We start from the raw sequence: 121,896 nt of genomic DNA, 5'->3' as shown, positions 1-121,896 counted from the left end.
TTGAAAAAGAAAAAAGAAAAAGTAATATCAAGAAATGTTATTATTTTTAAAAATGTGCTGGACATTTCTTTTGCTAATTCATTTCCAACGTCCTCAAACTGTTTTGAGAATTTTCCTCTTGTTTAACAAATAACAAACAAACATATCTTTACAATGATCTCTTAATTTACGTTAAGGGGTCAATCATACATTTTCTTCCAAAAACCACTGTACCTTTTATGCATTGAAGCACAATTAATATAATTTGAATCAGTCACGCATTTTCATATTTTTCATTTAATTTTATCCAAAAGTAAATTCACAAACTCATTCGGAAACAGCTGCTCAGTTAGCGTACCCTATAAGTCGCCTTTGGGTGAGTCATAAAACCATGTTGGTTCGGAGAAATGTACGAGCCAACGTACAGAAGGGTGGAGGAGTGGAGAATGGATTTGGAGGTGGCACAAAGGAGGGAGTTGTCTCTATAATCAATGAAGAATGAAAAGTATCCCTTCGTTTCGGTTGTAACAACCCTGGCCGATTTCCACATTTTCTTTGCAAAGTCGGCGAGATAAGAGATGCGCCAGGTTAGCAACGAGAGAAGCCCCGCATCCACATATGAATAACGGAATATAAAGGAATCATACCAGGTCCAGAGGAACCATATTGCATGCATGCACACCAAAAATTGCATTATTTTTTTATTTTGAGTTTTATAAAACAAATGATAAAAAATTACTAAAGTAGTTTACCCGATTTTTGAGTTTGGTCGACGACTAGATCATAAAAATTTTTACGGCTTGTCGTAACGAGCGCGCAAAAAAAGAACTCAAGAGAAAATAGCTAACAAAAATTCTAGTCTTTTATTGATTTATTTCCAAACTGCGTGATTTTAACCTTAAGCGCACTATTTATAAATTCAGTCCGGTGTCGATGGACGACCTAAGAAACAATTGATCTTTACGATCCCAGTAACCAGCCAGGTAATCACTGAAGATCCCTTTTTTGGTGTTTACATTATTGATCATGTCGATCGGTATTTTCTGAACCGAATTGGCAGGAGGAGTTAGGAACGAAAAGTGTTTCTAACAACATTAAAATATACCTGAATCCATAGCTAATTTTTCAATCGGGCACGCCACACACACCGCGGTTGCCGCAGCATCTCAAGCTCTACCGCTCCAGAGCTTTTTAAACCGCGTCAAGTATTCAACCCAGAAATGGTGGGTTTTTCGTTTTGTATGGGAATGACAACGCAGCGCGTTGTCAAAAAATTTGGATCGAGCACTTTTTTGAACGCCAGAAATGCCTTCAATTTCAAAAAAAGGGACGTTACAATTTTTGATACGAAGTTAATTTTTCAATAAACGATACCATGTTATTATTTATTGTTCGTGTTAAGATGGTATTCGTTATTCGCGATATTTTTAGTAGTTTATTATTCCAAAACTTCATGTGAATAATAAATGTTTCTTATTTTGATTTTACTTTCCCGTGTTGACAATGGTGAAAAGGATGGAAGGAATACTTCTAGAACAATTTAACTCTCTCGATGTGTTTTCTGGTTTGGTGGTACTTTAACATCCGGCATCCGGCGCGGTTCCTCCCGCATTTCCCATTCCATGTCTCTCACCGCAGAGACCGCTTTCTCTCCTCAAGGCTTCCAAAACTTTTCGCCACGCACTTTCCAAGCGTTTTCGTTGGCCAGGCTCAGTCGGCGGCCCCTGGCTCGACGGGCCTTGCTCATACCCCCCGTGACATCCTCACTTGCAACCTGCTGGAGATCAGCGAGGGTGTTTGGTGTGGTGCCTAATAACGGGCACTTGCTGTATGCTAACCATGTAAAATTATTCCTTCCCGTATCCTCTCATTCCATCTTCTTACTCCTTCAAGAAACCCTCAATCGCTTTGCACATTCAATTGTTCTGTGATATCCTTCAGACGATCCGCTGGGGTGACCCACCACGACTACTGTATTGGTAGCGCAGCTTTGTCGCGGGTATCGGCTGTCAAGGACCTTTGGGTGTGGCTGGACATCACCTTGTCCTTCTGCGTGCAGATTGATGATGTTGTATTCAAGGCCAACCGTACTCCGCGGCTTATTTATCCCCTAGCGTCGGAGGTACGGGACCCACGCTGCTTGCTGGCGCTTTACTGTTGCTGTTGTTGCGTATGCTTCCGTGGTATGGACCTCAACTGGTGTCATTGCCTTGGGACGGTTAAAGGCGTTTTAAATGATTGCAACTTTCACTTAACAGCAACTGTCAAACACTCATTTCACTCATGTGAAACCCAACTTAGCACGTCTAAACGCGAAATAAACAAACAATTTGAGTTGCGCAACTAAAATTTCACTTAACGTAGCCGGGCTGTAAATTTCTTTCACAGCAATGAAAGTTTCTTGACAGCTCGTGCAACTGACAGATCTAGAAGGCGTCAACAGTACAAAACCATTTAAAATGATAGTTAAACGAAATAATCAAAGTCGTTTTCTGCGATTTAAGTTCACTAGCATGATTCACAACGCTAAATGAATATTATTATTAATTTTAGAGATAAAATAATACAGCTCATTTACAATTCTTCATCATTTGTTTACCGACTCACCATTGCCGGTTGACAGTTAGCGTTAATTTGTTGTGAGTCGTGTAAACGCGTGATGCGTTCGGAAACTTTCAGTTCAGTGAAATGAAGACAACTGAAAGTTTCTCTTGCATGAAAGTTGCTGTCATTTATCTGCACCTTTAGAGGGGGTGCAAAGACGCTTCACGCGTCTGGCCGTAAGGTGTCTTCTCGGCTACAATGCCTGCTCCCTTCTGGCTCACGAGTCGCGATGTCTATTGTTGGGGCTATCCACGAGTCAGACTCGCCACCGGTACACTCAAGCTACTTTCATCGCCCAACTTCTCCTGCACTCCACTGACGCTCCGGAACTCCTGTCCCATATTCCTCTCTATGTCCCTTCCTATATCCTTCAGGAAAGGTCATCTCTCTGTATTCCCACAATCCGTACACATTTCTCCCGGAATGATCCATTTTGTCTGCGCCATGTCTTCCTTCAATACCTCTAGTCACCTGTTTGATTACAACGTCTCCATCCCTTCCTTTCACTCACGTCTTACCAATATAATAAATTCCATAATCAGAAAACGTTATAGAAGCGTTATAGCGTCGCATACATAAGTGTAAATTTTTAACGACCTAATACAGTTTCCCTATCATTGAAACGAGAGTATTAGAACACTCGTTTAGTTGTCCGTTATAGTTAACGTTGATTATTTGAATTGTTTTGAAAAGACAAATCAGAGCTTTCGGTAGAACGGGACATCTTTGGGAAAGAGCGAGAGGCTTCGCGGCTACGCAAAACGCGCTAGGATCAAGCAAATCGAGTAGTTTCTGCGTTGTCAAATTTGACAACGCGCTGCGGAACGCGGTCTGTGTGGCAGCGGCGAATAACAATGATGGACACATAGTCCGAACCTTATTTGGCATAGCAGTAAGAAAGCACTTGCTTGCAGAAAATTCGCAAAACGTGCCGCACTTTTACATGCCGAACTATTTGTAAATACAAAGACTTGTACGGAATTATTTTCTTATTTAATCTATCCTGCTTTTGCATATTTTTCATTAGTTTTCCATTCAAAACATCATCAACGTTTTATCAACACAAAGTAGGAGGCGCATGGTTTAGTAAAACCGTTATGTTCAAACCAATTAGTTTTTTTAAACTGAACCGATCTGACCGGTTGAAGCAGTTTTCTTGCGGAAGGTGAAAACTGGCCGCCATGCTTTAACTTTCATAAAAACTGCTTGTGTTGTACACAATTTTCTGTCCTGCTCTGGCGCACGGGCTAGGCTAGAAGGTTCGTCTGATTGCATACTTTGCGGAGTTAACTTAGGACTGTTGCATACATTGCGGTGTTAATTTGGCCGCTTACCTTTCTCGAGCAGCGGCTGCATTTTGCTAAGGCGGCTGCAAAATGACGTCACACATGCCATATGTTTACGTTTTGCTACCACCGACAGGGATCATGATATTATGATCAACGCTTAAGTAAGCATTTGAAACATTTTCTTTTGATTTTAGAATTGCATTCCATCATGAGATTTCGAAATGTCGTATTAAATTTGATTTTAAAAGCAAAATGCTATTATGCTGAAGACAAACCAATACAATTCGATTCAACTCATTTCAATTCTTGCTACTGAACATATTCAATCATATGTCATTCTAAGATTCAAAAATACGTTGCTTAATGTTGTACTTATGACACGGTTTCATCAACATGCGGTAAACATATTTTTTATAAAAAAAAACAAATTTTCATTGGAATACAGCTTAAAATTTTCTAATGACGTTTTCATTCAATTAATAGCCTGTTCCGAGCAATAACGTTAGAATTAAACAAAATAGACAAATTTTAACGACTTTTCATGCAAAACCGGAATACGCTAGCAACTTTCTGTTGAAAGCTAAATAAAGAGTAGCATTTCTTTTAAATTCAAAACAAATATGACAATTGTATGATTTAAGTTGAATCCGCCGTGGACAAAACAGTAAACCAACTACATTTGATTATATGTTTGACCAAATATTATTTAAAGCCAGTCGACGACAAGTGGGAAAAAACCCCTGGTACTTTATGTTCCTTTTGAAGCTTTCTCCAGTATATTTTAAATGTGTTATGGCCCGTTAAGTTCCATAGAACGCCATATCGTGGCTGAAAACCAGCGAGCACAAAGTCGTTGTTTTTCCTGGCAAGACTTGCGGCGTCTGGAGAAGTGTATAGCGTGCAGTTCATTTCGTAATTAAGCAACTTTATCAGAAAACAATCATAAAGAGTATGATTCAGTGGTTTGGACATACCCGGCCACAGTAAATCATGCTCAAATAGCATCGGAGGAATTAAACGGGTCAAACATAATTTAAATACCCCACATTTCTAACCCTCCGCATGCATCTCAACTAAAACCAATCGAAAACCCATGAACAGCACCCTAAGGTAGGACCTATTCCAACATTCTAAAGTCCAAACGGAGAAGCATTTGATCGTGAATGCCACACAACAACTGAAAAATCTCCTAAATCGCTAAAGTTTCAGCCAAGGACCGTAAGGACGCCGAAATATTTTTTGAAAGTACTTAAAAGATGAAGTTTTACAACAAAATTTACTTCATTCAATTAGCTTGGTTAACTTTTTTCTTATCGCAAATAAAAATTTGTCTATTTTTTAAATGCAAACGTTACATCAGTTCAGTGTTCTTCTATTGTTACAATGGTATAATATGATCCCAACAGTAAATTGGTGAAGATAAAACATCATCAAACAAATAGTGAAAAGCTATGCGAAAGTTTATCTGTATTTGATCTGCTGATCAGTCATGGCAAGAATTTGTGAGATCTACATATTGATATTCAATGAATCTTAGGTGTAAATTAGGAGTTATGCAAACACCATGCCACACTTTTCTGATCTATGTTCGTCAAAACGTATGGAATGATCCATGAATGAATTATCTGAATGAATTATTGATACCATTGCCGAAAACATTTGACGAAAACACAATGCTCTACTTGTGTAAAATGGCCAATGACCAATTCATGTCTGCAAATAGTTCATGTACAAGGAACCTGAGCAATAACTGGGATAACAATTGAAATATTTTTACGTTTTTGTTTGTTTTTTCGATTTAATACATTGGTCCTGCACAAGTTTTAACAATGTTCACAATATGCAGATTTTGATCCTCCAGACATTTTCCAGATAGTTGAGATCAGCATGATTATTCCGTCGGGAACTGTCAGTTTTCTCGACGCTGCCTCGTACAACAGGAAAACAACACTTTGAAAATAGTGAAAAAATGGCTAGCCTCGTCGTTTTGTTTTCGCGCAGAGTCTTAGTGGTGTCGTTTTGATCCTCGAGAAAATATCGACACGGCCAGCCACAAAACAATTTAGGCAGAAATTTGAATCCCTTATAGAACGAGACTGTTCAACAAACTATTTCTTAAAGTAAAATACCGATAATTAAGCTACGATTTTAACTTTACCATCAACAACGTGTTTACTTAAACACAATGAATATAATATTCTTTTAAATGCATATTGTATGGAAGCTTCTTGTTTACCAGTTTCTAAAAGTATTCATATCAGTCAAGACCTAAGCCATAACTAATTTATTGAAAATAATGTGAACAGTATAATATTAACGTAAAATATTTTAGATCTTTAATGACTCTAAGTTGTTTTGCGACATTTTCCGTTCAAGTAATTCTTGATAGATGAAAGTCATACGCCCGCGCGGCGCACAAGCACGACTCATACATTCGTCGATCTCAATTCCTAGGGAATGGCGCGACTTGAACGAAAAATTTACTGTCAGTCCTTAATATGGCAGTTAATGTATTAAACTATGTGAAATTTTCGTAGTCAGATTGATATATGCTGGCTGAAAGGAAATGCTGAGCTGATAGCAGCTATACCAACGAATCGTTGTAAATCAGATTATAAATACTTTTGAGTTTATGTAATGAGTTTCATTGTATAATATAAAGAATTTAAATATATTCATGTTGGCTTTAAGTAATATTAATAAAACAAAAACATTTATGGAATACAATCTCGCCAATAATTTATGACGAAAATTGAAACATTCATGGATTGGTCGTATTCATTTTTAATTTACACATTAATAATACACATATGTAACCATTCTACGGTATTAATGGAATGGACTGAGAGTTAAAAAAAGGACATCCAAATTCATTTTACTTAAACTTATACCACATTTACCCAACTTAAAACAGATAAAATATATTACCCAAGCTAAGTTAGAATACGTCATAACCAGCACGGTCAATTTGAAATTCTGTCAGTGCCATCTAGTGGCGTGCGCAGTTAGTGCGCGGCTAATTTAGCAATAACCGATTCATCAAAGACACAGTTTTGCATACAATGCGGCTGTTTAATAATGTCGCTCGCTTCCAGCTCGAATTCTGCTCGAAGTCGCTCAGCGCCGCACTCGTGAGAGGGGGGGGACATCATACTTTGTTCTTACCACCTATTTTTAAAACAAACCTTATGTATAATTGTGCAAAAGAAAAATACTTTTAATTTTTCTTTGCTTTTATTATGGATTCCAGGCCTTGTCAATCTGTCCACCGGCGCTCCAGTGATTTGTGCGGAGCTATTTTTGGTCGATCAATTTCCATTTTACGGCGTTTAGCGAAAAACAATAGTACAGGTCTGAAACTTTCACAACTTCATTGTTATTGTTTACTAATACTACTAAAAACATTAGTTTCCGGCTGACGCCACTAGAGGCGCCACAGTAGCGCGCTTTCTTTGGTTCAATTTAGTTATGGTCATCTATATATATAAAAGTCAACGTTGTCTGTATATATATATGTATGCACTCGCATCACGCAAAATCTACCAGGCCGATTTGTACCAAACTTGGCAGAAAGGTAGCTAATTTTCCATGGTTGAATGATCTGAACTTCGTTTGTTGATATTCCCATACCTCCCTACCCCTCCCGAACACCTACCCTCTAAAATTAATGAAAAACAATTATAGATCAACAATTATTGAACGAATTGTCACAAAAATTGGTACAAATACTGCTGACATATGGACATATCATGGGTTAAAACATCATCCATCTAGGGGAAGGGAAAAGGGGGGCTCTCATATTACCCCCTACCACAAAAATAGTAAAAATGCAATATGGGTATCAATTTCGAGTTATTTATGGTCTCTAAATCGAATAGCTTCACTCTTAATGTTCAATCTTACCTCAGACTCCCTTTGCGTTTCTCATTTTCAGTAAAAAAATAGCAATGCTCTAAACGAAAAAAAAAGTGCATACTTATCATATCATGTTACGCAAAATCTACTAAGTCTATCTGTACCAAACTTTACTGGAATGTTGTTAATTTTTTATTCTTTCGAATGCCCTCCTTCCCTGCCCCCCTTTCGAACACCTATCGCTTAAAATGATGAAAAATAATAATAATTCGTCATTTATGGAATGGATTCCTACAAAAATTGGACATACTATTTTAACATGTAGCCATCATGTGATAATATTTCATCCATTTGACGGAAGGGGTAAGGGGGGCAACCATCCTGCTTTTTAGCTCAACAATGGTTACAATGCAATATGGGTCATTTTCGAACAATTTGGGGTCACTTAATCGAATGGTCACAGTTTGAGTGCTCAATCTCATCTCTCCTACGTAATAAATATTCTCAATCATACAAAATCGGTCAAATCAAATCAACCAAACATAATTATAAGAAAGTCAATTTTTCAAGTGCGAAATCTCCAACATTCTTATGCCTCCTTCCTGCCTATAATTTTCAATCACCCAAACCAGGGTTCTCCAAACTTTTTTTAACACGGGCCGCTTTGGGTGGAATAACCGTAGCGTTAGGCCACATTTACTCAAGGAGGCGAGGGTCGTAGTTTGGAGACCTCTGACGTAAACGATAGAAAATATCTAAAAAAATATGATGCCACCTTACAACAGATGCGACGGATTAAAAAAAAAGACGCTATCTAACACCGTAAATATCGGGGTGATGATAGAAGTGCTCTTAAATAATCGTCGATTATCTGTTGTTTTGGTCCAACTGTGGTTTAGGCACAGTTTGTCTCATACTTGCTTTAATGGATTAATTTTAAATGCTTGCACTAAGCTGGAAGCACATTTAAGTAATGAATGCAAAATGTATATTTACATGGTTTCGTCGACTAAAGGTAATACTAAAATTTTCAGCACCAACACAATGCCAACACTCTTCAGTTTGGAATTTATTTCTACCCAGATGAAATCGGGTTAATCAGCTAGTACTTTATATAAATGGAGCAAGTGCATGCAATTCAATATGTAGAACATTTTATTACAAGCTTTTTATTCTGAGTATGTATTTTTAAATACATATTCCAAACGCTCGCACGACTACAAAACAATAAATGTATCGTTGTAAACCGTAAGAACGGTGTTTAATAATACTTGATCTTCTGACATGATTCTTCCCATAAAAATGATAATGACGAAATGAGGCAAATTCCAATACCTTCCAACAGCCTTCCAACAGCCAGATATTTTATCTATTTTCAATCCAGTAATACAAAAACACCATTGTTACATTTTCATGATGCAAATCTTTCAGTCCGTTTCCCGAAATGTCCTCCTGCTGGAGTGGATTGTTGGCCAAATTTTTCGATGCGGCCTGAGTCACGGTCTAACTATCACTGTGTATGTTTGTAGCTCCTCCGGAGAGATCCATTATGTGAATGCTGCTTTTTTTAAAACTAGTTCAAACGCACAACTTGAACCTTGCCGGATGTCTTCGTCAAGCACACATTGTTGTACGTAGCGTTGACGATAGCAGCAGCACTAGCCATCGTCCTACGAGCCGCAGCAGCCATGCTGATCGATGCCGGAATTCGCCCCCGCGACGGAAGGAGTTGTCTATGGTAGCAACTCGCGCCGATCCCGAGGACCGTAGCCGAACCGAGGAACGAGGAGGCGGGCTACTGCATCACCACCCGTTCCAGAAGTAGGGGCAGTCACGCTGCATGGGGAGGTGACAGCCGATGAGACTAGCCGCAGCCCTCTGACGTTAGCGGGCCGCTAACCGGCGGTAGGTCGTCCTGTAGGTGGCACCCGGCACAGATGTCGCGCAGCTGATGTGGCCAGACAGGAGCTTTCTAGCGCAAGAACTTTGGGAGAGCCCAAGCGCCTTTCGGCGTCAATGCTTTTCAATGAGCCATGCCCCAACCACTGGCTCAAAGCTCGCGGTAACGACCAGTGATGAAACGGGTAGCGCCCGTCAGGTGGTTTGGTCGGACAAAATCCGGCATTCGGAGTCGCGCCCGGATCTTTCGAAGATTCCCCTGATTTTAAACAAAAAAAGCACAGGTTGTTATACAAGCAATTATGTCTGAAGATGAAAGCGGGATCACTGCGTTGAGTTAAACTTCCGAACAATGATCCGAACATTTCCTCTACCTCAGCTGTGTCGTCTGCTGTTGCCAAACCTTCTTACGAAATGTTCTTTTCTTCACTGTGATGAATTTTTCACCCTTTTCGTTCATTGTATCGATGAAAAAACTCTGATCTATGATGCTACGATAGTCGGCTGCACGGAATAAACAATCAAATATTTACGATTCTTATCGTGCCTGTTTTGCTGTGACAGAAATACAATGCAAGGAAGAAAAATAAGAACCTTCAAAACCAGATTGAAAATCGCACGAAATGCACTTTAATCCCGCTTGACAGTATGTAACTACACGGACACAAGCAGAAACCAAGCGCAGTAAAAACCATTCAAACTCCTCAACCCTGCATCGTAAATTGAGGCATTCGGTCGTTTAAGCCAAACCTTGCAGATTGGGTCTACAACATCACGTAGCAAGCAGAGCAATGACGAAAGACAGAGACGTGGGTGTTCGAAAAAAGGAGGGACAATTTTTTATTTCGAATTTTCGAAATCCCCACTTTTTGACATATGCGGTCTTTTAACCGTGTTATTTAGACGTCTTTTAGTGGTCTTTTAATCGTTTAAAAGACCATTAAAGTGACGTTTGCAGCTTGGGAAGTTGCCGCGTACCTACCCCGTGCGAATCAGGACCTAGCAAGTAGCAAGTGGCAAGTAGCTACTTGCCACTGGAATAGAACCGAGTCTATTTGTCAGGCAAGTAGGTGGATGTATTGGTTAACAACTCGTGTAATTACAAGTTGTCAAACAAAGACTGTTTCATTTTCGTCATTTTTAGAGGATAATTATCCTGCAAAAAATTTGAATTTTTGTCAACCGGGAAGTGTGAAAGAAGTGATTGTCAGCCAGTACAGACAGCAGCTGATGTATAAAATGGACCACGGCGAAGATGCGGCTCCAAAGCAGAATGAAGGCCTAAACCTGTGGCCACAGCTTTTTGCCAAAAATAATACTTCAATGTTTGAATATACCACTTATATGAGCATACAATCTCATTAAAGTCTACTAGGAACAATATTTACTGTTCACATATAACAACGCAAGAGTCTGCGGCAAGAATCAAACTCGTTTGATTTTTTAGTACAGAAACCGCAAGGTCTTGCGTCTGCGGTGACAGCCCATGACAGCTCCTATCTCTCCCATGGGAAAAAACGCAACCGCATGCGGTTGCGCAAAGCTGTGACCAGGGGTTAACACCAGGGATGGAATAACGCTCGTGGTTAAACTAACGGATAAGTATTTAAACAATATCAGCAGTAAAATATTGTATTCCCGGTTGACAAAAATTCAAATTTTTTGCAGCTGTCATGTAGTACCAGCAAGTTTTTCCATGGCAGATTGCTGGGACTCTTGCTGGAACTACATAGTACCAGCAACAATGTCAATTTCTGTCAACCGGGTTGTATTTGATTGTTTTAATACTACTGTGTCCAAAAAGTAAGGTGACTTTGGTGCTCATACTGGGTGCGTCAAAGGTATTGGTGGATTGTTATTTTTTTATTGTTGCTATATGTGTTTTTGATTTTTACAGCAAGTTTCATGTAAAAATATTCATCCGGATAGGATATACGATTTATTTTGTGCGTTACTACACGTATGACCCTCGTTTGTCTAGTTTTTTGGTTCTGGCTTATTCCTGGCACGCTATTTATTCGATTGATTGATTGTTTTGCAGTCTGAAGCATAGTTCCAAGTCTCGTCTACAGTAATAATGCACTTCGTCTTGTCAATTTAGTCGGATAGCGCTGTTTCACCCACTTCAACGCAACGCCTTTTTTAAAAAAAAATCAGCGATTTTGGTAGCAGTCGAATTCCAGGCCCAAAACCTCCTCTAAAATGATATTTACTGATACTTTCGATAATTTAATATTATCGGTGAAGTCTCTAATCATCAATCGACGATTATTTAACATTGATTCCCTAATATTTTGAACGTGAGCTTCGTCAAATGATGAATCGTTGAGGATAATGTGTCGCATGACACCCTTTTGGCCATTGTGGCCCTGGCGGCCATTTTGGAATTCACTAAACCCGTAGCAAACTTGTTTTTTCGACATTACTGCATCGCCAAAAACCATTTCAACGAATCTGCAGCTAAAAATTAGTTACGCATACAAAATTTTAAGCAAATTTTTTGCTCCCCAAATGTGGCCAGAGACGAAAAACGAGGTTCATACGTGTAGTAGGGCACAAAAAAAATCATATCTCCTATCCTGATGAATATTTTTACATGAAATTTGCTGAAGAAGTCAAAAACACATATTGCAACAATAAAAAAATAACAATCCGCCAATACCTTGGACGCGCACAGTTTGCGTACCAAAGTCACCTTACTTTTTGGACACAGTAGTAAATTGTCATCCTCGCGATTTTAAACAGTTTTCTTGCATTCACCTTCCCGGATGTCGCAAAAATTGAATCGGACAGAGATAAAAGACAGGAGATCAGTAATGAAAGAGTGTGCCAGCAACACCCGCATATTTCGCTCCCAGATTATGACTGTGCGTTGGCGATCCCGTTCTGGCCCACTTGAACAGATAGCGTGCTGGTATCCTTCAGCAGCTCTCCCGGGAGAGCGCTGTGTGACATTGAGAGATCGCATGTTGTGTTCACTCGCAGCAGTGCTGAAGAACGAGAGCACTTCCTCAGTGCTCATAGCAAACGTTAAAACAGATTGCAGCCTCACTCTTACTCCTTGATAATTGGTACTCGGACATCGCGATCCTGTTCACTGCAAAGCAAAACGAGTTGCGCCAGATCTTGCAGTAACAGGCAGTGGATTTCTACTCCTTTCTTAAGTACACTCCGACTCAACTAACTTAATGACAATTTTCATATAAAAGAATAAATCCTGTTTTCTCTGTTCATGTAATACGTAAAAGTATAAAATAAATTAAATGAAAAAATAAATTTTCAAAACAACAGTTTTTCCTTAAACGTACTAAAAAATAAAAAATAATGTAAGTTAAATGACATATGTATTTATGTATCAGTTTTTTGTTTTTGTCATTATTCGCATAGCATCGTGGATGGCGATCGAACTGAGAGCAATCTCGATGCAATGCGAATAATGATCAAAACGAAAAACTGATACATAAATACATATGTCATTTAACTTACATTATTTTTTATTTTTTAGTACGTTTAAGGAAAAACTGTTGTTTTGAAAATTTATTTTTTCATTTGATTTATTATAACATACCAAAAACACATGCTTTTATTTGACAAGAAAGAAATGGGGTAGGAGAAGAAATAGCAGAGAGCAAGCGAAGCGGGAGCGAGGAAGCGCAGAGAGCGATGACGTCACAGCGTGCATTCTCTTCTGGCTTATACTTTGACTGTATACAAGCCAAGTACCCAATCGCAAAAATCGGATCCTGTTCGGACCTCTCACTCTAAATTTGCACTTTCTCTCTTGCTTCCACTCGCACAAGGGTATGCAACCACTTTCTGCCGCGGCACCGAGCTGCGAGTGTATTCGTGAGCCATGCATGAATTTACTCCCCGCATCACGCATCCCCTTTTTGGGTCCCACGAACTTGCATCGTTCGTTTCCTCCATTCTTCATGCCCCGCGGCCATTGCCCTGCGTCTGTCGATTTAAATCGCTTTCTGTCTTTTATGCGCTTTTTTTCTCTTTTGCTCATCTTTCGCTTCGCGCCAAAACTATGAAGTGACGTCACATTGCATTTGTTTAATACGATTTTAGTTATCACTTGCGGTAGATTTAAAACCATATTTGCGTTGATTACAAGTGAACAAAGTTTTCCAGTGTTTATAAAGTGCAAAATCATAATTTGCGTTGGACCAAAATGTCCGATCTTGATAGAATGAAAATAAACTGGCAATTTCAGTCGTAGGGTCGCAAAGTACCTGAAGATGGATTTACCAGTCGATGAAGAAGCAGGGTCAAGTGGATTGAGTGAGTGAAAATAATGATTTAGTAATATTGAATTAGTGTTAAAGCTTTATTTTCCAGTGTCACAACAATTACATGCCGTTAATCCTTCGGATAGCACCGATATGCCATCTGAACCACAAGAGCATCAAGGAGAAGGATCCATTCATTCCGAAGATCCGAACTTAACGGATTATTTAGAATCGAATTCTATTAGTATGACAGGATGTCCTCTTGTTATCTTTTATATGCACTCTGGCTGCAGCATGTTGCAGTTTCTTCATCAAAAAGTTAGCAACATGTTTGTCAGCTACTATTTTAATGCTCGTTACTGCCTATTTCCTTAAAAATACTCACCACCTCTTTAAAATTAATCAAACCTGTCGTTGCTTGCCTAGGTGTCCTACTGATACCCGACCAATTAATACTGGCAGAAAATGGCTTAGCAAAAATAATATCAATAGAATCGTGCATACAATTGGAAAGTTCTGCGCGCCTGACTTGACTTTGCAACCAAGCCAACAGTTTTCTTTTGAATTGAACGTTTTTTAAGTCATCTTCAAGCTTCAAAAGTTCTTCTGTGCTAGATATAGGAGAAAATTCAAAATCCGTCTACTTACGGATGAAGCCTTCTCTAGGCCATCTGACTGCCACCATCGTGTTCAAAGTGACATTCGTAGTCGCAGTGTTGCGCAGAACTAAATCCAGTTTGGCTTCGAGCCTCTCATTTTGAAGTCGAAGTTCTTTATTCTGATTTTCTAGTTTAGTGAACTTCTATTCAAATTTTTCAGACATAGACACGATGCCGTGTGGACGCGGCCTTAGAGTTTGCATTGTTGTATTGTTGTCCATTCTAATTGGATTTTGTGTAGAGCACAATGTGTGGGTAGGTAAAGCAAATGAATTGTATTTTTGCTTAACAATAACATTCTGCTAATTAATTTACACAGCTGTAAAACAAACAAATATAAAAAAGAAACACAAATAACTCCATCGCTTTTGGATCCATTGCTTCAGGATAGTTTGATGGTGATGATGATGGAAATGAAGAGCAAGGTTTGGATAAACAAATAATAATGAAAATAATGTAATTTAATCGATCTTGGATGCTGCTTGATCGATCACGAACGGTTCGATGACAGTTGACCAGTCGAACAAATTGCCGCTAGAGGGAAACTCCTGCTAAGGATGAGAGAGTAAGGACCAGTCGTTCTCACTCTACTATCTGGTATCTAGACAAGTTATTGAGGATGCATCAGGAAGCACTTGTATCAGCTGATACAAGTCAATGACCTGTGACAAATCCGAATTGGTTGGTGGATTTGAGAACGACCGTTCTTTCGTTCTGCATGCATAGAAAATTTTTAAACTTTGGCTCTAGTAAAATTATAGTCAATTTAAATGCGGAGAACTTTTTACACAAAGCGGAAAAAAAGCAAGAATCGATGTAATGGCACTAGATTCGAAAAATTATTAAATATTGGATTACGTAGCACTTTAAGGTGTAAACTGAATTATGCTTACATTCAAACATTTCGTTATTTATATTGAATCACCAACTGGTCATGCAGAAGAGCAGCCGATAGCACAACTGGAAAACACTTCGTTCCATGGGTAAATATAAACCATCAAATAACGATAATCAATTCTTACTTGCCTTCTTTCAGTAACAATTGCACCGTAAAAAGTTAGCTCTTCAATTAGAATAAAGGCTGATTCGCACGTCGGCAAGTGGCAAGTGCAAGTGGCAAGTTGCCGCGTACCTACCCCGTGCGAATCAGGACCTAGCAAGTGGCAAGTGGCAAGTAGCTACTTGCCACTGGAATAGAACCGAGTCTATTTTTCGGGCAAGTAGCTGGATGTATTGGTTGACAACTCGTGTAAATACAAGATGTCAAACAAAAACTGTTTCATTTTCGTGATTTGTTTAGGATAATTTTCGACTAATGTTCAAGAAATATTATTTGATCGTATCGTTGATCGATCTTTTCATTTATTGATGATGAAATAATGGTAAAATAAAATTTATTCGTTATTGTGTACTTGTGTGAGTGATCAAGTTACCGGCAAGTACTTGCCTGCAGTGCGAATGGCTACTTGCCACTTGCCTGCTTACTTGCCACTTGCACTTGCCGACGTGCGAATCAGCCTTAATATGATATGGCGCTTCCTTTCACGCCACCGCCACAGGCCCACAGGCACGAAATACCCGCGCGTGTAAGAGCAAACGAGAAGCAGACAGCTGTCTAGACTCTCTGAGTCAGCACGGAGCACGGAGCTAAAGTACAAAGCAGGAGAAATAATCGAAGAGAGGGAGAACACGGGCAAAACAAATACGACATAGATTTTTTTTTTATGCAACGCGTTTGTGACGTCATCAATCCGACATTACCCTAAACACACCGCAACACCGCAAAAATCGGGTGATGGCAAGTGCTCATGTGTGTGTATAACGCGGCGCGCTTCGACCGCGACACCCAAAAATCTTGAATTTGGCGATTGTTTAGGGGCTCAATTGGATATCCAATTTTTCTATGTGTAATATCCAATTTAGTATCCAAAACCCGCGTGTTCAAGTGACTGGGTATAAAAGCCGAGTTAAAGCCGTTTTTTTATATGGACTTCTGTCAGCGGGGACGAGAATCCATGGATTGCACTGCAGTTATTTCCTAGTCGCGTTTTACAAGGCGCGGTGGTTCTAGGGAAGTAAATTACTTCCGACAACTTGTTACCGATCGTTCTTGTGTGCTTTTATTTTTAAGCGAAACTAAATACGATTCACCTCCCTCAAAACCCACCTTGGGTTCACCACTCTTAGGACTCACCTAGGTCAAATCCAAGATTTGTTGTGCATAGGATGTTTTTTCAGATTCAGTCCACCACATTAGAAAGTAACGAAATGAACTGAATTGAAATGGTGTAATGGAACAACTTTTTTATGGTGCATACAGATTACCCATATAACTTACTTGGAAATACCTACCTTTACTGTGCATCGTGCGACTAGTAATTTGCTGCGTTTTTCATTTCGATCTTCTACCATGTTTTGGTACACATCCGCCATCCTTTACCTAACCAAGCATTTTTCGGATATCGATACAGCGACACTTAAAATGAGCTGGAAATGAGATATAGTCAATTTTATTTTCCACATAACCCTCACTGCTTTTTTATACTACTCTTTTAACCTCGAAAAATCGTTTGAGATAGTATACCTGCCCGACGGTCATGACAATGAGAACGATTGCTTCAAAGAACGACCACATTACTACGCGGGAGTTGGTACTTTCATTGATGGACCGATGGATGCGATCACGAACCTGGTCAATGTACAAAAGCGTATTCTCGGTCAGTAAGTGGAAATCGTTTGGCTAGTATCGCAGAAACTACTTACATGCATGTAATCTTGTTCGTGTTTAATGCTGGTTAAAGTGCCGGATAGTTCACGAATCATATCCTCCAATTTCGTGTGCCCTGCTTCTCCTTCATTCACCGCTCCTACAGTGCCCTTTGGGGCTTCTCCGATTTCCATTGAAAACATGACTACCTATCCAACAATTGGTATCATTGATTTAGATCGCACAAAACACATTGATAAGCAAGGATGTTCACTTACTTTCGGTGTTAAAGTTGACATTTTGTTGCTGAAGCAATAGTGGTACACACCGGTTTCATATGCCGAGAATGTATATTTTCCAGAAGATTCTTTTTCGCCTTGGTATATGACTTTCTGATCCGGACCACTAATACGCACTTCGATATCGAGGAATCCACCTTCAACTGTTTCGAACATAAGCCCTGAAATTAATCAAAGGATAAGTCTATCCGCCTGTAGTTGACTCCTACGTTTACAAAATATGAAGAGTTTTGACTCACCTAGCTTGGTTCCAGCTTCAGCTCGATCGAAGAAACATTCTTCTGAATGCGGATCTACTGTAATGAAATAGCCATTGATATGATTAACGAATTGTAGAAGACAAAATACGAGTACTTTAAGGTAAAAATTCATGTTGTTGATTATTTTGAGATAGTTTGCTAGCCACGTATTTCACTCCAACCCACACCACACAAAAATGCCAAAATGCCGATGTTCCCCACTACCAAGATAAATACAAACTATAAAAGGTAGGGGAATGTAGAGCATTTTGACGTCTAAACCAAGGCTACTCCCAAGGTTGGTATATGTGGAACGATTTCAGGTAAACATAACGCCATCGTGGAATTTATGATAAAGGCTGATTCGCACGTCGGCAAGTGCAAGTGGCAAGCAAGCAGGCAAGTGGCAAGTAGCAGTTCGCACTACAGGCAAGAAGGGGAAGGTGGGGCAAGACGCCTTGGTGGGGTAAGATGCCCGGCCTGTTTTACGCTGAATTAAGCCATTTAAAAATAATTAAAGTAATAGAATATGTTCATCAACGTATCTAATACAGCCTATGTAAATTTCACTGCACGAAATAACCATTTCAAAAAGAAAACGAGAAAAAACCAAATTGACTCTAAATGATCTAATATTTTGTCACTTTTATGTAAGGTGTGGCATCCTTTGATATTATATTTTTTAAATACCCAGGCCTTCTTTTACTACCTGATAATGGTATTTAACGAATACCGAACTCGGGGTCCACACTACAGCGCGACGTCCCGTCACGAAACGCGACGTCGCCTGACAGGCGGCCGAACTCCATACAAAAAAAATGTCGCACAAATCGCGCTAGTGTAGAAACAGCGAAAAACGCGTAATCGCGCTAGCTCTTTTACCAAAGTTTTTTCGGGTGCCGAAACGTAAACAAACTGCTCTTCAACAAGTAGGAGATGATGTGGAAATATATACTTCCTACGGCGGGAATTCAATAAAAAAATTTAGCCGAGTTTGCGCCCCAATGCGATACATATTTCCACATACTCTGCTACCTCTGTCGCGCTTGGAGTGCGCGATTGTTCTGCCGGAATTGGGCTACTTTTGTAACGGGACGTCGCGCTGAAGTGTGGACCACGAGGAAGAGAAACTGTTTTAAAATTCTCAAAATTTTAAATAAATTACATAAAACGGACGATCCTCAGAGTGGGGTAAGATGCACCGGCCGAGGTGTGGTAAGACGCTCTAGCATTCCAACACATTGTAAACAACCCAACGAGAAATTTTGGCGTTATTTTGGGGTAAAAGAATTCTCTTCAGAACTGCCCGCTCTTCTTTTCAGAACCCCTTTTTTACCCCTTCTTTTGCAGAAGATTTCCTATGCAATCTAGGCGTAAACCAACTTCTGAAAAGAGGGGTAAAACAATTCTCTTTATACTTGCGGGACGCCTCAAAAGAGAACGCTTTTGACGTGATTGTGCGTTTATAATATCTATTTCTGACTATACGCGCAAAAAACGTATACCCATTCGTAGTAGATTATATGAGCTGAGTTCAGGATATCTTTTCTTTCCCATAATAATTATTTTCATGCAGGAAAATATTTTTGTTTGTTTTATTGTTTTGATATATCGATAATAATAATAAATTATCGTCCGGTTCGGAAGGCGATCAGGCGAAACATCCCGAAATGGTCCGACCCCTCCTCTGGTTCGTGCTGGCAAACAGCGACCATGCAGGCTCCGTCGATGTACGATGTGCAGCACCACTTTGTCATGGCCAGTGAAAACACGTAGAACGCGTTGATGTTCGCTTGAAGCCGCTTCTTCCTCCTTGTCGAGACACTGAAATGTGTGAAAAGCGCGGAAAAATCATCATCAGTAAGAACTCTGCTGTGGGTTCTTACCGCGTGACTACATTAGGCGCACCATACCAGAAACTTGGTACGGTGGAGCTCCAGCGTACCATACCAAATGCAACCCAGCACTTCTGGGTTGGCTGACGATGGTGTGCTCGACAGAGCTCGATAAAGTGCTCGACTTTTCATATTGGTAAGAACTTGTCGAGCAGTTATCAGTTAATTTGTGGAGAGCGTCAACTATTTCGTTTTGAAAGAAGTTATACTGCATTCAATCCGTTGAAAAAATTATTCTCATCTTTTCTAAGTCGTGAAACAATGTGGTAAAACGAATCTTATTGATATTATTTGCCTGTAATTACCATCTGTAACCGTAAACTGCTGGATTCAGTTTGAATACATAAGGTGAGCAGGACAAAGCATAGGGTTAGAGTGAGAGGTTTTGTGACTACACTTGCAACGCTCGATTCTGACAGAAAAATAGGTTTTTGACACTTGGAGCGTACCAGTTTTTTGGTATGGTACGCCTAATGTAGTCACGCGGTTACACACGTACTTACTGTCTGGTGCGAGTTAACCCGGCCCCGGTTAACCACCCCGAGTCGGTCGATCCAAGCGCTGCTATTGAACACTGGCCACCGATACTATGTTACACCCGGTAACAACGGCTATAAGAAAAATCTAACAACTAATGAAACAACGAATACGCTGGTAAAAACACGGTCGAATGCTTGCTAGTTGGCCAGACTTGCACAGCAAACAGTAAACAGTAAACAAACAAAGGTTTGACAGCCAGTACCTCTTTCCACTGCGGTGCCTCCCAAAAAAAAAAAAAAATATTGGTAGGTTATGAGGAGTCCATGCCTACCAAAAATACACTTGGCAAGGTTCTTTTTGGTAGGCATGTATACCTTTAGTAGGAAAGTGCAGCAATGTTCTCCTTGGGAATGGGGCAGGACGCGCGGGCATTAAAACAAGAGCAAGTCGCACGGTGCCTCCAGTATCCACGCATTGTGGATTTAAATAAGTCTTATATTAAACATGTCATGTGAGTTTCATAGCAACGAATAGTTTTTAGTTCTTCATATGAAATTTGTGTTAATTTTTGATGATGTTCAACTGTGTTTTCATACCACAGATCATCTGGATTACAAAACGTCAAATTTTGACTCTGTCAAAAGTGCTATCTGCAAGGTTGATGTAATTGTAAAGGTAGGACTAAAGGGGGTTTTATAAAAGGCCAAAAACAGAGAACAGAAATTCAATAATTGTTCGGGATTCAGCAACAAATTTATACCCAAACTGTCTTTTGAATACTACATCACAAAATTCAATCCAATGTGGGTTACATGGGCTCAGTATCGGACTGCTTATTCGTGCCTCTGCATAGACTAACCTTTCAACAAGCAACTTTGGTCCATCTCCTGCTTGTTTTGGGTCGTCTTGCCCCAAGGTGTATAAATATAGAAGGTGACTTTATGTCGCTTTGGAAGGGGAGCCATCAAGATAAATACACACTATAAAAGGTAGTGGAATGTAGAGCATTTTGACGTCTACACTGCAAAAAATCGAAAAATAGCTTTTGACAGTATGCTGATACTCAAATTGGGCGGGAATCGTCCTTAGAAGATAAACAAACAACAACGCTTGAGAACCAAACACACCGATTCATCAATTGCTTTCATTTTGTTCGCATGGCAAATGTTTAAGTCACCTATTCAGTATTTAATCATCTTGGGTGCCATATTTGAGAAGAGTTGTGTCAAAAGCCCAATCCCTTTCCGATACCCCCTTCCCCCCAAACGAATCAAACCTGATCCGAATCTGTCCAATGGGGCTCAATCCTTTGGAATTCGTATAGGGATCGAATCTTCCAATCTTCCAAAAACCGATTCTGCCAACACTATCTTATTGTCTCGTAATCGCGGAAGGATTTCACGGAAAGGATAGTTGCTCGTAAATTGTTATCATAATGGCTGCTATTCTGCGTCGATCGAGCTTGCTGTTGGCGGATATTGCCACCAAATCGTCCCCTAAGGTAAGCGTAAGAAATTAATCCAAAACGCACACGTGGACGGTCAATCAACAAATTTCCTACATAAATAAATTTTTATGTAATATATTGTTAGTCACTTGCGTAGGAATGCTGTAGTGGTTGTTTTAAAAATAGCACTATATAAGAAGACATTGAAACTAATCCCTCCATTCCTGAATACACAATCTACAAAGTAGCAAAAATCAGGGATTATGCAATTCCACCTACCTTGCACCCTTTTCTTACACCCGTTTCTATCATGAACTGACGTTATTTTGCCAAGCTGTGACGTTACTGATCATGTGTTTCTCATGATTTATATATAAACATAGCAAAAAAGTTTTAGATCTAATGAAAATTTTATTCACACTACAGGTATTATCTGGTGGATCTCAACGGCGCCATCTTAATGTCCAGGAGCATGTTTCGTATAGCTTCCTTAACGAAGCGGGCATCCCAACCCCAAGGTAAGAAAAATGTATTTATGTATGCCTTATCACAAAAGCAGTAGACACTACGTGAACAAAATCAATTAGTTTTCAACTTGATTCATTTTCTTTCCCTGCTTACTGCGTTTCCCGTTGAATCGCGAACAAAGTGCAAAGTTGAATTTTCATTGTGATTTTTTTTTTCTCATGTAGATTTGGTGTAGCAACATCTGGTTCCGAGGCCGAAAAAATCGCAGCTGACTTGAAGACTAAAAATCTTGTACTGAAGGCGCAAGTTCTAGCCGGTGGTCGTGGAAAAGGCAGTTTCAAAAATGGGCTAAAAGGAGGTGTTCGTGTGGTGTTTTCGTAAGTATACCATGCATATTTGTACATAGGAATTTTTCTATGTTGTAATGTTACCAGCAACATCTAAATGTACAAACCATTATAGACCACAGGAAGCTAAGGAAATTTCGAGCAAAATGATTAATCAGCTTCTTGTAACCAAACAAACTGGTGCTGCCGGGCGTATTTGCAATTCGGTAATGGTGGCTGAACGGAAGTTCCCTCGTCGTGAATTTTACTTTGCTGTTATGATGGAAAGAGCCTTTAACGTAGGTCATATTGTTTCAAAAGCCACGGACTACTGAACCTTATCGAGCTTACAAAAGAGCATATTTGTAAAATTCCCCCTAGGGCCCAGTTCTCATAGCTTCTTCGCAAGGCGGTGTAAACATCGAAGAGGTTGCGGCAGAAAACCCAGATGCGATTGTCTACGAACCCATTGATATTAACAAAGGGTTGCAGAAGGATCAAGCGATCCAGGTAAATTTTATGAAAAAGATATATGTGTTAAGTAAGTTTTTTCAAACACTCAATTACGATTCTAGGTCGCTAAGAAGGTTGGACTGCAGGACAAACTTGAAGAAACAGCTAAAATGCTACTCAATATGTACGATCTGTTCGTGAAAAAAGATGTGCTATTGATTGAGATTAACCCGTATGCAGAAGATGCCGCGGAGACTTGTGAGTAGAGCGTTGAATCCTATATATAACCATTATAACATGACGAGTGAGCGTAGTAAAATTGAATTCCCCTGTCACATGCTACTATATTTCCTTAGATGCATACATACTCCAAAATCGTCTTAGCCTGTGTCAAAGTTGTCACTTGTAAATCTGAATTTTAAAATTTTAAACCTTTGGTGTGAAAATATTCTGATGTTTTGTGGCTTGAAAATCATACATACGTTAGATTACCGTTATTGCAGTAATCATATTTGTCATGTGACATGTGTTTCGTCTGTCAATACGATTTCCACTTACAAACGCAATAAATATTATAGATATAGTATTGTTTTTAACATATTTTTCGTCATTCTTCCCATATGCTATCAACATTGGTATTGGCATTGCCGCATTGGTATCGTGTACATAAAATTATCACTAATGAACGGAAACAATATACGATCCCCTTACAAATTATGCGTAAAACGTGTCTAACTTGCAACAAACATTATATGAACACATCTCATTGCCACATCGTTAGGTGAAGAGTGTAAGTAACTTTTATGATATAGCCCATAGTTTCCGGTATCACCACAAAATCTCACAGAAAATCAACGATCATAGCAAAACCCTAAAGTTCGTGTTCATACATTCCATTCCCGAAATGATAAAATTTTACGAAAGCAACGAACACTTGTGGATCGTTTATTTTTATGATTTTGAGGCCGATACTGTGTAACGTTGTGCATGATTAAAATTTATTTATTGATTCGTTTTGTTACATCTTTAATTAACTTTAATTTCTCATCAAATAAAGTAAGTTAATTGGAATTACCTTTCGGTTTTAAAGAAAGCATATTTGAAATATAGTCGAAAAAAAGCTAAATATTAAAATTAAACTTTGGTTTGTGATACCGATTGTGAAAAACAATCAATCCAGTCAAAAATAAAAGAACCCGGTTGACAGAAATTTAAATTGTTGCTGCTACTATGTAGTTCCAGCAAGAATCCCAGCAATCTGCCATGGAAAAATTTGCTGTAACTACATGACAGCTGTAAAAAATTTGTCAACCGGAAAGTAATTTTATGTACAAACCCAACCAAAGGTGTTAACATATCTCTTGCATGTTTTGTTACTCATTTTCATTTCTATTGTTTCCTTTTCATTTGGTTGTATGTTACTCAATTTATTTGCGTCTTGTCTTTGTTAACATAAGTAGCTTTTACTCTGTTTTATTTTTTGGTGTATGAGTTTTCGTAATCTTAAAAAATATTGAATAATTCAATGTTTCCTTTCATACGTTGTAATTCAAGATTTCGCTCTTGATGCTAAGATGCGCTTCGATGACAATGCCGAATTCCGTCAAAAAGAGCTATTCGCAAAGCGGGATCTCACGCAGGAGGATAAAAAGGAAGTGGAAGCTTCCAAATTTGATCTGAATTACATCGCCCTGGACGGTTCAATCGGATGCCTCGTAAATGGTGCTGGATTGGCGATGGCTACAATGGACATCATTAAGCTGCACGGTGGCGATCCAGCTAATTTCCTCGACGTTGGTGGTGGTGCGAGCGTGAAAGCAGTGAAAGAAGCTTTCAAAATCATCACATCCGACCCGAAAGTACACGCAATCCTTGTTAACATTTTCGGAGGTATCATGCGTTGCGACGTAATTGCTGAGGGTATTATTCAAGCTACGAAGGAGCTCAATATAAAAATGCCCATCATAGTGCGACTGCAAGGTACTAACGTGAACGAAGCGAAGGAACTTATTAAAAAATCGAAGCTACGCATCCTGCCCAAGGATGATTTGGATGAGGCGGCAATGTTGTCGGTGCATCTGGCGCAGATTGTACATCTTGCCCGGGAGGCCCACTTGGACGTAAGCTTCGAATTGCCCGATTCCTATGTTGTCTAAATTTTAATGAATAAATGATTGAGGTGTGCGAACACGCCAGACAATTAAAAAATATTAATAACGACGTGCATGTGTCAAGTAACGATACTAACTCTCACTATCTCTATTTATAATTTTTTGTGAATGTGTTTCACTCCGTATATCATATCGGCAAAAGTCATATGCAACAAAAAAAAAAAAAAAGAAATAAACGCACCATTAGACAATGTCTGCTGGACAAGAGATTGAAACGTTGTAAGAATGAAATTGCTGATATCAATAAAATTGAATAAACGTGGAACACTAATGACAATCCAAATTTATTTTATTTCTGTTTCATGACTCACAAAATTCCCCTTCGATTTTTAGGTGCAGTCACTCGATTCGTTAATCTAACTTTACATACCAATTATGGAAACTCCTTTTTGCTTATGCTAAGTTATTTTCTTGGGAGAGTAATTTTTGATCATTAAACAACGTTATGTTATCTTCATTATTTGCGTCGCAAGGATTCACTAGCAGTCGGCGGAGGTGGTGGGCCACGCTTTTGGAGGTCCTCGAGATGTCCTAAAATCATTTGTGTACGCTCTGGTGCAATGTGGTGCAGCACCAGGTAACGCCTGTCGTTTTGCAAAATGTTTTCCACCTCACGCAGGTGGTTCGAATTCTCTCGATAAAGCTCCAGACTTTTATGCGTAAGAAACTTACACTCTTGCAATAGTTCACGGAAAGCCAATTTTGCATTTGTCGTTTTATCTCTGATAAAGTCACGAAATTCGCGTTCTCCCTGAAAATTCGACCAAACAGGCTTATAGACAGGATATTCCAAACTCGTGGTAGTAACATGGCAACTAGCGAAGAATACTTACCCTTTCGCTACTGTTGTATTTCAAGTAACGCGGATCGTCACGAATAAGTTTCTTTATTTCCTTCCATTGGGACGTCAGTTCGAGCGACGGAATTTCTTCTAGCATTTCGCGGAATTTGTCCCGTTTCTTGCGCACAAGATTTGCAAGATGCTCATTAAAAAGTCTGAAAAATATTCAACCAAAAATAAGTACATGCTACAGCAAAATTTTCAAGTTTCAGCTACCTTACCTTTCACGATCGTCACGATCGAGCATGGCGATCAGTTCCCAGCGGTGATCTTTCTTTAGTAGTTTTTTTACTTCCTTCCATGTAAGATCGGCATTTCGTACCAGATCAACGAGCAATGCGTTAAAGTGCCGTATGGCTTCATCACGTTGATGGTGCTGGCGTTCTTTGTCGCGATCGCGTAAGTGGGTTGCCAATGTACGTTGAACTTCTTTTTCGCGTTCTTTGATGCTAGCCTCAGCTCGCAGCTTTCGATCGCGCTCTTTCTGCTGCCGCTCGATCTCGTCTTCGTCGGACGTGTTACATTCTTCTCCTTCGTCATCACCTTCGTTGTTTGCAAGAATAGCAGTTCCGTCCTCATTATTATTAACCTTTGCATTGCGACCAGATTCACGGTCATTTGATCGGCTTCGCTCATCTCGTGAACGTTCGATTGATTTTCTGTAGTTCTTATGTTCGCTCCGGCTATTTCTATCTTTGCTATCTTTTTCCTTTTCTTTCTCCTTGGCACGACGTTTTTCTTCCTTCAGCATCCTGATATGGTCCTCAAACATTTCTTCACGATCATGCTGCTCGGTAATAGCTTTGTATCTAATATCTCCTTCCAATCGTTTTCGAAGGTCACTAAATCGGGAATGCCGGTTGATGTCACTGCGCTCCCGTAACATTGCAATAAATTCTTTACGTGTCTATAAGATGGAGGAATTATTCATTATTTTGTTTATATTGGTTGAATGAAATGAACGAAGCTAAATTAAGGCAAAAACGATTTGCAACACAATCATTGTTAGTTGAATCAGTATCATTTTAATCGTCAAAATAATGATGAGAATGATTTTTTTTTCAAATTTTAGAATTCCCTTAATTTGTATAATAATTAATTCAATTAGGAAAATTTCTTGGATCTAACGCAATGAATGGTATCATCGCATGAATGATTAGGTAAATTTCTAGGATATAGGGGTGGCTGGGGTAATACGCACCCCTGGGGCAATACGCACCCCTTCCAATTTCCCTTGAAAGACGAGTTTTTAACGCGTAAAAAGTAGTCACTCTGTAAGATCAATCTAAAATATGTTCACCCTGTGAGTTTGGCAGCTCTACATCAACAGAAACGCGAAATAAACGCAAAACAAAATCATTCTCAGCTCAGACAGTTTTTGTTATAATGTGACGTACCATTCCGCTAAGGAATATTAAGTGCAAAAATCTATATTTACCCACGAGGAATACGAAATTTAGTGAATTGAGAATCAGTGCTTGAGACTGTTCATGAAAATTTCGGAAAGTATGCAGATTTACTCATATTTTAGTTGAAAATGTGTTCAACTATGAATGGGGGCAATATGCACCCAGTATGTCGGGGTAAAATGCACCAGTTTGTAAACAAACTATCTTTATTTGACGTTGGATGTTGCCTCTTTGTTGTGGTGCGTATTGCCTCTTTGTTATGGTGCGTATTGCCCCTTTGTTGTGGTGCGTATTGCCCCTTTGTTGGGGTGCGTATTACCCCTAGCACAGGTGCGTTTTGCCTCAACCAGATACAGATCGATCAAAAATTGAACTTTTTCAAAACTGAATAAATTACGATTTTCTTAGCTAAAAAAGCAAACATTCTTGAACTGGTAACTAGTTTGAACCTTTATGAATCCTATTCAGTGATAAAATCAACAATCAAGAGCCAACTTAATAGAAAATTTTATAGTTTTCCTTAAGGGGTGCGTATTACCCCATCCACCCCTACCGCAATGAATGGTATCATCGCATGAATGATTGTTGTAGACAAATACCAGTCGAAAGATGTAGGATAAGGTTGTCGACGATCGCTTTTTCGCATTGGGAAACGAGCGCGTATTAGGGTGAGCCACGCAACAGTATGTTTTCGACCGAAACTGCACTTTTATCCTACTTTGGTCGTTTCTAACACAATCATCCATTCGATACCTATCATTTTGGTAGATGCTAGAAAGCTACCAATTGACTAGTTAACCCGTTTGATATCCCACCATGAAGTGCTTTACAATAGACTTGCCGATTCAAGTAAACTAATTGATTAGCCTGTTGGTGATCAAATTGCTGTATGATATTGTCCTTTTTTGCCATAATACTCAAAGGTTTAACAGACTTGTCCATCCTTAGTACGTGATTAGAATTTCAAGCCTCACGTACAGGGAAGGAAAATGAGTTTGGTTAAGTTTTTGTCGCACGTTATGTTTCCTGCTTCGAAACACGTTCTTAAGTATTTGTAAACTTTTTTCATTATTTGACACTATTCGATGTACTTAAACCAAAGTGTTGCTTATTATTAGCAAATCATTGCTGATCACAATCACGAATAACACATATGCAAACTGACCATCATTTAATCAATAAAATCCTAAAATTTTTAGAAAAAAATATTTTTTCTTCGGTTCTAGACCAAAACCATACAAAAATGTAAAAAAAAAAACAGTGTGAAAATTTGTGAGCCATTTCCTCAACTTGGCAGGACTGTGAAGGGGCTAAAGACACATGGACGAATGCATGTCATAGCAATTTTAACCATTGATGTAAAGGTTGAGGAGATTGAACGGTTAACATACCTGTTCTTTTCGGTTCTGTTTTTCCTCCTTTTCGCGCTTCCTTACTTCGACAATGAACTCATTGAACAGACTTTCTCGCTCACGGATCTTTTCAATTACTCTGAAGCGCTCATCTTTACCAAATTTTTGAGCAAATTCACTAAACGATGATCTAGGTAAAAGAAAAATAGCAGTCAATTGCGACAACCACATCAACTTTGTTAAGCCTACTTACTTTCCATGCAAATGGGCTGATTCCATCAGGGCCCGAAAATCGTCACGCTTCTGACGCATTTTGTTACGTTTTTCGCGACGTTCTTCATCAGCGCGATCCTTGACGTACTTTTCGAATACTTGCTTGCGTTCCTTAGACGTCAGCAACAAATATCGCGGATCGAACACAATTTTATGCAGCTCTTTCTCCCATGTGCTAAAAGCAGAGACATCCTTTTCACGCAACATTTCGCGGAAAGACTTCATCCGCACATCCAACGGTATAAGAGTTCGTTCACGGGCAGCTCGCGCCTCGGCTTCCATTGCAATCACTTCTTTTTCCAGTTCATTGCCCGAACGCGAGGCGTTTTGCGTTGATTTCAGGGCAGTATCGACTTCTATCTTCAATCGCTTACTTGCATGGTCACCATTTTCTTCCCCACTGGAATCAGTGGTTTCCGTTGCCATCTTTCGAGTATCGTTGATATTTTTACTATTGTTAACAGTATGGGAAGCATCATCTCTTTCGGCAATAGCAGTTACCATGGCCGCACCAGGCGCAATCGTTAGTGCTTTGCTAGACACACTGTCCGTTTCTTTTGTTGCTGCAGCACTTCCAAGCAGCTCCAGTGGTGGAACAAGCACAGCCTTATCGACATCTGCCCGGTCTTTTAGTTCCTCCGGTCGCTCCCACACGGAAGTACGAGACGAAGGATTGTAGAAAAACACCCGACCATCTCCCGTCCAAACGACGCACCACGGTGTGCCACTTATTGGGTTGTGGTATATGGGACGGCTTTTATCCTGCGTTTTCATTACTTTAACACTTTCTTCTTCATCTTTGCGTTTCTTTTCTTGATCTGCCTTCCGTTTCCGCTCGTCCTCTGGAACTGACTTGTCATTTTTGGCCATAAACCCCAAGGGATCGAAAATTACACTAGTACCAGTGCCAACTGGTAGCTGCTGTAGTCGCATTCCGGAAATACCGTGCCCAGAGGAAGTCAATGGTGAAGGAAACTGCTGGATTTTTATACCTGTTGTCGATGTTTGTATAGACGACATGATGGGCAATTGAGGTGGAATTGGTGGTGCTAAAAATGGTGGCCCCGAGGAATTAACTTTAGCTTTCTGCTTAATGCTCCAAACAGTCAATTTTGCTTCTGTAAAATAGGATATATTGAAAGATAAATAGAGAAAAACATTGATGCATTCAATGCGTACATACTTTCGAGATCTCTTAATGCCTGCGGTTTCTCCCACACGCTTTCACCTTTTGAGGCGTTGTAAAAGAACGTACGTCCATCAGGCGCAGAATGTTCACTCCACACTTTCGCCTTGGCAACGATTGCAGGGTCAATTTCGTTCAATTTAATCTCAGTCATAGCCTGTTTGGCCACATCTACGGGATGATTTTGACCCATCATCCAAGCTTGACCATTGTTGACTGTGGATGGGTTCCACGGAGGAAAGTTAGGAAAATTTGGTGGTGGCATGCCGAACTGCGCCATCCCGAATGTAGGTGGAGGCCCGGAGAATCTTGGTGGATGAATAGCACTCTGTTGCAAGGGTAATGATGCAGTTGCATTAGAAGCAGGTACAACGTTCGTTACCGAGACAACATCAACGCCCTGTTGGTCTACAGTAGATTGCTGCGACTGTTGCTTATTTAGAACTTCTATTTCATCCTGTGTCATGATATTAACATTTGATCCTTCGGGGCGAGTCCATGTTGTCTCTCGGCTGATGGCATGATAGTAATACAACTTGCCATCAGTTGTTTTGGTTTCTACCCATAAGTCCTAAGCAAAATAAACATGTATATGTATACATTCATTAATAAAGCGGGCAAACATCCACACTAAACATTGCCAAAAAAAAAGTGAAGTATTGTTGATACTCACAGCAGTAGCGGGATTTTGTGTTTTTGATGGTGGGGTTCCAAGCAGAGAAGATGCAGCCACCGGGCTTGTTTTAGCAGATGTTTTACCGTCGTTATTTCCATCTGTACTAGATGCTGCAGGCGGTCGATGCATGAGTGGCTTTATTACCTGGTCACTTACTATTTCATTTTTCACTTCAGCGATAGATACATGATTTTCCCCTTCAGTACTCATGTTTCGCTCACGAACTCCAATTACACTGTGTTAACTTGGATAATTCAGAGAGAAAACTCAGAGCATTATTTTTCCAAAGCATCAACAATGTCGTGCGATATAGGGATCGATACAAATGAAAAGTGCTAAAACGAGATACGATAAGAAAATTATAAGGTGCACTAAGCTCTTCTGATTTGACGCAAACCCAGAGGGTAGAGTAGAACGTACTCTACCGTGGATTACTATCCAGGTAGGTTCATCCCGAACAAATCGCTTTGATTTTTTTAGAAAAAGAAAGGAAATTCGTTTTGTTTACGTTTTCAATTCGTCAGTTATTGATTTTCAAAAGTTGTTGTAATTTTTAATAGTGAGGAACAGTTCCGATTCGGCAGTGCATCAGAACGGATCGTTAGCAGTGCACGGGGTTCCTGAAATAGTTGGCGAAAAGTAAGGTAATCTTACGGCACGGCCGCATGGTGACGCCGAGCTGGAGCTCAACCCAACTAACAATTGACAAGCATCTTTGGAACATTCTGTCTGATCTTTAGAACGTTTTTCCACCTTCCAATAAACCGCTACATTAGGAAGTGTAACCCAGCCGTTTGAGTTTTGACAACTCATGGAGGCGGCCATTTTTACCGACGGTCAAACCCGGTGAAAAAGTATAGCGATAGAAATAAAAAAACGGTGATTTTAAAATAGTTTGTAGTTTCACTTGACGATCTTGCATCTCCCACTCTTTGGGATCAGCCACTGTATTTCCACCGGTCTCGCTTGTCATTAAGGTGCATCTACCCCAAGGTGTATAAATTAGAAGGTGAAGTCGTCCAGTGTAAAATGACATTTCATGACTTGACATAACACTTCTGGGGTATTCATATTGGTTTTGAGGGGGGGTATCGGGAAACGATTGGGTTTTTGACATAAAGCAAGCCGTAGACGTTACATATTAATCTGCACAGATGTTTGACGTCTACAGCCTTTCCGTAGCTATTTCCAACATCCCTCGAGATATTCGAGATATCTGGAGGGATGTTTGACAGACGATGGGTACGAGAGAACAAAGGAAATCTGTAGACGTCAAAGATCTGCACAGATTAATATGTGACGTCTACAGCCAGCTTAAGTCTTCTCAAATATGGCACCCCTTCCAAAGCGACATAAAGTCACCTTCTATATTTATACACCTTGCATCTACCCCAAGATGATTAAATACTGAGTAGGTGACTTTTTAAGAGGTATTTTTTTAGAAAATGGCGACCGTAGCTTTTGACAGCATGGTGATAAACAGCATAGAATGTAAACAACTATGCGAGTAACGAGAAGGTGCGTGAGGTGAAACTTCGATACATTTCGTCGAAAAATCGGTGACCCACTTCGGCCGACGGCTTCTTAAACATTTTCCATGCGAACAAAACGAAAGCAATTGAAGAATCGGTTTGTTTGGTTCTCGAGCGTTGTTGTTTGTTTATCTTCTAAGGACGATTCCCGCCAAATTTGAGTATCAGCATACTGTCAAAAGCTATTTTTCGATTTTTTGCAGTGTAGACGTCAAAATGCTCTACATTCCGCTAACTTATATAGTGTGTATTTATCTTGATCTACCCGCTAGGCAGCTCGAAATATCCTCAAAACGTGCTCCGCGCGAACAAACGTCCTCCATTTTTGTATGGGGATGAAACAAAAGGAGGACGTTTTTCGAGCAATCGTCCTCCTTGTCCTCCTCACCATACAAAACTGCTCGATGTTTGTGTCATGAAGGACGTTTTTGAGGACGATTTGCTCGAAATTGCCTAGCGGGTATTATTGTACAACCTATTAGAGGGGAATATGGATCGTTTGTTCCCAATCTTTTTATAACTAGTATTGTTGTTATACTCACTTGTGTTGGTGTTTGCTGCTTTTGAGGCTCGAACTGCTTGGGACAAGAAGAGGTATGTTGTTGTCGGCTCACCAAATCACATGAGCCACGCTCCGCTTCGACGATTGGTAGCTTAAAAGCCAATATCTATCAACAAACATTTTCAACAGGTGATGACTTATTTCTTGGCACAACGAAAAGCACCAGTCGGCTGTAAAAGTAGCCGCAATGTATCTGTATGTATCTGTATGCTGATGCACGGCTTTTGCTTTGATTCAGTATGTGCTGCCAAAAAGCGATTAAGTCTTTCTTTTTTATCAAGGTTTTCCAGGTGCGTCTTGTGGACCAACATTTGGATGCTTGCTATGGGTATTTCCGTGGAGATTTATGTCGGCGTATCACTTGCTGGAACATCGTTTTCATTGTGTGTTTCATTGATTTGGCTACTTTTCGTACTGAATGGTGCTTTTCGTTATTCCATGGTCAGTTTCATGATGTGATACTAGTTTTTTAAAGATAGGTTTTGTGTTTTCCATTTTGTTTATTTGTTTCTCTAGTGTTTATGTATACAAATAATCGACATCTCTTTTATCTGTAAAATTATTTCGGTGTTGAACGAATGGAACGAAAAATCAATATTTTGTGTATGTTGGATGCACAGATATGTTACATGTCTATATTATTCTTTCGATAGATTGATCATTTCTTAAACTTACTCCGCCAATGTATGAGATAAACATACAAATAAATAGTGACCCTCATCATCTACTTGGATGGACGCAAGCCCTCTTATTTCCCTGGCATCCCTTTAAAAACTAATGTGTGCGAATTCGGATTATATTCGGTAGTACACTAACAACTTCCATGTTTCCCATTGAAGTTTGTCACAGCTGAAAAACGACGTAACAAAGATGAGTAAAATAACGATTAGAGAGAAAGAAAGTCTTACCTTTAATAAATGCTCGTGCCGGAGCAGCAGCTATAATTCCACGAACTATTATCTCATGTTGCATTTCGATGATGTCTTAGAAACTCTTCGACCCTTAGCGGCTTCGTCGAGCCGCTGAAGATTGCCACTGAGTCACTTGCTCATGGATGTTCATAATAATTGACCAAATGTCCGGGCCGCGTCTGTGTAGTGGCAACCCATCGATAGATAAATTTAGAGATATCGCAGCAGGTAAAGTCACATTGCTAGAAATAAATAATAATTCAACATCACGATACGTGTTAGCGCATTCGACTAGTATTTCAATCATCTTACCTGAACCGTTTGGACAAACTACATAGGATGGCTTTGTGCCAATATAACCGATTGAATGTTGCACCCCACCCCCTTTTTTGGTGCAACACTTTGTCTCGTTATGAAGATCGAAAATTAACAAACGAGATGGTAACGATATGATAACGAGACAAAATTCGCCAGTTGGGCAAAGCCACGATGGAGCGAAGCCGGGAAAAAATCAAAGGTAAAAGAGTAAATGAGGCCCCGGCCGCCATGTTTTCGATCGTGGCTACACCTCTTGTGGACGTTTAAACTGAATGTATGCAATTGGTGATACATTAATTCGTTAAATTCAACCTACGAGTATTTGAATCGTAGTGTGTACCGTTAATTTCGGCTACGCAATCAACCTACGGGTGCGGTATGAGGGGGGCCCACGGGCCCCCCTTATTTCTCAAAACTATAACAAACTCTCTTTTTCAGTAGACCTAGCGCAGTCCGCTCGCTGCGCTCGCTGCGGGCGCGCCGCCGTTTCCAAATCATTTCTTCGGCTAAACTCATTGTTTCATGCTGTCCATCATGTGTGGTATAGTTAAGTTACTAGTAACTTACAGTAACTTAACATGTAAAAGTATATTAAACCGCATCCAACCTCCACTGCGTGATTAGCTTTTAAGCGAACCGTTAGCGATCAAATATTTGAAAAGCATGCATGCGTCGCGCTTTGCATAGCTTCAGGCGCTTAATGTGAACCAGTAGGAAGAGGAGAATCTAGCCCGGGGCCTCATTTACTCTTTTACCAAATCAAAAATTCATTTTTGGATTTCAGAAAAATGAAATATGTTTTTTTATGTAAGATGAAACTAAGAAATGACGCAAAAACTAGAGCCTCTGTTCTTCCAGATTCTGAGAAACAGCCCGTCGAAGTCAAGATTTGTGAAAATATTGGGTGAAAAATTGAAAAAAATCTATCAACTTTGAAGGTCTGTAACTCCTATAATAATGGCCGGAATCGAATTTCAGCTTACTCGGGGTCCACACTACAGCGCGACGTCCCGTCATGAAACGTGACGTCGCCTGACAGGCGGCCGAACTCCATACAAAAAAAATGTCGCACAAATCGCGCTAGTGTAGAAACAGCGAAAAACGCGACGTCGCGCTAGCCCTTGTCAAATGTCAATTCGAAACGTAAACAAAGCGACAGCAGGACAAAACGTAAACAAACCGAATCACAAACGCGAACAAAACGAGCAATATTCTTCACGAAACATCGGATTTTTCGTTGTACTACTTATTTTTAGGCTTCACAAATGTAACTCAGTTATCAAACTCCGTTTTAATTGATATTTTTACCAAAGTTTTTTCGGGTGCCGAAAAGTAAACGAACTGCTCTTCAACAAGTAGGAGATGATGTGGAAATATATACTTCCTACGGCGGGCCAAAATATCGTCGTTGTTTGTTTAAGTTTGTTGTCTCAGTGAATTTCAAATGTGGACGCGCCAAACTCACTCAGGGTGCATAAAATACGTAGCAAAACAAATATCATGCATTACTACCTCAAAATTCAATAAAAAACTTTAGCCGAGTTTTTGCTCCAATGTGATACATATTTCCACATACTCTCCTACCTCTGACGCGCTTGGCTTGCGCGATTGTTCTGCCGAAACTGGGCTACTTTTGAAACGGGACGTCGCGCTGCAGTATGGACCCCGAGTTATATAAAAAAAAAACCTTGCGCGATGTCACGTGAATCGCGCTAGGTATTTTTGCATGGAGTTCAGCGCCTGTCAGGCGACGTCGCCTTACGCGACGGTGCAGTCTGGAAAGCGTGTAAAAAAAGCCATGCGCGATGTCGCGCGAGTCGCGCTAGATTTTTTATTGCCCGCGACGGTGCAGTCTGAAAGCGTGTGACAGCTGTCAATCGACCGGATATGCGGTTTACAAGATTCATACAAGCGATTTACAAGGTTTATACAATGCTTGACGGCCGGCGTACGATCCGGACGTTACCGGGCCGCTACACGAACCGAAAACTCCAACCGAGAACTCAAAAACCGTATAAGTTTACGTCAAAATCTTCTCGGTTCGTGTAGCCGCGTTTTGTGGTACCAATTCTGTGAGCCACGCTACACGAGCCGCAAACTCAAAACTTTGCGGCGCAACGAGGTTTTTGTTTTTGATTTTTCAGTTACCTCAAAAATCTTCCTTCAAAGCAAACAAGATCTTATTTCAATTCACACAAAAAGTAAAAGATGGATAATCTGTTGAAGTGTGGCTAACTACCCTATCGCGGGTCATCGAGTTGAGTACCCAAAACTTGCAACAACGCAACAGGCGTATTGTGCGGAGGCAAGAAGATGGCAACCGTTTGCTGGACAATACTGTAGCAGAGCAAGCAAATGAAACTATAATTAACTTTCTTCGCATGAAGAAGGAAGATTTTGATGTTCTCAAGTTACATAAAAAGTGGTAGAATAAAATATTTTAATCTTTATCATTAAACTTTTTGAAACTTTTAGATTTTGGAATCAGTTGGTGGGCCGGACTTTGCGAACCCCTGATCTATAGTGAATTTATAATTGATATTCTAGCTATAAAATAACAAAATATTAACTAACCGTAACTACAAAAGAAACACGTAAATTTATCACCATATGTTCGTTTATTTGGTTTTTGAGATTTGTTATGTTTACATTTATTTCTTTTTCGTCTTCTTCTTCTGACGCATTTGAGTTTTCGGTTAGCTGCCAAAAACTTCTCGGGTGCAGTTTTCAGCTCACGGAGCTGAAAAGTTTTTGACGTAAACTTCTCGGTTGTTCCCCTCTTCTCGCCGAGAAGTTTTTGAGTTTTCGGGTCGTGTAGCGGGGCTCTATAAATATAGAAGGTGACTTTATGTCGCTTTGGAAGGGGTGCCATATTTGAGAAGACAGCCCAATCCTTTTCCGATACCCCCCCTCAAAACCCATATGAATACCCCAGAAGTGTTATGTCAAGTCATGAAATGTCATTTTACACTGGACGACTTCACCTTCTAATTTATACACCTTGGTTGTTTACATTCTATGCTGTTTTTCAAGGTGTATAAAATGGAAGGTGAAGTCGTCCAGTGTAAAATGATATTTCATGACTTGACATAACACTTCTGAGGTATTCACGAGGGTTTTGAGGGGGGGCATCGGAAAAGGATTGGGCTTTTGACACAACTCTTCTCAAATATGGCACCCCTTCCAAAGCGACATAAAGTCACCTTCTATATTTATACACCTTGGCTGTTTATCACCATGCTGTCAAAAGCCACGGTAGCCATTTTCTAAAAAAAATACCTGCTGAAAAGTCACCTATTCAGTATTTAATCATCTTGATCCCCATACAAAAAAGTAGGACGTTTGTTCGCACGTACGACGTTTTTAGAACGATATTTCGAGCTGCCAAGCTGTTTTCGGCTCGTTACCCAGGTGACAAAATTGACGGTTATTTTTGAAAAATGCAGTGAAATTGCCCTAAATCCCACCGATGTTTGAATGTATGGGTGCGGAATTTCGTATCGCCGTGTATATACACGGCCTGCCCAAGTGACAGAAAACACGATTTAGATAATTTTCGCCAGGCTTAGAAAGGGGCTGCATAGAAGATTAATAGCAGTCTTATTAAGCCAAAATTGCAAGTGTGTGCGTGAAAAATGAACCCACCGTGGGTGCACTGATCCGATCCTTACTATTATAAATTGAACCCTTCCATCCCAACTCCGTAACTGACAGCTCAAAGCCATCAAATCAAAACAAAATACAAATTCGAATTCAAACAGAGGATTTATTTTAACAATCTCAGCCGTTTTTCTGGAATAGTTTCTTCGCGTGTTCCAAAAACCGTCTAGTTGCAATTCGTAGTCATGAAACGAAAAAGACGAAAAGGTAAATATAGAAAAGTACAAATATACAAAAAATTACCTGTTTACATTTACCTTGCTTGCAAACAGGATAATCTTCCCCGATGAACTCGAATGCAACAAAATCGCAAACACTGCATTTATCGAGCTACCATGGAGTAAACCTGCTTCCTAGCTTGCTGCTCGTCCTGTATCACAGGGTTAGCTGCATCTGGCGGCGAACAGAGCGTCTGCATCATCATTGCATAAAGTTCATCCCTCGTCGATACAGTCACTGGAAATATTGGCCTACCCTGGCTTTCCAGCATTATTTTTGCTTGTATGTCCTGTCTCGTTTCCGAAATCATAGCCTCTACAAGCAGCAAACGCTCCACCACGGTCAATACGAGCAATGCAGAAACCTTCCGGCCTTTGTTGTTGAAACCTGCTGGACGGTTGCAAATAACACTTTTCAAATAAAAATTATCGAGTGCTGAAGCGATAACGCAAATAAATCAATAAACTTACCATAATCCTTGCTTGGCCCTGGGTAAACGTGTTGTTGGCTTTCATACTGCTGATCCACTCGCTGTTTAATCCGCCTTCTGATCGAGAAAATTAGAGTCGCATCTCTGTTTATCTTCGAACCACAATGTTGTTTTTGGTACATCATACATAGGTTATCTGCGTCATTTTCTTCAGCGTACTTCACACCCGGCGACTCGACACTGTTTCCAGCGCTGCTATCCAACTTTTCACTACGCTTTGTGAAAGTAACATCTTTTATCACCGACCTACCCGATTATTGAGAGGAAACATTCTCCTCGCTGCTGCTGCTGAGCGTGAAGGAAAACAACCCCGATTAAAGGTTGTGGCACTCAAGTGATGGATCGTAGAATCGCAGGACAGCATTTTTTTGCTCGAAATTCGCTTCGTGTTTAGCATATCGGTAATGAACTTGATCAGCTTCCTCGGCGCCAAATTGTCATCAACCGTAGCTTCGTGCTTCGTTGTGGTGGTAAGGGTGAGCCCGAATGAAATCCAAAACGAGAAAAATAGGAAAATGAATAAGCTTGTCACCTGAATCTTACGAACCTTTTCAATGTTAAACTCTTTTCGGATGTAACACTTCACGTTTGTCAACAGTGACTCCAGTACCATTTTGGTATCCTGCGGCGGAAGTGTCGTACCTATCGCGAAATTCTCCTGTACCACGTCCAACATCTACTGACGTGACGCCGACAATACTTCCGACCGTCCTTGATAATCGTACTGATGTATTGTATGTGCCCAGAATTTCACCAAGATATGGAAGTTAAACACCCGATTCCTCAGCAGCTTATGCAGTAGCTTTATGTTACCCAGGGACATCTCGTTTTGAATCGCTTCGATCAGCAATTCGAAAGCTATTGGCATCTTTTCGTCGAATATCCGCTGGTTGCACTATTGCAGCAGCGAACTGACGATGGCGATCACATCGTTCATCAGCACATTCTAATTGTTTGTTGCGAGTTTGTAGAGAATTCCCGAAGCCACCAAGTTCGTTGTGCGAAGTTCTACTTCTCAAAAAACCCTATATCGAATATGAAGTTCAAGAGATGGAATATTTAAAACCAAACTTCCTTCAACGGTTGTGATTTATTCACTCCCGCCGTGTCAACAAGTTTTGATACAAACCTCTGGTTTGTTGACGTTTTTTCATTCAACACCTACATTCGACCGACGTTGATGATGGTGCTAAATATGTTTCCGGAAAAGGCTTCTCTTACCTCTTTTCTTGTTATTCCATGAAAACATGTGTGATTAATAAAGATTATCATCTTTTATTTACGCTGAACAAGTCCGCACGATGCACAGTCGCATTACCAAATGAAAACACCAGTGACAGCTCAAAACTGATGCACAGCCAGCTTAGAAAAATGTTCAAGAAGAAAACATTCATCAGTCCGTGTATGTACACGGCGATACGAAATTCCGCACCCATACATTCAAACATCGGTGGGATTTAGGGCAATTTCACTGCATTTTTCAAAAATAACCGTCAATTTTGTCACCTGGGTGATGAATGTTTTCTTCTTGAACATTTTTCTAAGCTGGCTGTGAATCAGTTTTGAGCTGTCATTGGTGTTTTCATTTGGTAATGCTACTGTGCATCGTGCGGACTTGTTCAGCGTAAATAAAAGATGATAATCGTTATTAATCACACATGTTTTCATGGAATAACAAGAAAAAGGGTAAGAGAAGCCTTTTTCCGGAAACATATTTAGCATCATCATCAACGTCAGTCGAATGTAGGTGTTCAATGAAAAAACGTCAACAAACCAGAGGTTTGTATCAAAACTTGTTGACACGGCGGGAGTGAATAAATCACAACCGTTGAAGGAAGTTTTGTTTAAAATGTTCCATCTCTTGAACTTCATATTCGATATAGGGTTTTTTGAGAAGTAGAACTTCGCACAACGAACTTGGTGGCTTCGGGAATTCTCTACAAACTCGCAACAAACAAGGAGAATGTGCTGATGAACGATGTGATCGCCATCGTCAGTTCGCTGCTGCAATAGTGCAACCAGCGGATATTCGACGAAAAGGTGCCGATAGCTTTCGAATTGCTGATCGAAGCGATTCAAAACGAGATGTCCCTGGGTAACATAAAGCTACTAAGCTGCTGCGGAATCGGATGTTTAACTTCCGTATCTGGGTGAAATTCTGGGCACATACAATACATCAGTACGATTATCAAGGACGGTCGGAAGTACTGTCGGCGTCACGTCAGTAGATGTTGGACGTGGTACAGGAGAATTTCGCGATAGGTACGACACTTCCGCCGCAGGATACCAAAATGGTACTGGAGTCACTGTTGACAAACGTGAAGTGTTACATCCGAAAAGAGTTTAACATTGAAAAGGTTCGTAAGATTCAGGGGACAAGCTTATTCATTTTCCTATTTTTCTCGTTTTGGATTTCATTCGGGCTCACCCTTACCACCACAACGAAGCACGAGACTACGGTTGATGACACTTTGGCGCCGAGGAAGCTGATCAAGTTCATTACCGATATGCTAAACACGAAGCGAAATTCGAGCAAAAAAATGCTGTACTGCGTTTCTACGATCCATCACTTGAGTGCCACAACCTTTAATCGGGGTTGTTTTCCTTCACGCTGCCGTTCGAGCTGGAGCCGCACGTTATTTTGGGTTTGCGGGATCTCGACCTTGGGTCCGACACCGAGATGGCATACGCCGGGGCACTCTGTTTGATTTATCACACCAATCTGGCCAAACTGTCACTGAAGCTTGAAAATGCGCGACGGTTGATGATCAACACTTTTACCAAACCGAAAGCTCCGCAGATGATCGTGAAACAGATTGGCTGGCAGGAGTCGTTTGCTCGATTGTTGAACAAAAATCGGATGGAAAACCGCGTCCACGGAGGCGCGAAGGAGCAAAAGCAGGGTAATATTTTGATCGACATGGATGAGGTGGTCAAACGTGAAGGTGAATCGTCGGCGATCAATGGTGCTGGTGACGATCTGATACCTACACGTACACGACGGTGGCGGTAAGCATGGACCGAAATCGTTCATGTCTGAGGAGGCAATGGTGATCAAGGAGCAGGAGGATACGGTGTAAGATGCGGTGGTGAAGAATATCACCTCTTCGATCACTTCCGTCTACTTGGTGACAAACAGGACGCGATCGGTTCGCTAACGTTCGCTAAGTCGTAAGAAAAACTCGTCGCTCAGCAGCAGCAGCGAGGAGAATGTTTCCTCTCAATAATCGGGTAGGTCGGTGATGAAAGATGTTACTTTCACAAAGCGTAGTGAAAAGTTGGATAGCAGCGCTGGAAACAGTGTCGAGTCGCCGGGTGTGAAGTACGCTGAAGAAAATGACGCAGATAACCTCTTGTGCCTTGTAACGAGCAGTCTGTGGCTAGGTCAGACTGCATTAGCTTAACCATGCTCGCATCGTAGTTTGCGCTTGCATTCTCGAGATGGGTATTCAGGCTGGACTGATCGATCTTACTTGTCCTGCGGCACCGATAGAACGTAGCCCAATTGCCCTCTGGCATACGATCCAGTGGAAAAAGTGTTCTATGAAGCTACACGACGGAGTAATTTCGCTGCACTGTCATGGTACTCCTGCAGAGCATCAGCAATGACTGGACTGAAATGTCCCACCTGCGTCTCGGTCTGCGAATAACATATTTCCACATCTCTCTCGATTCAGCCGTTTGCACTGTACCAAAAACAACATTGTGGTTCGAAGATAAACAGAGATGCGACTCTAATTTTCTCGACCAGAAGGCGGATTAAACAGCGAGTGGATCAGCAGTATGAAAGCCAACAACACGTTTACCCAGGGCCAAGCAAGATTGTGATGAGGCAGTTTATCGATTATGGTAAGTTTACTGATTTATTTGCGTTATCGCTTCAGCACTCGATAATTTGTATTTGGAAAGTGTTATTTGCAACCGTCCAGCAGGTTTCAACAACAAATGCCGGAAGGTTTCTGCATTGCTCGTATTGACCGTGGTGGAGCGTTTGCTGCTTGTAGAGGCTATGATTTCGGAAACGAGACAGGACATACAAGCCAAAATAATGCTGGAAAGCCAGGGTAGGCCAATATTTCCATTGACTGTATCGACGAGGGATGAACTTTATGCAATGATGATGCAGACGCTCTGTTCGCCGCAAGATGCAGCTAACCCTATGATACAGGACGAGCAGCAAGCTAGGAAGCAGGTTTACTCCATGGTAGCTCGATAAATGCAGTGTTTGCGATTTTGTTGCATTCGAGTTCATCGGGGAAGATTATCCTGTTTGCAAGCAAGGTAAATGTAAACAGGTAATTTTTTGTATATTTGTACTTTTCTATATTTACCTTTTCGTATTTTTCGTTTCATGACTACGAATTGCAACTAGACGGTTTTTGGAACACGAGAAGAAACGATTCCAGAAAAACTGCTGAGATTGTTAAAATAAATCCTCTGTTTGAATTCGAATTTATATTTTGTTTTGATTTGATGGCTTTGAGCTGTCAGTTCCGGAGTTGGGATGGAAGGGTTCAATTTATAATAGTAAGGATCGGATCAGTGCACCCACGGTGGGTTCATTTTTCACGCACACACTTGCAATTTCGGCTTAATAAGTCTGCTATTAATCTTCTATGCAGCCCCTTTCTAAGCCTGGCGAAAATTATCTAAATCGTGTTTTCTGTCACTTGGGTACATGGTATGCTGAGACCTGTCTGTTAATTGACTTGGGTTCGACCCTAAGTAATTATTATACTCTTAAGCTGCGGATAGACGGATGCAATATTTCAATGCAATGAAATAAAATTTGACATTTATACCCAAAATGACAGTCATTGCAATATTTCTATGCGTATTTCATTGCAACATTGCAAAGATCCAAACGGGGAGGTTAAGCATCGAAATATTGCTTTCACTGTCATTTTTGGTAGTAATGTCAAATTTTATTTCATTCCCGCTAGGCAATTTCGAGCAAATCGTCCTCAAAAACGTCCTCCATGACACAAACATCGAGCAGTTTTGTATGGTGAGGAGGACAAGGAGGACGATTGCTCGAAAAACGTCCTCCTTTTGTTTCATCCCCATACAAAAATGGAGGACGTTTGTTCGCGCGGAGGACGTTTTGAGGACGATATTTCGAGCTGCCTAGCGGGTTGCAGTGAAATATTGCATCCGTCTATCCGCAGCTTTAGAACCCACCTTGGTTCGACCAACCTCGATCAAATTTTGTTGCAGCTTGTATTCGCATAGAAGCGTTTTCGGAAAATAAAAACCACCACCGTGCTTTGTATTATCAAAATGGTCAGCAAACTAGATGTAGTTGAGCGTGAAGTGGCTACCGATAAGAAACGCCGTAAGACTAGCGTAACTAACTCGGCAGAGAATGTCCTAGCGACCGCTAAAGTGAACAAGGAAGACGTTTACATGGTGTGTTTGATTAACTACAGTCGTCCGGCCGGCACTGGGGTTGAATTACATAAAACGAGCTGTTAAAATGTATTGGGCTATCATTTTTCATTACAGAATACTATCGCATGTGAGGAGCAGGAATCTATTGGAAGGTCTCCAGCTAAAGATGCCCAACTATTTCACAATACGTGCGAGGAACTGAGAATCTTATTCGGAGAGATAGCCAAGCTAAAGTTAGAAAGCAGCGAAGATTCAAAGGGCAAAATGACGGAAAAACGTATTGAGGGATCGTTGGCATTTGTGCTGTTAAAAAAATTGAACAGATTAGATAAAGTGCGTATTCGCGATGGTCGCGATGCTCTGCACAAAGAAAAACTACGTGTAGACAGCAACCGACTGCAGCTACAAAATCTTCTGTACGAAGCTGAGCATTTAAAGCGTGAAGTGCAGCGATGTTATCTTTTCAAGAGTCAAGACGAAGAAATTGAACTGGTTCCGGTAGAAGAGTTTTATGAACGAGCTCCGGAAACTGTTTCTCGTCCGGATCATACAAAAACAGACGAACATATCCGTCGCATCGCCCGGCTAGAGTGGGAACTACAACAACGGAAAGAACTCGACGCACAACTAAAGAAACTACAAACACTGAAAGATGCAGTTCAAAAGGATATCGTTTCCAAAACTGAAAGACTTGAATCTTTGGGGCCCCGTCTACGAGAGCTACTCGTTGCAACAAGACCCCTGCAAGAGGCTTTGGAAATGCCCATCGAAAGTGGATGGGAAATACTGAAGACCGTGAGGCTTTTATCTCAACCATTATATTTATTGTATGCTAACGTATCGGCCTACGGAGAAGCTTGTGGTAATGTATTGCGTTTTTTCAACAAGTTTTTTAAATCAACACATCCTCATTAAAATGTATTTCCTCCATAGACAACCTTATCTCTGCCACGATTCAAGGCGACGAAGAAGAAGCTAAACAGCTGGAAAATTCTCTTCAAGATGATGATTCTTTGAACCATGGATGTAACGATTCGGGGGTCTGCAACTTCCGTGATCGCGGAGATTCAGACAACGAAGAAAACGAGCATGAGCAAGAGCGTGGTATGAAAAAACGCGGTCATCATCGCGGGCAGACCAAGGCGAACCTGGCTGAGATCCGGAAGGAAAGACTATTTAAAGTGCATCCCCTCAGTGTAACAATCACCGTTCGAACACAGGATCAATCGTCAATGCCATCGGACACTCAAACTGGACCTGGACTTGCACTGACCTTTTCTTACTTGCCCAACATGAACGTGGTAACGGTAGATTGTGCGTTAACAGGGATACAGATATCAGGCGTTGCCGCTGGAGACGTCTTGGCCGTGGAAACGATATTAAATGAACTGTTTCCTGGAGACAACGGCGATGAGAGCCCAAATCCTAAAACAAAATATCAGCTTCAGGAGCTGTCTATTGAAACACCACTACAAATGGGGAAGCTGTTGGTTGAAAGTAACCTCGGAAGATCATTCCGTTGGGTACAAGAGCTGTGTGGACTGGAATTTATTTCCTCCTCTTACGAATGCCGACGTGATCGATACACTGGTACCAAAACCACAAATGCGAATGGTTGTCATGAAACTATTCCATCTATTATTCGCGCCATACGGAACCGATGGGAGTCGAGACTTAAATTGTACAAACAGATCCATGATCTGGAGAGCAAACTTATCGATACATCCACTAACGATGAGCGAGGACATTCAATCCGTATTTCCAGCTCGCTGCTACAGTGGAGCTCGATTTCGTTCGAAGATTACGTCGCATCTGGAGTGGCCAACGGATTTGTTGAAGATTCCGTTGCCACTGACAAAGATTTGTACTTCCGTGCAATCGTTATACGCGGTTCTGCCAAACTTGAATGTTACATTTGTGTATCATGCCGGTATCCGGAGGCTTCACCGTTGTGGTCGCTGTCGTTGAATTGGAATGGAAAACATACTGCCGCTGGCAATAGCTCCGTTAGAGTAGGTTTATCAATTTTATCAAAGATTGGTTTGCAAATAAAAATTTTTACTCGTCTGTTTTTTTCGTTGCAGGAAATGGAATACTGGGTAAATACCCTGTCAGCAAAAGACCACCCTCACAATGTTCTGCCAATGCAGCTTAAACGAGCAATGTCTTGCTTGGACGTATATCTTGAAACAGATGGCCAATTTTACACACCAGCAGAGTTTACGCAAGATAAAACCTTCCTAAAGCCTTACCGTGGACGAAGCCGCGCTAAACCTTTTCGCATTGCACCTAATGGTAGCAGCTCCCTGTTTACGCAAATATAAAAAAAACAAGTTGTCAAGTAAATCTATCAAGTTATACGGAAGTGGTTAAAAGAATTGTAATAAAACAATATTAATTTAGAACCCTAACAGTTCTATTTTTTAAGTTTTATGCTCAAGGATGCTTCCTATCCGGAGGTCCGCGATAGTCGAGCGGTTACGCCGGTTTACTTACACAACGTACATGCATTTATATACTTTCTTTCCCTAGACCTCGTTACTTACATGCTTCAAATGGTAAAATTGGATTCTATTTATTTGTTAAAGATTGGTATTCTTGGTTAGATTTCGGGGGTAATCGATAAACAACAACCTTTTGTACTTTATCTGCGTCTATCAGGACTTGATCTATTTGACGTTTCAGTAACGTGTTAGCAAGAAGCTGGTGGAATTTAATGAAAAAAAGTTTTCGTTGGTGAGGTCATCTAACATAGATCAATGAAAACTTTTTTATCCCACTCACGTGCAACTGAATTTTGATTCCTTTAGGAAAACAAATATTTTGGATTATCATTATTTTATGCATACGGTTTATTAAGTGTTGATGTTTAAAACTATGATGTTTTCGGAGCAAGTGGCTCCTACGCAAGAATGCTATTTTCTAGGCTTATTTCAACCTTCATCGAATATCCCATGGATTCGAAAGCGCTGGCGATATCAGCAGCTTTGTCCAGGTGACAAACGATGGCAGTACGCGTTTTGGGAACCGAAAAAAGATCTCGAACGTAGCGATTTCCAACCCGTATCAAGTCTTCTTTCGTCACCTTACCAACTTGTCGCACTAACGATTGATTGTAACCAGACGGAACCTGCTTGAATCTAGCCAGCAACGACGTCTGAACTACCTTTTCAATGCTGTTCTCACGAGCAATTATTTCAAAAATCAACGAACTTCTCGCCGACTCTAGGAGGGTTGAATCCCAATCAGCACTGGCGCTGAGCTGTTTTTCCTATGGAAAATAAATTGTATTAAAACACGCATGAAGATCGTTCAAACTCAAACCAATTTACCATGACCGATTCCGCTTCCTTGAACGCCGCAGCCACATTCGATGCACGGTAAAGAGTGAAGTAGAGCAGACCTTCATTGGGCCGTGGCACTATGTTGTATCCATAAGCGAATCCTTGACCACGGATCTGCCGCCATAGAGGGCCTTCTAGTTGGGTTAGGTACTGCAGAAACAGTAACAGCGGCACGTAGTCCTGATCGTTAAAATCAGTAATTGATCTGCATGTGCGGAATAGAAATGCACTTTCCACACTGCCCAGCCCAACGACGACTCCGGCGCGAGGATTAATTACATCATCTGCCGACATCATGTGGTTCCAATCTTGATTTGATGTGAATCTACAGAAAAAAGTAAACATATTCGATGTTTCTTTTAAAACAGTCGTTCGTGCTTTGTGGATTGCGTGCACCATGCGTACCGTTTAACAAAATTTTGCGATTCTTGGTCCCCGTGCACTAACTGCTTCCAAGGCGCCGACAAGTCGATGCCCATATCACTCATCATAGTCCAATCTGCTGCCATGTGGATGGCAAGATTCTCTGGTTTGGTTATAATGTTGCGTGCCTTATTGAGATTGTCGATAACCAGCTGGCCCCTTTCCGGGTCTCCTATCTGTTCCAGCAACGATGAAAGGAACTTGGATTGCTTCAGCAGCGAGCACATGCGAACGTTACTCTCATCGCGGTAGTACATTGCTTTCAGAATATCCTTCGCAATCGAGTTACCTTCTCGTTTGGCCTGGGACACCTCATTGATGAGCTTCGAGGCGCATACTTTTATCCTTTCAGTTGTAAATTCGGTCTTATGCAGCAATTCATTAATCAGTTCGATTCCCGTGGTGTACTTTTCACGCACCACCTGCATGTGTAGTGTGGCTGTGCTGGAATATGCTCCCACGCTGAATCGATTCGATGAGGTAAAACCCAATTCAGTGGCAGTCTCAACCGTGTTAGATTCCAGAGTTGATACTATTTCCTCGTATGGAATCAACGCATCACCTCGTCGTACTGGCGATTCGGTTAAAAGCTCCAACAACAAAACCATGTATGGGCGCAATTCAACACTCAACGTTTCCGTGTTCATAGTAACTTTTAGCTGAAAACAAAACAGAGAAAAGTTATGCGTAAAAATACATGTAAAACTATTTTAAATTCTAGAAGCTTTACTTACATAGCAAAAGTTGGTGTGCAAATCATATGCTTCAGTATAAACGGGCATTTCGGACAAGGTCAACCCGGGTGGGCTGATTTTATCAGTTGAACTATAAATTTGAACCGGGTAGAACTTTATGTCATTCGTCGAAGGAACGGGAACAGAAGTTATCATTTCGTCTGGCGGCGGAAGTTCATTTGCTCGCATTGCATCAGCTAGAGCTTTCTCCTTGCCCTGCAGACCATCTTTACCGAGCGACAGTCGTTGTGCTTCTAACCTGGTTAGTTCAACTTTCGCTATACGACGGTTTTCTTCGATGCTTGGTAGGGCTCGAACAACAACGTGTTTGTTCTGGGACATAGACAATGTTTGAAAGTGCATTAAATTTGTTTATCTTAGACATACTGTGGTTGGCATAGCATGTGGCCTATAGCAGGAAGGCTCTATCTTTTACTTACACTGATGAAATATTTTCTTAACAAGTTCAGCCAAAAGTTTTCATCCATTTCTTTCAACTTGGTCAGTTGGCGGTTTACATTCAGACGGGTTTCGAACTACAATAGAGATAAAATTAGTAATTTTTTTTTATAGCACGACATTTTCTTAGTTGGATAAGGCCTCCCTTCGAGGAGAGTTATTGTGACGGAAAGACGGTACATTATAGATCGGTGGTCAACCGTTCTTAATACCGTGGGTTTCCTCGTGCTACTGCACCCTCGTAGAATTGTTTAACTTAATTAAATTGTGTAAATGTAAAATGTTGTATAAACACGTATTAGTGTAAACACGAGATGTGTGTAGATCGAAGGCTACTTACTTCTTTGTCATCAGACCCGTACAAAACATCTCCTATAACATGAAAAGCGATATCATCATGAGGATTCGATTCCAAGCTGCTTAATGCTTCCAGCCTATACCTTTCGATGACATTCTTCAACCGCTGCATATCTAACTTTTCGTCCCCCTTCTCTATCGTTTGCAAGAGCAGTGTTAGTTTAGGAAATATGTTATCTTCCTTGCCAAGTGGAACATTTTCGAACGAAATGTACAGTAAAGAGACGGAGTTTTCAACTATACTGTAACCAACACGACTGGCATCGGGGTCACAATTTTCGATGAATTCTCGTTGGACTGGACTGCTGGACGTATCCGTGAGGTAGCGCAATAGCACCGAACATGCAGTCAAAGTCTCATATTCGGTCGTTGCCATAGGCCCCCTCCAAGCGACGTTTACCAAACCGCAATCTTCTTCGTCGGCCGGATACAGTATTTTGATATCTTTCGACTCGGCAAGTGGTTCGACTGGAGTTTGCCATGGCTTGGTGAACGATGGTAACTTGCCCTTAGACATAATTTTCTGCTCGATTGGTGCTAACGCCTTGAAAATATCATCCGGTTTTATTTGGCCGGTGATGATGATATACAAGTTATCTGGACGATAGAACGACGCATGGTAGGCTCGGACCTTCTCATTGGTCGTGGTTGTCCGCAGGTTACTCAGGATACCTCCAGTTTCAGCACTATAACCACAGTTCGGATACACTGCGCGAACCATTTCCAAATTTACTCTGGACTCGCCTGTGTTCTCTCGACCCTGCATTTCACAATAAACCACCCCACCGTCTTCGCCTTCTCCAGTTATGTGGTGAACTTCGGTAGTGAAACCCGAGTCAGTAAGGGTTGGGTAAAGAATGTGATCCAAGTATATCGGTAGCAGAGCAAGGAATCCTTCACTTCCAGCTGTCGTCATCGTATAGCATGTGTGGTCTCTATCGGTCCAAGCATTGGTACCAGATGCAAGGCAACGGTTAGCGACCAGGTCAAGAATACCTTTGTAAGGATACTTTTCGGACCCTAGGAAAATTAAATGTTCCAGTGTGTGCGGCAAACCATTGTCATCGTTCGCTTCGGTGGCTAGTGTAAAATAACCATTCACCACTGGCCCTTCCACTTCTCCAACAATCACGGTCAGCCCGGTGGTTTCCGAACGATACTTATGAACCGAGATAACCTCATTTGCCTTCACTGTGATCAGGTGGTTAAAACCCATATTGATCCAATAATGTTGCGAGAACAGTTGAAAGTAAATAGACGAACTCCTTTCCCGATTCGCTGTCTGAAAGACACTGAGAAGAACGCTTTAATTTATATTTTAAATGAAATAATACAGCACACTCGTCTAGTTACAATTGCGTACCAGAGGCTGGTTGTAAAATTGTCAGCACTATAATGATGAAATGTCAAAAAACAATATCAAGGTGGATCTACAAACGAGGTGGGTTCATTCCCAACCAGGAAAATCTGTCAAAAACATAGACGAGGGCGAGTAGAAGCACATTTCCCGCTGCAAGCGGACCGTCAATGTTTGAATGTGTGCATGGAACGGCAACGAATTCAGTGCAGTTCCAGTTCGGCGTCGCATCAGAGCGGATGGTTAGCAGTGCACGAGGTTCCTGAAAGGGTTAGCTGAAAAGTAAGGTTATCTTAGGCACGGCCGCGTGGTGTCGCCGAGCTGGAGCTCAAGTCAGAGAAATCCTAGCCGACGCACATCTCGTGCTGTTTGAGTAATCAAGCGGATCACGAGTTTCGTGCGATCTGACAAACGGAAGGAAATATTCCTTTCTTTTATGTTTTTGGGTTTAAAAGCTCTTTATTTTCTACTTAGACTCTTAGACAATAAAACATATTAAAATTATGGAACCCGTTGCGCTACACACGTCCGAACGCACCGGAGGTCAGGTAGCCAGAGAGCGAGGCCAACGCTTCGGCCCCGTCAGCTACGGCGATCCCTTTGTGATCCCGATCGTGGCATCACCCGAAGATGGAACTCATCTACGGAGAGCCCGGGTTCACGCTGCATCTTACTGGCGTATAACATCTCCCCCCTTTAAATTTGTCCGGTACAAGTCAAACCTACTAGGAACTTTTCTCCTACGAGAAGAGCGTCGTGGCTGCTGTACCGGTAACGGCTTTGGACCGGCAAATCTGGGTCTACCAGGAATCCTGCTGACGTGGGGATGCGATGAAGAAGATGCAGGTTCTGTTGCAAGAACGGGAACTGACGAAGATGCAGTCGGTGACGCTGACGATGACGCAGACGCTGGAACTAACGATGACACACCTGGTGCAGTAACTTGGACAGACGGTGACGATAGCGCACATTGTTGCGAAGACGATGATGCGGACGTTGACGATGAATTAGCCGTTGGTGTAGGACCTTTAGCGTGTAATGGTGGTATGTGCCATTCATCTAGTAAAATCTCTAAAGGCAACTGTTGTGGCTTTGTTGCAATAGGCGCGTCTCTAGTGCTGTGGGCGCGCTTCCGCATCTGATTGATATGCCGCCGAATGTTTCTGTTGTCTTCCGTGATCACTTCATACATAACTCTACCATGCCGATTCACTACTGTTCCAGCGATCCAGTTCCAGTTGTTACCAGAATACATTTTGACATATACTGGATCTGCGGGACGGAATTGTCTGGCAATTTCAGAAGATGGGTGCACTTTTACCGGAGAGGGCGGAGGCTTCAGTAACTCCAACGATGTTCGCAGCTTCCTTCCAAACATAACTTCGCCCGGAGTCCTTGAATGTAGACACGAATTGGGCGTGGAACGATACGTTACTAAGAAGGTGTCCAGTGCTTCCTTCATAGGACATCCTTCCCTTGAAATTTTCCTCACCGCTCGCTTAAAAGTGTCCACGAACCTCTCGGCCTGTCCGTTGGACTGTGGGTGATAAGGAGGCGTTCTGACGTGTTCTATTCCTTGTTGCATGCAGAAGTTTTGGAACTCAATACTGCTGAATTGCGTTCCATTATCGGAAACCAATGTTGTCGGGGCTCCAAACCGAGCAAAAATGCTTCGTAATAAATCAATAGTAACTGTCGACGTTGTGGTTGTCGTCCGAATGATTTCTGGCCATTTTGTGTACGAGTCCACCACCACCAGGAAGTACTCACCGTTCACTGGCCCTGCGTAATCAACGTGGACACGTTGCCACGGAGCAGTAGACTCTGGCCAGGGAGATGGATTGGAACGTGGAGCTGATTTGGCTTCCTGTTGACATGGCTGGCATGTATTGACCCACTCCTCAATGTCGCGGTCCATGGAGGGCCAATAAAAGTAGCTTCGTGCTAACGCTTTCATTCTCACTATGCCAGGGTGTCCGCGATGTATTTGACGAAGGCATTTTTGCTGCAGCTTCCGCGGAATCACCACTCTTTCTCCAAACAAGAGGCATCCGTCTACGGTTGTTAATGCCTCTTTCCTAGCATGAAGTCGTGACATCTCACCTTCATACGAACCACTCGGCCATCCAGTCTGTACGTATTGGTATGTCTTTTTTTAGAATACGGTCTGTTTTTGTTTCCTTTGCAACGTCGTGAAAGGTTAGTGGAATAGTTTCTAACGCTTTGACTGCTGTTTCTTTTATCTCTCTTTCCATAACTATGCTTGCTATCACGCAGTCTTCATCGGGCTTGTCGTGAGTATTTATGAGCCGCGATAGTAGATCAGCGTTTCCGAAGTTTTCGGAACGCACGTATTCAATGGTGAAATCGTAAGACAGTAAAGCGAGAGCGAATCGTTGCAACCGGTTCGCTGTGTGGACCGGAATGCCGGTTTTTGAGCCGAAAATTCTAAGTAGCGGCTGATGATCGGTTTGTAAATGGAAATGCCGGCCGAATATCATTTTGTGGAACTTCTTTACTGCGAATATTATTGCCAAGGCTTCGCGATCGATTTGGCTGTAGGCCTGCTCAGCCTTAGTTAGTGCTCTTGCTGCATGCTGCACCACCCGAACTGAACCGTCGCTATATACGTGGCTTAGCGTCGCACCAACACCCACCGAGGAAGCGTCGGCGGAAACCACGATTTTCTGTCTCGGGTCGTAATGAGCAAGTAGCAAGTTGGATGCCAATACGTCCTTGAATTTTTTAAAAGCTTGTTTGCACTGGCTTGTCCAACAAAAGGGTTTGTCTGCCTTTAAAAGTTCGTCCAAAGGATAGCGCAGTTTCCTCATGTTGGGAACGAACTTGCCATAGTAGTTAATGGCCCCTAGAAAGGCACGGACATCTGTGATGTTAGCAGGCTCTGGAAGACGGCGGATGACTTCGATTTTCTCTGGGCTAGGGCGTAGGCCGTCTTTGTCGATGATGTGTCCCAGGTACTGTATCTGCCGTGTACGAAAAACGCATTTTTCCTGACGTACGGTTAATCCATATTCTTGCATGCGTTTCAGGACCTTGGTTACGGCGGCATCATGTTCCTGCACAGTTGCTGCGCCGATTACTATATCGTCCAAATAACCGGAAACGCCTGTTAAGCCAGCCAGCATGGTGTCCATTAGCTGCTGGAAAGCGGCTGGCGCGATTTTGATTCCTGGCGGCAACCGATTATAAGTATATAAGCCGCGATGCGTGTTGATGGTCAGCATCGAGCGATATTGGGGTGCAATCTCCACTTGTAGGAAGGCATCTGACAAGTCGATCTTACTGAAAATGGTGCAGTTTGCCAACCGTGCGAAAATGTCCTCCGGCAGGGGTAAAGGATACTCGTAGGGCTGTAGTGCTGAGTTTAGCCCTGTACTGTAATCCCCGCAAATGCGAACTTGGCCGTTTCCCTTTCGAACCACCACTACCGGGGCTGCCCAATCGGATGATGTTACCGGGGTGATGACTTTTAGCTGCTCTAGTCGGTCGAGCTCGCGATTGACCGTGTCCTGAAGAGCGTACGCCACCGGTCGTTTGGGCCTAAAAACAGGAGCACAATTAGTATTTGGAACTATTGGTATATTTGCCCGAGTGCACAATCCTGTGCCGTTGAAGACTTTTGGAAACCGCTCGTGAAAGTTTCCGGACGAAACCGCCGACACTGCCAGGCTGCGGCAAAACTTGTCCATTGGCAGCGTCCATAAGTCCAAGGCATCCACGAGATCGGTTCCCAGGAGAAGAAGTCCGGCGTTTGCTACTCGTATTGTAGCCTCTGTAGATCGGTGTCCCATGCTGACTGTGCATGAGAACTCGCCGTCGAGATGCACGTTGCCCCCGGACGCAGATCGGGCGATGACAGATGGTGGAGCCAGATGAGGGCTACCAAGCTGCGTCCAGGCCGTCCGGTCGATGACGGTGATATCTGACGCTGTGTCGAGCTGCATCTCGAAACCGACACCATTGATGATGACTGCTGCGAAGCGACGCCGTTTTTGGACACTACGGACATCGACTGTGACCACCCGGATTGCTGTACGCCGCTTCCCATGGTGCTTTCCGGAATGGCGTCGGAAACGTTTCGGCTTGCAGAATCCGGTTTTATGACCGACCTTGTGGCAGGCGCCACACTTATTGGAACGGAAAGGACAGTCGCGGACCCAATGAAGCTCTCCGCAGAGCCAACACGCCGTTTTGGGTCCCGATTCCGTTGTAGGCCGCCGAAAACGTTGGTTAGCTGGTTTTCCACTTTGCACGGCAAGAACGCGATCGTGTGCGGGCGCTTCGATCCTGGCGCTGTCTTCCTTCAGCGTTACAATGCGGTTGCACTCTTCAGATAGTTGTTGCAGAGTGATTTCCGGGTGCTGCTCGATCCGTGCCAGAAGCTTTACACGGATGTCCCGGTCTTCTTCATCCTTCAGGCCGCTCACCAGCATAAGGCACTTAAATTGTTCCTCTGTCATGGCCGATAGCTCAGCATCCACACATGCCTTGTTGACCCGACAGGCGAAACCGAGTAAGTCCTCCCCTCGAGCTTTTGATGTATTGAAACATCTATGACGCTTGCTCAAAAGGGATTCCTTACTGCCGAATAGTCCCTTAAGTGTGGTTATGGTCTCGGCGAAGGTGAGGTCGCGGGAAGCGCGAGGGAGTATGAAACTAGTGAAGCGATTATGTTCGGCGGTGCCCAGCTTCCTCCCCAAAAGACGCACTTTTGCTGAATCGCTTAAACGGCAAGCGTCGCGATCGAAAAGGTCTTCGTAGCGGTCGTACCACGCTCCGAAAGTGATACCCGCCTCCGCGTCGTGATGGAATTCGGTGATGCTCTCCGCGAGTGCGTTCAAAATTATCTCCGGATCATTCGGCTCACGTTGGCTATCCGCTTGCTTTGCCATTGGCACTTGTTGTAGCATATTGGCCATCCATTGTTGCTGCTGAGATATTTGTTGCTGCAACAATTGCATCATTTGCAATATTACTCCGTTATCGCTGCTTGGGGACCCCGACGCGAGCTGTGGGAGCGATGGCGGCGCTGATGGATTTTGCGATGGCGCCGGGTGATGATGCTGCTCGGGCGTTGCCTCCGGGAGCGTATGCGGCATCGTGCCGTTTGGTGATGGCTGAAGCACGGACGATGCGGATGCGAACATTCCGGAGGATCTGCGCTGTTCGTCCGTGTGTTGTTCTGCTGCGTTGTTCATGTTCAGCGACGATCGTCTTTTTTTTTTTTAACACTTTCACGACACACGTTAAAAAAAAAAAATAAATAGTTCAATAAATAATCAACCGTTCACGAACACTAAACACGCTTAAACGGGGTTCAATCCACTACTATCCTCGTCGCCACTTTTATGTTTTTGGGTTTAAAAGCTCTTTATTTTCTACTTAGACTCTTAGACAATAAAACATATTAAAATTATGGAACCCGTTGCGCTACACACGTCCGAACGCACCGGAGGTCAGGTAGCCAGAGAGCGAGGCCAACGCTTCGGCCCCGTCAGCTACGGCGATCCCTTTGTGATCCCGATCGTGGCATCACCCGAAGATGGAACTCATCTACGGAGAGCCCGGGTTCACGCTGCATCTTACTGGCGTATAACACTTTCGTTACGGCGGGTGACCAGCCGTTTTTTGACTGCGCACTAGCGTGGTTGGCTAGCAGTGCTCCTGGCCGCATGGTGGCAGTCAAAAGGCGACGCCTACAGAAAATCGAAAACCACAGAAAATCAGGACATATGGCCTTTAGTTGCCAGTCCTTAACCTAAAGAGGTCTATGTCTCCAGGTTAGCTTGCGAAGGCCCAGGAAGCTGGATTCAATAGCCGTACTGGAGTAAATCCTCGACGAAGTGAAGAAGAAGAAGAACGAATTCAGTGCAAGAGGAGCTTTCATTATGGGCATTACACTCCTTCTTCTTCACTTCGGCGAGGATTTACGGCTATTGAATCCAGCTTCCTGGGCCTTCGCAAGCTAACCTGGAGACATAGACCTCTATTGGTTTAGGACTGGCAACTAAAGGCCATATGTCTGGTTTTCTGTGGTTTTCGATTTTCTGTAGGCGTCGCCTTTTGACTGCCACCATGCGGCCAGGAGCACTGCTAGCCAGCCACGCTAGTGCGCAGTCAAAATGCGGCTGTTCACCCGTCGTGACGAAAGGAATATATCCTTCCGTTTGTCAGATCGCACGAAACTCGTGATCCGCTTGATTACTCAAACAGCACGAGATGTGCGTCGGCTAGGATTTCTCTGACTTGAGCTCCAGCTCGGCGACATCACGCGGTCGTGCCTAAGTTAACCTTACTTTTAGTTAACCTACTGCTACCGTGACGAATAACCATGTTGAATGGATATGTAATTCAATGTATATTTATTGAAATAAACGAATATGTGTATTGAAATTATGAATTTATTGTTTACCGCGTGACTACATTAGGCGTACCATACCAAAAACTTGGTACGGTCGAGCTCAAGCGTACCATACCAAATGCAACCCAGCACTTCTGGGTTGGCTGGTTTGACACTTGGAGCGTACCAGTTTTTTGGTATGGTACGCCTAATGTAGTCACGCGGTTACATAAATTGAATACAGGTGAACGTCGATTATCCGGGGGTGTCGGGACCGAGAGGTCCACGGATAACCGAATTCCACGGATAATCGAACATATACTAAAATACGTTTATAATACCTGGTTTGAGTCTCGGCTAGTTCACTTTTGACCAGTTCCAGTAAGTTGATTAATCATAAAAAATGTTTGAATTAGGCAGCGCTCTGTGAACAGTCCAACAAACACGACAAACACGACAATGTTCGAAGGGTGCTCTGCGACTTGTCGTGAAGAACTGTCACTCTTCCAGCAGCAAGGTAGCAGAATAAACAAGGTATATACTGTTTCTCCGTGGGATACAGCCCTGCACGACAAAATCAAACTGTTTTGTTCTGTGTCGTGTTTGTCTGACATGTTCGATGCAGGTTGACAGAGCACCTCCATATGATTGCATGGATTTGATCGTTTTTTTTTTGTCGTGTTTGTCGTGTTTGTCTTGTTCGATAGCTCACAGAGCGCTGCCTTATTTTCCTATGGTATTTTTATTGCTATTTTCGATCCGATAAAATTTATTTGACACATTATTGCTACAAAATGTTGTGAACCAACCTAATATTCATGGAAACATGTTAGCCCGGTTGTGCAGTTGTCAGTTGCAAGACCCCCGGATAATCCGCCCACCGGTTAATCCGGCCCCGGATAATCGACGTCCGACTGTATATAAAAAAATGACCGCCTCTACTGCTTATGTGTGCGTGAAGCAGGTGTGTACATGTGTGCGTGCACTCATTGGCTAGGATTGACGGTCTTTCGTGCTTCCGTTAGACCCAAGATAAATACACACTATATAAGGTAGCGGAATGTAGAGCATTTTGACGTCTACACTGCAAAAAATCGAAAAATAGCTTTTGACAGTATGCTGATACTAAAATTTGGCGGGAATCGCCCTTAGAATATTAAACAAACAACAACGCTCGAGAACCAAACAAACCGATTCTTCAATAGCTTTTGTTTTGTTCGCATGGAAAATGTTTAAGAAGCCGTCGGCCGAAGTGGGTCACCGATTTTTCGACGAAATGTATCGAAGTTTCACCTCACGTACCTTCTTGTTACTCTTCTTCTTCTTCTTCTTTCGCTATGCGAGTCGGGGTATATCCTCCTACGCTAAGTCGAACGTTTGTTCCCTTACTCGTAATCAGAGGCGTACCGACTCTGTCCGAACTCCTATGAAGGGGCTCGTCCTTTAGGACCGGCTATAAAAGCCATATGTCCACCCAACGTCCACGGGAGGGATAATTCCTTCCGTTGTCAGGACACAAGAACTCGTGGTCCGCTTGATTGACTCAAACAGCACGAGATGTGCGGCAGCTAGGATTTGTCTGACCTGAGCTCCAGCTCGGCGTGACCACGCGGTCGTGCCGCAAGCTAACCTTACTTTTCCGCTAACCCTTTCAGGAAACTTGCGCACTGCTAACCTCCACTCTGATTCACTACCGAACTGGAACTGAGGCATGCCCGGTTCCAATTTTCTTTCGACTGGCATTTATATGTCAAAGTGGCGATTTGTTTACTTTTTGCTTTGTTGTTTGCAACGGATTTTGTTCGTTACTCTAGGATGAACAATACGCTAAATTCAAACATGAAAATGATCAAATAACTGCAAAAGCCATTTTGTGGAATTTTGCGTTATTACACGAGCGGTCATCATTTACATGTCAAACGCCCTGCCAGAGCCTACTTTGACAGTAAAAGGATGACCGGTTGACAAAAATTCAAATTTTTTGCAGCTGTCATGTAGTACCAGCAAGTTTTTCCATGGCAGATTGCTGGGACTCTTGCTGGAACTACATAGTACCAGCAACAATGTCAATTTCTGTCAACCGGGTGGAAAAATATGACAGATACATTCCTCGTCTAATAAGGGTATAAAGTAGTGATGAGAATAACAACTCTTTTTAGAGATTTGAATCAGAGTGAATAATCATAACGATGATTCGAATCTTTAAGTCACTCTTTTGTGATTTAAAACGTGAAAAATGACTTATTAACCTTCGAGGTGATTTGAAATCTTAACTGGGATTCGAATCCCAAAAGAATGAACGAGTGGGTTAAAGAGTCACTAGTCGCCATTGCGATTCGAATCCCAAGTTGTGATTCGAATCCCAAGTTGTGTTTCGAATCCCAAGTTGTGATTCGAATCCCAGTTTGGGAATCACTATATGGGATTCGAAACCCAAAAGAATGAACGAGTTGCTAAAAGAGTCGCTAGTCGCCCATGTAGTGATCCAAAACTGGGATTCGAATCACAACTTGGGATTCGAATCACAACTTGGGATTTGAATCTCTATGGCGACTAGCGACTCTTTTACCAACTCGTTCATTCTTTTGGGATTCGAATCCCAGTTAAGGGTTCAAATCAAAGGGAGTCACAAAAACTATATGTTAGGATTTAAATCGTTCATTCAATATTAAGATTCGAATCACTCACTCATTCTCACTCAGAGCGCACATCACTAGTATAAAGAGACATGTTTCCGGACGGCAATGTATTAATGCTAATTAGCACTTTGGAAAAGAGTAGAATGACCAAAAAAAGCGGAATGAACAAACAGTTAGACTAATGATTTGATAAGGTTTAGGTTTCCAAAACAAACAAATCGAATGAAAACATGAATACGTGCTTATAGTTTCCAAAAGCTGAATTTGATAGTTTGTCGGAGACAATGAAACTTTGTCGATGCGGAACTCGACGTATAGCGTTCCAACACTTTCCATTAAACCTAAACTTTCTCTAACAAGCACCGTATATCTTTTGTAGACGAACTTAGTACTGAACAAGTTTCCAACAATATTTTACTTTGTTTACCACAACACCATGCTGCTAGACGAGAATGCAACCTTTTACAATGCCTATGATAAAACTTAAATTTAGTATATAAAGAGTTTAGTCAGTATTTAAGGTCCTCAAATACGCGCAAGTAAAATGAAGTAACTCAAGTATTCACACCTCTCTTTAAATTCAGCTGAAAAGCATTGATGTTACCCATTATTTTTAAGCTATATTTAGCAAGGGTCAATGTCCCTAGGGTATGATAAGAACGTAATCGGAATTTGAGGTTAGACGAATATATTTTAGAAAGGTTCGTTGTGTCCGCTACGTCCACTCCATAATCCAGAACTGGGAAATCCTTCGCTCGGCAGTGTCGTGGATTGCACACAATACCAAACATGTTGAGACATTTGATTCATTCATATAGAGCATAAAATAAACGAAATTCTAGTCGATTCTCCCACATCAATGATCTCGAAGTATTCTAAAGTATCCGCATTTCTCAATATGAAATAAGCATATCCTTAGCTAATAAGTAGTGTAATGTATAGCTCTTATTTAATATGAAAGCGTTGATAATACCATCGTACCGTGATTGATTAAACCGTTCCTTCTTGTACCAAAACAGAAGCTAAAAATAGGAAACAAATAAAAAACTATAATATAAGATCTTCGATGTGATCTACACAAAAATTGATTATTACCTATTCGAATCGAAACGCAAAGCGCTAAGAAGGCGAATAGATTTTGTTGGACAGCTAGTCGCACTTTGCGTTTTTCCTCTGCGGCATCCGTCGGAGGAAGTCCGTGCATACGAAACATGATTTTACGCAACTAGTTTTACTTTTCAGTTTTACACAAGTAGTGTAAAAAACGTTTTGTTAAACAGAGCACGCGACGAGATGCGAATCTTTTTTTTTCTATAAGATGACAGGATGGCCAAAGAATATGAAATACAAGGAATAGTTGTTTGCATAGCAATTTGACATTACATCAAGATTACTAGAACTAGAGGTTGGATCACACAGCTTTTCATGTCTCTTTACCTTGTTGGTAATGATGACCAAAATACAAGGTGTATAAATTATCCCACCAACATTTCGCTATGGAAAAAGACCGCTGCTTTTCTGTGAAGTATTCGGCTACTTTTCCTATTAAACCCAAGGGGATTTTTGAAATATTTCCTGCGCCTGGTCCGACCCGTTTCCGCGTCGAAAACGGGTCGGTCCAGGGCACGATGCGCAGTAAATTTCGACCCGATTTGACAGCGATGTTGACGGGCTGTCAGATTCAAATTTGACCGCGTGACTACATTAAGCAACCCGTAGACTTTGCGAACTTGTACGTGCGAACAATTTGACAACCTGGCATTGCCTATGTTAAGGAAAGGAAAGGAAGATTTCCTCTTATATCTTCCTTTCCTTTCCTTTACATAGGCAATGCCTGGTTGTCAAATTGTTCGCGCGTACAAGTTCGCAACGTCTACGGGTTGCTTTAGGCGTACCATACCAAAAAACTGGTACGCTCCTAGTGTCAAAAACCGATTTTTCTGTCAGAATCGAGCGATGCAAGTGTAGGCTGAGTGAGGGTATTTTGGCCCACGTATGTAATTTTGGCCCACTAGAAAGTAGATCAATTATTTCAATGATTTCAAATAAAAATGCCCCCTGTAACGTCCGGATCGAACGCCGGCCGTCGAATTATAGAAACCTTACGATTATGAACCTTGTAAACCTATATGAACCTTGTAAATCGCGTATCCGGTCAATTGACATGTGTCAATTGACCGCATGGTAATGAAGTATCACTCTCTAATAAAACACACTTCATCATTGACCGCCGACGAGGTCGGACGTGCCCTAGTTGTTCGTTTTAACTGTTGGCTTTGCCGTTGTAATGTGCTTATAATCTCCGTACGTGGAGCCTTATTACTTTCTGTACTTATAATCTCCGTACGTGGAGCCTTATTGCTTATTTGTGCTTAATCTCCCTGTGTGGAGCCTTTTACTTATTTGCATCTCTTACCTCCGTACGTGGAGCCTTTCGATTATTACATCTCTACCATTAATGGCCGTTAGCCTTCCGGCCATTAAACGGAAAAAATTGTAATAAAATGTTCTACGTATTGCGCTTGCTCCATTTATATATGGCAACTGACTAAAAAAAATTGTCCAATCGAATGGTCTAGTGGTTAGGAGCGCTGAACACGAAATATGCAGTTGATGGTTTGATACACATGCAGGTATGTAATAAAAATCTACTAATACATATATGAAAATTTACATGCTTTCAGAAAAGGAAACTCTACAACAACACGTAGCAAGCAGAGCAATGACGAAGGACAGAGACGTGGGTGTTCGAAAAAAGGAGGGACAATTTTTTATTTCGAATTTTCAAAATCCCCACTTTTTTACCTATGCGGTCTTTTAACCGTGTTATTTAGACGTCTTTTAACGGTCTTTTAATCTATTAAAAGACCACTAAAAGACGTCTTTTAAAGTGACGTTTGCAGCTTGGGAACCCAAGGAGAACCCTGCTGCACTTGCCTACCAAAGGTATCCATGCCTACCTAAAAGAACCTTGCCAAGTGTATTTTTGGTAGGCATGGACACCTCATAACCTACCAATAATTTGTTTTGGGAGGCACCGCAGTGGAAAGAGGTACTGGCTGTCAAACCTTTGTTTGTTTACTGTTTACTGTGCAAGTCTGGCCAACTAGCTGCGAGTTAAGAATAACGCTTTCGCGGGTTTGGGTGTCGGAATCGGAGTGAAGTTTATTAAACAATGTGTTAAACAACATCATGAAACATGGTAGGAAAAGGGCAGGAAAGGAAACAGGATGAGACGATGACCCTTAGCGACAGGCGCCGAAACTGCAACTCAGTGTTAATAGTTGGTCGGTGTCGGTTGGACATCACGGCGATCATCGGTTGTTACCGGGTGTAACATAGCATCGGTGGCCCGTGTCCGATAGCAGCGCTTGGATCGACCGACTCGGGGTGGTTAACTCGCACCAGACAGTAAGTACGTGTGTAAGAACCCACAGCAGAGAGTTCTTACTGATGATGATTTGTCCGCACTTTTCACACATTTCAGTGTCTCGACAAGGAGGAAGAAGCGGCTTGAAATAAACATGAATGCATTCTACGTGTTTTCAATGGGCATGACGGAGTGGTGCTGCACATCGTACATCGAAGGAGCCTGCTACGATCCGTGGTCACTGTTTGCCAGCACGAACCAGAGGAGGCGTCGGACGATTTCTGAACATTTCCCCTGATTGCCTTCCGAACCGGACGATATGTATATTATATTATCGTTGTATCAAAATAATAAAACAATCAAAAATATGTTCCTCCATGAAAATAATTATTTTGGGAAAGAAAAGATATCCTGAACCCAGCTCATATAATCTACTACGAATGAGTATACGTTTTTTACGCGTATAGCCAGAAATAGGTGTTATAAACACGTTGCACAGTCACGTTGTCAAAACAGTTCTCTTTTGCGGTGTCCCGCAAGTATCAAGAGAATTGTTTTACCCTTCTTTTCAGAAGTGTTTTACATCCAAAATTGCATAGGAAATCTGCTGCAAAAGAAGGTGTAAAACACTTCTGAAAAGAAGAGCGATCAGGTCTCAAGAGAATTCTTTTACATCAAAATGACGCCAAAATTTCTCGTTGGGAAGTGTCCTGTTGGGGAATACTCGCGTGACAGACGACGACGCACTCGGTCGGGTTCACCTTCGCGCCCGGTCGGATAACCGCCTCGTTACAATCTGTTTGAATTTGAATGTGGTATTGAAGTTGAGTTTTGCTTACAGAGGTAAGTGGAAATCAATGTTTCATCATCACAACCAACAACAATTCGTAAGCAGATGGCAATGAGTGCAAAAAATACGTTTAATGTTTTCTTATTCAATCAGCGCGATTTGTTCTAAATGAACCAACCTTCTTTTTAACGGCGGACGATTAACGAATCGTTACTATGGCTATCGTACGATCGCATTATTTAACGTAGCTGGGGCCGAGTTAGATATTGAATGTGGCTTTGCAGAACGGTAATGTTTTGCCATGCCATTAATGATGCCAATATAGAGCGCAACTTGTCAGATGAAACCTGCTACTTGTTATTGTTTTGATGAGACTTTGGAATAAAAACCCGGGAAATGCTGTAAATAGATTCGGATCAAGTCAGAACCCAAACAAATCCCAATCGAATCAAATCTTTCAATCCATCATATGGGATTCGAATCTTTGGAATCCGTCTACGGATCGTATCTTCGGGTCTTCCGATCCGTATTCTGCCAACACTAGTAATCAGGAATTCTCGGCCTTTGAGGTAAAGGATCAGTTTTGTCTTTCATGACCACCGGTTCGCTTGTACAACTTTGGCGAATTTGGCGATAAGACATACTGTAGGTTACCTACTGAACATACATTGCTGCAAATGATTTCAAAACTGTTTCATAACAATGTGCGTCTTATCAGACGGCACATAGCGACTGCTACCGGCCCCAAGAGGAATTCATTTCTGATAAGGTAAACACTGGATTGATGATGCGCTGCATTTATCATGTTATGTATCATGTATGAATTTTGTAAATTTGCGCATTTTGTAGAATCGTTGGCAGTTCAGCATTTGTTGGAGGAAGCGTCTTGATAGCATACCAATGGATGAACCAAAAACGGGTGCACATGCTATCTGGTTCTGTAAATAAATTGGCCTCGGTAACTCGCTATATGGCTGAGCCAATAACTGATCGAAAGGTCCTTGATGCAAACCGGAACGATATGAAATGTCGAATGGAGGAGTTGGTAATGAAAATACAGCATGATTTTTGTCGTTCGCTCGAAGCAGAAGAGAACTTTGACAAAAAGTTTGTCGTTGATCGGTGGCAACGCAGTGAAGGGGGAGGCGGCATCACCTGCGTCCTACAAGATGGAGATGTGTTCGAGAAAGCCGGCGTTAACATTTCGGTCGTGCATGGCAACCTTCCTAAAGGAGCGATTCAGCAGATGCGGTCCCGTGGCAAGCAACTTGCTGATGGTGATCTTCCATTCTTCGCTGTAGGCGTTAGCGCCGTAATACATCCACGAAACCCAATGATACCAACCATACATTTCAACTATCGATACTTCGAGGTTACTGATTCAACAGGGGAAAAGCAATGGTGGTTTGGAGGTGGCACAGACCTCACTCCGTACTATTTAAATGAGGACGACGCAAAACATTTCCATCGGACTCTCAAAGAAGCGTGCGATCCGCATGATAAATCATATTATCCGAAATTCAAGGAGTGGTGCGATAAATATTTTTTCATCCCTCATCGCAACGAAAGTCGTGGAGTAGGAGGGATTTTCTTCGACGATTTGGACGGACCGGATGCAAAGCAGGCGTTTGATTTCGTGTCGTCTTGCGCCCACTCCGTAATTCCTTCATACTTGCCTCTGGTTCAACGACATAAAAACGATACCTATGGTACCAGACAGAGGCAATGGCAGCTTCTGCGTCGCGGTCGATACGTGGAGTTTAACCTCATCTACGACAGAGGCACAAAGTTTGGTCTGTACACACCCGGAGCGAGATACGAAAGTATTCTCATGTCCCTGCCTCTCCAAGCGGTAAATATCATGCTTGCTATTTTCGAACTATTCAATAACAAAATTTATGTTCTTATTTGTAGAAATGGGAATACATGAACATTCCAGAACAAGGGAGTGAAGAAGCAGTGATTATTGAAGTTCTCAAAAAGCCGAAGAATTGGTTGAATTTGTAGCACTGGACAGCAGTTTCTTTTTCTTATTTTTTTGTTATTGTAATATTTTTTATGTGAAATATATTCTTGTTATGCACTAACACAAGGAATAAACACAATACGTTGTTGCATAAATTTGAAAGTAAGGCATATCGATAAACATTGTTTTGAATCCGTAGGGAATCATCATTGACCCCGCGTCCACACGGCATCGTAGCGTAGCGATTTTGACACTTCGTCGTAGTGTAAATGTTGGTCGAGAGGCTTTACCCACGGCCATAAAAAATAGTTGAGACTACGACGTAGTGTCAAAATCGCTACGCTACGATGCCGTGTGGACGCGGGGTGAAATTAATTTATTTTCGTAAAATGTCGCTGTTATCACCGCCCTTGTGGTTTTAACATTGTGGACATGCTAATAATTAAAAATAATAAAAATAACTTGAAATAAAGGCTACCCCTAATATGTAATGTATGGTCTAGAACGGTAGGGCGTTGTAGATGTGACGGGTGAAATTTTTACAATATTTTGGAAAACACCTTCAAGCAAAGACAATTAACAGACAGGTCGCAGCATACCATGTAACGAGCCGAAAACCGTGGGAAAATTTTTGACAGTTGGTTAACATTTTGTTTACTTCTCACGAACAGCGAAGAAAGTGGGGTAAAACTGCAAATTTGGTATGTTTCATCAACAGAACAAAGAGTTGAGCGTTCGAAATATGTTCTGGAGGAAGGCTCCGTATAAGGCTTATTAATTAAGGCACACACTTAATTTCGGCAATCACAGCGAGCAAAAGGATCCATTTCCCATGATTTCACACAGAAGAGCAGTTTCTATCCGCAAGACCATGGATACTGTGATCTAGAATTACCAACTACCTATTTCGCGAAGATTTTGGCGGAGATCTCCCACAAGTAAGGCAGCGCTCTGTGAGCTATCGAACAAGACAAACGCGACAAACCCGACAAAAAAAAAAGATCAAATCCATGCAACCATATGGAGGTGCTCTGTCAACCTGCATCGAACATGTCAGACAAACACGACACAGAACAAAACAGTTTGATTTTGTCGTGCAGGGCTGTATCCCACTGTGAAACTGTTATACCTTGTGTATTCTGCTGCCTTGCTGCTCTGACATGTTCGATGCAGGTTGACAGAGCACCTCCATATGATTGCATGGATTTGATCGTTTTTTTTTTGTCGTGTTTGTCGTGTTTGTCTTGTTCGATAGCTCACAGAGCGCTGCCTAAGGCATTGCATGGATTTGATCGTTTTTTTTTTGTCGTGTTTGTCGTGTTTGTCTTGTTCGATAGCTCACAGAGCGCTGCCTAAGCTGGAAATTTTTGTAAACACTTTTTTAACCAACTGTCACAACAATGGAGGAGCAAAAATCAGCTATGACCCGACCTGTCTGTTAATTGTCTTTGCCTTCAAGTATTTTTTTTTTTTATGTGGCACGACATCCCCTAGTGGGACAAGGCCTCCCTCCGAAGAGAGTTTGAGTGACCGAAAGACGGTATATTATAGATCGGTGGTCAGCCGTACATAATACCGGAGGGTGCCAGAATCAAAATTCGATCCCACACCTGTGGTGTGGTGTTTCCTCGCGCTACCACTGCGCCATGGGCACCCCCGCCTTCAAGTATCTTCACTGAAAATTTCAAATCGATCCGACATACCTAGACCAGGGATTGGCACACGTTTTTCGAAAAGGGACAGATGATTAAAGAGAAACCAAAGGCGCGGGCCGGATTCTTTAAACGATGCTTCAATGTTTTCAAAGTAATACCCTTTGTAATGGAGAGTTGGACTTTCTAAAAAGCAAAGTTGCAAAAAAAGTGGTAAAAAAATTAAACATTTAAAATGTTATCGATAAACATATAACAGGAACACCTCGTTAAACAATTATCATCTTCATTTTGTCAGTCAAACCTGACATCGTGAACAAATCCTATAAAAATTGGAATGGGTTTTTAGTAAGAAGCACCTAAATATTCTTACGGGCCGTAAAAAATCATTTGGTGGGCCGGATTTGGCCCGCGGGCCGCACTTTGCCGACCCCTACGCTAGACGATGCCAATTGCAAGGTTAATCCCATGCAAAGTGATTACTATCCAGGTGGGTTCATCCCGAACAAATCGCCTTGATTTTTTTAGAAAAATCCCGCAAGGCAATTTGGAGCAAATCGTCCTAAAAAACGTCCTCCGTGACACAAACATCGAGCAGTTTTGTATGGTGTGTAGGACGAGCAGGGCGATTGCTCGAAAAACGTCCTCCATTTGTTTCATCCCCATACAAAAAAGTAGGACGTTTGTTCGCGTGTCGAACGTTTTGAGGACGATATTTCGAGCTGCCTAGCGGGATAAAGGAAAAATTTGACAATTTTTGTTTATGTTTACAACTTGCCAGTTGCTTCCAAAATTCTTTCCGAAAGTGTAAAAATGCCGTATTTATCCTGTTCAACTGTATTTTTTTGCAAAAATACAGGGTTTGACAGGCCAACATACAACTGGGGCAACGTTCCTTCTAAATCGCACCTTCTTTCAAAACAATAACAAAATTGAAGTTCTAACGTCAACTGGGTTATCGATCAGCATCACGCTGTAACTTGACACGGAGGGCGTAACCGATCAGTGTCAAAAAGGAACTTGTCAATGGAATGAGCGTTCTAGACAAGGCAGAAAATCATCACGCTTCTGATGTTTCATATTGTTGTACTTTTTTCATTGGAGTTTACCGCTGTAAATATTTTAAAAATCGCGCGCTTTTTTGTACGTCTGGTTTCACATACCTGGTGAATTTTACATATCTCAAGGAACTCGTTGAATTCGTTCTCACCCTCCATTGTTCAATACACAATGTAATTTCTCACTTGAATCTTCACAAGACACTTTTGCTACACTTTGTAATTCACCAGGTATGTGAAACCAAACGTACAAAAAAGCGCGCGATTTTTAAAATATTTACAGCGGTAAACTCCAATGAAAAAAGTACAACAATATGAAACATCAGAAGCGTGATGATTTTCTGCCTTGTCTAGAACGCTCATTCCATTGACAAGTTCCTTTTTGACACTGATCGGTTACGCCCTCCGTGTCAAGTTACAGCGTGATCCCGCTAGGCGATTTCGAGTACTTTCCTCCATCCGCAACCACTCCTGACCTATACTTTGGATGTTGTGTACAAGACTCGGCGCATGTTTTCTCCCTTACACGCCCAGGCTATTTTTTGCTATCTTCCTCTTCTGTGTTATGAACGTACCGCTTCGATCCCACATGGTGTATGAAACATGGTAGCTCGTGTCTGTACACTCGTGTGTTTCCTTGTGTTGGTACTAGAATTGCTCGACGATTCGGCGGAAATTTGACAAGTCCAAAGCGCCATTTGTAGTCAAGAGCAAGTCGGACTAACACGGTTGTGCACCAACGGCGCGGACCGAAAGTTTAAGGAGAAAAGAATCATTAAAAGACTACAGTGATTGACGCAAAGTGCTGGGAGTTGTCCCATCATGATGGAAAGTTTTAATATCGGGGTACGAAGGACTTCCAGCTGGCTGTTTGGAAGATCGGCTCGCACTTCGAGATGGCTGATCATTTTGCGGATGGCATGGAACTCCTTCGCGATCTCCGGTGGCCCTGGAGTGCCGGGTTCCTTTAGTGATAAAAGCAACTGTAATTTTTGTACCGTAAGTATTATTAGACTTTAATAATTAAAAGTGTTGAGTGCTGTCTTACCTTGAGTATGCGGCGGACATTTTTGTGTAAAGTGTATGAAACCTCAATCAAAAATTTGAATATTAAATAAATTTTTCATAGTTTTTCGAATTGGAGTCTGACATGTTTATTTTGCGCCACTATCCCGAAAGAAACCACGTATCACAACTACCTACATAAACCTGGGCTGCTCGTTTTCACTCACACACTCTCAAATAGCACAAATTGATGCACGCACACATCCCCATTTGCTTTTTTATTCGACTGCTCGAACGTCCTCCATCGTTCTACCGCGTGCAAGCTCCCATATAAAAACGTCCTCCCTTTACCCAGGCCCGAGGCCTGATGACACAAGTGGAGGACAACTTGCATGCGACCTCGCCTAGCGGGATGCTGATCGATAACCCAGTTGACGTTAGAACTTCAATTTTGTTATTTGAGGGTATTATGATTGGGTGCGCGGAAACGATGAACTTCTCGACGCTGGCCCATACAAAAGGTAAACAACACTTTGAAAAAAGCGAAAAATGGCTGGGCGTCTCGACGATCCAAAACGACGCCACCTGCGTGTCGAGACGATGCGCGGATACGAAACGACGCGCGTCGTTATCGTCGAGCAGTTTCAAGCACCTCCTGGTCGATGGATCTCTATAGACCGTATGTGTCCGAAGCATATGTGGGTTCTATGGATCTTGGTATTTACCAAGAACATGATAATTCAGGATGCACTTTTCATATCAACGTTGTGTTTAGACAAGTCACTTTGATTTATTTAGCCATTTAGCCATAGTATAAAACACACCAATAACTCGATCGTTTTGAAAATTGATTAAAAATCAAAGTGCTCGAAACTTGTTAAAAACTATATATTTATATACCTTGAAATACTTGTATAAATACCCAGGTTGCTATTCGAGCAAATATGCGGAAACTTTCGAGCAATAACGCGGAACTGGATCATAATACCCTCAATTGTTTTGAAAGAAGGTGCGATTTTGAAGGAACGTTGCCCCAGTTGTATGTTGGCCTGTCAAACCCTGTAACTCATGGAATGTGAAAAAATGCGATATGAAGAAGATATCGTAAATTTAACAAACACGTTTCGTGTAGCATTGTAGCAACAAAGTGTTGTGCCAAACATATGTGCCTTTGGATGACCAAACCGCTTTACCCATCTCGTCAAACCTCATTTACTAGATGACTTTGCAACATATCGTATATGGAACTGTGTCCTCAACCCCTGGTCACAGCTTTGCGCAACCGCATGCGGTTACGTTTTTTTCCCATGGGAGAGATCAAGGTGGGTCCTAAGGGAGGTGAGCTCAAAGGCCTGGTCGTGGCAGCCATTTTGAAATTAATTTTTGACAATCGTTCCTGGTTTTGTTTACCTACAAAAGGATAACGACGCGTTAGCAAGCTGCTGGTTCCAGTTGATACGGTTACCGGAAGACTCTGCCCTCATTAGCCACAACTTTACTGAGGACACAGTTCCATCTACGATGCATTGCAAAGTCATCTAGTAAATGAGGTTGGACGAGATGGGTAATGCGGTTAGGTCGTCCAAAGGCACATATGTTAACACTTTGTTGCTACAATGCTACACGAAACGTGTTAGTTAAAACGGCAATATCTTCATTATATCACATTTTTTCCCATTCCATGAGTTATTTTTGCAAAAAACAGCTGAACAGGATAAATACGGCTTTCTTACGCTATCGGAAAGAACTTTGGAAACAACAACTGGCAAATTGTAAGCATAAACAAAACCCGAAACGATTGTCAAATTTTTCCTTTATTTTTCTAAAAAAATCGAGGCGATTTGTTCGGGATGAACCCACCTGGATAGTAATCACTTTGGCCGCCACATACTGTTACCACCCTGCTACACGAGCCGCAAACTCCAACCGCAGACTCAAAAACCGTATAAGTTTACGTCAAAATCTGTGCGGTTCGTGTAGCCGCGAGTTAACTGAAAAATCAAAAACAAAAACCTCTTTGCGCCGCAAAGTTTTTGAGTTTGCGGCTCGTGTATCGGGGTTCTTATGGTTTTCTTTGGGTTTAAATGGTTTTTTTATTTGCTATCAGTTTTAGGGCATGGAGTCTTTTTTGTGCTTTGTTGGTGATTTCTTGTGCGTGTTTTTGAAAGTTAAGCTTTCCGTCAATCCAGGCTCCTAGGTATTTTATGGCTGTTACTTTTTCGATTTGCTTGTCTTGTATGTTTATGTTTAGGCTTTGGTTTTTTCTTTTTCATCCGAATAGCATATATTTAGTTTTTTCAGCGTTAATACTTAGCTCCAGGTGTTCTATTTCCTCGATAAAGGTATTTGTTATTTGTTGTAGTTTTTCTTGTAGGTCTGATAGGTTGTCTCCTGTTTCGATGATGCAGAAATCGTCGGCATATTGGAGTAGCTATTTTGTATATATGCTAAAAAGTGCTGGGGAGAGTACGTCTCCCTGAGGAAGTCCGTCCGATATTAGTTTGTTAATCTTTTTCTCGTAGACCGTTATTGTTATGGTTCTATTGTTTAGTAGTGCAGCTACCCATCAGGTGAGTTCCATTGGCATTCCGTTGAGTTCCATGATCTCTATGAGTTTGTCAGTACATACATTGTTATATGCGTTAGTAGGATCGATAAACATTACACCCGTTAGTTTGCGGCGTGATTTGATCAAAGAAACTGCAATGCTCAAATGGTTTTGACATTTCTATTTGCTTTATCATTTACCACACAACCTTGAGTACAACAGCCTTGGTGTTACCCAGCGAACGGCGCCCAGCGAACGGCGGTACACTGAAAATCGAGCAGTTTTTTGCCTTTTTCTTTCGCACCCCCCGATTTCCGCTTAACGGGGGGTCGGATTATACGTACACAACGTTGAGTCAGAAGTGGCACGCACACCAAGAGCGCCAGGCAAAAAAAGAACAAAAACATAGTTGCTCTCTTATTCCGCTCTCTACTATGCCCAGCCCCACTCTTTCTCCCAGCTCGTCTTCAATTCTCACCAATGCGTCTTTTTCTACTATTTAGTCGTCATGTTGTCTCGATAGGATAAGTCAGTGCTATAATTGCTCTGGGCTATTTGTCATTTGCCGATGCCCGAGGTTTAACATCCAATAATAACCTACGAGGAATGGACATCGGTTTCTATGACGTTCCATTCTCTCTCCCATCACGGCGCACGATGTGTTCGATGCATGCATGGGGTATTGTTTTGATTGCGGAATGAAATTGCGTGAAGCTAATTGAATGAAATTGCAAACATGAAACTAAGTTATTTCTTTATTTGTCGTTTAACTTCCTCTTCTACTTTGTTTTCCGTACTTTTCACTATAGAATTGAATAAATGAAAGAACAACATTAAAAAACGATTAAAAATAATGAATTGCAATGGGCTGAAATACGGTAGTAATGCGTCTTCACATTAACGCAACCACCGCAATAATGCCGTTAATCGCTCTATGCACGTGTCAGCATGAGTAAAGGTCCATTGGATTTCGGTTCATGGAAGTGAGCCAGAGCCTTCCCGATAATTTTCGCCATTCACATTATTGAAACAAACAGAACCGTATAGCGATTGCTACTAATTTGTAACTTGATATTTGAAATCGAATTTAAATCTGGAGACCTCTACATTGCTCAGCAATCAGCTGTGCCAATAACATAGAAAACTCAGAGCACATTTGAGGCATGCTCTTTTTGCACACAGCAGAAAGCATTGAAAGAGAATCCTCAACACGCATACCATGCATATGCCTTCCGTTTCACCCACACCATCAACCGATTTTTATTCCGCGTTAACCACAAATGCATGACCCAATGAGGAAGAAAGAGTCAGGGCATACCATCAATAGCAACTATCTTGTTCTTGTCCACAGTAGAGGGTCGCGGAGGTGGGATTCTCCCTACCCCTCGCCTGTAAAATGAACTGATTCGAGCAAAACCGTTCGCAGGGCGGTACACTGAAAATCGAGCAGTTTTTTGCCTTTCGGACCCCCCGATTTCCGCTTAACGGGGGGTCGGATTACACGCACACAACGTTGAGTCAGAGGTGACACGCACACCAAGCGCGCCAGAAAAAAAGAGAGCAAAAACATAGTTGCTCTCGTATTCCGCGCTCTACTATGTCCAGCCCCACTCTTTCTCCCAGCTTGTCTTTAATTTCACCAATGCGTCTTTTTCTACTATTTAGTCGTGATGTTGTCTCGATGGAATAAGTCAGTGCTATAATTGCTCTGGGCTATTTGTCAGTTGCCGATGCCCGAGGTTTAACATCCAATATTAACCTACGAGGAATGGACATTGGTTTCCATGACGTTCCATTCTCTCTCCCAGCACGGATGGTTTCGCTTACAGCTGTTCGACGTTAATTATATGAATCGTGTTTGTGTTCGATGCATGCATGGGGTATTGTTTTGATTGCGGAATGAAATTTCGTGAAGCTAATTGAATGAAATTGCATACATGAAACTAAGTTATTTCTTTATTTGTCGTTTAACTTCCTCTTCTACTTTGTTTTCCGCACTTTTCACTATAGAATTGAATAAATGAAAGAACAACATTAAAACAACGATTAAAAATAATGAATTGCTATGGGCTGAAATACGGTAGTAATGCGTCTTTACATTAACGCAACCACCGCAATAATGCCGTTAATCGCTCTATGCACGTGTCAGCATGAGTAAAGGTCCATTGGATTTCGGTTCATGGAAATGAGCCAGAGTCACATTATTGAAACAAACAGAACCGTACAGCGATTGCTACTTATTTCAAACTTGATATTTGAAATCGAATTTAAATCTGGAGACCTCTACATTGTTCAGCAATCAGCTGTGCCAATAACATAGAAAACTCAGAGCACATTTGAGGCATGCTCTTTTTGCACACAGCAGAAAGCATTGAAAGAGAATCCACAAATGCATGACCCAATGAGGAAGAAAGAGTCAGGGCATAGCATCAATAGCAGCTATCTTGTTCTTGTCCACAGTAGAGGGTCGCGGAGGTGATATTCTCCCTACCCCTCGCCTGTAAAATCAACTGATTCGAGCAAAACCGTTCGCAGGGTAGCTATCGAAACGCCTTTGCTGAGTTGGGTTGATGATTCTGTGAAGTAAAATCGTTGGCCAAAAAATGTATAAAAAGTGTTTTTATTGGTGATGTGTCGTAAGCAATCTACAATGAAACCAACATTGGGAAGTAAGATTCCTTATACAGGTAAGTGTTGTTCATAATTTTTCAGTATAGCAACGAAATACCTCCAGCATTAGCCGATGTTCCAGCATTCAGGGTAAGTGGAGTAGAATTGTAATTGTCCATTCAAAGGTTCTAATGGAATTGCTTGTCTGTTCTTTTCTTTCCAGAAGGTATGTAATTAGAAACTGTATTAACCCAACTGGCGGATTTTATCTTGTTAACATATTGTTATCAAGTTGTTAGTTAATTTTTTTTAAAGACAAAGTGTTGCACCAAACAAGGGGGTGGGGTGCAACATTCAATCGGTTATTTTGTGGTGGTGTTAGTGTCAAACAGGGGGTTATGAAGGTGTGCGTGTTATTTTACCATATTTGCATGCACACATTTATATAATGCGTTTCGGATATCGAATGAGAAAACAGTGTTGTGTTCTGCGCAATCCATCGACGCGGAAATTTCTATTCTGTATTAAATTCGGATTCTACTTCTACACTCTGCTCTCCCGGAACACTAAGGGCGACTTCTTCCTCCGGTGTTATTTCTGTGGAACGAAACAAACAAAGGAAAGGAATTAACGAATCGCTCTTTTAACGGTCATGATGTTGCTCTATCACACTGTTTACTTACCGATTCCAAGATGCTTCCAAACGATCAAACTTCTCATCCGTTTTACGGACCAGATCGTTCATGAGCTGACGCCGACGCGGACTTGTTGATGGATGCACTTTTTCTCCTTTAAGTTTCCCATTGGGCACCATGAACTTTGGAAAAACACTTTACACTTTTCAACACGACTGTTCTGGCGCTAGATGTTTTGAAGACTGAAAACTTCACCGTGCCGCTATTGACAGTTGGCGCGTGATGGCATTCATACAAACGTACTTTTTATTCTGTACATGATTGACCGACATAAAGTGCACGAACACATTTGCGGGTCGCTGTGCAGTGTGGGAATGCTACACGATCGGTTCCGCTATTGCAATGTGTCAGACTGAAAGGGAAGATGTGAAAGGGCAGATGTGACTTCTCCCCTAGCACGCCGGTTCATCATTAGAACGAGTAGGAAGACAAAGTGTGTAAGAGATAGCTGACAGTACTGGACTTAAGAGGGTTGCAATGTGGGAAAACGGGGTAATGTTGCATGTCGCCGTCAGTTGGGAAATGACTGAATAAATGACTGATTATGACTAGTGTTATTTAGTCAAAACGTGAGCGGTTTTGAGCGACCCTCCCCTGAATTGAGTGATTCCCCTCTTCACACCACTCTCTCCTCTCCCCTTCTCCCTTCCTCTACCATTCGTCTGCACCCACCCAGTCTCGTAAGCCCTTAACGGGCAGGCATGACCAACAAGCTCGTTTACACCAAGGAGAAGATACTTAATAGTCAAACAAATCATTTGTTATTTAGCTAGCACAAATGTATTTGTCTACTTTGACATTAGCCGCTTTTCTGTGGGATTTTTATGAATCTCCTTGATTGCAAATCTCACAGGTGAAACGATATTTCCACTTAAATTAAATCAAACATTCCATGGTCTGGAATGTTGTGCGCTCCGTAAGTTCCTAAACCATCAGAGCCATTTTTGTAGGGAACACTAGGTTATCCGGAACGACAATAACTTTCGTTTCTCAAAAAATTATCGTCGGTTCGCGTTGTAGAAACCTTTTGTTTTGCAGATGTCCGGAAACGAACAAAATTTTCACTTCTTCTTCTTCTTCACTTCGGCGAGGATTTACTCCAGTACGGCTATTGAATCCAGCTTCCTGGGCCTTCGCAAGCTAACCTGGAGACATAGACCTCTTTAGGTTAAGGACTGGCAACTAAAGGCCATATGTCCTGATTTTCTGTGGTTTTCGATTTTCTGTAGGCGTCGCCTTTTGACTGCCACCATGCGGCCAGGAGCACTGCTTGCCAACCACGCTAGTGCGCAGTCAAATTGTGGCTGTTCACCCACCGTCACGAAAGGAATATTTCCTTCCTCAAACAGCACGAGATGTGCGTCGGCTAGGATTTCTCTGACTTGAGCTCCAGCTCGGCGACACACCGTGCCTAAGATAACCTTACTTTTCAGCTTACCCTTTCAGGAACCTCGTGCACTGCTAACCATCCGCTCTGATGCGACGCCGAACTGGAACTGCAAAATTTTCACAAATGCTTTGTTTTGCCACTTTTTTGCATTGCTTTGTGTCGGCAAGCCACCCTACTACCAATTTTGAATGAACTTAGGCCTATCCCCGTGGATCGGAGCGAGACGCAGCGACTGACTTGTGCTCCGTCGCATTCGCGCTGCAGCGCCGAAATTTTTCAACCCGCTCTTGAGTGAAACTTTGCATGAAGAATGAAATAAAGCGACGGATGGAAAGCATAAACCGTTACAGTTTGAACGGAAAGTTTATTTATTACCTTTGGATGGCACCGGCGCTGCCAACAACGGTAGAACATTTTCCAATGTAAACAACATTGACGCTTTCAAATCTATTATCGATGCACAATAAAGAGAAGAAATAAAACAAAAAAAGCCCCTTAATGGTTATTCCTAGCCAAGTGCATCACTCAGAAAAAAGATAGTCCCACTAAATACCTATGCCATAATATTTATATCATCTCAATCGCCTCAGAAATGATTGTGTTTTAGATGATCAAAGATGTATGAATTCAAAAGCATTCGAAGCATTCTCGTGCGGTCTCTTCAAAGCAACACTCGATAGAATAAAGAATCCTTCGACAGAATTTCTATATGTGGGTATGTTTTCATTTACGTTATTACAAAATCGTGTAAGTGTTACATACCTATAATGACAACGAGAAAATAGACAAATATAATTCAATTTATTGATGATATTTATCAGTTAGCTCGGAACGATCTGTTTGCGCATGCACATGCACATGCATATCAGCAATTCCTGCGTTAGGAAAACAAATTACAAGTTTGCCAGTTGCTGGCTCAAATTATGTTCTAAGAAGGGTGGATGCGATATTTTTTCTCTCCCGTATTCAATTTTTACTCTTCTCCCGCAGTTGCTACCATTGCTACCGCTGTACGTTTTACACCTGTGAATGCATATCAAAGGTAAACGAATGCATATCAAACTAACATATGTTCGGCTATTCACAAAGTGTGTCCATTATATTCAAAACATCAAAAATATATCTCAGCAATACATTGATCTTTTGAATCAATGATCTCGAATGGCAATTATTGCGAGGTGTTTGACGTTAGAGATTAATGTTCGCCATTTGATATTTGAAATATAGAATTCTTTTTTGAGTTTTATCTTCGGGCGTGAAAGATGTTCAACAGTGGGGCGTTTTATTTTTTAAATAATCGACATAGACTGTCCTTATACCGATTAAATCTTGATTAGTAACGAACGTTTGCATTTCGGGAATAACGTTGACATTTAAAAAATGAGACAAATTTTAACGACTTTTCATGAAAAAACGGAACACGTTAGAAACTTTCTGTTAAAAGCAAATTAAAGAGTAGCATTTCGTTTAAATTTAAAACAAGTTTGACAACAACCATCTACGTTTGATTGTGTGTTAAACATCCAGCTTATTAGCGGACCACGTGACCAACGATTGTTTAAAACCAGATGGCGACAAGTGGTTAAAAAGCCTAGTATTTTATATTACTTTTGAAGCTTGTTACAGTAGTTTTAAAGCCAAAATTTTATGTTTTTTTAATATAATAAATTTTAAAAGTGAAAATCAGCGAGAAGGATTTGCCCAAAGTCGCTGTTCGGACATACATAGCCACAGTAAATCATGCGTAAAGAGGATCGGAGGAGTTGAATGGGTCAAATATAATTGAAATATCCCTATCAACTACAACCAATCGAAAAAAAAAAAACATTTACAACAACTGAAAACATTCCTACATGGTTGGTTTGGTTGGCTACGCCAAAGTTTCGGCCAAGGCCAACTGGCCGTCGGAAGTTATTTTGAAAGTACTAAAATCTTAATCTTACAATAAAATTTACTTTATTCAATATGCTGGGTTGACTTTTTTCTTATCGTCGACGAAATTTGTCTATTTTTTAATGCAAACGTTAAGGCCGTGTTTCTCAGTTCAAAGGTTAATTACAAAGTAACGGTAATCTTTGTCCGGTAGTGGTTAATTTTCTATCCAGCTGAGCAGTTGCTACACGAGTTTATGTATTTATATTAGGGTTACCAGCATTAAAAAAACGAATGCATTTTGACTAAGGAGTGCCATTAACCTGCTCTCTTTTAAACTGTCAATACATGATTTCACCTTATGCTGAGAAACGAATATGTTTCCGGCGGAAGAAGATGTTGGAGCGCATTTTGCACACAAAACTCGCTTTTGATAAGAGCTAGATTTTTATCCGTTACTTCCGAATGCTGTCTCCAATCGGTGTATAGATCTGTGTGTAGATCTTTACTAGTTTCCAAAAGACGTAATCTCATGAAACAATCAAATGCTAAGCAATGAAAAATGCGATGCGACATCGAAATCTGAAAAAAAATCATTGCAACTTGCAGTTGGATGTAGCGGATGTGGGTAAGCTGTGCAATTAGTTTTTACCAGATTTTGGCATGGCCTATCTTTGTAAAAGTAATTTCTTATCTGTAACATATTGCAAGCTAGGTATGAACCAAAGTTCGTGGAGGAAAAAGTACATCTTTGATCATTCGTATTGTTCTTTGCTCCGTTCTTTCGTTTTGCATGTTCTTAACGTATAAAGCACATGTTACACAAAAAACATGCAACTTAGTCGCTTGGTCACTGTTAATGACGCCGGCAGTACACTGCGCCTAGCGCCAGTTTGTATTTAAATTTAAATCAAACATTTTGCGGTCATATTTGAGTACCTTTTATTACATGTTAAAAATGTGACGAACAACTGTAATGATAACACAAAGAAATTCCATGCGCATATGTATATTTAATGCTGCGCGAAAATATAACAAAGATAATCATACGGTGCGATCGGTTGTCGCCACACCAGTGTGGCAAAACAAGAATCAGCTGGTTCTTGTTAAAGTTCTTGCACACATTGCCAATGTTGGCGCCAACTTTCACTGCCAATATGCAGATTCTATGGTATCGCCATCTGTCGGAAAAGTTTGCAACCAAATCTTGCTCAACCAAAAAATTTTGGTTGCAACCTCGCCAATGTTTGACAATTCAATATTACCTAGTACAGAAATGGTAAACAAACCAGTATACCAAGCGTAAACAACCATTCGCATTCAAACACAACTGGTGTTGTTTATTTTTAATGTAAAAACGAGTATAGAATGAAATTTCTTCTTCTTCGGTTTTGCGAGCTAGATTGTATCCTCCTGTGACAGGTCACCCTTTCACATTCAGAGGCTTACTTGCTCTTTGAAAGCTTTGACAGTAGAGTCATATCGCTTGGTTGTGTATATTGTGTCTGTCTATGTTTATACAAACTATTGGAAAGATTCAGCGCTCGCCCGTTTGAATTGTGCTCTGTTTGAGTAGTGTTCCGAAAAAGGTTTCATGCATGCTGCATTAGATGTTATTACTATCCATGAAGTTGATTATTCCTTTTATCGTTTCTCCGGACTTATCCTTCCAGTGTCTTGCCAGTCTATCGAATGTGCAGTATTTGTTATTTGCTCTTTCTGATTCATATTCATAGAATGAAATTTAAAACAATGTTGTCGTCGCCAACTTGTCGACAACTTGCGCTGATACTTCACACATGAGCAATGCCAAGGTAAGCTATTCTGACAGAAAAACAGAGGTTGTCAAGTATTGCTTTGGTATTACCTTGGCAGGCATTGCTCAGGTGTGCAAGAGTTTTTAGCGGTTCTATTTACAAGGTCAACGCGCGTGCGTTATACACATGTGTGTATCAAGCGACGCGTGCGTGCAAACACCAAAGCGATTAAAGAAAACCCTAGTTAAACCCGAGGGTGTACAAGAATCTCGGTGGACTACTGGAACAATTCGAGATTAACACCTCACACGCTTCGGACTGGCAGAATCAAATGGTAAGTAAAAACTTTAATAACAAAGACAAATATATACATCATTCACTCTCAGGCAACATATCAACTCCCAAAGCCGAAGGAACGGCGGAACACCTGCTACCAGGCGAGCAGAACACATCAGGAGGTTACAAGAGGACCGCAGAGGGGAGCGAGGCAGCAGAACGAGAAAGGCAGAACAGAACAGAAGAAAGAGAAACAAACGGAACAAGAGTTGTGAAATGTTTTTTGAATTTTTTCACATTGTTTTGCAAAGGTTCAAAACAAAGCTTAAATTTGTTGAATTATTTCATTAATTATTTCATACGCTTCAATTATTTCATGAACTCCGGTGCTGCATCAGAAATGAACGGAGCTGCTTTAATAGGAAAAGTAGCCGAACACTTCACAGAAAAGCAGCGGTCATTTTCCATAGCGAAATGTTGGTGGGGCATGTTTGGATGTGCACTGCTGCGCTCGCCGTCGATGGTTTGCGATGAATTACCAACGGAACGGAAAGCAGTGAAAATGAACGTAGCGTGTAATATTACCTCAGAATATCTAGTTAGCTCACATCATGCGTTAAAAACATTTAGAGACAACCCTTAGAGAAAGAAAACTAATCGTACGATTGCATAATCAATGAAAGTCATCCTAAGAGATCGAAAAACTTGTGGACAGACTCCGTTCTCTAGTTTGATAGGTGATTAATCGATACTCCGTTCTAAAAACATTAAAAAATAAGCGATAAGGTCGTCCACGAGGTTTAACCGTATAAGATCAGAGGTATTTAATCCGAGCAATCAAACCAAACGCAAAGTGAGTGCAACAATAGTAGGGGCAGTAACACTTCAGTGATGAGGCAATTGATGGGGCCTACATTCAAATTTGGAAAGACGATTGAGCACAAAAAGTGCCGAGAAATTAGAACTACAAGGGAGATACAAGATAACGATCTTAAGCACACAGTCCTAAATACCAAGTTATGGCTCCTTCATAATGTCAACTCTCCATTCGCCCCCACAGAGTCCAGATATGAACCTGATAGAACATCTATGGAAGATCTAAGATGATTCTATTCGTAAACGGGCAATCTCTAACAAGGATGAGTTGAAATGCACATTGCAAGAAGAATCGGACAGAGCACAACCCACATTCTATGCTGATATAGATGAGAATAGTAAGGGATGATAAAATTATTTTTTTTTTGAGCGTTCCGCCGCTCTTTCAGTTTCATTTTATTTATTTTACTCTGATTGTTAGCATCCGGTAGATTTTGCAAAAAAAAAATCATATTTATAATGTAATGGTGAATGTTATTTTGATCACTCATCTACTATTTATTAAGTTGTTCATGCAGCTAACCACTCGAATGTGAATGATGAACATTTGAGTAGCGTCGACCATCTTCTTCAAAACTCTCTAGTCTCTGTTACAGTATTATTTGACGCAAGAATCTCTTTAAACAAGTGTGTACTTGCATTATATGACTTGCCACGAAATACCGTGTGTGTGGCAGCGTTTTCAATATGTTTTTTTAGAGGAAGATAAAATTTTCGAATATTTCTTGGAACCGTTGTAATATTACCGATCAATATCAATACAAGAAGCATGAATCGTCGTACTAGATGCGTTTATACCATATTCAAAAGAGTACCATTTGCTCCAAATTAGATTACGTCACGAAATGTACTATATAACAAAATTCTCTACAGAGCGGAAATGAAAAAAATAAAATATCGCAATCTACATAATCCTGTTGCTGTCCATTAGAGGGCAGAAGAAAATAAAATAAAATCTTTTAAGTGATACGGTTTAAATCCTCACCATCGTTAATGTTTCGCCTTAAAAATCGTCTGACTGCCAAACTAAAACACCGGTAATCGAAAGATGCCCCAAAACGCTGCTTTTGGCTTACATCATTTATCAAAAAACGTCCTCCCAGTTATCTTAGTAAATCATAAAAGTAGCATGACATAAAACTACTCAAAGTCAAAATAGTCTATCTCAATAGAAAAATTAGCAAAGGAGAGCAGCGTTGATTTAATTCACACTTGATTTGACTTGCTACTAACGCTTGTACCATTCATATCTCTTCTATATTAGCAAATTAATCTTCCTCTTCGTCGTCTTCATCTTCTGCTTCGGCCAGCCATGTAAGCCACTGATTGACCTGGAATAGTGCTTTGCCTTTGCCTGGGTATGTATCAGTGACATCTTCCTTGTACCGCAGAAAAGCATCCTCTTCGATAACACTCATTTCGTACATCTCTTGGAACCAACGCAACAGGACTCCTAAGGAATAAAGCAATTTAAACATGTCAATAACTGCAGTAGTGTACAGGGGTGTGCACACGTCGTCTACGCGTTCTTCGGGCGCGGCTAACGCGCAGACGAAGTGTGCGGTTTAGCTTCGGCAAAATCCGGAAAAAAAACTCCTGCAGCGAGAGTGAGCAGCAATACAGTTGGTCCCCGCAGTACGCGAATGTTTGGGACCGGACGCAATAGCGTATATCGAATTTTCGCGTATTGAGGATTTCCTCTGCCATTTCGTTTATACCTCATATTGAAGAGTTGACACTGAGAGGGAACCGCTTATTTAACATATCTTTTATCGAAATCACTAATAAGCGTTCCATTTCTTACATTGCATAATTATGTCTCTGTTAAAAAGTGCATATTAAAAACTTCATTCTACCAAAACAAAGTAAAATTGACTAGTCAGAACTCAAGCAACGCTATAAGCTGTCAGTTGTAAAAAATCGCGTATTGCGAATTCGCGTATATCGAGTATCGCGTACTGCGGGGACCAACTGTATACTGCTTTCCTTTGCAACCGTACAGGAAGCAAGGTAAATTTGGGATGTTTACGCATACTTCCTTATAAGTAACGTACATCCCTAGATGCGCATCTTTGGTTTTTCTTTAATTGTTTTACCATGAAGGAAATTTAATCATTTTGGTTGCTGTTTTCTCATGAAGAACTACAATGTTGGACACAAGTTGTACAGGTTTTCAGAGCTCCCATTCCTGCTGCAGACAGTTTTTTCTGTTACTGTTGGTGGAGCCGGAAAGGAAAGAGTATTACAATTGTTTCTTTTAATTTGTCACCAAATACTAGAGCCCCTAGTTGGGCGCTAAGGTTTCTGGTTGCTGTTTTAATCTGACGGTGTATGCAAACTTTTGAATGGCCCCTCGTACTCCAGTGGGTCTCAAGTTGCAAGTCCGCCCTATTTTGATATGACCTTCAAAGGACTTTTCGTATGAGTACGAAACGGCTCACACCAAACCAGACCAACGCTAGCGTAAAATGCCTGATCTTTGTATCAGCCGCAAGGTCATACAGAACCATATAACTGGTAAAAATAGCGCTATCTTGCAATTTAGGATAACCAAAACAAGCATTCCTAATGGACGTTTAAATTCCGTTCTTTAACGAAAAAACAATAGAAACAGGGAAACACATTTATATTGATCAACAGTTACCTATCATACGATTCCTTTATCAGAAAACCTGTTTGATTGGAATTTTAAGGAATACTTTTATCAGTGTATCTATATCAACTTCAAAATTTATTCATTTTTGTACTCACTACCACCTACGTAATGTAGGTCAGCCGTTCCGGGCTCATACAAAGTCTTAATGTCATAAGCCCAATGATTTTTATTTTATTGCAATGAACTCATGACAGCGCTTATGTTTTTCGATAACGCTTTCAAATGTATGTTTTTATAAAATGTTTTTCATTGGTCTGTTGGCTCTACAAGAGATAACAGCTACCAAAATAATTAAAATTCCTCCATGGCCAACCTACTAGAGAAAACCCAATGCTGCGCATCTAGGGATGTAAGGCGTTTTTAAGATTGTGTGCGTAAACATCCTAAAATCCGGAGTGCAGCTCAGATTTTACATTGCTTCCTGTACGGTTGCAAAGGAAAGTAGTATAGTGCCGCTCACTCTCGCTGTAGGAGTTTCTTTCGGGGAGGAGTTTTGCTAACACGCGCACGTCGTCTGCGCGTTCTTCGGCCCCGAAGAACGCGCACACGTCGTCTGCACCCCCGGTACGGAGAAACAATTTCATTATTAGTAATCATGGGCAGACACATACCTTTGGGATAGCCGATGTCATACCAGTAAACTTGAATTGCGTATATAGCGATCAGTTGTAGATCAATATTGCTGTGCAGGAAAGCATGCAGCACGGGGCAGTACTTGGTGAAAATTTCCTTTTCTTTTTCGACTCGCTTTCTTTCCTCCTCCAGTTTGCTTGATTCCTACAAGAATCGTAAATTAAAGAAAATAAATAGAATGTGGAAAATAAGTAACACCGCGCGTGCTACCTGACTGATGTACTTCAGCAGCACCGTCATAACGGCCGTGATGAATCCAGGATCCGTATAACAAATCGCTTCGACATTTTCCTTGATCCACTTGTAGAAATGTTGTGGGTTGTCGTCCAACAGAATCTGCTTCCACAGCTCGGACTGCACGCGTAACAACGGGTATATGAAGCTAAGATTGCGATCCTCCAGTATCTCGGCCATACGTTCTTTATTGCGATCACACTCAGGCAAACTGGTCATCAAATTAACCTTGCTCTTGTTAAACATCTCCTGTAACACCGGTTTGCCGAGCTGTTTGTGTAGATGCTGCAGGACGAGCAAGAAGAGTGGATAGTGTTGTCCATTGTCCGTGTAGCTCGAAATGTCTGTTAGTTTGCAAAGATTAACGGATACCGCACGGGCCAGCAGTGATGCTATGATAGTAGTGATCTTAGGAATAGTTTTTTCTTTTTCACTAATTCCGTTCACCACCGACTTGAAGGCTTCGAGAACAGCACTGTTGGACAGCTTTGCCTCCTTACGCAACACCTGCAGAAACTCGATCGTCTTCGTATGGAAAGGTTCATTACGGTCGAGAACTTCATTCAGAATTTTGATAATCGCATCCCGCATAAACTTTTCCGGAATTTTCAGCGCACTAAATGCGTCTACTAACTCCTCCATCAATGACAGTTTGCGACATTCTTCCTCTGAAGGGCCTTTCTCTTGCACCGGAGGAGATTGTTCAATTATGTTTTCTTTGATCTGTTCTTGGTCGACGAATAGAACTGCATTTGTCTCTTTGTTGGTCTCCGAACCAACGTCAACTTTTTCTTCCATTCCAAGCTCTCCAGCAGTCGTTTCATTTGCCTCAAACTGTTGTGTTTTAAAATCCCGGGTCTCTTGTGAGTCAAGCCCCGTTTCTTGTTTAGCTGTATCGATAAAAGAGGAGCTGTCAGGGTGCGAAGAAGTAGTTTCGGATAAACTTTCCCTCTTTTCATCCTCAGAACCCTCCTCCTGTTCAGTTGTAGTGGGGGGCTTATCATTCGACTGCTTATCGACCACCTCTATAACAATCTCTTGCACCGCTTTATTTTTTTCATTATTGGAAGCAGGCTCTTTTGAACTTCCTATTTCATTAATGTTATGTTGTTGTTCATCCTCAGCGATTTGTTGTTTTATGTTCTCCAGCAATACATCACTCACAAATGCCGCAACCCGCACTAGGTATTCGTCCTTACCCGGTCCCTTATCTTTTTTGTTTTTCTTCTCGAGCTTCTCTGAAGATGCCTGCTTAATAATCATTTGCTCGTTCTGTACCAAGTTGTTTGCAGGTGAAGCAGGAGTATTCGGGCCGGTTGTAGACATAACATTCGATGTGGTCGACGAATGTGCTTGGCTATCGTAGTGCCGATTGTTATGCGAATGCCCATCGTGTGGCATGAGTGATCTCTCGCTACCGCCATTTATTACGCCGTGCCCTCGTTGCTGTTGATGACCTCCATGATGTTCGTGTTGTTGGGTGTAATAATGTTGCTGAGAGTCTTCGTGATGATATTGATGTTTTTGATTATGCTGAAGCTGATTATTATGATGATAATTGGTATTCATTCCAGTACCTGCTATCGATCGAGGATTGATTCCATGGGACACGTGTTGCTGCTGCTGGTGGTGATGATGATGGCCCATCGTGATGGATGATGCGTTCTGATTTACATTCGATATTCCTCCTGCACTACGACCAGAACTCATCACGTTGGAGTTGTTTCCTACTGCACTGTTGTTAATTTGACTATTATTAGCAACAGAGTTGGGCATTGAAGAGCTGCCAGAGACCCCAGAACCATCGAAGCTAGATCCTGCGTTGCTGCCTCCCGAAAAGGCACTACTGTTGATCTGGCTAGCATTACGCTGTTCGCTCAGTAATGTACGAGTGGTCAGAGGCGATGAAAACTCGTTCACAGATTGGGAATTGTAAGTAATTTTGCTACCGCCACCAACACCGCCAACTCCCATCGGAGAAGAAATGGGCAGCTGTGTTTTTATGTTCATATTTGCCTTAAACAGTAAGCTGTTGGGTGTTGGACGCATTTGTAACTCTTCAACTGGATTTTGTGGCGGAGTCATCAGATTGCGTTTGAAGCGTGGAGCCAAATCCTTGTTGTTCATCATGTTGGAGTTGCCGTACGGAGAGTTGTGGGATCCACTGCTACTATCTCGGATAGAACCACCGCTACCTCCACCACCACCGCCTTGATGATGGTGATGGTTATTGCTGTGCTTGTTGTAACGCATGTTGTTGCCATAATTGTTCTGGTTGGTGCGATTATTATGCATACGGTAGTTTCCACCTCCACCACCTCCACCGCCACCATTGTCTCGATGATCTCGGTTTCCATAACCATTCGACGATTGATTATAGCTGGTATGAATACAATTGTTTACGTTTATTAAATGTATGCCAATGATATCACTACACATTACAAAGTAATTAAAAAAGTATAACGTAAAAAATTTAAAACAATCACTGAACTTATTTTGATTTTTGGAAAAGCATAAACATCAATTAATATTGGTAAACTTATCGCGACTTGGCTAAGCCTGAGTAATAAACGTTCAGTCAGTAACCTCCATAAGTCTCCTTCAGTAGAGATGAGCACTGATTAAGCAGCAGTAACGTGACGACACACCACGATAAAAATCGTAAACACAAACCTCGATTCTAATATGGTAAACCCATGCACGAATGGGACGCGGTGCGGTCAAGTCCCACATAAGCACTCCACACATAAACATTGGATATAGAACAGTTGCACAAAAAGTGCTTAGTTTGATTTGGTCGCTCTTCTGAAACCAATTGTTGTTGTAAAAACAAAATGATGTGAAAATTACAGAAAATCTGGAGTGTTACCTTTCTAGCCTACAATTTTCTTGTCGCATATGCTCTATTGGAAGGGATACTTTAACAAAATGGTACATATCTGAACACTCACCTAGGAAGTAACGGGGAAGGACTCGAAACACCCAGCAAATTGAAGCCATCGTTGAGATGCTGCAGATTCAACGTAAATTTGCTAATCCAGTCGCGCTGCTCGCTACGATCGTTATTACGATAATCCCGATCGCGGTTGCGCAGGTGGTTAAGTCCTGGTGGAAGCACGTCGTCGTCATGATTCAACTCCTGTATCGGGGCCGGACCCTCGACCAGGGCCACCTTACGGGGAGTCCAGTTGTTTTTGCGCAACTCGATTAGATCGCGTAGCATAAACCGGATACGCGGTGGAAACTTCGACGACAGCGAGTACTGTTCCATCCTATCGAAGTACTGATCCATCAGCTGTTTTCCCAACTCTGTATCCAGATTCTTTCCACATGTCCGAATGAGCTGGGCCAAACATTCCATGTCCTCGCAGTTCTTCTCCGTCGACGAGCTTGACTTGTTGGTGAACAGCGAGCGGAGCATCTTGTGTAAATGCGGTTCGGCCAGCATGTCGAGTTTGTATAGCTCGCCAATGAACTTAACGTTGCCCAGTATTTTCTGTTTAGCGACATTTTTCTTTTCCTCCAAATCATCGGTGAGTGTGCTTTCAGAATTGATAATCTTCTCACTGTATTGTACGCGATTTTCAAACTTATCGCGACAAACGTTCAGCAAAATCTGCAGAAAAGTGCTCGATTTGTTCTTATCGATGTCGGTTTCTAGCTCTTTCTCAATGCGCTTGCACAACTGCGCATACATAGACGAATATTTCGGTTCATCTAAAGCTTTGTCGAAGATCAGCAGGATAACACCATTCAAAATTTTCGACGAGTTAAGATCTAGTTTAAGCAATTCATCACTAAGTTTCTGAAATTTTTCTGGTGTAAGTTTGTTTAGAATACCGCGAACCTGTTGATGATAAGTAAAAATAGAATTAAATTAACGGTTTTATGTTGTTTTTTTCTATTAAATAGTGATGATAGTTACTTTTCGAAAAATCGAATCAATTCTGGCCTCTTCAGTGAGTCCATGTTGCGGTCTCAGGGATGGAGGGACCCAGCGTCGGCTAGCGGGGGGGACTGGATTTTCCCTCCCCGTGGCGCGAGACTCTGTCCCCGTTTGCCTCGGGTCTTCCGTCTTGAAGGTTGGCGAAGCACCAGCAGTAGGATATGCACTCCGCAACCCAACTGACGGTGGAACCGCTATCTTTTCTATTTTTCCCGGAATGGTGAACGAAGCAAACTGACTACTGTTTCCGCGCAGATTCCACTGCTGTTGCACTGCGGTTGTTTTTCGGTGGTTATGTACTGCTTTCGTTGCGGACTGAATCGTATCCCCCTGTGGCTGCGCTTTAAATTAAAGCGCAATCAAACCAACGACGAAAAGTCCGAAGAGTCTTATTTGGACACAAGTAATAGTTTTGATAGTTTACAGCTGAGCCAATGCACCAAATTGCTATTCGAATGTGTCCGTCTAGGTTTGCGTGTGCGATAGCAACAGAAAAAATGAGACGACAAATTAAATCTTCAAATAACTGTTACGTGCTACGCTTTCCGTTGCTGAAGACGTAAACAAAGAAAAACACGTACCGAAACCTAGACGAAGCCTCCAAAATGAACGCTATACACGACTCGTTCTTCCACACTCGGTCAACTCGATCGTCCGATCACACTTCGACGGAATCTGTTCCCAAACACACGAGACTCACCAGAGATGGCTTTACCATGAATTGGAAAACACTATGCCTGCAAAAAAACAAACAAACAATATATTAGCAAAGCAATCCAAGCAGTACGTAATTAAATATTATATACTTTTTTATTTATGATAGCGTAAGTGCGAGTCTGGTTGCCTGTGCTATTATTTAATTTAGATCGTGTAAAAAATTATCCAATACCACAATGACCGCAAACTACAACCATATTCAATTTGTTGAGATCAATGTTTGCTACAGTAACTGTTGATTTAAATCGAACCAATAGTTTTCCAAGCAAAATACAGTTGGTCCCCGCAGTACGCGAATGTTTAGGACCGAACACAATAGCGTATATCGAATTTTCGCGTATTGCGGATTGCCTTTGCCATATCGTTTATACATCATACTGAAGAGTTGACACTGAGAGGGAACCGCTTTTTAAACATATCGTCTATCTAAATCACTAAAGTGATCCATTTCATCTATTTTATCAAAACTCTGTTAAAAAGAGCCTATTAAAAACTTCATTCTACCAGAACAAAGTAAAATTCTTCTAATCAGAACTCAAGCAACGCTATGAGCTATCAGTTGTAAAAATTCGCGAATATCGAATATAGCGTACTGCGGGGACATACCGTATACATTTTTATTCAGTTTCCGAAATTTCTCCTACTTGCTCGAAGCAACTCTGCGTCCAGGCAAGCGCGTCGTCTAGCGCGTGCCGAAAGTGACCTAAAATATGTCAGTTTGACAGGTTTAAGATCACATTCTGGACACGGACGCGTCGGACGCACCACGTCTATTTTCGGCCGAACATATTTCGTCACAATTTTAATCTTGGAAAAATGATAAATATAGTTTGCAAGAGGATCCGCGACAACCGAGCGGTAGCGCCGGTTAGAAAATCAGCCCATGAGCGCCGGGGCTCACCACCTCGACGGCGTGGGTTCGAATCCCAACCGAGACCGGACCCTCCCCTGTACGAGAGGACTGACTATCCACGTACAACAGGGAAACAAGTCTCGTAAGCCCTTAGCGCAGGCATGACCAAGAGGTCGTTACGCCAAGAAGAAGAATGGTATTTAACGAATACCGAAGAGAAACTGTTTTAATATCCTCAAAATTTTAAATAAATGACAAAAAACGAACGATCCTCATTTTGGGGCAAGATGCACCGGCGGTCCAGGTGGGGCAAGACGCCCTAGCATTCAAAATGTAAACAATGGGGCAAGATGCAAGAGTAAATCAAAGTTCGGTGAACGGATCCAAGCATTCTTGATTTAAATATGTCTTATGTTGAACATCTGATGTGAGTTTTATAGTAAAGAATATTTATTAGATCTACATACGAAATTTGGATAATTCTTTGTGATGTTGAACTGTGTTTTCAATCCACCGATCATCTGGATTACAAAACGTCAAACTTTGACTCTGTCAGAAGTGCTACCTGCAAGGTTGATGTAATTATAAAGGTTGGGCTAAGGCGGTTTGTTTATAAATGCACAGATCCGTGAAAATATTCAATAATTGTTCGGAAATCAACAACGAACTTATACCCAAATTGTCTTTTGAATGCTACACCAAAAAATTCAAAAGAATGTGGGTTACACGGGTAACCGCAGGTCTACACGGCGCTGCGACTTTCCTGCGACCACGGAAGTGTCAAATGTACCCAGGTACATTTTGTATCGAATATTCAGTTTTTCTGTACTTCAGACCAAATATATTTTTGTCTAGATGTTGCATCGATTTGAAATTTTGAGTAACGATATTTAAGAGTATTTTCCAAAACATTGGGTAAATTTTGTAATTTTAGAAATTCATTACGAATATTAACCCCTTCACAGTTTTGCGCAATGGAATTTTGTACTGCATTGGATTTTTTTGTCGCACGTTTTGTTTCTACTTTCGTTGCGCGTCGTTTATTTCGCGTGTACCTGCTTCGAAAACACGTTCTTACGTGTTTGTAAACTTGTATTCGGATACTGCTCGGATCTCTCACTCTAAATCTGCACCTTCTCTCTTGCTACCACTCCCACAAGGGTATGCAACCACTTTCAATCGCGGGCTGTGACTATATGCGTGAGCCATGCATGAATCAATTCATCACCCTAAACCAGGGATTGGCACACGTTTTTCAAATAGGCTTCAATGTTTTCAAAGTAATACCCTTTGTAATGGAGAGTGGATCTTTCTAAAAAGCAAAGTTACATAAAAAGTGGTAAAAGATAAAACATTTAAAATGTTATCGATAAACATATAACAGGAACACCTCGTTAAACAATTATCATCTTCATTTTGTCAGTCAAACCTGACATCGTGAACAAATCCTATAAAAATTGGAATGGGTTTTTAGTATGAAGCACCTAAATATTCTTACGGGCCGGATAAAATCATTTGGCGGGCCAAAAATCTTGATTTTGGCGATTGTTTTGGAGCTAAATCGGATATCCATTTTTCTATGTGTAATATCCAATTAAATATCCAAAACCCGCGTGTTCAAGTGACTCGGTTGCTGATCTCAATAACAAATATTGCATATGCAAACTGACCATCATTTAACAATTAGACGGCCGCACAATTCACGGTGTCGCAACGCTTTGTGATCGGCACTTTTGCACTAGTTCCTCTGTATCTGGCCGCAATGTTAGATAATTCTTTTTCAATCTTGATTAGAATTTACGAACGAACAGCAACGCGCCCTGTGAAATTTGTTTACTTTCCATTTGATATTTGTTTAAATCCAGTCGTCTGTGGTGCGTGTCTGGTGACAGCGTTGACAGCACACCAAAATGATGTGATCGGATGCAAACTGAAACGGAGCCATTACATCGATAGATGTACCCGGCCGTCAGAGTGTTAATAAAAAAAATTCTCAAAATTTTTCGGAAAATATAATTTTTTTTTTATTTTTAGATCAAAAATACAAAAACTCAAAATAACAGTGACAAATTTTTGAGCCATTTTCTCAACTTGGCTGGACTGTGAATGGGTTAATTTGAGCTTCAAAAAAAAGTCACCACTCACAGACACGGACTTTTAAAATTGATGATGGGTAGCGATTCCGGCTTTTGCACTGAATCGTTAACTGAATAGAACTTCTAGTGAAATTATAGCCAATAATGCAGTTCGCTATACAATAAAAAGTTTGTAGGAAGACAATGTTGAGTACTTGAATGCTTTCTTAAATTGTTTTCTTAAGCCGGCACGCACATCAGTAATGTACAGTACCGCACTATCTTTTAACACGTTAAGCGCTACGTTGGTCCTGTGGGGCCGACAGTGTTCTTTCTCGTAAGCCGGCGTCGCTCTGCTCGAACCGACAGAGCACGCTAGGTAGGCCAGCGTTGCTACGAATAGCTGGCAGAACGGAAAGCAGGGCAATTTTGGCAAAGCGCTTATCGTGTTAACAGAAAAACCAAGCGTCAGTTCTGCATTGATGCGTTGGTGTAGTCAACGATTCAACATTTTTCCCGCGAGTTTTCATACAATGGATTCAAGGGAAAGTCTTATAGAATTGTGTTGCTTCTCGATACGCACATCATTGGTTATGATGAATAATCAAAAGTCATGAATCATGCAACTTTCGGGTCGTATCGTTAAATATATGTTCGCCACAGACAAAGTCCTTGGAAATGAGTCATTTTCTTATGAAATTCTCCATACCTTTAATTCAGGCTGATAGCCAATCCAAAATGCCGTTACTACCAATAGATTGGTTCATATGACTGTCAGTACTTTCTACGACTCACAGTTATCAAGATTCATACAAAGTTTTCTTTATTAAATAAGCAACGCGTCTTAACATTTACCATTCCTAATTTAAGCACAGAAACTACTCCTAACGAAATCCAACCTTCATCTGGTTCGATAGGATACTATTCTCGAGCTTTCGACTCGTATTTTCTTACGATGATGATCAATTTTTTCATTTGTTCCTGCGTTTTTTTCGCTTCCTCTAAGGAAGTTCCTGCTTTCCTTCACATTCCATTATGTATTTCACTACCATCATTTCAGCTCATCTCACCCATACCAATTTCAATCTCATGCACACGCGCTACGGGTTTCCCATTTAAGAAGGGTAAATTAAAGCCAAAGTCGCATGGCGTTACATTTTTTTAATGATTACATGAGAGCATCTTGGTGGCTTGTTTAAAATTATAAATTTGTACTGAACTTTCTAAAGCCATTTTGCAATTAGTAAGCACTTCGTTTTTTCGTTTGTGCAGAGAAGAAGGACGTAAGTTTTGAGAGTTAATTCTGTAAAAACCAAGTTGTTTCAGAGTGTAAGTGTAATCGGTTTCAGATTCGCACAGGTATTGGTGAGCAAAATGAACGGCATAATCAATGTTCGACGAGAATTGAATCATCCGAATCTTGAAATGCTTGACCAGCTATAAAAATCCGATTGAACATCCGATACATCCATTTTGGAATATCATCAAATAATTTTAATGGAATATCTCACCACAGCACATGGCATCAGCACCACCATTTTTCAGCCTGCATTCAAGACACTGTGTGGACTTTCATTGCTTCTAAATGCACTACACATTACACCTTACGCCCATTATGTTAAAGTTGTGACTTTGTATGTGTTAGCTTGAAGTGAACAAAAACGACTCTTAATTTTCGTGGTTCTAAATCTTCCTGATATCTAGGAAATTTTGAAGTGACTGTCTGGTGTCTTCTTCTGCAGCGCCATTACCTACACCACAAAAACCTCGAAACCTATCCTCTTTGTTCACACGCGCCAAGCTAAGGGCTGAAGACCTTGCCGTCTTTGCACATGGTATGTTCCTAGATATTTTGACAAACACGGACTATATAGATAGAGTGAGAATACTTCGATTTGCAACTAGGTCATCAAATAAGATTATCAGAATACAAACATTTCTTTGTAATATTCACAAGAAAATCAAAAAATTAATGTCATTTAGTACACTTACAATAGCCACGACGATGCTGCTCGTGTGTCACTGAACAACTGAATAGTGTTGGCAGAATCGGGATTCGAAAGACTCGAAGACTCGCTCCGTTGACGGATTGCAAGGGTTGTACCTCCTTTGACGGATTCGAATCGTATTAGCTTCACTTGGGAGTTGAATCAGAATTGATTGGTTTGGGACTCGAACTGATTCGATTCTTGATTTTAATCAAAGTGATTACTATCCAGGTGGGTTCATCCCGAACAAATAGCCTTGATTATTTTAGAAAAATAGAGGAAGAATTAGACAATCGTTCCGGGTTTTGTTTATGTTTCCAATTTGCCAGTTGTTGTTTCCAAAGTTCTTTCCGATAGCGTAAGAATGCCGTATTTATCCTGTTCAGCTGTTTTTTGCAAAAATAACTCATGGAATGTGAAAAATGCGATATAATGAAGATATTGTTGTGTTAACAAACACGTTTCGTGTAGGATTCTAGCAACAAATTTGTTAACATATGTGCCTTTGGACGACCTAACCGCTTTATCCATCTCGTCCAACCTCATTTACTAGATGACTTCCCGGTTGACAAAAATTCATATTTTTTGCAGCTGTCATGTAGTACCAGCAAGTTTTTCCATGGCAGATTGCTGGGACTCTTGCTGGAACTACATAGTACCAGCAACAATGTCAATTTCTGTCAACCGGGTTTGCAATATTTCGTAGATGGAACTGTGCCCTCAGTAAAGTTGTGGCTAATGAGGGCAGAGTCTTCCGGTAACCGTATCAACTGGAACCAGCAGCTTGCTAACGCGTCGTAATCCTTTTGTTGGTAAACAAAACCAGGAACGATTGTCAAAAATTAATTCCAAAATGGCTGCTACGACCAGGCCTTTGAGCTCACCTCCCTTAGGACCCACCTTGATTTTAATCAGACTTGCTCCGAATCTATTTGAATTCGATGTAACTCGATCAGAGGTGTTCTTTCTATCTATATTACGTCAGAAACTTTTCAGCTCCGTGAGCTGAAAACTGCACCCCGCTAGGCAATTTCGAGTAAATCGTCCTCAAAAACGTCCTCCATGACACAAACATCGAGCAGTTTTGTATGGTGAGGAGGACAAGGAGGACGATTGCTCGAAAAACGTCCTCCTTATGTTTCATCCTCATACAAAAATGGAGGACGTTTGTTCGCGCGGAGGACGTTTTGAGAACGATATTTCGAGCTGCCTAGCGGGACCTGCAAAGTTTTTGGCAGCTAACCGCAAAATCAAATGCGCCAGAAGAAGAAGATGAAGAAGAAATAAATGTAAACATAACAAATCTCAAAAACAAAATAAACGAACATATGGTGATAAATTTACGTGTTTATTTCGCAGCTACAGTAATATTTTGTCATTTTATAGCTAGAATATCAATTATAAATTCACTATAGATCAGGGGTCGGCAAAGTCCGGTCCACCAACTGATTTTATCCAAAAGTTTCAAAAAGTTGAATGATAAAGATTAAAATATTTTATCCTACCTCTTTTTATGTAACTTGAGAACATCAAAATTTTCCTTCTTCATGCGAAGAAAGTTAATTATAGTTTCATTTGCTTGCTCTGCTACAGTATTGTTCAGCAAACGGTTGCCATATTCTTGCCTACGCACAATACGCCTGTTGCGATGCCTGTTGCGTTGTTGCAAGTTTTGGGTACTCAACTCGATGACCCGCGATAGGGTAGTTAGCCACACTTCACTCATCAACAGATTATCCATCTTTTACTTTTTGTGTGAATTGAAATAAGATCTTGTTAGCTTTGAAGGAAGATTTTTGAGTTAACTGAAAAATCAAAAACCAAAACCTCTTTGCGCCGCAAAGTTTTTGAGTTTGCGGCTCGTGTAGCGTGGCTCACAGAATTGGTACCGCAAAACGCGGCTACACGAACCGCAAAGATTTTGACGTAAACTTATACGGTTTTTGAGTTTGCGGTTGGAGTTTGCGGCTCGTGTAGCAGGGCGGTATAAGTTTACGTTACCAATCTTTTATTCTTTTATCTTTATTCTTTTTATGTTCTTTCACTTTTATGTTTATCAGTACACGTAAATTACATAATTATCCATAGACTATATTTACTAGAACGATCACGTACACTTTAAAACCAGAGGTCCTTGGCCTAAAACTTAATGCTTAGTTTACACGAGGCGCAAAACTCTGAAAACACAGGCGAAAATATCATTTTTTCTGTCACTTTTTTTCGCTTCGTGTAGACGTTCCTATCCGTGAGCCGATGCAGATGTAAGCGCATTCAATGTTGATTTGATTGTTTAATTGTAAAAAAAACAGCACAGATGTATTGTGTACACCGAAATCTTATCAACAACCACTGTACATTATTAAAAACAACTATTTTCCATCCACCGGCACTCTATACCAGGTGCGCAAATCTATTTTTCACTCGTCGACCGAAAAACAGATTTTCGCTTACTTTGACAGTTGACTGGCCAACTGACAGCATTTTACCGCTAACTCACAGCATTTTGCCGTTTGGTTGGTTGCTTGCGCTTTGTGTAGACTAAGCATAACGGTACATAAAACAGGCGCCACGCGCGGCTCGTCCGTGCCCGATCCTCTTCCGATCCCCAGCCGAAGTCAACTGGTCGACGGACGCTGCGCATTGACCCCGATGGATAGCAGGAACCCACATCAGCTGATAACGGCGAGTTATCAATGAGTGGCCCAAAGCTTATCCATCGGGTCAGGTCCTATCACAACATCTCCCCCTTTTAATTTAGACGATACTCGTCGAGCCTACGTGGGGGTCTTCTAGGCCTAGAAGACCGGCGTGGTTCTTGTATCGGCTGCCGTCGTCTGCTAGTCACGAAAGGGACTGGACGTGGAGATGCAACCGTATCCGATGTGATGATTTGCTGCCCTGCAGGAGAAATCGGCCTTGTTTCCTGCGGCGCCGGATCGATGAGCAAATCCAACGGCAATCGGTTCGGCTCTACGGTATTACTAGGTGCATTAATTGACGTGGCAGCACCGCGCTCTCTAAGCTGATTCAGGTGACGGCGATGCACCTTGCGATCCTCGGTCTCCACCTCGAACATCACCGTGCCTAGTTCTCGTACAATCCGTGCTGGAACCCACCGCCAAGAGTTTCTAGCATACATCTTGGTATAAACGGCGTCACCGCTACCGAACCGTTTATCGCCCACTGGCGGTGCTTCCTTTTCTGCGGAGGGAGGTTTCAATAGTTCTAGGGCGGTCCGAACCTTTCGCCCCAGCATAGCCTCCGCCGGAGTTTGGCCATTTCTTACAACCGGGTTGGGAGTCATCCGATAAGATGCAAGGAAAATATCAAGTGATTCCTCTCGTGTGGCTCCACCTTCGTGGATCTTTTGCATTTTTCTTTTTAGCGTGTCCACGAAACGCTCAGCTTGCCCATTCGATTGAGGATGAAACGGCGCGGTTTTCACGTGCTCTATGCCGTTTCTGCAACAGTAGTCCTCAAACTCGAACGATACGAACTGGGGTCCATTATCGCTGACCAACGTTTCGGGATAGCCAAATCTTGCGAAGATGCCCCGCATCATCGCAATAGTAGCCTTTGTCGTAGTGCTACACGTCCTTACTACCTGTGGCCACTTTGCATGCGCATCAACCATTACCAAAAAGTAATCACCGTCAACTGGACCGGCATAATCGATGTGGATGCGCTCCCAGGGCTTCTTGGTAGCTGGCCAGGAAACGGGTTTCTCACGCGGGGAGGACTTCGATGCTACTGCACAGGCGTGGCATGTTTTCACGTACTCGGCAATGTCTCTATCTATGCTTGGCCAGTACACATAACTGCGAGCCACCGCCTTCATCCTTTGGATCCCTGGATGTCCTTCGATCCCTGGATGTCCAGCTGGTCGAAGCAACGCCGCTGTAGCTTTCTTGGGATGACCACCCTCTCCCCGAACAAAATACTTCCCCGGAACGTGGATAAGGCCTCGCTTCTGTGGAAAAAGCGAGCCAAATCTTCGCCGTATGATTTGTCTCGCGGCCAACCTTCCATAATGTATTTTGTTACTTGCCGCAGTACCGGGTCGGATTCCGTTGCCTTCGCAACATCTCTAAAACGAAGCGGAAACACGTTAATACAGTTTATTACAACAGAACTCACGTCCTCTTCCAACTCAGCGCTTGCAATGATGTACTCTGGATCTGGTTTTGCGTGCTCCCTTATTAGCCTTGAGAGCACGTCCGCGTTGCCAAATTGATCCGTTTTAACATATTCGATGCTAAAATCGTACAGTTGAAGCTGCAGAGCAAAACGCTGTAACCTGTTGGCTGTGTAAACAGGTATGCCCTTGTTGGAGCCGAAAATGCGCAACAGTGGTCGATGATCCGTCTGCAACCGGAAATGGCGTCCGTACAGCATTTTATGGAATTTCTTAACGGCAAAGATGTTCGCTAGACCTTCACGATCGATCTGACTGTACCCTGCTTCTGCCTTCGTTAGGGCTCGTGAAGCATGCTGCACCACCTTCATCGATCCATCAGCAAATCTATGGCTGATCGTTGCGCCTAGACCAACCGACGAAGCATCCGCAGAAACCACTATTTCCGCGCTGGGGTCGTAATGCGTCAGGAGCAGGTCGGAGGCCAGTATCTCTTTAAATTTCCGAAAGGCATCTTCGCACTCGCGTGTCCATTCAAATTGTGACTCGTTTTTCAGCAGCACATCCAGAGGGTACCGAAGGTCTCTCATCTTTGGAACGAACTTCCCGTAATAATTCACGGCTCCTAAAAAGGATCGTACTTCACTCACATTCCTTGGCGCCGGCAACTCGTGAATTACTGCTATCTTTTCGGGATTCGGTCTGAGACCCTGGCTATCAACGATGAACCCCAAATACTCAATTTGAGTCATTTTGAATGCACACTTTTCCGCGCGGATGGTAAATCCGTAATCTTCGATGCGCCGGAAAAGGTTTAGAAGGTTCTCATCGTGCTCACGCTCTGTTCTTCCTCCCACGACTACGTCGTCCATGTACCCGGATGTACGATTCAATCCGGCGAGCATTGCATCCATCAGCTGCTGGAATGCCGCTGGCGCAATCTTTATCCCGGGTGGCAGGCGGATGTAATGGTATAGCCCGCGATGCGTATTTATCGTAAGTAACGGACGATACTGCTCATTTATTTCCACCTGCAGGAACGCGTCCGAAAGGTCAATTTTGCTGAAAAACTGGCACTGAGCAAGTGTTGCAAAAATATCCTCTGGAAGTGGTAGTGGATACTCATGGGACTGGAGAGCTGAGTTCAAGCCAGTTGAATAATCTCCACATATTCTTATACTGCCGTTCTGTTTCCTCACTACCACGATTGGGGCTGCCCAATCCGAATAGTCCGTTCTGGTGATAACACCCAAGTCTTGCAGGCGGTCTAGCTCTTTTTCCACAATAGCTTGCATCGCGTATGCAACCGGACGTTTGGGACAAAATACTGAACGGTGATTATCCTTCAGCCGCAGCTGAATATTTGCCTTAGTGCACAATCCACTTCCACTAAACATTTTAGGGAACTTGCTTTCCCATTTTAGCGCTTCTGTACTTATCGCGTTACAAAAGTGGTCCATTGGCACCGACCCGAGCTGGAACTGCTCGATCGCATCTGCTCCCAGAAGCTGCAAGTCTGCTGGTATGACGCGAATAACGATGACCTCCCAGCCCGAAAAATTGAGAGAATTTGTATGGGGATTCTCCGTCTCAGATCGGCTGCGATCGTCGGTTCCGGATAGCTCGCTTGTAAGCGGGAAGTCAGCACTTCAGCACCCGAAGCAGATTGATAAAAAAAACAAAAAGCTACACCCACACCCACACGCTTTGCTATCGTTCATATTTTTCCCTGTTTCTTATCACACGTTTCTACTTCCAGAACGGATAGTCAGCTGTAGGGTTCTGAATGAATGCCAGTTCATTTCTAATTTTGGATACGAATCGAATAATTGAACCAAGGAGGGTGTGAAAAGTTCTAGAGTAAATTTACTTAAGCGCGCTACCGGTATTTAAAAAGTAATTTCCCGCTCATTCAAATAAGAAGGTTAACTTTCCAGTGAAAAAAATGGATCTTGTAGCGACAAGTTCAAGTTATGTTTCTTACTCTACGAAGCAAATGTATTTCATGTTAGATTTCTTATTGTCTGATCTGCGAGCAAACATTTTCCGCATCACGATAAATTCAACAAGAAGACAGAATCATATTTCATGTTGAATTATCAGTTGGAAATCAATCAATTGATTTGAAAAATCGATCGCTGCCGTTGGCAAAATTTTCAAATCTAGAAAGCGATCGGCAGTTCGAACTGCCGGAGCGAACATTCGAGGGACCGGGTGTGTGGAACCTGAAGCGGCGGTGTCGGGACGAGGTGGGGAATCGGAAACTTTAAAACGACGACAATTCTTCCACCTCGCGCTGGCCCGACTGCGTTGATAGACGCGGCAATGGAAGGAGGTGGAGAGGAGGATCCTCTATCGGGTCTGGCGAAGTAAAAATGGGTGACTCGGAAGAATTGATGGACGAGGGAAATGAAGCACGGCGAAGAGGGGTAAAAACCGAAGGTTCGTAGGCTGCTTTCTAGTGGACAGAAGCGAGATGGCGCCATACAAAGTGCTTGAGGTAACTCAATCTTGCGGGCTGGGCTTTGTCCTGTCGCCAATCGTTACCCTTGCCGTGAATTCCCCATCCAGCTGCAGCTGCGAGCCAGACGCTGTCCTCGCGCATACTCCTACCGGCTTCAATGTTGGCCTACCCAACTGGTCCCATGCACTCCGTCCAACCACCGTGATGTCCGAACCGGTGTCGAGCTGCATGCGCACCTTCTTGTTGCCGATCAGAAGGTTGACGAATTTCCTTGCTTGCGTCACCTTGCAGACGTTGATCGTAACAAACCGTGTCTCTACCGGAGTGCGCCTGTTCCATCTCTTGGATTTTCGCCGCTGGCGCCTACCGTTTTGTTGGTTGCAGAAACCCTCTCTATGGCCCGTTTTGTTACAGTCACGGCACTTATGTTGGGCATAAGAACAGTTTCTTGCCCAATGGGTACCTCCACACAACCAACAAGGCCCAGCCGGCTTGTTGCGAGTTTCTCGATACACGCCACGTTCTTGCCGCCATTTTCCTCCTTGATCTTGACCAGGCGACTGGTATCGTGGTCCTCTGGCCCTTAGCGCCAGGACGCGATCATTAGTTTTTGCTGCAATCATCGCGCTGTCGATTTTAAGACTCACGATCCGTTGACATTCCGCAGAAAGTTGCTCTAATGTAACGTCGTTTCGCTCCTCGATTCGAGACAGAAGTTCGCTCGTTCGCACTTCAGCGTCGGCTTCGTCTTTCAATCCGCAAACGAGCATTAAACATTTAAACTGCTCTTCGCTCAAACGAAACTAAGTCCTCGTTCCGCGACTTTGTAAGCTGCAAACAAGTGTATCGCTTACTAACGAGCGACTCTGCTTTTCCGAAAAGAGCTGTTAACCTTTTCGTAGTATCGACGAACGACAAGTCACGAGGGACACTCGGCAAGATAAAACTAGTGTACCGGGCGTACTCGGCGGGTCCCAGCTTGCGTATCCGCAAACGCACTTTAGCTGCATCGTCGAGGCAAACCATGCACCGAAAGTTACGTCCGATTCCGCCTCGTAACGAAACTCCGTGATGCTACTCGATAAAGCATCCATAATCACCTCGGGATTGCTGGGAACACTATTTGTCGGCTGGGAAGGCTGTGATGCGGATTTCGGCTGCTGCAGCAATTGGGCGAATAACTGATGCTGTTGTTGCATCTGCTGCTGCTGTTGTTGCATCTGCTGCTGCATCTGCTGCTGCTGTTGCTGCATTTGCTGCTGCATCATCTGCATCATTTGGGCCAGCATCGCAAAATCAAAATTCTGCCCAGGCGCTCCGGATGACGCGGCAAAATTATTCTGCAATGGCTGCGCGGATGCACTTTGCGATGGAGGCTGCGTCCATGACGCTTGGTTTTCGTTGGCGGGCTGCGCGGATGCGCTTTGCAATGGAGCCTGTGGCCATGGCACTTGGTTTTCGTTGGCGGGCTGCAAATGATGTTGCCCGGGAACAACACTACCAGAGCGGATCGCGGATGATCGACTCTCGTCCCCTTCCACTGGAAACTCGGATGCACCGCTTCCGTTAACGCTCATCCTTCGCCTTTTTGCCCGTGGACGCGGAATTTTGTCTTCACTGTGCACGCTCGTACCAAAAGTCTTGTGTCTTTAATGCACACGTTCACAAAAAGCGATTTTTTTTACTCGTCGCCACTTTTATGTTCTTTCACTTTTATGTTTATCAGTACACGTAAATTACATAATTATCCATAGACTATATTTACTAGAACGATCACGTACACTTTAAAAACAGAGGTCCTTGGCCTAAAACTTAACGGTACATAAAACAGACGCCACGCGCGGCTCGTCCGTGCCCGATCCTCTTCCGATCCCCAGCCGAAGTCAACTGGTCGACGGACGCTGCGCATTGACCCCGATGGATAGCAGGAACCCACATCAGCTTATAACGGCGAGTTATCAGTGAGTGGCCCAAAGCTTATCCATCAGGTCAGGTCCTATCACAACAATTCTGGTAAAATTTTCGGTAAAAGAGTTAATGAGACCCCGGACTAGATTCGGTAAAAGAGTAAATGAGGCCTCGGCCGCCATGTTTTCGATCGTGGCTACACCTCTCGTGGACGTTCAAACTGAATGTATGCAATTGGTGATACATTCATTCGTTAAATTCAACCTACGAGTATTTGAACCGTACCCGGTTGACAAAAATTCAAATATTTTGCAGCTGTCATGTAGTACCAGCAAGTTTTTCCATGGCAGATTGCTGGGATTCTTGCTGGAACTACATAGTACCAGCAACAATGTCAATTTCTGTCAACCGTGTAGAGTGTACCGTTAATTTCGGCTACGCAATCAACCTAGTAGTGCGGTATGAGGGGGGCCCACGGGCTCCCCTTATTTCTCAAAACTATAACAAACTCTCTTTTTCGGTAGACCCTCTAGCCTATTATAAATTCTACAATCGTTCGTCATGTCCCAAGTAACATTTTCAAGACCTATTAGACTTTAACAAGTTTTATCAATGTTTTAACATGGGTGTACCAAGTCCAATTGGTTTTATAGAGGTTTCTCAGCAGGCAAAATAGTTTTAATAATTTTGACATCCTTCAAACCTTTTGAGGATAGCTATAAAACCGCTCATTAAGTCTAAAATCTTAGTAGACTTGAAGAGTCTGTAAATACGCTGTTAAGTCCTTCTTAAAACCTTCTCTTAAAACCAATCAGTGATTTTTGGTCTAGAAAAGGTTTTAAGGGATGGTTTTGACAACGTTCTGTAGAGTGGGCCCTCTTACACTTAAAACGGGTTTATGAAGGTTTTATCACAGCCTTTAAGATATTTTACTCTTAAGATGAGACTTAATGATGAGCATGAACAACATCGTTAGAACCATGATAAAACTTAAAATGTTACTTGGGTTGGATAGGTTGTGTTTTCTTATTTTTTGGCCGTTTAAAGTGGGTTTTCGTTTCAAATATTCACCACAATTGGGTTTTCTCTACTTATTTATGACCCAAAACAAAAACAAACTAGCAACAAAATGACTTTTCAATAACATTCTTAATGCAATCTTAAGGATTCCCCCACCAGACTACGTTAAGTCTGTATGGTTTTAATACGCATTGTCATTGATTGGTTTTGAGAGAAGGTTTTAAGAAGGACTTAACAGCGTATTTACAGACTCTTCAAGTCTACTAAGATTTTAGACTTAATGAGCGGTTTTATAGCTATCCTCAAAAGGTTTAAAGGATGTTAAAATTATTAAAACTTTATCTTCGTTGACAGTTGTCAGTTGTTTTGGTTGGACACTTTCATATCTGCTCGCGTGAAATTGTATTTTTACCATACCAATTTTTCTCCTCGAAACGCTACGAACCGTTCAAACGTTATACAAGCCATTCGGGTAGAGCACGGACTACGATCGGATAAAATCCGTTCGACGGTCGGTGAAAAATGAACTCTGTGCGTTTATACCTTATATGTTCAAAGGTTCCTTTGAAGCCTCCAGCTTCGTTTATACCTAAGGTGCTCAAGTGTTTCCATGAAGTGGATGATTGTTTCTTTTCAAACGAAGTCGTTGGTTATTATTTCAATAATTATACAAAATGATGATAAATTCATAAAAAAAACTACAATTAGGATCCTCTGAAAAGCAATTGACACTCTTTTTTCAATAAGAATTTTCAAATGTACGAATTCGTTAAGAATCCGCGGCATAAAACCTCGCGGATTTCTTCCCATACAAACGGGAACGAACGGATTTGCGAAAAGAGTTCATTTCGTTCATATGCAAAATGCCCCACCAGCAAGAACCGTTTCGATCGCGAACCGGTCACGCCTTCGCCGTGGATCAGAAAGTGACGCATACACCAGTCAAATTTGCCGTCGCACTCGCACCGCCGGCGTTCAAAATTTCCGGTTGGGAAACGATATAACCGATTCGATTTTGTATCGAGCGCTCGTTAAAAATTGCATACCTGCAGGCCCAACTAACATTTTAAATTTTATCATTTTTTTTTTCTGACGATGTTGTTCATGCTCATCATTAAGTCTCATCTTAAGAGTAAAATATCTTAAAAGCTGTGATAAAACCTTCATAAACCCGTTTGAAGTGTAAGAGGGCCCACTCTACAGAACGTTGTCAAAACCATCCCTTAAAACCTTTTCTAGACCAAAAATCACTGATTGGTTTTAAGAAGGACTTAACAGCGTATTTACAGACTCTTCAAGTCTACTAAGATTTTAGACTTAATGAGCGGTTTTATAGCTATCCTCAAAAGGTTTTAAGAATGTCAAAATTATAAAAACTATTTTGCCTGCTGAGAAACCTCTATAAAACCAATTGGACTTGGTACACCCATGTTAAAACATTGATAAAGCTTGCTAAAGTCTAAGGCCGCTAATAGACGGCGCGCGTCCGACGCGTCCGCGTCCCGAATGTTATCGAACATCAGTCAAAATGGGGTCTAATTGACGTTTAACGAATTGTCATCTACCCGCGTCGGACGCGCATCGTCTAGCTAACCACCCGCCATTGTTGACGCGCGTCGCCAGCTTAAAAACATTTTATTTTAAGTATTTAAGAAGAAAAACTCATTCTTTCTTAGCGTGGCAGGTGTGATGTGTGTTTTTATACAACATCCACTCAACGAACTAATTATAACGGAACATTTATATTGAAACGTCAACGGACGCGCTAGCGCGAGGAACGCAGAGTTGCTTGTTCGGAGCAACTCTGCGTCCAGGCAGGCGCGTTGGACGCGCGCCGTCTATAATCGGCCTAATAGGTCTTGGAAATGTTACTTGGGGGGACTCTGTGCGGAAATCGTATGGGAAACGGTATCACCGATTCGAATTGTATGTGAGAGCGAAGAATGGAGAACGTAAAATGTATTTACATACGTATGTTCGGTGTGTTCGCGCGTCTTCCACACGTTTTTTTCATGCATTTGTTTTGTTTATGGTCCGTTCTACCATTCCATGCAGCGAACAGTCGGAAAGAAAACTACACGTAGCTTAAAAAATGCATGATATAAATTTCAAAATACACCGTTTTGGTTTATCGTAGCTAAACACAATCCGAAAACAGAATCTTAACCTGAAAAGAATCTTTTCAACTCAGGTCATAGCTCCTAAATCGCTTAACAACTGATGGAGTTTTGACGGAGCAAAGATCAATGCATTTGAAAGCATTTGCAACATTGCCATATAGTTTTTACAAAACAACAACTGGTAGAAAGATGTCTCTTTGGACAAAAATGGTACCTGCGAGCAGAAATCATGCGTTTAACTCGTTGTTTGAAAAAATCGGTCACAGTTCAACATCAATGAAAATAACAAGCGCATAACATACGCCGTGGTGCAAAACATAACGTTTGTAACGGAAACAAAGTACAACAAAGACACAATCGAGTCATTTATAATATTTATATGTTGTATTTATAACCTGAAAGTAAAGTTGATGAATTTAAAATTCTGACGACCACGTTGAATTTTTAATCCAACCATGCACTTTCTCTTTTTCAATCAACAAACAAACAAATCACAACTTTTCCATTGCATCAGGCTCAAGTAGTGCCAGGCTCAAAGCACTTTCTATGAAAGGTGGAAGCAATGCACAATTAAACTATGTGCATTTCCTGCGCTTAAAGGAAAGGTACAAAATAACGGTATTATTTTTCCAGCCTTGATTACTCCTCTCATGTAGATGCTACATCCGATAATGCTGTATGTTTTGCAACAATGTCACCAACACTGAATAATTGAATGCATACTGTGGCACCCGGTGCAAATGAAGGTGCGATAATCCTACGATAACGATAACGGATGCTGGATGAAACAAAGGCTCCACAGACAATAGGGCTTGACAGATCGAAGAGCGACAGATGCAGTACCGGTACGGACTGAACCACGTGCGGAACGAGCAGACGAGTAGTAAAGAAGTAAAGATAAATAAAGAAACCAATTAAGTGAATTTAATTGACCATAGTGGGTACAACAGTGGCGACGAGAACGGCGACGTGAAAAACCCAAAATCAGACACGGGAAAGCTAAGTTTAGTTAAGAAACCGAGTAAGGACCCCTGGAACACTGCGCTTCGGGGCTGCCGCTGCATATTCACGCGCATCCCCCGAAACACTGCACGAAGTAAAGCCAGCCAAATTGTGGCCAAATCGGGACACGAATATTCAGAAAGATTTGGTTGGAAATTTCCGAAGCAAAACCGAAGTTGCCGCGGCAAAAACGAAAAATGGTGGCCCCTTTCGGGGCCCTCGCTCTTTTTCTCTTCTCTTCCTTCTACACATTCTCATGTCTCGAGCTGTTACGCGGAATTGAACCGCGTTGTTTCCACTCCGGCCTCTGCGCACCTACCGCAAGACCGTCGCTCTTTGTTGAGAACGGTGTGCTAAAGGCCCAATATATATCTACTGCGTAGTCGTTTGTATGGACTGTATGGGAATGCATCGTTCGCGCTCAACCCGCTCTAGCCATTTAAACCTCTCGCGGAGCGAATTCATATGGCCACCGCGTTTCGGTTTTTGCTCTTCATTTAGCGATCGCTTGCGCTGCGTACGTAAGAATGAATGACCGCTCGCGCTGGGTATACTCGTACGGGTACCCGTACGTACGTATTCGACCGCGCTGGGTATACCCGTGCGGGTACCCGTACGTCCGTATTCGACCGCGCTGGGTATTCGACTGGTCTACGATTGCTCGCGCTGGGTCTTCGAAGACCCGATCGCGCAGGGCATTTAAACTTCGTACCGTATTGCATTGCGCATGCGCACTTTGATGCACAAACCTCGATTTTTCAGTTCGGATCAGCTGCCGCGGCAACAGATGGGCGCGGTAAGGAGAGATTTCTGGCAGTGGCGGGACGGGGGAATTTCTGCGTTGGTGTAAAAGAGACAAGAATATCACCATCTCGCTCTGGCCCATTGAATTCCCTATCTCCACCCGAAGCTATTGCTGGTAGGGATGCATATGCCGGGATTATGCAGCGAAAGCCGAAGATTATGCAGCGAAAGCCGAAGATAAAAACCGAAGTTGCCACGACAAAAACGAAAAATGGAGGCCCCTTTCGGGGCCCTCCCTCTTTTTTTCTTCTCTTCCTTCCACACATTTTCATGTCTCGAGCTGTTACGCGGAATTGAACCGCGTTGTTTCCACTCCGGTCTCTGCGCACCTACCGCAAGACCGTCGCTCTTTGTTGAGAACGGTGCGCTAAAGGCCCAATATATATCTACTGCGTAGCCGTATGTATGAACTGTATGGGAATGCATCGGTATACGCTCAACCCGCTCTAGCCATTTAAACCTCTCGCGGAGCGAATTCATATGGCCACCGCGTTTGCTTTGCTCTTCATATAGCGATCGCTTGCGCTGCGTACGTATGAATGAATGACCGCTCGCGCTGGGTATACTCGTACGGGTACCCATACGTCCGCATTCGACCGCGCTGGGTATTCGACTGGTCTACGATTGCTCGCGCTGGGTTTTCGATCGCTCGCGCTGGGTTTTCGAAGACCCGATCGCGCAGGCCATTTAACCCTACCAGCCATAGCTTCGGGTGGAGATAGGGAATTCAATGGGCCAGAGCGAGATTGTGATATTCTTGTCTCTTTTAAACCAACGCAGAAATTCCCCCGTCCCGCCACTGCCAGAAATCTCTCCTTACCGCGCCCATCTGTTGCCGCGGCAGCCGATCCGAACTGAAAAATCGAGGTTTGTGCATCAAAGTGCGCATGCGCAATGCAATACGGTACGAAGTTTAAATGCCCTGCGCGATCGGGTCTTCGAAGAAGCAGCGCGAGCGATCGAAAACCCAGCGCGAGCAATCGTAGACCAGTCGAATACCCAGCGCGGTCGAATACGGACGTACGGGTACCCGTACGGGTATACCCAGCGCGAGCGGTCATTCATTCATAAGTACGTAGCGCAAGCGATCGCTAAATGAAGAGCAAAAACCGAAACGCGGTGGCCATATGAATTCGCTCCGCGAGAGGTTTAAATGGCTAGAGCGGGTTGAGCGTATACCGATGCATTCCCATACAGTCCATACAAACGACTACACAGTAGATATATATTGGGCCTTTAGCACACCGTTCTCAACAAAGAGCGACGGTCTTGCGGTAGGTGCGCAGAGACCGGAGTGGAAACAACGCGGTTCAAGTCCGCGTAAACAGCTCGAGACATGAGAATGTGTAGAAGGAAGAGAAGAGAAAAAGAGCAAAGGCCCCGAAAGGGGCCTCCATTTTTCGTTTTTGTTGCAGCAACTTCGGTTTTGCTTCGGCAATTTCCAACCAAATCTTTCTGAATATTCGTGTCCCGATTGAGCCACAATTTGGCTGGCTTTACTTCGTGCAGTGTTTCGGGGGAAACTTCGTACCGTATTGCATTGCGCATGCGCACTTTGATGCACAAACCTCGATTTTTCAGTTCGGATCGGCTGCCGCGGCAACAGATGGGCGCGGTAAGGAGAGATTTCTGGCAGTGGCGGGACGGGGGAATTTCTGCGTTGGTGTAAAAGAGACAAGAATATCACCATCTCGCTCTTGCCCATTGAATTCCCTATCTCGACCCGAAGCTTGTGGCGCTTGGGAATCACAAACCTCAATTTTTCAGTTCGGATCGGCTGCCGTGGCAGCAGATGGGCGCGGTGGCCAAAGATTTCTGGCGGTGGCGGGACGGGGGAATTTCTGCATTGGTGTAAAAGAGACAAGTCTATCACCATCTCGCTCTTGCCCATTGATTTTCTATCTCGACCCGAAGCTAATGTTGGTAGGGGAAGTAAGTAAAGAAAGGCGTATGCAAAGCCGAAAGGTATGCAAGCCGAGGAAAGGCGTATGCAAAGTAGTGATGAGCGGGTCGACCCGAACCTATCGGGTCGGAGCGATCCGTAACCGACCCGGAGCGCTCCGGGTCGAACTCTCGATTCCAACGACTCCGGGTCGACCCGTGGGTGCAACGACTCCGGGTCGACCGGTAGGTGCAGCTGCCCATATGCGAGTTCGACCCGTTGGTTCGGGTCGACCCGTAGGTGCAACGAGTTCGGGTCGACCCGTAGGTGCAACGACTCCGGGTCGACCGGTAGGTGCAGCTGCCCATATGCGAGTTCGACCCGTTGGTTCGGGTCGACCCGTAGGTGCAACGAGTTCGGGTCGACCCGTAGGTGCAACGACTCCGGGTCGACCAGTAGGTGCAGCTGTCCATATGCGAGTTCGACCCGTTGGTTCGGGTCGACCCGTAGGTGCAACGAGTTCGGGTCGACCCGTAGGTGCAACGACTCCGGGTCGACCAGTAGGTGCAGCTGTCCATATGCGAGTTCGACCCGTTGGTTCGGGTCGACCCGAACTCGTTGCACCTACGGGTCGGAATCGATTCTTCTAGGGACGGACTCGATTCCGGGTCGATCCGTGAAAAGAATCGTAAGACTCATCACTAATGCAAAGCCAAAGGCGTATGCAAGCCGAAGAAAGGCGTATGCAAAGCCAAAGGCGTATGCAAGCCGAAGAAAGGCGTATGCAAAGCCAAAGGCGTATGCAAGCCGAAGAAAGGCGTATGCAAAGCCAAAGGCGTATGCAAAGCCAAAGGCGTATGCAAAGCCAAAGGCGTATGCAAGCCGAAGAAAGGCGTATGCAAAGCCAAAGGCGTATGCAAGCCGAAGAAAGGCGTATGCAAAGCCAAAGGCGTATGCAAGCCGAAGAAAGGCGTATGCAAAACCAAAGGTGTATGCAAGCCGGAAAAAAGGCGTATGCAGAGCCAAAGGTGTATGCAAGCCGGGGAAAAGGAGTAGGGAAGCCGAGTATAGATGTATGGGGGATGAAAAATATGATAAATCATTTCAGGAAGATGGAGAAGTTCGAGATCCCACCATTCGCGTTCAAATCGTTGCCGCAGAACGAGGTCCGCGGACAATGGACGAAATGGAAGAGGAATCTCGAGTACGTGGTTGCTGCGAGCGGAGAGACCAATAAAACACGGCTGAAGTACGTGTTATTGGCGAGGGCTGGACCAGATGTGCAGGATGTTTTCCAGTCGATTCCAGAGGCGGACGTGCAAGAGAATGAGGATGGCACAGTAGACCCATTCCAGGTGGCGTTGGATAAACTGGACCAATATTTTGCACCGAAGCATCATGAGTCAATGGAGCGACATATTTTTTGGACCTTGAGACCGGAATCAAACGAGAATTTGGAAAAGTTCATGCTTGGGGCGCGAGAACAAGCATATAAATGCAACTTCGGAAGGTCATCACAGGAGAGTCGGGACATCAGCGTAATCGACAAGATCATATTGTTGGCCCCGACAGATCTGAAAGAGAGACTGCTCCAAAAGGGATCCTTAGAACTGGACGAGGTATTTAGGATGGTTGCGGCTCATCAGGCTGTTAAATTTCAGGCCAGCCACATGACGGCAACGGAATACGCAGCAGCCCCAGGACCAAGTGGGCTAAATAGACAGGGGACCGAAATAAACCAGCTTCAAAACTCGTCTCGACCGCGAGTCGAATGCAGCCGTTGTGGATACCATGGCCATGTTTCATACGATCCAAAATGCCCGGCCAGAGACAAAGAATGTAAATTATGTAAGCGGAAAGGTCATTTCGCAACGAAATGCAAAACGGCTGGTGCAAAGGGGTCTCCTTTCACTCGGAGTTTGCTCTCCGATAGAACAAAGAAACCTCCTCAACGTCCATACAAAGTCCGGAGGATCGAAGAAGAAGAGACAGGAGGCAAACAAGAACAAGAACCTCAGCAAAGTTTTATATTTGCAATCGGAGATGGAGATGAGTTTATTTGGGTGAAAATCGGAGGAGTAATGACCCAAGTATTAATAAACTCGGGTTGTAACAAAAACATCATAGACGACAAGACGTGGGAGCGCTTGAAAGCCCAAGGAGCCAGCATTAGGAATCCCACAACGGAAGTAGATCACCAGTTCCGTGCATATGGGAACCAAGCCCTACCATTGGAAGTCCTCGGTATGTTCGACTCAACAATCGAAATCGAGAACGACAACCACCGTACTAGTGAGGGAGCACGATTCTACGTGGTTAAAAATGGTAGCCAGGCACTCCTTGGGAAGGAAACCGCTAGGCTACTAAACGTGCTCCGATTGGGACCTCCGAAGGAAGCTGAGGAACGAACGCTCCAAATTGCGGCTAGAAGAACATTTCCCAAAATGAAAGGAATCAAACTGTGTATCCCCATCGACAAGTCGATAACCCCAATCGCCCAACACGCTAGGAGGCCTCCTCTAGCATTGCTGAACCGCATAGCCGAGAAACTCGACCACCTGGAGAAAACAGGAATCATAGAGAAGGTCGAGAGTTATAGTGACTGGGTATCCCCACTAGTGGTTATAATTAAAGACAACGGAGACCTGAGACTATGTGTGGATATGCGGATGGCGAACAAGGCCGTCAAACGGGAACACCACTTAATGCCAACGATTGACGATTTCTTACCAAGGCTCAAGTCTGCCAAAATTTTTTCGAGACTAGATATCAAGGATGCGTTTCATCAGATAGAATTGGACGAGTCGAGCCGACATATTACCACCTTTATTACGCACCGAGGAATGTATCGCTATAAAAGGCTAATGTTCGGAATTAGCTGTGCGCCGGAAATGTTTCAGAAGATCATGGAGCAGTTATTGGCGACTTGTGAGAACGTGATAAATTTTATCGACGACATTTTCGTTTTTGGGGAGAACGAAGAAGAGCACAACCGTTGCCTGCAGAAAGTGCTAGCCGTTTTGAAAAACCGGAACGTTCTTCTTAATACGGATAAATGTCTTTTTAGAGTCACTGAGGTGAAGTTTTTAGGACACCAAATTTCGGATCAAGGAATTTATCCAGCGGACGATAAGATCTCGGCCCTGAAAGCTTTTAGACCACCCAAAGATGCCGAAGAGCTAAGGAGTTTTCTGGGCATGGTTACGTACGTAGGAAGATTTCTGCCAAATTTGGGAACAGTATCGGCACCACTCCGTGAACTAACCCGACAGGGAACACCATTTCAATGGAATAAGGTCCACAATGAATGCTTCGAGAGACTTAAAAGCATGATCACCGCCGCGAAGCATCTGAAATTTTTTGATAACACATTACGAACAAGAGTCATCGCCGATGCTTCTCCGGTTGCGATGGGAGCAGTGCTGATCCAATTCAAGAATCAAAACAGTGACGAAGATCCACGGGTAATTTCATATGCTAGCAAGAGTCTTTCTGCCACGGAACAGCGCTACTGCCAAACAGAAAAGGAGGCTTTGGCTCTCGTGTGGGCCGTAGAAAGATTTGCTACATATTTGATCGGTCGCAAGTTTGAATTGGAAACAGACCACAAACCATTAGAGAAGATTTTCTCCTCGATATCAAGACCATGTCCGAGGATAGAACGCTGGGTTCTGCGCTTACAATCCTTCAACTATGAGGTAAAATATCGGAAGGGTTCAAGCAACATTGCCGACCCGCTGTCTCGGTTAAATGATCATCTACCAGCCGAACCCGATAACAAGAATCACCACGAGAAGTTTTTGGTATTGGCAATTTTGGAATCAGCTGCTATCGACATCAGCGAAATCGAAGAAGAGTCAAGGAAGGACATCGAGCTCACATTAGTCAGAGATAGTTTACGCAGCGGAACGTGGACGAACATCGAAACTAAACTGTATGAACCATTTCAGGGAGAACTGGGTGTCGTCGAAGACTTAGTAGTACGAGGGAATAAAATGGTAATTCCAAAAAGCCTGCGGAAGCGCTTCCTTCAGCTGGCACATGAAGGACACCCAGGGGAATCGGCGATGAAACGGAGACTTCGCGAAAGAGTATGGTGGCCAGGAATGGACAAAGAGACTATCAAGTGGGTAGCAGGGTGCGAAGGATGCCGATTAGTAGGTCTACCCCAAAAACCCGAACCTCTGCGCAGACGACCTTTACCGGAAGAAGCATGGACAGATGTGGCGATTGATTTTCTTGGTCCGTTACCCTCCGGAGAATATATCCTTGTCATCATTGACTACTTCAGCAAGTATAAGGAGATCGAAATCATGACAAGAATTACAGCAAGTGAGACAGTCGACCGTCTACATAAAATTTTTAGGCGGTTAGGATTTCCAAGAACGATTACCCTCGACAACGGGAAACAATTTGTTAGTCGGGAGTTTGGAGACTACTGTAAACAAAAAGGGATCTTCTTGAACCACAGCACCCCATACTGGCCTCAACAGAATGGAGAAGTCGAGCGACAAAACCGTTCGTTATTGAAGCGCCTTCAAATCAGCTGTGCGTTGAAACGGAATTGGCGGCAGGACCTGGACGACTATCTTACAATGTACTATTCTACACCACATTCAGCCACCGGTAAGACTCCAACGGAACTCCTATTAGGTCGCACCATACGAACCAAGATACCCTCACTGAAAGACATCCAATCGGCCCCACCGAACGAAGAGTTTCGTGATCGTGATTGGGTTCAAAAATATCAATCCATCGATCGGGAGAACTCCAGGCGACACGCCAAGGAATCGCTGATTGAAACCGGAGATAAAGTTCTGATGCAAAACCTACAACCTGAAAACAAATTATGCACAACATACATCCCCAAGCAATTCACAGTCTTAAGCAAGGAGGGGACACGAGTGACAGTCCAGAACGACGAAACTGGAAGTGTTTTTCAGCGAAATTCAGCGCATCTTAAGCGTATCGACCACCCGGGTGATCACCCGCCGGTTAATGAACCAGTTATCGAACCCCAAGTCTCATTACCCACACAGAGACACACATCAGAGGATTCATCTACCGAGAGGCCCGGGATGAATGGCAGTACCGATTCGGCTAGACCGAAACGATCAACTCACCGTCCTTCCAAACTAGACGATTACGTCTAACAGCGGGGCAGAAGGAGAGACAGCACGTCTCGAGAAAAAGGGAGATGTGGCACCCGGTGCAAATGAAGGTGCGATAATCCTACGATAACGATAACGGATGCTGGATGAAACAAAGGCTCCACAGACAATAGGGCTTGACAGATCGAAGAGCGACAGATGCAGTACCGGTACGGACTGAACCACGTGCGGAACGAGCAGACGAGTAGTAAAGAAGTAAAGATAAATAAAGAAACCGATCAAGTGAATTTAATTAACCATAGTGGGTACAACAGGGTCAATTAACATATCTTCATTTTCTTTGTCCACTATGGTAAAAAAAGGTCTGTGACGATGGCTGGAAAGCAAAGCTTTTTCGTATTATGTTGTCTATAGCCTAAAGAAATCGAACTTAGAATTGGATCACTACTGTGTATAGCCCGCATAAAGGTATCTTCTAAATTATTCTCCCTAGACGATATTCTTGCATGTGCTGCCCTATCTGACCAGAAACATTTATGACGCGCTTCTAATGCTTCTTCTCCTAAACACCCAAGTGGAATAAGGGTCTGCAATATAATATCCCGGGCGTGTGCCAACACTTTATGTACTGTGGCCGGTATTTTAAACCAACTATATAGTGACAAAAATTTACGATAAGTATCTTTGCAATACGAGTCAAATTTGTCAGTATTTATAACTTTCTGGCTGCTTATGGTTATCAATATATTCCTAAACCTTTCTATCACATCTTTATCGACATTAAGAACAGTACTAGCAAGTGCAGGGTCGAAAAATATTCGACGACAAACATTCCCTGAGGTGCTTGTTCCTGACGATCCTGCTCGAGGTTGGTCAACTCTCACACCGAATGCATCGTAGAGGTTTTGTCGAATTATTGTTTTCTGCGCTTCATATTCTGCGGTACTCATGAGTAATCCTCCATTTCTTAAATGGGACTCTTTAGGAAATATTTAATAAACACTGAAGAAACCGCAACCAGCAATGTAGTGAGGATATGCCATGCATTAATTCAGAAGGTTGTGGGGTAAATCCTGTTTCAAGCAAAGTTAGATCACTTATCTGAACAGGAGTTGCACCACAAATAGGACAACGCATGCCTTGTTGTTCCGTGATCATTGATAAAAAAAAAATGATTACACACAGCTTGACAGCTATGATAACCGACTGATAAGCGTGTTTACATAGTAGAATAAAGAACTTGACTGTTTAGATCATTTTGTTTTCAAATCTTTTTCATTGTTTTTTCATAGAGACCAGGAACGATTAGCTGAGTGTTTTTTTTCGAAATTACGGTTGGGGTTGATCCGGGTCCTATGTTTCTAAACGCTAATTAGACCAGAACACATCGAAACATTTTTTTGCTGCATTATCAAAGTTGAAAAAGCGTATTTTTTCCATAATGCCACACAGTTTTACTTAGCAAAAGTGAGAAAGACATGGTAAATGTGCATATTAAATATTTTTTTATGAAAGCTTAACATATTACCTTTCCAACGATGTATAAAACATCATGGTCATAGTTTAAATACTTGTAAAACGATTGCCATCAAGCAAGCATTAAAAGTTCTGTAGCGCGGACCATTTTTTATCACTTTTTTGACTTTGACAGATTATTTCTCGAAATCTACTAGTCCTAAAAGGCTAATAATTTGGATTGGTCTTAGTTAACTTGTCTACTGCAAGGAAATGTAACTGAATTTATCATACTCTCCATCGCCTAATGTCCGCCTTTTCCCCATAGTGCATTCTTTTAATGCACTGATGCTATCGAGCCTGCCACGGTCATACGACGGACTGCTGGTTGCATTGGAGAGTCGGCCGGATGCTGACCTCACTGTTGACTTCGTCAAAGAAAAGCTGCTGGACGAAGGGCGTCGACGGGCGAATGGTGTGGAAGACGAAAAGGCGTTGTTATTTGGGAGTTATAATGTTTATAACAAGACCGGCGACAGGATGAAGAAAAAGCAATGCCACTACTGCAAAGGGGATGGACACATCCGAAAGGATTGTAAAAAGTGACTGGCGGACAAAAGGGCGAAAGAGACTAGCGACAGAGCGAACGTCACTGCGGCAGTGCAGCAGGAAGATAGAGCAGACGTTTGTTTGTTTGTCGGCAAGTCACATGAGAAAGGAGTATGGTGCTTCGATTCGGGTGCCACTTCCCATATGACGAGCGATGAATCTATCTTGAAACAGATTGATAAAACGAAACGAACAGCTATACTATTGGCCAATGGACAGTCCATCAAGTCGGCTGGTGTCGGATGTAGCCAAGTAGTGTCCGTGAACGGCACTGGTGTCCGAATGAATGTTTCGCTGAACAACGTGTACCATGTACCTTCGCTCGCAACAAATTTGCTATCGGTGAGTAAAATTGCCGATTTGGGATTTGAAGTTGTCTTCGATAAATCTGGTTGCAGAGTCGTAAAAGGCGAAGAGGTGCTGTTAGTGGGCGAACGCACAGGCGGCCTATATCACCTCAAGCGATTTTCGGAGCAAATCATGCTAGCGAGTAACAACCACGGTACTCCCTGCATACACCTGTGGCATAGTCGCCTTGGGCACCGTGACACTGAAGCAGTAACAAAGATTGTGCGAAACAATTTGGGGAGCGGCTTGAAAATTGACCACTGCGACGTGAAGTCCGTTTGCAGATCGTGCTGCGAGGGGAAGATGAGCCGTGAATCGTTCCCAAAAGTTTCATCTTCGAGAGCTTCTACTGTCGGCAAGCTGGTTCATACGGACTTGGGAGGTCCCATTGAGGTGCGAACGGTGCGCGGTAGCCGGTTCTATCTGACAATGGTAGATGACCACAGCCGGTACACCGTGATTTATCTCATGCAGAATAAATCCGAAGCCGAGGATCGAATCCGAGAATACTGCGCTTTGGTGAAAAATCAGTTCGGTAATTATCCCAAGGTCATTCGATCAGACGGTGGTGGAGAGTATGGCAGTAACTCTCTGAGAAAGTACTTTGCCGACCATGGTATTGTACATCACCAAACGGCACCGTATTCTCCTCAACAGAACGGGGTGGCCGAACGTAAAAACCGCTACCTTCTGGAAATGATGTGCTACATGCTGGCAGATTCCAATTTGGATAAGGTGTTCTGGGGTGAAGCGATTACGACTGCCAACTATCTGCAGAATCCCTTGCCATCCTCCTCAGTGGCATCCACACCTTATGAGCTATGGCACCGAAAGAGGCCAACGTACGAACATCTTCGTATATTTGGGTCAGAAGCTTTCGTACATGTCCCCAAAGAAAAACGCAGAAAGCTGGACAAAAAGGCAGAAAAAAAGGTAATCAAACACAAGGCCCGTCTGGTAGCTCAAGGCTATTCTCAGCAGTACGGCGAGGATTATGACCAGGTATTCGCTCCCGTAACTAGCTACACGACTCTTCGTATGCTGCTTGCTCTGGCTTCTAAAGCAAAACTGGCACTTCGGCATTTCGATATAAAAACGGCATATTTGTATGGTGATCTTGATCAAGAGCTGTTCATGCGACAACCACCTGGATATGAGGTGAAAAGAAAAGAGCATTTGGTTTGCCGTCTAAAGAAGAGCATTTACGGGTTTAAACAGTCGGCATGCTGTTGGAACCAAAAGCTGCACAGTGTCGTGGTGAAGATAGGTTTCCAACAAGGTGATGCTGATAAGTGCTTGTATACAAAAGTCGTTGAAGGGAAGAAAGTGTACATACAGTCTGACAAGAAAGTATCCGTACAGTCATCAATTTCAACTTTAAGCCTAGTTATCTCAGCGACTACGAGACCTATGACAATCATTTAAACGACATCTCGTAGATAAACTTCTATTCTATCCAATGAGGTCTTAACATTTCAAAAAAGTTACTTGTAGGTCACTTTGCTCTAACGAAACCCCAAAAAAGGCTCAAAATCGATGACAAAAAAGTATTCGTACACCCGGCTTTCTTGACCAAAAACACCGGTTTGGTGAGGTTCTAGTAGTCAAAGTATCAACCTAACTATTATTTCGAGTTATTAAGGGTCTAAAAGAATGGCGGCATCAATTTTATATCATCATTTAACGTGAAATGGCCAGTGAAACTTGGCATACAGCTGCAACCAATAGAGAGCTATCTTTTTCATGTGATGTCAAGGGAACCTAACATGGCAAGTTGATGAACTCTGTGGCAAATCTCATGCTAAGTCTCAGGAACTTATAATTTGTCGAATTAACCAGGGTACAACTAGACTGAACCCTGCAAACAGACATCTTTCGTGGTTAGTCAATCGCTATGAGGTGGTGATTGCTCGAAAAGCTATGAAGTCCTCCATACTTAGAGTTCTCAAACATGACGAACGAAGTGTCTAGATCACCAATCATATGATTTGGATTACAACTCTTAAGAAGGTTTTTTGGAAATAACAATAACATTGCATAATTGTACGTTGCAAATTATTCGTTTCTAAGGAAAGAATAAGGGAGACTGGGGATTTGCAAATCGCTGTATTTTGATGTCATTGGCGTGTCGGCACAGTGTTTTATACACTACATACAGACTTCATACATACAAAATTAAGCAATTTTGGCCAAAAAAACGAACAACAATAGAGACTTAACGTCGAACTCAATCATCAATATGAGCAACGTTGTTCCAACTATAAAACACAGTAGTTGAAAGTATGTGTTATGGCGTTCGGAGGCCATTAATCAAACTGGAAACATTGAACTAATTATAAATCATCTGTAGGACATGGTCTACTTCGCCCATTTTATTCTTTGGACAAGCCAACCCTTGGTAAAAGTTTAGATGTTCTACAATGTTCTCTCTGAGTAAAATAACGATCCTAAGAATAGGTCATGTATTGTCCAAGAGTGACCACTTTATGAGATCATACAAGTGTTGACGATAGTCGAAAAGTGTCCGGAATAGATCTCTATACAACATTTGTCGAAAGATGCCTAGATCTACCATCAACGGAACATTATCCTGATCTTAGTAGACATCTTTAGAACTATTGTGGAATCGGGTCAAATTTCCAGCATATTTCTAAAAGAAAACTGGTAGAAATTATTTCTTGGCACTTACAGGCTATTATTGAGGCAAGTGGCATTGATTGCACCATATTGGCACATCATGTACGGATGGCACATCATCAATACTCATCATGTACGGATACTTTTTTGTCATCGATTTTGAGCCTTTTTTGGGGTTTCTTAAAGTTGAAATTGATGACTGTACGGATACTTTCTTGATACACTGTATTAGTATATGTGGACGATATGTTGGTCGGGAGTGTGGATGAAACTATCATCGACTCAGTGTATCAGGCGTTGACCAATCTCTTTGATATGACTGATCTCGGACATGTGAGCTATTTTTTGGGACTTCAAATCGAGCGTAAAAACGGTGATTATAGTGTTTGTCTAGAGAACTATATAGATCAACTTATTTGGAAGTTTGGATTGAGTGATGCGAAAATAGCGAAAACACCGATGGACGAAGGGTTTTTGGCTGGCGGCTGGTGGACGACGGATCTGGCGGTGAACTGATTGGCTATTCGGATGCGGACTGGGCCAGTGACACCAACACGAGGAAATCGACAACAGGGTACGCATTCTGCTACGCAAGCGGTGCTGTGACATGGGCCAGTCGTAAACAGGCTAGTGTCACATTGTCCTCCATGGAGTCAGAATTCGTCGCTTTGAGTGAGGCTACACAGGAGTTGGTCTAGCTTCGACGATTGATGGAAGACATGGGCGAGCGTTTGGATGGACCAGTAAGAGTGCTAGAGGACAACCAGAGCTGTATTCGCTTCGTGAACGCCGATCGGACCAATCGTCGTTCGAAGCATATCGAGACCAAGGAGCATTTCGTCAAGCAGCAGTGTGCGTCAGGACTTCTGGTGCTTGAATACTGCCCTACCGAAAATATGGTGGCCGACGTTCTTACCAAGCCCCTGGGAAACATGAAGCTACGAAAGTTTTCAGGAATGCTTGGACTGTCAACGAAGGATGTCACAATTGGTTGAGGAGGAGTGTTGTGAAAGCAACCAATGTGTCGTTACGTTACGTTACGTTACGTTACTACTGTCATTATGACACGATGTGACGTTCAAGAAGCGCGAAAATTTATATTTCTTCTACTGAATTCCGCTGAACTGTTCAGATGTGAAGCTGAGTTACTTTTGCTAATAAAAGTTGTTTCCTTGTAGTTCGCCGTTGTAAATCTATATTGTACTGCGGTGAATCTCTGCCCAATAGAGAGGACCGGGCGAGCGATCTACTGGCGGATGACCGGCGGAGAGGACCGGGCGAACGATCCATCGGCGGACGGCCGGCGGAGAAGACCAGGCAGGACATCGTGGAACAGTCGGCGGCGAAAAGCGATCTTCCCAACGTAGGCAGTACGCGGAACGCGACAACCAACGAGCCCGAGAAAGCCAGCGCAGTAAGTAAACATGGAGCTTAATTATAAACAAAATCCGAATGGGAATTGCAAGTTATGCGCAAATTCCGATGATTGGAACAAACTGATCCATTGCATAGAGTGCGATCGGTTTCTTCACCAATCATGCGTAGAAGCGCTGAAGTTCAAGGCAGTCGCAAAGGGTTTTATCTGCCCTAAGTGCAAGAATGCTGCAGAAGAAAGAAAGGAGAGCCGAGAAGCTCTGATGCAGACGCAAAAATTATTACAGGAGAAAATAGACAAAGAGAAAGTAGAAAGGGAAAAAGCAGTCAAGATAGAGCAGGAAATAGAAAGGCTTCAAGAGGAAGTAAAAAGGGAACAAGAGGAAGCTGAAGAGACCACAAGCTTCATATATGAGCCAGGTCATAATTCAACCGCAAATGAGGACGTTAAATTGCTTGCGGAAAGCATCGCCTCAATGGTAAAGGCATGGACGACAAAAACGGACAAAACAGAACTTTCCGAGCTTCCAGATTTTTGCGGAAGCTATAAGACTTGGCCGC

At 42.4% G+C, this 121,896-nt stretch overlaps 10 protein-coding genes across 11 annotated transcripts; 4 read left to right on the top strand and 6 right to left on the bottom strand.

Moving 5' to 3' along the window:
* Positions 1-17,014: 17,014 nt before the first annotated feature.
* Positions 17,015-17,948, bottom strand: LOC131291452 (transmembrane emp24 domain-containing protein 2). Its single transcript, XM_058320669.1, has 4 exons — positions 17,766-17,948; positions 17,506-17,687; positions 17,284-17,436; positions 17,015-17,209 (listed from the first exon to the last, which is right to left on the bottom strand). The coding sequence occupies exons 1-4, from the start codon at positions 17,896-17,898 to the stop codon at positions 17,060-17,062; spliced, it is 618 nt and encodes a 205-aa protein (XP_058176652.1). The 5' UTR covers positions 17,899-17,948; the 3' UTR covers positions 17,015-17,059.
* A 3,573-nt stretch (positions 17,949-21,521) lies between these two features.
* On the top strand, positions 21,522-25,087 carry LOC131282044 (succinate--CoA ligase [ADP-forming] subunit beta, mitochondrial). Its single transcript, XM_058311428.1, has 7 exons — positions 21,522-21,641; positions 22,014-22,105; positions 22,280-22,432; positions 22,518-22,680; positions 22,763-22,891; positions 22,957-23,092; positions 24,389-25,087. Exons 1-7 carry the CDS (start codon positions 21,576-21,578, stop codon positions 24,988-24,990), a joined length of 1,341 nt encoding a protein of 446 aa, XP_058167411.1. The 5' UTR covers positions 21,522-21,575; the 3' UTR covers positions 24,991-25,087.
* A 253-nt stretch (positions 25,088-25,340) lies between these two features.
* Positions 25,341-30,871, bottom strand: LOC131293670 (transcription elongation regulator 1). The gene is made up of 7 exons (XM_058321746.1): positions 30,740-30,871; positions 30,064-30,637; positions 28,861-29,998; positions 28,647-28,797; positions 26,068-26,753; positions 25,839-26,001; positions 25,341-25,756 (listed from the first exon to the last, which is right to left on the bottom strand). The coding sequence occupies exons 1-7, from the start codon at positions 30,869-30,871 to the stop codon at positions 25,463-25,465; spliced, it is 3,138 nt and encodes a 1,045-aa protein (XP_058177729.1). The 3' UTR covers positions 25,341-25,462.
* A 10,589-nt stretch (positions 30,872-41,460) lies between these two features.
* Positions 41,461-42,709, top strand: LOC131281368 (uncharacterized). 2 transcript variants are annotated; one of them, XM_058310696.1, is made up of 3 exons: positions 41,461-41,665; positions 42,112-42,283; positions 42,367-42,709. In XM_058310696.1, the coding sequence occupies exons 1-3, from the start codon at positions 41,645-41,647 to the stop codon at positions 42,648-42,650; spliced, it is 477 nt and encodes a 158-aa protein (XP_058166679.1). In that variant the 5' UTR covers positions 41,461-41,644; the 3' UTR covers positions 42,651-42,709. The 2 variants fall into 2 exon arrangements, with proteins under 2 accessions (XP_058166679.1, XP_058166677.1); XM_058310694.1 differs by having other exon boundaries at positions 42,364-42,709.
* Positions 42,710-43,670: 961 nt separating this feature from the next.
* On the top strand, positions 43,671-46,230 carry LOC131285428 (THO complex subunit 5 homolog). Its single transcript, XM_058314286.1, has 4 exons — positions 43,671-43,843; positions 43,940-44,687; positions 44,759-45,837; positions 45,910-46,230. Exons 1-4 carry the CDS (start codon positions 43,715-43,717, stop codon positions 46,147-46,149), a joined length of 2,196 nt encoding a protein of 731 aa, XP_058170269.1. The 5' UTR covers positions 43,671-43,714; the 3' UTR covers positions 46,150-46,230.
* A 453-nt stretch (positions 46,231-46,683) lies between these two features.
* On the bottom strand, positions 46,684-50,443 carry LOC131282291 (uncharacterized protein C05D11.1-like). Its single transcript, XM_058311709.1, has 6 exons — positions 49,126-50,443; positions 48,767-48,862; positions 48,327-48,659; positions 47,575-48,251; positions 47,158-47,494; positions 46,684-47,096 (listed from the first exon to the last, which is right to left on the bottom strand). Exons 1-6 carry the CDS (start codon positions 50,356-50,358, stop codon positions 46,728-46,730), a joined length of 3,045 nt encoding a protein of 1,014 aa, XP_058167692.1. The 5' UTR covers positions 50,359-50,443; the 3' UTR covers positions 46,684-46,727.
* Positions 50,444-51,195: 752 nt separating this feature from the next.
* LOC131293669 (uncharacterized protein K02A2.6-like) lies at positions 51,196-55,718 on the bottom strand. The gene is made up of 4 exons (XM_058321745.1): positions 54,118-55,718; positions 53,344-54,060; positions 51,430-51,893; positions 51,196-51,314 (listed from the first exon to the last, which is right to left on the bottom strand). The coding sequence occupies exons 1-4, from the start codon at positions 55,716-55,718 to the stop codon at positions 51,196-51,198; spliced, it is 2,901 nt and encodes a 966-aa protein (XP_058177728.1).
* An 8,569-nt stretch (positions 55,719-64,287) lies between these two features.
* Positions 64,288-65,686, top strand: LOC131290769 (oxygen-dependent coproporphyrinogen-III oxidase). The gene is made up of 2 exons (XM_058319947.1): positions 64,288-65,511; positions 65,574-65,686. The coding sequence occupies exons 1-2, from the start codon at positions 64,564-64,566 to the stop codon at positions 65,664-65,666; spliced, it is 1,041 nt and encodes a 346-aa protein (XP_058175930.1). The 5' UTR covers positions 64,288-64,563; the 3' UTR covers positions 65,667-65,686.
* Positions 65,687-82,250: 16,564 nt separating this feature from the next.
* Positions 82,251-89,175, bottom strand: LOC131282705 (eukaryotic translation initiation factor 4 gamma 2). The gene is made up of 5 exons (XM_058312236.1): positions 88,813-89,175; positions 87,839-88,734; positions 84,864-87,267; positions 84,632-84,797; positions 82,251-82,817 (listed from the first exon to the last, which is right to left on the bottom strand). Exons 2-5 carry the CDS (start codon positions 88,582-88,584, stop codon positions 82,633-82,635), a joined length of 3,501 nt encoding a protein of 1,166 aa, XP_058168219.1. The 5' UTR covers positions 88,585-88,734; positions 88,813-89,175; the 3' UTR covers positions 82,251-82,632.
* An 8,040-nt stretch (positions 89,176-97,215) lies between these two features.
* LOC131293668 (uncharacterized protein K02A2.6-like) lies at positions 97,216-98,304 on the bottom strand. Its single transcript, XM_058321744.1, has one exon. It carries the CDS (start codon positions 98,302-98,304, stop codon positions 97,216-97,218), a length of 1,089 nt encoding a protein of 362 aa, XP_058177727.1.
* Between the last annotated feature and the right edge of the window lie 23,592 nt (positions 98,305-121,896).

Source organism: Anopheles ziemanni, chromosome 2 (genome assembly GCF_943734765.1).
Source record: "Anopheles ziemanni chromosome 2, idAnoZiCoDA_A2_x.2, whole genome shotgun sequence".
Lineage (NCBI taxonomy): Eukaryota > Metazoa > Arthropoda > Insecta > Diptera > Culicidae > Anopheles > Anopheles ziemanni.
This window is presented reverse-complemented; position numbering and strand designations above follow the sequence as displayed.

Coding starts and splice junctions, on each gene's coding strand:
- LOC131291452 (XM_058320669.1), bottom strand. CDS start 17,898: ATGAATTTTTACCTTAAAGTACTCGTATTTTGTCTTCTACAATTCGTT. Junction 17,688..17,765: donor TGAAGCTGGAACCAAGCTAG/GTGAGTCAAAAC, acceptor GATTAATTTCAG/GGCTTATGTTCGAAACAGTT. Junction 17,437..17,505: donor TGTCAACTTTAACACCGAAA/GTAAGTGAACAT, acceptor ATTGTTGGATAG/GTAGTCATGTTTTCAATGGA.
- LOC131282044 (XM_058311428.1), top strand. CDS start 21,576: ATGGCTGCTATTCTGCGTCGATCGAGCTTGCTGTTGGCGGATATTGCC. Junction 21,642..22,013: donor CCACCAAATCGTCCCCTAAG/GTAAGCGTAAGA, acceptor TTCACACTACAG/GTATTATCTGGTGGATCTCA. Junction 23,093..24,388: donor AGAAGATGCCGCGGAGACTT/GTGAGTAGAGCG, acceptor TTGTAATTCAAG/ATTTCGCTCTTGATGCTAAG.
- LOC131293670 (XM_058321746.1), bottom strand. CDS start 30,871: ATGCATCGACCGCCTGCAGCATCTAGTACAGATGGAAATAACGACGGT. Junction 30,638..30,739: donor CACAAAATCCCGCTACTGCT/GTGAGTATCAAC, acceptor TATTTTGCTTAG/GACTTATGGGTAGAAACCAA. Junction 25,757..25,838: donor AATACAACAGTAGCGAAAGG/GTAAGTATTCTT, acceptor TCGAATTTTCAG/GGAGAACGCGAATTTCGTGA.
- LOC131281368 (XM_058310694.1), top strand. CDS start 41,645: ATGTTTCCTCTCAATAATCGG. Junction 41,666..42,111: donor TGTTTCCTCTCAATAATCGG/GTAGGTCGGTGA, acceptor CTCTCGATTCAG/CCGTTTGCACTGTACCAAAA. Junction 42,284..42,363: donor GAGGCAGTTTATCGATTATG/GTAAGTTTACTG, acceptor GCAACCGTCCAG/CAGGTTTCAACAACAAATGC.
- LOC131285428 (XM_058314286.1), top strand. CDS start 43,715: ATGGTCAGCAAACTAGATGTAGTTGAGCGTGAAGTGGCTACCGATAAG. Junction 43,844..43,939: donor ACAAGGAAGACGTTTACATG/GTGTGTTTGATT, acceptor TTTTCATTACAG/AATACTATCGCATGTGAGGA. Junction 44,688..44,758: donor GGCCTACGGAGAAGCTTGTG/GTAATGTATTGC, acceptor TTTCCTCCATAG/ACAACCTTATCTCTGCCACG.
- LOC131282291 (XM_058311709.1), bottom strand. CDS start 50,358: ATGGGTTTTAACCACCTGATCACAGTGAAGGCAAATGAGGTTATCTCG. Junction 48,660..48,766: donor TAAGAAAATATTTCATCAGT/GTAAGTAAAAGA, acceptor TCTATGTCCCAG/AACAAACACGTTGTTGTTCG. Junction 48,252..48,326: donor TGCACACCAACTTTTGCTAT/GTAAGTAAAGCT, acceptor TTTTGTTTTCAG/CTAAAAGTTACTATGAACAC.
- LOC131293669 (XM_058321745.1), bottom strand. CDS start 55,718: ATGAACAACGCAGCAGAACAACACACGGACGAACAGCGCAGATCCTCC. Junction 54,061..54,117: donor GTCTTCAACGGCACAGGATT/GTGCACTCGGGC, acceptor TCCTGTTTTTAG/GCCCAAACGACCGGTGGCGT. Junction 51,315..51,429: donor TGTCCAAGTTACTGCACCAG/GTGTGTCATCGT, acceptor TCCCCACGTCAG/CAGGATTCCTGGTAGACCCA.
- LOC131290769 (XM_058319947.1), top strand. CDS start 64,564: ATGAACCAAAAACGGGTGCACATGCTATCTGGTTCTGTAAATAAATTG. Junction 65,512..65,573: donor TGTCCCTGCCTCTCCAAGCG/GTAAATATCATG, acceptor TCTTATTTGTAG/AAATGGGAATACATGAACAT.
- LOC131282705 (XM_058312236.1), bottom strand. CDS start 88,584: ATGTATGCGCAGTTGTGCAAGCGCATTGAGAAAGAGCTAGAAACCGAC. Junction 87,268..87,838: donor CCTTCCCCGTTACTTCCTAG/GTGAGTGTTCAG, acceptor TATTCATACCAG/CTATAATCAATCGTCGAATG. Junction 84,798..84,863: donor TGCTGAAGTACATCAGTCAG/GTAGCACGCGCG, acceptor CGATTCTTGTAG/GAATCAAGCAAACTGGAGGA.
- LOC131293668 (XM_058321744.1), bottom strand. CDS start 98,304: ATGAAGGCGGTGGCTCGCAGTTATGTGTACTGGCCAAGCATAGATAGA.